Source organism: Amphibalanus amphitrite, unplaced genomic scaffold, assembly GCF_019059575.1.
Source record: "Amphibalanus amphitrite isolate SeventyFive unplaced genomic scaffold, NRLGWU_Aamphi_draft 000568F_arrow, whole genome shotgun sequence".
Taxonomy (NCBI): domain Eukaryota; kingdom Metazoa; phylum Arthropoda; class Thecostraca; order Balanomorpha; family Balanidae; genus Amphibalanus; species Amphibalanus amphitrite.
Genome location: NW_024882062.1, coordinates 13934 through 154096, shown reverse-complemented (window position 1 = coordinate 154096; position 140163 = coordinate 13934). Strand labels below are relative to the sequence as shown.

Below are 140163 nucleotides of genomic sequence, written 5' to 3'. Positions count from 1 at the left end.
ACAGAACGCCTCGGGACTCGGCGCGGGACACCGCCCCGCCCGGCTTCGGCCGGAGCGGCCTCTCTGCTGATCGGATCATCACTGCACCGGACCTCAGCTGGAGTGGACAGCAATCATCAAACACTGTCAAGTGAGTCATCTCATCTGTCCGCCCCATCAAGACTGCCTCCCGTCATGGACAATTCACCTCCCATTTACCCATCGGATGTCTCTGATCTGGATTACAAATGCCACTCCCTGAGGTCTAACTTGAGCCACCATTAGGAGGGTAATGGGTTAACACCGTGCAGGGGAGGGCGGTAGGATGGTCTCGCGCGCTCCATATTGCGTCCCGGCCGGGCAGACCGCGGTACGACCTGTTTGTAAGGGAGGGCAGATGGTCATTACATTCCGCTCCCGACCGAGTAGCGCGGCAGTGGTGCGTCTGTTTGTAAAGACGGGGAGGGGTGTGAATGGGTCCGACTAGTCCGGCATTACCAATGGGGTGGGGAGAGGGTTAGCGCGACAGCCGGGGCGGGTCAGTAATGGTCAGTGTAGGCTAATGGCTCACCATTACATTGGTATTGGGGGAGCGCTATCCGTCGGCCATCGCGCGCGCGGTCTGGCAGCAGTGAGGTGGGGGATTCAATATATGAGGGGAGGGGAATAGGTCAGGTGGTGTCATTTTTGGGGCGCTGGTCACTATTGACGCGTCAAACTACGTCAGATGACGTCATGACGGTTCAATTCGCGATGGTTTGTAATTAAGTTCTCTGCAGTTAGGGCGTTGGGATTAGATTTAAGGCTAAGTTGGCATTGGCGAGCTGACAACCGATCGTGGTACACCGGTTGAAAATGACCAGCATTGTATCGTCCGTTTGTAAATATAGCGTGAAAATTTAACAATCTATCTGGGAAAAAAAAAAGAAGGGAGGGTTACTCCAGATATGTTGCTGATTCGGATTCACAGAGACCGCTAACGTAATTACCATTGAGTCGTCATCGTCGATCACACGGCCTCACGCCGGCCTCACACCACAGGTTCACCGGAGTTAAATGAGACTACGCCACGGCCGTCTGATCATCAATCAACGGAAATGCAATGATCACCCCTCACGACGCGACCATCACAGATACATTTTTTTTTAAGCTAGCAGGTCAGCATAAGTTGTTTCATAATCTAACTAGTTTGAACTCGGTAGGCCAGCGTATCAATCCATTGTCAATCTAGTGTTAATTCCAAGTCTGTCAATCGATTCTCAATTCTTACAAGTGCTATTCGAGATAAATCGACGGTCAGCGTAGGATCGCCACATTCCTGGGACAGATTCACCATTTGGATAAGGTTTGATACGAAGGCGGCCCAAGAAGTCGTGACGTGTTCAGTTACATTCGGATAAGGAGAGTAAACATAAACATCAAACATTATTCTGCTCCTTCGGCAGCTCAGCGCCAGAACAAGAACGCTGGGGGTCTGAATCGCCTTCCGGGTTGTTATTAAATCAGCATTGAGTCGTTTCGTGATTCGCGTTCATATAACCGATACAAATCTGAATCACCTTTTCAATCGTTATAAATTTATCGCTGTTCGTAACCTGTCAATCAATCCCCCTTTCTCTCCTAGCATTATCAGTACCTAACGGATATTGATGCCAGCTCCCCCTTCGAGGTATATCAAAGAATAACGTGGAAATGTTACGGTTGCTAAATTGATGCATCATTTGAGACAATGGATCATAAACATCAAGCGAGTTACCGTTCAATGTGACGTGATTATGTCAAAAATGTCACCCTGCTTGCACACGCCTAGAGTTGGTTACGGAGGGAAGCGAGAAATTACCGCAGCTCATGTCCTTCATGTAGAATAAAGAATTTGTTCTATTCAGGTCAGATTGTCCCCAGGCCACCTTACTGAACGGGATGCAGATCCTAATTAGCTGATGTTGGACCTGTGAGCTTTTCTCTAAACTGAGCGATTGTAGTCCGCGCGAAATGAAAAATGTATGACCTTGACCTTAAACATGACCTTAAACAATTAACAGGTCAATTGACGCACCAACGGTAGCACCACTAGCGCCACCTACAAGATCCATTGCCTTCGGCACAAACTCCGACAGCGCTCAGATGCAGCTGACAGTACTAGCAGTGCCGCCTAGCGTGAAATAGACCAAGCTGGTTCCCTAAACTGCCGCAAGAGGTCCCTCGTGTCGGCACGCAATTGCGTGTGACTGACTGAAATGAGTGGGTGAGTGAGAGGGCGAATGTGAATGATCATAGTGAGAGAGAGAGAGAGAGAGAGAGAGAGAGAGAGTGAGCGAGAGAGAGAGAGAGAGAGAGAGAGAGAGAGAGAGAGAGAGAGAGAGAGAGAGAGAGAGAGAGCGAGAAGGTGAGTGAGCGAGAGAGTGAGTAAGCGAGAAGGTGAGTGAGCGAGAGAGTGAGTAAGCGAGAGAGTGAGTGAGCGAGAGAGAGAGAGAGAGAGAGAGAGAGAGAGAGAGAGAGAGAGAGAGAGAGAGAGAGAGAGAGAGAGAGAGAGAGAGAGAGAGAGAGAGAGAGAGAGAGAGAGAGAGAGAGAGAGAGAGAGAGAGAGAGAGAGAAAGAGGGAGGAGGATGTCGAAGCAAAACGTTTTAATTCAGTCTTTACAAAGATCGACCCCATAAATGAAAGCTTTTGGTACGAATGAGATGCGTGGCACTCTACTGCCACCTAGCCCGTGTAACCTACAACTACATCCACTAGGCGGCGCCAAAAGCGTCGATGAGTCGACGCTCGATGAGTCGATGAGTCGAGAATGGTCGCCGGTCAGGTGTGGAACAAGGTCATATCCCCGCTAAGCTCATAATTACAAGCATTTAAAAATGGTTATCATCTAACTCTCTGCGTTGGCTTAAATTACAGATATCGTATAGATTCGATGAAATATCTTTTGTTTAAAGGACTCAGAGCAATAACAAACCAAAGGTCTGAGTTTCAACTTCGTTTCAACATCTAACATATGAGGGAATCAAACAAGATAGCTTTTGATCACAGGGCACATTCTCAAATGATCTAAATAACATTTAGTGATCATTGCATTGAAATTACACTTAATTTATCGTAAACATCCGAGTAGGGTATGATACTTCATTGCAAATCAGTAGGCAAGGTGTGAATTGCTAATGTAGACCAGAGGAAGCCAAGGGCGTGGGCAGTAGATCTCACATCCAGTCCCGTCGGATTGGAGAGCGCTGGCCCAGCAAGCCCTCAGCTCAGCGGAATCGCGAACAATGCACAAACAGGGACCTGCTGAGAGAAACGAATTATCTGGTAAGACAGCTGGACGAACCCCTCTTTCAACGATTGACCCACGCTGACCTCAGTAGGAAGGCGGACAAATTTGCGGGTGGTCAAAAAAGGGGGAGAAATTGACAGCAGTCACATACGATCAAAATTTTAGTAAATCTTGGTGAACAACTCTACGGTCTAAATCTGGGAGAAACAGGTTACCTTCGTCAGTCGAAACCAAACTCTACATCGCGAGTCAGGTTAACATTAGATTAGCAGACAATTATAGGCTAAAACAGGAATGGGGAAATTAATTGTGTTATGATTGAGCGCGCCTCACTAAAACTTTGACATTGCCACCCCAAGCCTAGGAGAACAGTCATCTCATGTCAAGCGTGGTGTGAAAAGCTACTGACAACTGTACTTATACGAAGTTTTGGAGGGACACACTGAAATTTATGAATTCAGATGATAAATCAGTAACATGCAACAATTCAAGTCATATTATTCCCAGTAACATCCGTTAGTTGATCTCTTTCTATTGACATGATCTATTGAACATGGAATTTCAATGTCAATGACCATTGACCCCTCAGGTCACACTAATCTCATATCTGGCCTTGGATGCTAGCAAAACAGTTTCAGACCAGTGCGGTTTCACTTAAAAGGGATATCCTGGAATTGAAATTTATAAGGCATCATTGAACATGACAAACTTTGTCAGATGGCGGAACAGATACAACGAAGGGCTGTCTATCGGATTGTCCTCTATCCTGGACAGCTACCTTGACTGAGATTATAATAGCAGGTTTGCCAGCAAAAGTACCCACTAGGTAAATAAATCAAATTACCATTAACACTGGAGAAATGGCAATGAGCGTACTATTGATTACACCAGTCTTTGCCGAGCCATCAATTTAGTTTGAAATTAGCACCATTCTCCATTGGACGGTTCCCATTAGCTTGTTAAAGTTACTGCTCTTGCCTTTTTTTAATTTAGTCTGAATGGGTGAATGGGCAGAGTTGAGAAATCAGAGCTCGCACTAAGCATAGCTTGTTGTGCTGAACTCGGCCTGCCAACCGACCGCGCAATTCCAGTTGCATAGCATAAAATTGTCAGAAAGTTTAACCTGTCCTCAAGACTGGAAGTGGACACAGTCCCCGCTTGATTTGATATAACCATTTCTCATTGCTGATGTTCCCACTCGAATAATTGGATATCACATTTGCCAAAATTTGTATACCTTCAACAACATAGCAATCGGTAAACCGAGCTTCCTTAAATTAGAACACCACAAGTCGATTGCCAATTGCAAGTTAATAAATCATCTGGTCGAGTATGTCAATAAAATCTGCATTATAAAATTGACTCTCATAAATCGGTTCAGTAAGATAACAGGAAATCACATGAATTGGATTGTTTTTAAATCGAAATGCAAAATTGAGACTAATCCGGCGCACTACCTTAGAGTTCCCTTGATGCAAATACTTACGACCCCAGAGAAATTTGCGACAGCGTGGCGAGGGACGCCAGTCAACAATCCACATAAAAATATTCATGATCACAAATGATTGGGCACTACCGAGAATTGCTTCATTGAAACCACGGGGAACACTCAAGAGAGTCAAGTTGAAATTCCGACCAAAAGTTGGCGTGTCCAAGGTTAGACGATGAGAAGTCAGGATGCACCAACCGCCGACGACACGAGCTTATGACGTCATTACTGATCAACAAGTGTAAACACAGTCTGTTTCCTGGAATATGACGTCACTGAGTGAATATAGCAAGCTACGGTGGAGACGTTTCGGCTGATAGGCGTAAATATCGTGTAGATGAAAGGAGTAGTAGATGGTCTGAGTATTTGGCGGCGCAGATTTCTCTATCCAATGATTTTTTTTGTGTTCATGTCGCGGGAAACAAATGACTCGTACCGCGCAGCGGTGCGCACATGGACTGAAGGGATTCTACGGATCAGACAGGTAAGGAGATACAGAAGGAGTGACTCTGAAGTGGTCGATAGATTTTGAAACCGGAATTACACAAGGAGGAAAAGATCTAAGGATGGATGCTAGCCGAAGAGGAGGTATGTTGCAATACTTTCATGTGTTTTTGACTCTGCTGATACGTCTAAGTCTTCTAGGATTGGACTGTCTCACGTTACGGAGTAAGTAAGTAAATATGTTAGGCAGATATCAGAACAAAGAACGCCATAAGACGCCCAAGCTGAGAGGTGAGTCAGAGAGACAGGACGAGGGAGCACTCCGCCGAAGGTGAGTGACAAAATACGAAGGTGATAGATTGAGGCGAAGGGGTAATTCCGCCAGGATGAGGTGAGGTAAGTCCACCGTCGGAAAGGATCGCAGCATGTATCACTCATGACGCTAACGCGCTTGAACACACATCTGCAGGACAGAATTCCACGGCGTCGGATAAAATTGCAGGATAGATTCAGTCATGGAGTCTTCGAGTCACACCGGTCAATGATTCAAAGGCGCCACTTGCGGGTGCCATGACTGCATGAGAGTACTGAGTAGGTACCTGTCTTGAGCCCGGTGAGACTGCGGTCGTCGGGGTAGCAGGCTTGTGTCCACCGGTTCGTTAGGTGAAAACGCGTAAGACGGTCTCTCACAGAAGGGCTGCAAGGGTCAGTAACCAACGTCCGGCCGCGGGATTTTAGTAGGGAAACAGAGATGTGCCGTGCGCGGCAGAGGTTGACGGACCAATCATAAGCCACCGAGGAACGCTAATAACTGACGCTACCCGCGTCGATCTTTAGACAAGTAATCGGGGTCAAATGATGTAGGTGTTCGAAGAGAGTGGGCCGGCAGAGATTGATTGAACCAATCACACCCTCGACGAACGCTAATAATGTAATCGCTACCTGCGTTGCACCTTTAGACAAGTAATCAGGGTCAAGTGATGTAGGTGTTCGAGGATATTGGGCCAGGGAGCCCAAGAGGTGCTAGGAAGAGCACACACGATTCCCATGTTGGAATGGGGCGCGATAAGTCGTTGGGAGGTAAGAGTAAGCCTAGATGAAAATTACACTAATCACGGAGTCTATTGAACAAATTGCGTTTATTGTCCCTGATATGTACCGCTGGAGGGAGTTAGAATAATTGCTGGGAGGGACTGAGGGGTCGACGCGGGATCAATTTATTGTAGTGGGATGAGAGAGGTATGACAAAGAGAGTGAGTCTGAGGGAGATTGAGGTATGCGTCATATAGTGTAAGGACCAGCGGGAGATCTAATCTCAGCATTGAGGGCGACATTAAATGGGGATGTACTCGATTATCTTTGGGATGATAGGCATTAGAAAGGGAGAGAATGATGGGTAGCTATCAGGTATCAGATGGTGGCTTCAGGTTATGTCCTCAAGGGAGGTATCAAAATTATATGCTTAGGGGAGACATCCGTGTCCTAAATTCCTTATGAGACAGGTACCATCCTAGGCAGTGAAGACTATATGTTGACAAGCGACAAGCCAGCCTCATTATAAATATTGTTTGTGACGAGCCCCAGGCACAAGGAACGGTGGCGGAAAGGAATCGGTCAGCTTGAAACCAACGGACCGACCGGCAATTGGAAATGGGTGTGTAGTTACGTTTGAACAAGAGAGAAATCAAACGGCAAGAAATCAACTCGTTAATCAACCATTTGAGGATCTACCAGTCGAAAACACTCACCTGAGGTTGTTCCAGAGCACGGCGCAGGTCGGCAACCATCTCGGAAAGAAAAACACCCCCGATGAAAGAAATTTTATTAAACAATATTTTTTTTTGAAAACATACTCCCCACCGCTTCCGGACCCCCAGGGGGCACTCGTCACATTCGTGGCGCCCAACGTGGGGCAATGGCTTTGTTGCATGCAACATGAAATCAGCAGAGTTGCACATACCCGAACCCAAAGAAAAAAATTCAAGTTCGAAGACTGGAGGAGCTATGGAGAGCAAACACGTTGTATCCACTAGCTATGAAGACGGGATATAATCCAGCAGTCCTGAGGAGTTACAGTCCAGAGGAGTTGCAGTCCAGTTGCATGCAACATGCAATCAGCAGAGTTGCGCATACCAGAGCCCAAGAAGAAAATAAGATCGACGACTGGAGGAGCTGCGGAGAAGAGACACGTTGTATCCACTGGCTATGAAACCAGGATGCCATCAACAGCCCAGAGGAGTTGCCGCCCAGTTGCATGCAACATGCAATCAGCAGTTGCACATACCCGAACCCCAAGAAAAAATCAAGACCGAAGACTGAACGAGCAATAAGAAGAAACAGGTTGTACTCACTGACAGGACAGGACATCATCAAACAGTCCGGAGGAGGAAGAGGAGTTGCAGTCCAGTTGCATGCAACATGCAATCAGCAGAGTTGCGCATACCAGAGCCCAAGAAGAAAAATACGATCGACGAACTGGAGGAGCTACGGAGAAGAGACACGTTATATCCACTGGCTATGAAAACAGGATGTCATCAACAGCCCAGAGGAGTTGCAGTTCAGTCGCATGCAACATACAATCAGCCGAGTTGCACATATCCGAGCCCGAGAAAAACAGGATCGAAGACCGGAGGAGCTACGGAGAAGAACCACGTATCAACTGGGGTCATGGCTATGAACACAGGATATAACCCAACAGTACAGAGAAGTTGCAAATCCGGTTGCACACAACATGAAAATCAGCCATGTTGCACATACAGGGACCAAGAAGAAACGAAACCAAACGCTAGAAATCAAGGAGGATACCATGCTACATTCAAGAACACTATTCAAGGAGGTGATAGTCAAGATGTCCGAAAGTACTTCAGCTGTTTCGAGGCGTTGCAAGTTCCGTTGCATGCAACACAATTTAGCAATGTGGCACATACCCGAAGCCAGAAAACAGGACCGAAGACAGAAGAAATTCAAAAATACTTCATAACATCCAAGAAGGTTGAGGTTAAGAGGACACAATTAAATCCGGCTATCACGAAAGGTTGCAGTTCTGTTGCATGCAATCAGTGAAGTTACGCATATCCAAACCCAGAAGAACGAGGTCAAAACTGGAAAATTTAAGGAGGAACATTAACAATTACGGAGTAGTGGTCAAGGAGACAGAAGCAGGTCCAGCTGTTCAGAGGCATCGCAATGCGGTTGCATGCAACACGGAACCAGCAATGTTGCACAAATCCAAATCCAGAAGAACGAGACCGAAGACCGGAGAAGTAAAAAAAAAGAAGTATTGGCATTGTGTCCAAGAAATCTGCGGGCAAGAAAGAAAGACGGATCCAGTCGTACGGTGGCGTTGCAGTTCTATTGCATGCAACAGCAACATGGACTCAGCAATGTTGCACAAAATCCAAATCAAGGAAAGCGAAATCTAAGACGGGTAAAATTAAGAAAAGCATTGACGTTGCGTTCCAGGCATTGATAATCAAGAATGAAGAATCATACCCAGCTGTTCAGATGCGTTTCAGCTATGTTGCACGGAACCTACAATCAACAATGCTACACCTCACTGAGCCAGGAAGGGGAGAAAGAAGACTGAAGAAGATGAAGAACCATCATGACATCTCAAGAAGTTTGCGATCAAAGGGACAAATTTGAACCCAGTTATTCAAAGGGAACTGCAGTCACAAAATGCAACATGCAATCAGCAGAGTCGCACCTATCGAGAAGCCGCCCAGAAAGAAACAAGATCGACGGTAAAGGAGATTAGAGGAGACACTTCACTACGAAGAAACAAAGACAAGATAACATCTAGAGGTTCGAGAGGAGCAGCAATCTGATCACAAGGATCCAACTCGTACATGCGCAAACATATGTTACTGGTTTAGCCCAGATCACAACAAGATCAAGATCAAGGGTGCAGGAAATGCAAGACATTTGACAATGAAGTGAAATGGCAGATGAAGAAGAAACAGTGGCAGCCAGCCACCGGGAAGGGAAGGTCCTGAGCTGCTACACAAGAAGGTTCCCGAATTCGCAGCAACAAGTGGTCGGAAAGATCGTGGCAGTCTTTCCAAACGCGGGAGGAGGAACCTGAGAAGAAGCCTGCGCCGTCGGGACGACTGGAACGCGAAGAGCAAAGCCTGCCTCCAGCGAGCAACGGGAAAATCTGAGGGGGAGATCAAGAGGAGCGGAAGGAAACACACCAGCCATGCTACGCTAATCTTGCGGTTCCAAAATCCACAACAAAAACTGACCTGGCGTTGAGTACGGTGAAAAGGAGAAGCCTACGTGCCAAGAGCAAGTCGATCAGAGCAAAGCCAAGCAATCGGACAGGAATGGCGACGTACCGGACCTCAAGACCGCAGGGGTTCAACAAACACGACAACCAAGCCAGGCGAGAGAGGGACTTACTCTGAATATGTGCTACAATTACCACCGCCCGCGGCACCGAGCTTTCGAATGCCTCCCGAGAGATCAACAGCATCAGGGAAATTGACATCATCGTTCGCATGGGGATCAGCGTGACGAATGGACGCAACTTTCCTTCAACCTCCACAGGAAACAACACCAGGATCTACGGGAATCTCAATCAGAGGTGATTGAAGACAGCCTGAGAAGAAAACAGCTAACCTGGTCACGAAAGCCCACCACCTCGCTACATCATCAGCACGAGACACGGACCGACGTATAAAGTACTCCCGCCGAAAGGAGGTCCAAAGGAAACCGGCACTGATTCTCGCGTTACTCGTCAGACATCATCAACAGCCAGTCTTCCCAAGTCGCGGGCGTGGCTCTTCGGTCCGCCTCAGGTCATATGATAACCGGTCACCAGAGAAACAGCAGTAAAATTCAAGTTAGGAGTACAGAAGAAGACATGACGCCTTCCCATACGCCGAACTTCACCGTGACGCCATCATCGGAGTTAGTTTCGTCCGAAAAAACAGCATCGTCGTCGAGCGGTCAGTAGAAAGCTTTGAATCTCTGTAGCCAACAAAATCATCCTGGAGAACGGAAGGAGGCGACACTCTAAAGGAAAGCGGCGGCCTCTGCCTAACCGGTGTCGGAGAAGGAGGGACCAAGATGGATTGTTCCAGGAGGAAACATCACTCCGAGAAGTGGAGAAGTCGACCAAGCAGTAACGAAGGAATATCCAACCGAGCCTGAAGAGAAAAACCAGCCGATCAGCAACGCCATCAGCATCTGAGTCGAGACAAGCCGTGGAAAAAGTCGCCCACCAGCAGAAGACTCCCCTAAACTACCCACCACCCAAGGAGGAGACGCCGAAGACCAAATATCAAGACCACCAACTGTTACGAAGTCAAGAAGTCGTGGTGTCAGCGAACAAAACACTCAGATGTCTGGCTAAGCGGGAAAAAGGAATAAAGGAAGTATGGATCCGATCCGAAGATTCTGGATACCAAGGCGCTCGGTTTGGATCCGAAGGAAACAGCTGCAAAACACATAAACGAACGAGAGCGCCTTCATGAACCGGAAGACGTGATTGAACCATCGAACATGGTGTTGAGCAGATCTGCAACAAAACAATTCGAAGACCGACTTACCAAGTCGCACAAACACCGAAAGGAATCCTTGGAAACCAGAAGTTCGAAGCATGCGGGGCAGCTGAGTGAGTCGAACTAATGGGAACGCACGGAGCAGCTGGTGAAACAGAAAACAGGCCACCCAGATAACTGCAATACAGAAACAAAGGCATGGTTAGTGGTCACCAAGGAGAGGTACGGAGAGTTGATGTGCTCCATGGAGGACGAACAACAAACCCCTGTAACACCAATCCTGCCCAACAACCATTCCACACCCCATCCTACCCACTCCAAGGGTCATGTCCAACCGCCTTAAACTTTCCCCCCTTCCCCCCTTGGATCCAAGAAGCACCCTTCCCCTTCTCTTTTGTTCCAGGTACCAGGGCAAGCAACGTTACCACTGTGGCGTTGAGGCGTGCAGCTCCAGAGCACCCTCGCGGGTTACCGCCACCGGACTTCACGACAACAGCGCCCAACCATGGCAGAGCCAGATCGATCAGGGCGTTGGCAGAGGCGTTGCTCAAAGACGCCCAATGCCCTGGCGCCAGCAAACCGGACTTCACGACAACAGCGCCCAACCATGGAGGGAACCAGATCGACCAAGGCGTTGGCAGAGGCGCTGCTCTAAAAGCGCCCGATGCCCTGGCGCCAACAAAGCGGACTACACGACTACGACGACCGACCCCGGCCTGGACACTAGCAACCAAGGGGGTCACGCCAGGCGGCGGTCAGGGGGAAGGCCCTAGACCTCTCGTCCAAGTGGCTACCAGGGAGCCACCACGGGCCGTCGTACCAACATGGAGCGACGTATGTACCGATGTGACAATATGCGCGCGGTGTGTCATTAGGTTTGATGTAGGGGTAGATATCTGATGGTGTGTAGTACTTAAAACAGATTTGTTATACTTACTGGTTATTCGGCTTGTCAGGCAACCACCTTACGAATGTTGGGGGAAAACGATTAGGACATGACCTGCTGTCATTAGCTCGGGGGGATGGAATAACGAAAGGGGGAAGTGTCACTAATGGGATGGTTAGGGTGTAAGCTAGGTTAGGGCAAATGGTGGCAAGGGAACTGACCTCGGGGGGATGGCTGCACCACACCTAGCTGTCGGAGGATCGAGGAGACGTTACATATGGATTCCAGAAACAGCACCTCGCATCGCAGGAAGGCAGAGGACGTCAACGTTTTAGCCAAGGCAGACGAAGAAGGCCAGCCGACTACCATGCAGAACAAGCCCACCCTTAATTGTGGGGGCACAATTAAAAGAAGAAGCCTGAAAATGTAACAGCTGGAAGCTGTAACATTTTTTCCGTACATCAAAAAAAGACATCTCTCACACTCTATACGTAAGGACGATCGCACTGTCTGCCGCGGCGCTGAGCCGGCGTGGGGAGGGGGTCGACCAAACGATCCCCGACTCGTCGGCCGGTCACCATTAAGCGAAGATCAAAGGCTCGCCGAAGGGTGGAGTACAAACACACCCATCCGGGCCGGCGCAGTGGCCGCCGACAAACGAAACGCAGCCGGAACCACCTGCTCCCGGTGCTGGACCAGCCTCCCGACGCCTGGCGCCACGCACATCCTGCCGACGCAGCTGACAGGAAGGTGAGAGGATGTCGTTGCGGTCAGCCGTCCGGCACAGGCAGGGACCGACATCCGGCGAAAATCGAGTGTGAAAACGTCATCCGGCAGGAGACAGCTGAGACGGATGAGCCGAGCAAGTGAGGATGACGTCACGTTCCGGCGGAATGGAGGAGGAGGGCGACGGTCTCGACTCCGGATGCGAGACGGGATGTCGCCAATTTTCTGCCCCGGTCAGCGAGGCCCGGCGACGCCCGGAACCTCCGGCCCGGAAATCACAGGAGAACAAAAACTCAATGCAGAAGAAGAAGGGGACGAGACAGACCCGGGACGGATCACCGGAGGTCGACCACCAGAGACAGAACGCCTCGGGACTCGGCGCGGGACACCGCCCCGCCCGGCTTCGGCCGGAGCGGCCTCTCTGCTGATCGGATCATCACTGCACCGGACCTCAGCTGGAGTGGACAGCAATCATCAAACACTGTCAAGTGAGTCATCTCATCTGTCCGCCCCATCAAGACTGCCTCCCGTCATGGACAATTCACCTCCCATTTACCCATCGGATGTCTCTGATCTGGATTACAAATGCCACTCCCTGAGGTCTAACTTGAGCCACCATTAGGAGGGTAATGGGTTAACACCGTGCAGGGGAGGGCGGTAGGATGGTCTCGCGCGCTCCATATTGCGTCCCGGCCGGGCAGACCGCGGTACGACCTGTTTGTAAGGGAGGGCAGATGGTCATTACATTCCGCTCCCGACCGAGTAGCGCGGCAGTGGTGCGTCTGTTTGTAAAGACGGGGAGGGGTGTGAATGGGTCCGACTAGTCCGGCATTACCAATGGGGTGGGGAGAGGGTTAGCGCGACAGCCGGGGCGGGTCAGTAATGGTCAGTGTAGGCTAATGGCTCACCATTACATTGGTATTGGGGGAGCGCTATCCGTCGGCCATCGCGCGCGCGGTCTGGCAGCAGTGAGGTGGGGGATTCAATATATGAGGGGAGGGGAATAGGTCAGGTGGTGTCATTTTTGGGGCGCTGGTCACTATTGACGCGTCAAACTACGTCAGATGACGTCATGACGGTTCAATTCGCGATGGTTTGTAATTAAGTTCTCTGCAGTTAGGGCGTTGGGATTAGATTTAAGGCTAAGTTGGCATTGGCGAGCTGACAACCGATCGTGGTACACCGGTTGAAAATGACCAGCATTGTATCGTCCGTTTGTAAATATAGCGTGAAAATTTAACAATCTATCTGGGAAAAAAAAAAGAAGGGAGGGTTACTCCAGATATGTTGCTGATTCGGATTCACAGAGACCGCTAACGTAATTACCATTGAGTCGTCATCGTCGATCACACGGCCTCACGCCGGCCTCACACCACAGGTTCACCGGAGTTAAATGAGACTACGCCACGGCCGTCTGATCATCAATCAACGGAAATGCAATGATCACCCCTCACGACGCGACCATCACAGATACATTTTTTTTTAAGCTAGCAGGTCAGCATAAGTTGTTTCATAATCTAACTAGTTTGAACTCGGTAGGCCAGCGTATCAATCCATTGTCAATCTAGTGTTAATTCCAAGTCTGTCAATCGATTCTCAATTCTTACAAGTGCTATTCGAGATAAATCGACGGTCAGCGTAGGATCGCCACATTCCTGGGACAGATTCACCATTTGGATAAGGTTTGATACGAAGGCGGCCCAAGAAGTCGTGACGTGTTCAGTTACATTCGGATAAGGAGAGTAAACATAAACATCAAACATTATTCTGCTCCTTCGGCAGCTCAGCGCCAGAACAAGAACGCTGGGGGTCTGAATCGCCTTCCGGGTTGTTATTAAATCAGCATTGAGTCGTTTCGTGATTCGCGTTCATATAACCGATACAAATCTGAATCACCTTTTCAATCGTTATAAATTTATCGCTGTTCGTAACCTGTCAATCAATCCCCCTTTCTCTCCTAGCATTATCAGTACCTAACGGATATTGATGCCAGCTCCCCCTTCGAGGTATATCAAAGAATAACGTGGAAATGTTACGGTTGCTAAATTGATGCATCATTTGAGACAATGGATCATAAACATCAAGCGAGTTACCGTTCAATGTGACGTGATTATGTCAAAAATGTCACCCTGCTTGCACACGCCTAGAGTTGGTTACGGAGGGAAGCGAGAAATTACCGCAGCTCATGTCCTTCATGTAGAATAAAGAATTTGTTCTATTCAGGTCAGATTGTCCCCAGGCCACCTTACTGAACGGGATGCAGATCCTAATTAGCTGATGTTGGACCTGTGAGCTTTTCTCTAAACTGAGCGATTGTAGTCCGCGCGAAATGAAAAATGTATGACCTTGACCTTAAACATGACCTTAAACAATTAACAGGTCAATTGACGCACCAACGGTAGCACCACTAGCGCCACCTACAAGATCCATTGCCTTCGGCACAAACTCCGACAGCGCTCAGATGCAGCTGACAGTACTAGCAGTGCCGCCTAGCGTGAAATAGACCAAGCTGGTTCCCTAAACTGCCGCAAGAGGTCCCTCGTGTCGGCACGCAATTGCGTGTGACTGACTGAAATGAGTGGGTGAGTGAGAGGGCGAATGTGAATGATCATAGTGAGAGAGAGAGAGAGAGAGAGAGAGAGAGAGAGAGAGTGAGCGAGAGAGAGAGAGAGAGAGAGAGAGAGAGAGAGAGAGAGAGAGAGAGAGAGAGAGCGAGAAGGTGAGTGAGCGAGAGAGTGAGTAAGCGAGAAGGTGAGTGAGCGAGAGAGTGAGTAAGCGAGAGAGTGAGTGAGCGAGAGAGAGAGAGAGAGAGAGAGAGAGAGAGAGAGAGAGAGAGAGAGAGAGAGAGAGAGAGAGAGAGAGAGAGAGAGAGAGAGAGAGAGAGAGAGAGAGAGAGAGAGAGAGAGAGAGAGAGAGAGAGAGAGAGAGAGAGAGAAAGAGGGAGGAGGATGTCGAAGCAAAACGTTTTAATTCAGTCTTTACAAAGATCGACCCCATAAATGAAAGCTTTTGGTACGAATGAGATGCGTGGCACTCTACTGCCACCTAGCCCGTGTAACCTACAACTACATCCACTAGGCGGCGCCAAAAGCGTCGATGAGTCGACGCTCGATGAGTCGATGAGTCGAGAATGGTCGCCGGTCAGGTGTGGAACAAGGTCATATCCCCGCTAAGCTCATAATTACAAGCATTTAAAAATGGTTATCATCTAACTCTCTGCGTTGGCTTAAATTACAGATATCGTATAGATTCGATGAAATATCTTTTGTTTAAAGGACTCAGAGCAATAACAAACCAAAGGTCTGAGTTTCAACTTCGTTTCAACATCTAACATATGAGGGAATCAAACAAGATAGCTTTTGATCACAGGGCACATTCTCAAATGATCTAAATAACATTTAGTGATCATTGCATTGAAATTACACTTAATTTATCGTAAACATCCGAGTAGGGTATGATACTTCATTGCAAATCAGTAGGCAAGGTGTGAATTGCTAATGTAGACCAGAGGAAGCCAAGGGCGTGGGCAGTAGATCTCACATCCAGTCCCGTCGGATTGGAGAGCGCTGGCCCAGCAAGCCCTCAGCTCAGCGGAATCGCGAACAATGCACAAACAGGGACCTGCTGAGAGAAACGAATTATCTGGTAAGACAGCTGGACGAACCCCTCTTTCAACGATTGACCCACGCTGACCTCAGTAGGAAGGCGGACAAATTTGCGGGTGGTCAAAAAAGGGGGAGAAATTGACAGCAGTCACATACGATCAAAATTTTAGTAAATCTTGGTGAACAACTCTACGGTCTAAATCTGGGAGAAACAGGTTACCTTCGTCAGTCGAAACCAAACTCTACATCGCGAGTCAGGTTAACATTAGATTAGCAGACAATTATAGGCTAAAACAGGAATGGGGAAATTAATTGTGTTATGATTGAGCGCGCCTCACTAAAACTTTGACATTGCCACCCCAAGCCTAGGAGAACAGTCATCTCATGTCAAGCGTGGTGTGAAAAGCTACTGACAACTGTACTTATACGAAGTTTTGGAGGGACACACTGAAATTTATGAATTCAGATGATAAATCAGTAACATGCAACAATTCAAGTCATATTATTCCCAGTAACATCCGTTAGTTGATCTCTTTCTATTGACATGATCTATTGAACATGGAATTTCAATGTCAATGACCATTGACCCCTCAGGTCACACTAATCTCATATCTGGCCTTGGATGCTAGCAAAACAGTTTCAGACCAGTGCGGTTTCACTTAAAAGGGATATCCTGGAATTGAAATTTATAAGGCATCATTGAACATGACAAACTTTGTCAGATGGCGGAACAGATACAACGAAGGGCTGTCTATCGGATTGTCCTCTATCCTGGACAGCTACCTTGACTGAGATTATAATAGCAGGTTTGCCAGCAAAAGTACCCACTAGGTAAATAAATCAAATTACCATTAACACTGGAGAAATGGCAATGAGCGTACTATTGATTACACCAGTCTTTGCCGAGCCATCAATTTAGTTTGAAATTAGCACCATTCTCCATTGGACGGTTCCCATTAGCTTGTTAAAGTTACTGCTCTTGCCTTTTTTTAATTTAGTCTGAATGGGTGAATGGGCAGAGTTGAGAAATCAGAGCTCGCACTAAGCATAGCTTGTTGTGCTGAACTCGGCCTGCCAACCGACCGCGCAATTCCAGTTGCATAGCATAAAATTGTCAGAAAGTTTAACCTGTCCTCAAGACTGGAAGTGGACACAGTCCCCGCTTGATTTGATATAACCATTTCTCATTGCTGATGTTCCCACTCGAATAATTGGATATCACATTTGCCAAAATTTGTATACCTTCAACAACATAGCAATCGGTAAACCGAGCTTCCTTAAATTAGAACACCACAAGTCGATTGCCAATTGCAAGTTAATAAATCATCTGGTCGAGTATGTCAATAAAATCTGCATTATAAAATTGACTCTCATAAATCGGTTCAGTAAGATAACAGGAAATCACATGAATTGGATTGTTTTTAAATCGAAATGCAAAATTGAGACTAATCCGGCGCACTACCTTAGAGTTCCCTTGATGCAAATACTTACGACCCCAGAGAAATTTGCGACAGCGTGGCGAGGGACGCCAGTCAACAATCCACATAAAAATATTCATGATCACAAATGATTGGGCACTACCGAGAATTGCTTCATTGAAACCACGGGGAACACTCAAGAGAGTCAAGTTGAAATTCCGACCAAAAGTTGGCGTGTCCAAGGTTAGACGATGAGAAGTCAGGATGTACCAACCGCCGACGACACGAGCTTATGACGTCATTACTGATCAACAAGTGTAAACACAGTCTGTTTCCTGGAATATGACGTCACTGAGTGAATATAGCAAGCTACGGTGGAGACGTTTCGGCTGATAGGCGTAAATATCGTGTAGATGAAAGGAGTAGTAGATGGTCTGAGTATTTGGCGGCGCAGATTTCTCTATCCAATGATTTTTTTTGTGTTCATGTCGCGGGAAACAAATGACTCGTACCGCGCAGCGGTGCGCACATGGACTGAAGGGATTCTACGGATCAGACAGGTAAGGAGATACAGAAGGAGTGACTCTGAAGTGGTCGATAGATTTTGAAACCGGAATTACACAAGGAGGAAAAGATCTAAGGATGGATGCTAGCCGAAGAGGAGGTATGTTGCAATACTTTCATGTGTTTTTGACTCTGCTGATACGTCTAAGTCTTCTAGGATTGGACTGTCTCACGTTACGGAGTAAGTAAGTAAATATGTTAGGCAGATATCAGAACAAAGAACGCCATAAGACGCCCAAGCTGAGAGGTGAGTCAGAGAGACAGGACGAGGGAGCACTCCGCCGAAGGTGAGTGACAAAATACGAAGGTGATAGATTGAGGCGAAGGGGTAATTCCGCCAGGATGAGGTGAGGTAAGTCCACCGTCGGAAAGGATCGCAGCATGTATCACTCATGACGCTAACGCGCTTGAACACACATCTGCAGGACAGAATTCCACGGCGTCGGATAAAATTGCAGGATAGATTCAGTCATGGAGTCTTCGAGTCACACCGGTCAATGATTCAAAGGCGCCACTTGCGGGTGCCATGACTGCATGAGAGTACTGAGTAGGTACCTGTCTTGAGCCCGGTGAGACTGCGGTCGTCGGGGTAGCAGGCTTGTGTCCACCGGTTCGTTAGGTGAAAACGCGTAAGACGGTCTCTCACAGAAGGGCTGCAAGGGTCAGTAACCAACGTCCGGCCGCGGGATTTTAGTAGGGAAACAGAGATGTGCCGTGCGCGGCAGAGGTTGACGGACCAATCATAAGCCACCGAGGAACGCTAATAACTGACGCTACCCGCGTCGATCTTTAGACAAGTAATCGGGGTCAAATGATGTAGGTGTTCGAAGAGAGTGGGCCGGCAGAGATTGATTGAACCAATCACACCCTCGACGAACGCTAATAATGTAATCGCTACCGGCGTTGCACCTTTAGACAAGTAATCAGGGTCAAGTGATGTAGGTGTTCGAGGATATTGGGCCAGGGAGCCCAAGAGGTGCTAGGAAGAGCACACACGATTCCCATGTTGGAATGGGGCGCGATAAGTCGTTGGGAGATAAGAGTAAGCCTAGATGAAAATTACACTAATCAAGGAGTCTATTGAACAAATTGCGTTTATTGTCCCTGATATGTACCGCTGGAGGGAGTTAGAATAATTGCTGGGAGGGACTGAGGGGTCGACGCGGGATCAATTTTATTGTAGTGGGATGAGAGAGGTATGACAAAGAGAGTGAGTCTGAGGGAGATTGAGGTATGCGTCATATAGTGTAAGGACCAGCGGGAGATCTAATCTCAGCATTGAGGGCGACATTAAATGGGGATGTACTCGATTATCTTTGGGATGATAGGCATTAGAAAGGGAGAGAATGATGGGTAGCTATCAGGTATCAGATGGTGGCTTCAGGTTATGTCCTCAAGGGAGGTATCAAAATTATATGCTTAGGGGAGACATCCGTGTCCTAAATTCCTTATGAGACAGGTACCATCCTAGGCAGTGAAGACTATATGTTGACAAGCGACAAGCCAGCCTCATTATAAATATTGTTTGTGACGAGCCCCAGGCACAAGGAACGGTGGCGGAAAGGAATCGGTCAGCTTGAAACCAACGGACCGACCGGCAATTGGAAATGGGTGTGTAGTTACGTTTGAACAAGAGAGAAATCAAACGGCAAAAATCAACTCGTTAATCAACCATTTGAGGATCTACCAGTCGAAAACACTCACCTGAGGTTGTTCCAGAGCACGGCGCAGGTCGGCAACCATCTCGGAAAGAAAAACACCCCCGATGAAAGAAATTTTATTAAACAATATTTTTTTTTTGAAAACATACTCCCCACCGCTTCCGGACCCCCAGGGGGCACTCGTCACATTTCAAATGCCAGGCCTTCGGGCACGTCTCCTCGAAGTGCCGGGGAACACAGCGCTGTGGGGTCTGCTCAGCTGAGGGGCATGGCTCTGACGCTTGCCAATCGGACAGTGTCAAATGTGCCAACTGCGGTGGCCAGCACCGGGCATGGCACCGCAAATGCCCTAAGTTTGTGTTCGAGGCTGAGGTGCGCGCATTGATGACGAAGGAGAACGTCTCCTTTCGCGAGGCGCGGGACAGGGTGCGACAGCGCACTCCCGCACCTTCGCTTTCATACCGAGATGTGGCCGCTCGGCCACCCCAACCTGCTGCAAGCCGGGTCGCCCTCGGACCTGGAGTGAGTGGTGCCCTCAGGAAGGCCGGCAATCTTCGCCAGCTTTCTGTAGCAGAGCTGATCCAGCTCCTCTCGGGGCTCATTGAGGATGACACCCCGCCGGCTCCCGCAGCCGATTCTGTGCCAGCAGCGCCTGCTGCTGATGCACGTCGCCGGGCAGAATCTGAGGATGACTGGACCGTTGTTCACCCACGGCGCCGCCCGTCGAGGCGCCAGTCTCCAACAGCCACTGTACCACCATCTCCGGGATCTGACAGGGCGATCAGCCCAGCAGTGCTGGAAACCCTGAAGCGGGGAGAGGAGGAGCGACGGGCGAGGGACGCCAAACGTGCCAGACTGGCCGAGAAGGCCAAGGAGGGGAGGCCGTCCCCAATGGTGAACGCCCCGGCCGGCTCTCCGGCCATGCCCCCTCCCCCGCCTCTCCCGAGGCGGCCCCCTCCGCCGTCCCTTGGGGCGGCATCCGGAACCCTCAGCGTGCCGGATCCTGCACCCAGCCCCCCAGGCTCGGTGCTGGCCGAACGCAGGCGTTCGGCCAAGCGTGGTCCCCCGTCGCCGCCAGAGCAGGGCCCTGGCCGGGTGCGGTTTGGCAACCGAACCGTTTCAGGCCCTGTGGGACCTCGGTCCCAGTCTGCCGACGGCCGACAGAGAACTAGCCACGCGAGGATTCAATACGAATCCTCTGGGGAGGTGATTTTCTAGTCGTCTTTCTACTCAATCTTTTAAACAGTTTTATCGCCTTCTTGGGCTGTTTTACGTCTGGACGGGCTTTTAAAGCGCTTCTGCGCCTCTTTTACTGTCTTCTCCATGCAGAGTTTCTTACAGTGGAACTGTAGAGGACTCCGCAGTAGCCTTGTTGATTTACAGACGGTGATCCGTCGCGACTGTCCTCTCCTGGTCTGTCTACAGGAGACGAAGCTGAAACCAGAGCATCACCTACATTTCAAAGGGTATTCCATTTTCAGGAAGGACCTGGATACCGACTCAGTTGCTCACGGTGGTGTTCTCGTGGCTGTCAGCCATAGAATTTCGACGAGACCAATCCCGGTCAGATCCCCACTTCAAGCGGTCGCTGTTCGGGTGGCTCTCGGTCACCGGGAGCTAACCTGTTGTTCACTGTACTGCCCACCAGGGGAGTCTCTCCCTGTGCAGGATCTTCGTATGTTACTGGCAGAGCTACCTCAGCCAGTTTTGATTCTAGGCGATTTTAACTCTCACCACTCTGCATGGGGATGTCAGACAGTTTGCACCCGTGGTCGACTTTTAGCATCTTTTATTGGCGATGAGGACTTATGCGTCCTTAACTCCGGTGCTCCAACTCATTTTACTCTACCTTCTGGCCAGACATCAGTTCTAGATCTCAGTCTTAGCAGTCCGCAGCTCGCTCCTCTTTTCACGTGGCGCGTTGCTGCGCACCCAATGGGCAGCGACCATTTTCCGATCTGGCTGGACCTCCGGGAGCATGGCTCAGTTGGCTGTCGGCCACCCAGGTGGAACTTAACGAAGGCAGACTGGACCGAATTCGAGGCGAGACTGACAGAGTCATTCTCAGATGTTCCAACATACAGTTTGTCAGTCGATGATTTCACGTCCAAACTCGTCGAGGCTGCCGAAGCCTGCATACCCCGCAGTTCCGGTATGCCCCGACGACCACCAGTTCCGTGGTGGAGTGATGCCTGTTCTGATGCAATTCGTGCCCGAAAGCGTGCCTACCGTGCCTTTCAGCGGAATAGTTCCACGGCCAACATGATAGCTTTTAAGAGAGCCAGAGCGGTTGCCAAGCGCACTATCAAAGAGGCCAAGATCTTATCTTGGAAACGATATGTCAGCACTCTTAATCGTTTTACTCCAATCGGCGAAGTATGGTCGCGCATAAAGCGCATCTCGGGCCGGCACTCCTCTGTACCCTTACCCGTGCTGAAGGTGGATGGAAGGGACATCATGGAGCCAAACGCCGTTGCTTCGGAGATAGGCCGCGCCCTCTATCGGCGGTGTGTTGATGAGTCCCTCGACGAATCCTTTGTCAGGCACCGCTCGTCTTGTGAAGCTTCTGGGGTCAATTTTAGCACCTCCGACGTTTTGAGCTACAACGATACTTTTACAATGGTTGAGCTCAAGTCAGCTATAAGCTGTCTTAAATGTGTCGCAGAAGGCCCGGATTCTGTCCACAATGAGATGCTTCGCCATCTCCCTCCGGTTGCTCTGGATGCTCTCCTTCAGCTGTTCAACCTCCTATGGATGACGGGTGTTTACCCAAACTCCTGGCGGGAGGCAGTTGTCATCCCTGTTCTAAAAGCAGGGAAGAGCGGTTTGGACCCTCTGCACTACCGCCCAATTGCGCTCACATCCGCCGTTGGAAAGCTGTTGGAAAAGCTGGTGAATATCCGACTTACCTGGCATCAGGAGCGGCACGGACTTCTTGCCAATTCTCAGTGTGGTTTTAGAAAGCACCGGAGTACTGTCGACCACGTTCTTACTCTTGACTCAGTTGTCCGCTCGAATTTTAAACAAGGTCGTCAAGTAGGCGCCTTGTTCTTCGACATTGAAGCAGCGTATGATACCACTTGGCGATTCGGTATCCTACAGAAGCTGCATAAGCTAGGCATTCGAGGCACGATGGGTCATTTTCTAAGCAGTTTTCTTGGTGATCGTTTCTTCCGTGTTCGTGTGGGCAACCAGTTATCTGAGCGGTTCGCCCAGATTAATGGAGTCCCACAAGGCGGTGTGCTCAGCGTGACGCTTTTTGGTGTCATGATCAACGACATTGAAAAGGTCCTCTCTCCAGCCATCGGCCGCGCTCTTTACGTCGATGATTTCGCTATTTGGTGCAGTGCGGCGTCGACTCGATCAATGGAGCGACAGCTGCAGATGGCAGTTGCTCGAGTGGAGGCATGGGGCAAGGAGAACGGCTTCCGGTTCTCCTCTGCAAAGACGGTAGGCATGCAGTTTTCCCGTAAGCGTCGCCCCACTGCACCCATGGTGGTGAGGCTCTACCGTGAAGCCATACCAGTGGTTGCGGAGGCCAAGTTCCTTGGCATGACTCTTGACTGCCGACTCACATACCGAAGTCACATAAAGTGTCTCCGTGACAGATGTCTTAAAGCTCTTGACATTCTGAAGTGTGTCGCTCGCATGTCCTACGGCGCTGACCGTAGTACGCTACTCCTTCTTTATCGGTCTCTGGTGCGGTCCCGTCTGGACTATGGATCTTTTATCTATGACAACGCTGCATCCTCATCCAAGCTTATCCTTGACACTGTCCACCACGCAGCGATTTGCATTGCGACTGGTGCTTTCCGAACTACTCCTGTCGTCAGCTTGTTAGCTGAGGCGAACGAGCCCCCTCTGGCCTTACGAAGGCAGATGTTGGGCATGCGATACGCCATCAAACTTCGTCAGTTCCCTTCCCATCCTGCTCACGGACCGGCTTTCTCCAGGTCGCTCTTAGCAGTCTTTGATGGCGACGAGAGGAGCCGCTCTCGAGTTTTCTGCACCCGAACGGCCGATCTCCTCCGAGATTGTGGCCTAAGCACTCGGGACATCATGCGAGTTGTTATCCTGCCTGAACCGCCTTGGAGGTTATCTGTCCCCTCTGTGGACCTAACCCTATCAGGCACACGGAAAGACCAAATTCTGCCTCTGGCCTTCAAGGCGAAGGCATTGGAACATATTGAATCATATTCAGGCCATGCCGTGGCATACACCGATGGGTCCAAGTCGGACCTCGGTGCTGGCTGTGCCTTCGTCTGCGGCGACGCTGTGCGATGTTTTACTTTACCTAAACATGCATCCGTTTTTACCTGCGAATTGGTCGCCGTCCTCAAACTTTTGTGTTTTATCCAGATTCATCCCGCTCGGTCATATCTTGTCCTCTCCGACTCATTGAGCGGACTCCAGTCCTTGACACAATTCTATCCACTTGACCCCCTCGTACAGGAGATTCTTCTCCGTTTGACGGCTCTCGACCGAGAGGGTACCTCAGTGACTTTTTGCTGGATTCCTAGCCATGTTGGTATAGCTGGCAATGAGCGGGCGGACCGTGCTGCGAACCATGCGGCGCGGCAGCCCTGCTCCCGCCGGTTCCCTCTACCGGCCAGGGACTTTTTCCCTGCGGTGAGCTCATTCTTCCGCGGAAAGTGGCAGGAGGATTGGAGCAAATGTCAGACAAACAAGCTGCTACGCATCAAACCGGGTTTGGCAACCTGGTTGTCTGCGTCGCGCAAGTCGCGTCGAGAGGAGGTTATCCTCTGTCGGCTTCGCACAGGGCACACTTTCGGTACCCATGGACACCTTATTGGCGTCGGCCCAAGACCTGTTTGTGCGAGATGTGGCGACAGACTTTCCGTCCGACACGTTTTTCTGGAGTGTCCGAGACTGGAAGCTGAGCGGCTGAAGTTTCTGGGCCTGCGCGGAGCCCAGCTTTCTTTGAGAGCAGTCTTAGGTGACGAGTCCTCTTTGCTAGACTCTTCTCGTCTCTTTTCGTTTATTGCGGCCTCCGGCCTTCAGGTGATTTTTAACGCCCGACACTGAGGAAGTTTAATAAGAAATGGGCGCGATATAGCCTCGCAGCTGGTGCGCCCTGTCACTCCAAATCATCATCATCATCATGACTGAGCTATGCCAAATTAACTCCGACCCCGGAGTCGGTAAGATTTTGGCGACTCCGACTCCGACTCCGGTTAAAACTATCGACTCCGACCGACTCCGACTCCGACTCTGCAGCCCTGGCCGGCTATCCAACGCCGTTTAAATTTTGAAAATCGGCCGGTAACTTTCCGAGATCTTGGGGGCGGGGCGAAACGCCCCCCCCCCACGGGTGGTAGGGTCCGCCGATAGGCCTACGGGGCGCAGGCTAACGCGCGGTCCATCGATATGCCTATCAAATCAATAGCTCGACTTTTTGGAAAACTTATGGTGAAAAATTCACAATTGACATCAATTTGTCAAACTCCCATTTTCGGCCGATCTATGCCGATCTATGACAGCTACGATTTTTTTAATAGACATACGTGGCGATCCGCCACTTATGGCGAGTTGTTCGAGAAAAATGAGGGGGGGGGGGGGTTCGTTCGACCGTCCTTTCAAATGCAAATAATAATTGTTATAAAAAATGGTAACATCGGAAAAATACAATTCATTGTATCTTTCTCAATAAATTATTGTGGATTATTTCGTAATGATAGATGCATTTTAATAAGCAAAATATATTTTTAGTTGATCTGAGGCCAGTTTTACCAACAGCAAAATCGCCGGCTGCCGGAATATGTTGCCCATAGCGGTTACTTTTTCCGATCATTATAATGATATAATATATAATGATATAATATATTATAAATAATTATTTATTATATATTTAGGGGTTATTAGTTGACCTTGAAGAAGACTTCTAAAAAAAATACTGGCAGCCGGCTATTTTTCTGTTGGTAACACTGGCCTCAGCACACTTTCATTCTATTCTATGCCTAAACCTATCACCCTGTTCCAGCTCTTCCCAACCCCTGCTTTCATAGACATGCCACACCGGCCGAGCTACAAGGCTGGCGGCGAGCGCCTCACCCCTCCCTACACGCCAAACAGCGCCGGGCTCTCGTGACCTCTGGCCTCACCGCCCGAGGTCTCGGCCGTTGTCCAAGGACGCCCTGCGCGGCGGGCCGCAGTGATAGCCTCTGCTGAGTCCCGCTTCCATTCACCGTTTACTACGCGCTGGGTTCATTCATGCCTCTGTGTTTCAGCGTCCTACTCGTCGGGTGGCGCCACTGTAGTCATAGGCGACTGCAGGGAAGCCGCGGTCAGAATGCCCCAAACGGGGAATTTTGAGGTTTTCTTTAAATTTCTCCGAAACTATCCGGCATACGGTTAAGCCTTTTTCCGTGATCATGGTAGGGAGCTATACGAATAAATCGGTCACATCTTCAAGCCTACAAAGCTGACGACGAAAAAGCTATAGCCGGAAAGGCAAAACCTACCCTTAAAACCCGCGAGACCTGTACGTGCTTAGGTGCATAGTAAATCAGGGCACAAAGCAATCAGAAAGGCAACACCTGTTGCATAGTAAAAGACCGAGCCATGCTAATTATTTTTGCTTGCACTTTTCCGCTGAAACCGTGACATTTCAGTGTGGGACGCAGTGGTCCAAATTTCGCGAGGGCTACGTCCCAAAGGCAGGGGGCTGCGTCCCAAAATGGGACGCAGTCAGTATGTTAAAATATGCCCTGCAAGATACTAGATTACTAGATACAAGATTACTAATCGCTGCACGTTTTAAACCGATTGTTCAGTCTGTGTAGCTATGACGGGAACTATAACTTTTCCTAAGGTAATGTCACTTGGACGTAACCTGATGACCTAACCTTGAGTGACCTAAGTCTGAAAGTTACGCAGCATGTGTGAAAAAGATGTATGAAAAGGTGTGCCAAAAACGGCGGCGCTACACAGCGCCGTTTTCGAGATATTTACATAAATCCACATAGGGTGTCCAAGCATCCCCACCGCCCGGCGCGGATAATTTTTTGCACGTGCAGAGCGCACCTTTGGGGGCCACCAGGAGATGGATATGCTCAATAACTATGCTGGAATGCATTCTGGGTGGCCTGTGTAAAATTTGGACTTTGAGCTTGCCAGCGCTACCCGCCCTACCCGCATATGTGACACCTGGGCCCAATCTTACCAATGCCGTGAATAGGCAAAATGCCGTGAATGGAGCCCATTCACGGCAACGGCATATTACCAATGCCGTGGATAGCTATTCACGCCATCTCATTCACGGCATGCGGTCGATGTTTATCCACGGCATTTTGGCAGTGCTTTAACATGGGCAGTGGCACAAGCTGCCGCGAAGGCGGCAGAACAAACGCAAATAATCAGCTGTTTGCGCTATCGGTGGCCGTTCCATTCACGCCACCTTTTAGTGCCGTGAATGGCGGGTGTTGTGAAAGGGATAGGTCGCTGGGAGGCTGTTACTATGCAATATTTGACACTATTATTTTTTTTAAAGTAAAGAATTCTTCATATAATGCCCTTGACATCTTAGAGCGACGATTACACGCATAGTTATTATTTCAAAAACATGTATTTTCCAGGGTTAAAATCATACTCAAATCCATAAAAATAAACATGGTTATTCATTATATGGTCTTATTTTTCAAATCCATACGAGATCGTGGAGGCGATTTTAGCATCTGGGCCCAATCATACCAATGCCAAACCTATCTATATATGCTATCAGGGGCGGATCCAGAAAATCTCCAAGGGAGGGGCCATTAGAAACCAGGAGCCCCCCCCCCCATAATCCCACCTGTTGGAGGCCCCATCTTCCCACTTGTTGGCCCCCCCCCCCAAAAAAAAAAACCGCGTCTATTGAGCTTATCTAGCTGTTCAGGCAACATCTCAACATCTGTGCAGGCTTGGAGGCCCTCTGTGCAGGTTAGGAGGCCCTGTAAAAGTGGTCATCTCTGTGAGTATAAGAGACCTCCAAGTTATGAAAAGCTTTACCAATCTTCTAACAAAGAAGTCTTCTCAGCTAGTCTTCTAAGAAATAACTAAGTGGGTAGGTTAAAAAAAAACTCATCGGATTTCGGCCACTTTATTTTCAGGAGGCCCCCTTTTCAGCTTTTTAACTTTTTAACTTTTTATTTTATTTTTGAAAAAAAATCGGCCAAGGGGGGGGGGCCATGGCCCCCATGGCCCCCCCCTTGTATCCGCGCCTGTATGCTATAATATGGGTGTTTCAGTGTTCATCCCGTCGGGACGTCTCACAAACATCCTTCATGATTTCTAAGTAAATATTTAAAACAATCAAATACCGTAAACTTGTCAAACAAGTATCAGCACTCACAATGATATTTTACCACTTTCTGTCTGGCACAGACAGCTACGGAGCATGCTGTCTTCATGCGTCTCAATCTGACTTCTGAACTGAATGCCTTTTTCTTGATATGTTATGGTTTTGAGATGTAGACGGGTTTCTTCAATATTTTGAGTATTTTTTTTTTGTTATCGTGCTCGTAAAAAGCAGCAAATAAGGCTATAGCTTGAGCTGGCCGGGTGCATGTACCCAAAGTTTAAACTTTACGAGCTGCATTTCAATTGCATTATTCCAATGTCTTAGAAACAACAGCGGAGCTATCACTAGGTCGGTACTTCAATAATTTTATCTCAAAATTGTTGCAATATCTTAACAGCAAGTAAATAGAAATGATGAGCAGCGAAACGAAGTTGAAATCTAATCCACTCGATTTTCTCAGCGCGAGAATGTCCTCGCGGAAGTTTACTAGGCCAGTAATCCGCTTTTCAGGAGAATTCTTTAGGCAGGCTTTAGTTTTTCATAGTTTGCCATCACGTTTTCCACAAATAACTTATCCTTCACGCATATGTATGGCTCTAAAACAAATAAACGCCCGACAAAACTTTAAGTAGAGAGCTATACTTGTTCACAAGCAATACGCACAATTTCCGATAGCGAAGGTGGCAAGAATTGACCAATCACGTTGCGTGTTTTCTGCTGGCGCTGAATTGTACCGTGGGCAAAATGACGTGAATAGAAATGCCGTGGCACGGCATTGGTGAGATTGGGTAAATGGAGTGCCGTGGATCAGCCGCCGTGGTAGGCATCCACGGCATCTGCATCCACGGCATTGGTAAGATTGGGCCCAGGAGTGCAACCAAGGCTATATAAACCAGGTAGAACGCTCCCGACGAAAAAGTGGTGACAAGCGATAATTAGTAGCCGCGACCCTCTTTTGTTCAAAACTATATCCGCAAGCAGCATTTACAGGCTAGCGGAAATCGACCAATCGGCGTTCGGCAATACTCAACGCTGATTGGTCCGATGCTCGTGACGAAATTGCGGGGGACTGCAGCTATTCCCCTATGGCGTTTAATAGACTTACGGCTTTTGAAGGGGATTTATACCAGTTTTTGTTGGGTTTGAGGCCATTTTTGAGCTTGGATATTCTTTTTGGGACTTTTGACTGTGTAATAACGACATTTAATCATGACATTTCTATAAACTACCGGTGTCACATCGGCCAAAAAGACCGTAAGTACATGGGATAGACGGACCACTGCTGATGATGGGGCCAGTGCCACACATGCCGGCGTGTGGTCATCGAAGGCCCATGAGGGCTCGACATAAGCCCTTCATGGGTCGGTATAGACCCGGTGGGTCCAGTGCAAGCCTATCAGGGGCCGGTGCTGACCCAACAGGGCCCAGTGGCATATAATGTAAGGCTGTCTAGGGACGTTGAGGGCTCATGGGGGCCATACCTATAGGACCAATAGGGACCACATAAGCCATATCAGGGGCCATTTAGGCCAATAAAGGCACTTCAGGGGACTTGAAAAGGTCATTCAAGAGCTGTGGTGGGCCCATGAGGGGACGGCACTGGTCCAGCAGGTGCAGTCAGGGGATGTTGTACGGGTTTCTCAGTGGCCCATTTGGGCATATCAGTGACCAATTTAGACCCAGCAGGGGGCTTTGTAGACCAACCAGGGGCTGGTGATGGTTCATCAGGGGCCAGCGTTAGTCCATCGGGGCACGGCATATGTCCATCAGAGGTAATTGCGAGCCCACGCTGAACAATGATGGCCCTTCAACGGCCCCTAATGGATCTACATTGACCCATGGGCCATGATGTGTCATGTATGCTCCTATGACAGGCCTACTCAGACCCCTGATGGACGTTCCCGGCCTCTGATGACCCTATACTGAATGCTGATGGGGCTCTAAGAGTCTCCAATAACCCTTCGTCAACCCATTATTACCATACGCTGGCACTAGGGGAGGGGCCCCACATCAGCCGCAGGGCAGTGCAGTCCGTGCCATGACAGCATGTCTTTTCGGCCGATATTCATATTACATCGGTAATATTGATTAAAATCATGATTTTATGGTGCCATTATATAGCATATAGCACCATTTGGTGTTCGTTGGTTGCGGACCCACGGACTGGGCCACTGCCCAGTAAGTGGTTCGTTGTTTGGAATTCTTTCATGTTTGCTTCATATAGTTTGCATGAGACTTACGCCAACCTAATAACAGATATGTGGCCGAAAATATTGTGTTCATTTTTAATTAAATACTGAGTTAGAGTAGGGTAGCCTGGGGCAAGACGCCCCAGATAATTTATTTTGCTACATAAATTTTGTCCCACATCACCTGAAAGGCCAAATTTGTGCTCAATGCGTTCTTTGGACATTTTACTTTAAATTGCACCCCTCAAATTGATTCACTTATGATCGGACTCCAAGCTAGGAAGTGATTTGTGAAGCAACTGCAAATGGGGCATTTTGCCCCAACCCCAGGGCAAAACGCCCCACGGCCTGGGGCAAGTAGCCCCATACCTTAGATTAAAGATTTAACATGGTAGTTGGCTAAATCTTATGTGAGAGGTCCGTTAGACCTCTGGAGGCACGGCACTGAAGTTAGCACATTCCATCCTTTCAGGTGCTCAGCATATGACACTGTTGTATGAGCAGGTTTTTCACCTACCTCATAAGACCAAATAATAAATTATTGCAATGCAAATGTTAACAAAATACTTCCTTTGCCATCCAGTTGCTGAGAAAAATACACATAAAGGCATAGAAACTTACTGTTCGCCAGCTACCGAACATTAGAAAGTGGGTAGCCCCAACAACACAAGAGGTAAAACGCCCCAGGGGCTTTTTGCCCCGCGACCTTCTGGGGCGTTTTACCCCATCACGTAGTTCGGTCAGAGAACAACGCATTGCACTCCAGTAAGACATAATTTAACACGAACCAACCCGGCATGATAAGCGTCAGACAATAGTTGTTCAAAATACATAAAAGTCGTTAACCTAATGTGGACCATAAAAGAACGCCATGATTCATAATCTGACAACAAAACATAAAAATCACTCAAAAAACACATTTTTAGCTATATCTCCCGAAAGAGTCATCACAATTTCTTTCCAGTCTGCTCATATAATGATCATATAGTGCACGTTTTATAGAAGAGATGATGTTTCCCCAGAACCCTGCCAGTTCCGAGAAACATCGGTGAGGCGTTTTACCTCGGCGGGGCGACTTGCCCCGGTCTACCCTACTTCGTTTGTCATGTGACATCCGTGGCGGGTCGAAGACGAGATTTGGCGCTCACTTTCAACCTGGTTGTCTGATCTTGCAAGCCCCTTTTATCGACTATCTTGATCACTGCGCTGCTGTGCAAGGTATTTTCTTTCATGGGCCGGGAGAACAGCATCGCTGGACGACAATTTCGGATTAAATGACTACGTTAATGATGTTCTCTTTTATATCATTTTTGAAGCACGCAAGCAAATCTCATGCTGTTTTGAATTTCAAGAACGTGACGTTTTGAGCTAGACACCTTAGATTATTCGGAACATGTCTCGATCACCCAACAGTACTTCAAAACTGAGGAGTTCGATGCATGAAAACATTCGATAAAATGAATCTGACTTTCTGCCTGCACTGCTATTAGCGTTATGAGCGACGAAACACTTATCTCACCAGAGGATGGACGCGCAACAATGGGTGGAAGCACACCTCGCTGTTGCAAGTGCGTATCTAACCCGTGTAGAACCTGCCGCTGCGTGAAACTGGGAAGACGGTGTGCCACCTGTCGATTCGGAGACAACTGTCCGAATTCAGTACCAAAGCTCACACAATTATGCGACATTGCTACAGAAATCGCTACTTTGAAGCAAAACAGTCGGGTTCTACCGCACATCCCAAAAGGAGCGCGTATCGCGGTAGCAGACGAGCTTGCTCACCTTATCAACGACGCTGTCGAACAGGGCACTGAGGAAGCGTGGCGCAGGCTCACGTGCTTTGGATACTCTACGCTCAGTATCAACAGAGAAGCGCGAACAGCAGAAAAGACCTCTTTGGCCACACAAGTGCGCCTAAACCTATCACAGAACAGTGACACCAACAAGGTCCGTCCTTCCAAACCATCCAAACGCTCACATGCACATCGCCCGGTGGGCGAGATGACAGCGATGTCACGACGCGTGGCCTCGAAACTGACGGACGGCGATACCCGGGGAGCGCTACGAGCTCTGACCTCAGATGACTCCTTCGCATCTCCAACAGAAGAAGTCATCAAAAGGATGCAAGAAAAGCACCCAGAACCGCCCACTGACCTGCGAAACGTTCCGCTACCTGACGACATCCACGTGCCGTTAGTGGCTTCCGAGGCCGACGTTTTGAAGGCGATCAACTCCTTTCCGCCGAGCTCCAGTGCAGGTTTGGATGGGATTCGCCCCGCCCACCTGCGCTCCCTCCTCACTAAACACACCGCCGAGGCTGGAGCTCGCCTACTCACAGCTCTGACAGCGCTCACGAACTTGGCGCTCAGCGGCCGTCTTCCGGAATGCGCAACACCAGCTTTCTTTGGCGCGTCGCTGATTGCTCTTCGAAAGAAGGACGGCGGCCTGCGTCCCATCGCTGTCGGCAGTGTGTATCGCCGAATCGCAGGCAAGGTCGCCGCCACGGCCGTCTCGGCGGCCATCGGAGCTCAGCTGCGACCAGTACAGCTTGGTGTGGCCACGAGGAACGGCTGCGAGGCGGCAGTACACGCCACCAGAGCATACATCGACGAATGCGAAGCGTCCGAAAACAGCAGAGTTATCGTGAAGCTGGACATCTCCAATGCCTTCAACACCGTGCGCAGAGATGCGATGCTGGAAGCTGTGAAAAGTCGTGCGCCAGAGATATACCCGTTTGTATGGCAGGGCTACAACAACGCCGCGCCACTTTTCATCGGCGACAGTAAAATCCTTTCTCAGACAGGAGTCCAGCAAGGCGATCCGTTGAGCTCCCTGCTGTTCTCTCTGACAGTGGATTCTGCCACCAGGGCTCCAGACACAGAAATAAACACCTGGTACCTGGATGATGGAACGCTGGCTGGCCCACCATCTGACGTCATCTCCAGTATCAAACAAGTGAAGGCAGAAATGAGCGAAGTGGGGCTCGCCATAAACGCAGGCAAGTGTGAAGTCACCTTCCTGGGAGGCTTCACCGACGATACCAAGCTCAGCGCCCTGCACATGCTGCAAAGTGTTCTTCCCGACATCCGGGAAGTCCCCGTGGATGAGTTAGAGCTGCTTGGTGCGCCTGTACATGACGCTCAAACAAGACGTGCGCTTCTACAAGGCCAGCTCCTGGTAGAGAAGCTTATCAAGCGCCTTCAGGCTCTGGACGAGGCACATCAGGCGTTCTTCCTACTGAAGAACTACGTGTCCCTTCCTCGCCTGTTGTACCTTCTTCGAAGCTCTCCAGCCTACCGCCACCCCGCCCTGCTCAACAGGATTGACGAAGCAGTTCGCCGTGGCATGGAAGTGATCACAAACGTCCAACTGCGTGACATTTCATGGCGACAAGCGACATTGCCAATCAGCCTCGGTGGGCTAGGCGTAAGGAGAGTAACAGACGTTGCCCTTCCTGCTCACCTCGCATCTCAAGTAGCATCCGCTGACACGATCGCATCCATTAACGGCTCCGCCGCTAATCGCGTCAGTGAGCTAACGAGGTGCTTGATCTCAGAGTGGGAGCGTCGCACAGGCTTGCCTCCACCGGAAGCGCACAGGCGGCGCTACCAAAGAGAATGGGATCGAGCTGAGACAGCAAGAATCAGTGAACGGCTGCTGGAAGACAGCAAAACCGATGTTGACCGAGCCCGACTCCGAGCTGCCGCACAACCACACTCTGGTGCCTGGCTGAACGCCTTCCCAGCCGCCAGCGTGGGCACGCTGCTCGACCCTGACACCCTGCGGACGGCCGTCGCCCTGCGGGTGGGAGCAGATATATGTGCTCCTCACCGCTGCCGCTGTGGAGCCGACATTGACGAGCGAGGCCTGCACTGCCTGTGCTGCCAGATGAGTGCTGGCCGGTTCCCACGCCATGCGGAACTCAACAGCGTCATCAAGCGTGGACTATCAACCGCTGGAATGACGTCTGTTCTCGAGCCGGCCGGCTTAGACCGCGGAGACGGACGTCGCCCTGACGGCATGACGACCTTCCCCTATGCAGAAGGGAAGTGCCTCGTCTGGGACGCTACCTGCGTCGACACGTTCAGCGCTTCGTCAGTCAAGGCATCCGCGGCCCGTGCGAGCTCAGCTGCAACCGTCGCCGAGAGGCGTAAGCGCCATCGCTATGCCGACATAAGTCGACGCTATCTGTTCCGCCCTGTCGCCGTAGAGACATCCGGAGCGCTCGGCCCGGACAGTTACTCCTTCTTGAAGGAGCTCGGCCGCCGTATTGTGAAGACCACAGGAGACCGACGGGACTTTGAACGCCTCATGCAGCGCGTGTCTGTGGCGGTGGTGCGCGGCAACGCCACAGCCGTTCGACTTGCGAGCGTCAATGTAAGGCCGAGTCACAGAGCCAACATTGAGCCAAAATCACTTCCATGGCCACCCACAAACTCAACTGGCACCGAAGCAAAGCTCCCACCGGAGCTACCAACCACCACGTCTCCTACGACCAGACCAGCAGAACAGGAGATACTGGATCCATTGAACATGGGACTTCCCAACAATGGTATAAGCATGTGCCAGCACGTGGGCAAGAGCGTCAGTCTGGCTGACATTAAGCGGCAGCTGAAGTCGAACCGGCGGATCGGCGCCTGCGACAAGAAGGTGCCGACCCCGTGCACGGCACCCGCGGATGGGGAGGAGCGGTCGGTGCCGTCGGGCGCGCAGCTGCCGCACGGCGTCTGGCTGTGCATGCAGTGCGGCCACCAGGGTTGCGCGAGGCACGCCACGCAGCACTTTAACACGCCGCGCTCCGACTCGCACACGCTGGCCGTCAATGCCGCCGCCGACTGGGGCGTCTGGTGTTTCACATGTAACGAGAAAGTGTCACTGAAGAGTAATAAGAAACTTCACGAAGCTGTGCAGTTTGTCAAGAAAAAGCAGGGAACTCTACGTCCCGGGGCCACGCCATCCAAGGAGGACACTCCGCCTCCCAAGTCTTCCAAGGGCGCCTCCGCTAAGGAGAAACAGGCTCAAGCGGACTGTGATAACGAGTCACTTCCGAAGGTCAAGGGTCTGATCAACCTGGGCAACTCGTGTTACCTGAACTCGGTGCTGCAGTGTCTGAGCCAATGCCACTACCTGACGCACTACCTAGACATCAGCAGCCGCCCAGGACGAAAGGTCACAGTCAGCGCTGACGGCGAGACCATGGAGCTGGTGCTGCCGGAGGGCGGGCCCATCACCGCCTCGCTGTGCGACTTTCTCAAGAAGATGCACATCACGGGCACCGGCTCCACCGTCTCCCCCAGTCATCTGCTCAGAAAGATCGCCCTGAAGGTGCCCCAGTTTGTGGGCTGCGACCAGCAGGACGCACACGAGCTGCTGCGAGCGCTCATGGAGCAGGCGCGGCTTGAGGATCTCCGGCGGCACCAGAAGCAGATCCTGCTCGGTCTGGGGCTGCCGGCCAAGGCCGACCCCAAGGAAGTACCCGACGACATGAAGGCGCGTGCCAAGGCGCTGGGCCACCAGGTATCGCATACGACCATCGACTCCATCTTCAGCGGCCAGCTGGTCAGCCTGGTGGTGTGTCAGGCCTGCATGGCCTGCACACACCGCATGGAGCCCTTCCTCGACCTCTCGCTGCCCGCCGCCGAAGATATCATCTTCAGCCTGCTGTCGGAGCTCGACCCGCCGCCGGCCTCGGTCAGTGGGGATTCGACGGAAGACGAGCTAAACGAACCGCCGGCCTCAGTCAGTCCGGACCCGCCGGCTGACGAGCCGCCCGCCTCGGTCAGCCCCGACCCGCCGGCTGACGAGCCGCCTGCCTCGGTCAGCCCCGACCCGCCGGCCGACCTGGCCGCGGAGGAGCTCTCGGAGCGGCTCAGCGCGCTGATTGTGGACAGCGCCGGCGCCGCGGCCGCTGCGGACTCGTGTGGGGACGAGCCGGGCCCGCTGACGGTGAACGGCCGGCCGTCGTCACCGGTGGAGGCGGACGCGGCGCCGGCCGGGCTGGTGCCACTGGTCGGGGAGAGTGCTGACAAAGCCCCGAACGGTGCGCCGGAGACGGCGGGAGCGGACCAGGTGGGGGAGAAGCAGAGCTCTGTACCGGCGGAGAACTGCGGAGAGGCTGTGGAGGCGCATGAGAACAGTCTGGGCGCTCCGAACGGTCACTGCGGAAGGGCAGCCGAGGAGGCCCCGCGGGAGGGCCAGTCGCCGTCACCCGGTGAGGTGCCGGGCGGTGTGCCGACGGAGGCAGTGGCGAACGGCCAGAGCTCAACGACAGGGGTGGCGGACGGCGGCGAACTCCAGTCTGCGCCGAACGGCGGGACCTGCGCGCCAACCGAGTCTGCCCCGGCCGAAGGGACGGGGACCCCCTCACCGGCGGCTGATCCCTCGGACGGCCCGCCGCCGCCGCTGAGCCGCTGTGAGTGGCTCAGTCGAGCGCTGACCACCCTGGCGCCGCGCTACCAGGCGGCCGCTGGCGAGTGCAGCCTGCTCACCTGCCTTAACCAGTACACGGCGCCCGAGCTGCTCATCGGCAACAACAAGCTCGGTTGCGACAACTGCACCGAGCTGCGCAACAAACGGCTCACGGCGGCTGAAAAAGCAGCTGAGAAGAAACTCGGCACAGTATACAGCAACGCCAGCAAGCAGCTGCTCATCTACAGTCCGCCGCCGGTGCTGACCATCCACCTGAAGCGGTTCGAGGTGTGCAGCTTCAGCCTGCGGAAGGTGAACCGGCACGTGCAGTTCGGCGAGCGGCTCGATCTGGCCCCCTTCTGTTCCTCCATCAGCCAGGACCTGCCTCAGATGCGGGCCGGCCAGCGGCGGGTGCTCTACTCGCTGTTTGGTGTCGTTGAGCACAGCGGTCGACTGACCAGCGGCCACTACACAGCCTACGTGCGCGTGCGCCGCCGTCACGACCAGCTCACCGTCAACCCTGCGCGACTCACCACACTCGTCACCGACGCGTTCGCCGTGGCGTGTGAGCGGGCGAGGCAGCGCGCCGAGCAGACCCGACCGGAGACCACGGACGGACCGTCCCCGGTCAGGCCCGCAGAGGAGGGCCGGGAAGACGGGGAGGGCGAGGACCCCGCCGCCGCGCCACAGGAGTCACAGACGGATCAAAAACAGCCCGCCCCGGAGCCCGAGACGGAGCCGGAGCCGCAGCCGGAGGCCGGGCGGTGGTTTTACGTGAGTGACACGCACGTCACAGAGGTGACTCTGGACAAGGTGCTCAAGGCGCAAGCTTACATGCTGTTCTATGAGCGAATTGTGTAAGCGACTGCGGTAGCTTGGGATGGTGCTCTGTGCACGGGGCTGTGACGGCGCGCGAATCGTGTCCCTCAGTCTGACCGAGGTGTGATTTCGGAAAGGTCGTTTTTGAATTTGCTTTAATGTGTGTTCATATTATATAGCTGACAGTCATAAGAAATATATTTCAACTCGAAAACAGCTCGAAATAGCATATCATTTTAAAGAAACGAAACCCCTCCGAAATCCAAAAGCCTATTCGGGTCCATAGAGAAAAACTGTGGTCCCCCACAATTTCGTCACGAGCGTCGGACCAATCAGCGTCGAGTACTGCTGAGCGCTGATTGGTGAATTTTCCGCTAGCGTGTAAGTACCGCTCGCGGAACAAGAGTTCGTCGACAATCCTCCACAAACGTCTGTCACCATTTTTCGTAATGCTAAACAGCCGGAGCGTACCCCCCTGAGTGCAACATCAAAAGGTTTGCACGTGCACAGCACGTGCACCGTGTACCCCAGCACGCTTATTTGTACAGCACCTTAAAGCGCGTGTCCAGTAGTGTCAGTGTGCCAAATTTGGTGTGCCTAGGTCAAGGTTTTCCGGAATCGGAGGATGCCTCCTCAAAACATGTTTTTCGCCACTAGCGCGTGCATTCCGCACCCCCTGATGCCGAGCATACCATATGTTAGTGGTCGAACACTGGGACATGTGACCTGTGAGTTTAGCACCTGTGCCGCCCTTCGTTTGATTTGAGGCGTCGCTTAAAGGTTTTTGCCCTTTGTAAGTTTATTGGCACGTGGCACGCGCCATGTGACACCGGGTGACATGTGACATCCATCATCACCTGCCTCAAGGAATTACCCGTCGAACGGTACCACCAGCATCTCGATCCGATCATGCGTTTGGACGCAATTCTAATTGTATTGGCTCGATGACCTTCCAGAGCACGGTTTTTTGGCAACGTAAAATGGCGCCTCGTCGGCTTCACCTGAATGGAGGTGGTTGCGGGTCCAGTTTATTTATACGTCCGTGGGGCTGGTTCAGCCGAACTTTTTTTCAGCGACCCACCAATGGGAATTTCCGGATGCAAAAGCATGCTATCGCATGCTTTTGATCCTCCAATTCTGGATTAACCGGCGAGGCGCGTGGCGTATATGAGTGAGCGATTGTAAGTGTGATGTGTATAATGTGCGTGAGAGAAAGGATCCGAGAGATTAATACTTTGTCCCGCAAGACCAAAATACAGTGTAATGGGAATGTGAGTCAAATCTTTGAATTGGGTGAAGGCAGATGCCGGGCTGATACACGGTGAACGTGAACGAACAATCGATACGGGCCGCTTAGTTTAATGCACCCGGGTGGCAGGCGGGCATTGTAGAGTAACTTTGTGTAACGTAATTTCTGTACATGGGGGGAACCAATAAAAGGTTGCCGGTTCCGATGCGTGAAACCCCTTCACCCGGAGCCGGAGCCGAAGCCGTGAACAATATAAACCGGAGCCAGAGCCGGAGCGGGAGCTGTCAAAAACAGGGGCGCGGGAACTACTTTCAGACTGGGGGGGGGGGGGGGGCACACCATGATAGAGATCAACCTAGGGTACCCCCAAATTTAGTTTTCTCGCCGGTTTTGCTCCTTTTTGAAGAGAAAACAATTATTTATTGACCTAGTTCGGTTTGTCAAACCGAACTGCCTTGAACTTGCAGTTCCAGGTGCAGTAAAACATGCTGTATTCAAAATATGAAAATGGCCTTGTTATGCAAATGCAGAAGCAACGTGCACCAATCCCGTCTTCTTTTTTCGGCCACCCGTATTTAATATGCCTACCTACTGAGCATTGGAACCGGAGCCGCCGGAGCCGGACCATTTAACCCGCGCCCCACTGGGGGGGGGGCTATTTATAGCCCCCCCTCCCGTTTTTCCGCAATAACTTCCAAACCACTTGACGGATCGACGCCAAACTTTCAGTACCTTTGGCTGCATCAATTTGACACCTTGTGTCAAAATCTGAACTTCGTAGCTACCATAGGTCGGCCGGAAATGACGTCAGAATGACGTCATGTTCGTCCGAATTCGACGCAAAACATTGAACCACGGCAATCGCTCCCAAGAGCTCAGTTTTTAAGCTAGATCCAATTTCTTTGCATGAAAGGACTCAGAATTGACCGCGCTATCAAACTGGTATCTCGGATTTTCAAAGTTTTGAAAATTTTGAAAATTTTGTATAATAATATTCAAAATTTATATTTTTATATTTTTTCAAAAAGTTTTTGACTTTTCGAAAAAACCGGAATATATGTGACAGAACGCATGATTATGACTAACTCTAGCAAGTTTTAGCTAAATATCTTCAAAAATGGCCAAGTTATACGCATTATTGCAAAAAATTCACAATTATTAATTTTTCAAATCAATTTTTCAGTACGTATTTGACATCGTACACCAATATAAATGGCACCATCGTGTTCTTGAGCTCAAACTGCATCCAATAGACACCTTTTTTGTTGAAAAATTTAAACTTCAAAATTTGACCTTTTTGACCTGAAAGTGACCTGACCTAAGCTAACTTCGACTCAAAATGACCTCAAATGACACAGACGACATCGAATTCGAAATCTATGGCCTAAATGGACCATAAAACATGTGTCACGTGACCGACGCATGATATAATATTTCCGTGACCTTTGATGACCTGACCCTGACCTGAAAATCAAAGTACAAGTTTGGTACCCTCAAGGTATCTAGAGCATCTGTTCACGAGTGTGGAAACCAAAAATGAGCATGATCTGACTTGTAAGACGGCGGCCAGAGCCCAAAATGTGAACAAGCCAAAATGCTAATAATTTTTACTTTGACCTGACCTGTGACGTCATCAGTGACCTCGAGGTCAATGAAATTAGGTTTCGCTCGACAGTTTTTCCGGGGCTATCAGACGCCGTTTGAATTTTGACGATCAGCCCAGTAGTTTCGGAGTTAGGAGGGGGGGGGCTATGAATAGCCCCCCCCCCCCAGTAGGGCGTGTTATACACAGACCCCAGTGGGGCGCGGGTTAACTCGGAGCCGGAGCCGGAGCCGCCATGGCATTTCACCCGGAGCCGGAGCCGGAGTCGGAGCCGTCTGAAATTTCCACCGCTCCGCATCCCTGGTTAGTGGTTAACCCTATTAGTGGCAGGGGGGGGGGTTGTTTTTATCCACCCCTCAGGGTTTTCGGGAATATCTCCGAAACCGCTGAAGCTACGATGCTGAAATTTTCTGACTTTTCCTAAAACTAAATTGGGCACATTCCCTGAAAATTTCAAGTTCATACCTTTACCAGGGGCGGCTCCAGAGCACTGGGAATTGGGGGGTCCTATTCGTGAAGCGAGTCATTTGGGGCGAAGATCACGATGCTGATGTATTATAACTGTATACACCAGTTTTACGAACATTGAATGAAAGGTATCATGTGATAACATATACAAAGTTATTGTGCATCCTCTTTTGACACGTTTTTGCTATAATAGGCGGATCCAGGCGTCCAAAAGGGGGGTTATGTTTTACCTCCCAACATAGGTGCCCTGACACCGCCTATGCATGACCAATACAATTGTAGTCGTTTTCTCATAAGAAAATTGTAACATAACAAGACCATTGCCACCCTTTTTAGAAACAGTACCAACAAAAACCTTATTTACTATACTTTTTGTGTACCCCCAATCTCAATTATCTGTATCCGCCTATGATTTTTGAAAATGCATATTTTTAGGATCCATGTGAATTCCTGGTTCATTCTCCATCGATCGGCAAAAGTTGCGCTAGGATTGGTTCAGAAACCTGGCCGTGATAAACAGTCTAAAATGTATCTGCAATTTGCCCGTTTTTACCCCCCTCTACCCCCCCCCTATTGACATTTTTTAATTTTTATTTTTAGGAAATGTAGATCACGTTGAGTGAAATCGAATGCCGTTTGAATTTTGAAAATCGGCCCGTTAGATCTCGAGATATCAAGGGGGGGGGGTCGTAAACAGCCCCCCCCTGCCACTAATAGGGGTAGCCAGGAGCCTGCCACTAATAGGGTTAAAGGGACCCTTCCACCTTCAAAAAAGTTAATGAATATGCATGAAAGTGATGTCGCTCGTTCAGAAAGAGCAAAAACGAGAATATACCAAATTTCTCCGAAAAATATTCACCGGTTTTCAAGATATTAGACTTTTACTTTTGTTTACTTTTAGGGATCTCCGCTGTTCCTGCGACTTCATTTTGGAAGTGCGGCGTTTGCGGCAGATGTTGCGCGCAAATAGCATATATCCACCACTGCTTCACAAAGATATTAGTATAAAGTTTTAAAATCGTTGGATCACCGCTGACGTCACAAATTCTAAGGGGGCATCTCAATGCATTAGCCCCTTAGAATCCGAAAACTGCAAGTTTGAAATTCCATATCTCCGAATTAAAGCATTTTTCGATGCTGTGAGTGCCCAAACCGGTATTGGCAGGCCATGGCCACCAATTTGGCTATCTCAACTCAAAACTAATGTTAAGGTGGGATGGTCACTTTAAACTCGCGCCGTGCTGGGGGAAGGGCGTTTTAAACACACATTCGCCACCTGGCATCCCAAGGAATGCTATTCAGAAGTAATACAATCATTGAAACGTTTATTTTGTTCATGACGTGGACAATGATGAATGCATAAATTACACACAAACATCAAATAAATACAATAAATGAATCACTACTATTGTACTCCATGGGTGACCTTAGTTGTAGGCGGGCTGGTAGGCGGGCTTGCCGTAGGCAGGCTCGACGTAGGCGGTGTCCACCTCGGGGGTCGGGTACTCGGTGGGCACCGGGGTGGGCAGGATGTCGCTGGACGGCTGGTAGCCGTTGTCGTCGGCGACAAATGTCACCTTGACGGGGTTTCCGTATCCGTCGGTGTAGCTCCAGGAGCCCTCCTGGCGGTAACTGCCCTCGGGCTGTCCGTAGGCGTTCTTGCCGTAGCCGGGCAGAGGCACGCCGTTCTCAGACCTGTACGGTAGAGAAAAACCTTAGTACTGCATGGCTAACTGGGTGACTTGGGTTATGGAAACATTTATACCACGCCAGAGCAACGTGGCCGCCAATTTGTACCTAAATGTAAGCATATCCAGTACCTACTGACCTGTAGATGCCGTTCTCGGTGCTGAAGTGGAAGTTGTAGGTGCCATCTCCGGGGTGGACGCTCTCCTCCTCGAGGATGGCGATGGGCTTGTAGCTGCCGTGAGCCGGGGCCGGGTAGGCGGGCCGGGGGCCGTAGGCCGGGGTCGGGTACGCCGGCCGGTCGGCGGCGGCCACCAGCGCCAGAGCGGCAATGATGAACTGAAGGAAAATCATTCCATTGAATAGTGAATATGACGTTTCGTAATTTGTAGCTGAAGCGTACCAGCAATTAGGTACAGTCGTGTACAGGTTGATGGTCCGCCACTCTTTATCCACCGGGTTCCTATGGCTCAGCATTGACAGCAGCCGCCTGGTACCGGTAGGCTGTGCCGCATGACCCGAGAGTGAAGCGGCACAGCCTACCCACACTGTATGACACCGGCTCGGGTCGCCTGGTAGAGCGATTTGACCGGACGCTGCGTTACACCGGCTGGGGGGATGGGGGGGGGGGGTAAGGGTCAGGCCTGTCTATTTGGCTCGGCTCGGTGGATGAGGCGGGCTGGAGTGTGGTGTGGGGCGGGGGTGATGTGGGGAGGGAGTGAGCGGACCTGGGGCTGGGTGTGTGTGGTCACTTGCCGCATAGAACCGATCGTAATCCACCCTCCAAAAATTCGCTTTATAGATATCACAAAACCCAGGGGGGTTTAAACACCCATCTCCCAAGTGGGGTGCGAAAGGACAGGTAAGGGTCCATACGGTCTCCTCATGAATTGCAGCAAAGAAAGAAAACAGACCTGTCACCAAATAATCTTTCTGAAAAGTGGACTAATCGCATAGCCTCGGACACAGAAATAAACATCCAGCACGCGAAGCGTCTCGAACCGGGCCTCTCACTGCCGGTCAGTTTGACAGTCCAGCACTCCTACGCTGAGCTACACCGGATGGTGACCACGGCCGGGGCAAAGTCTGGCCGGGCGGGCGGCGGGGCCGGGAGGTCGGGAGCAAAGTCAATGAATGTTTTTGTGGTTTCGGGTGCCGGTCGCTCTAGCTTGGTGGAATGATGATGGATCATTTGCAAAACTTTCAACGTGGAGTCCCGGTTCGAGCCTCATCGGGGCTCCGGCTACTTTTCCGAGTTAGGATCTGGTTTGATTTTAGTGGTTGCGAGCCATTTATACGGTTTTATACCCACATGTCGATTGTCGATTGATTGATTGATTCATTCATTCGTTCATTTAATACATGTCGACATTTAGCATACGAATTGACATCCAGGATCAATCCGATCAATCTACCATTTTCATAAGCGTATTGCCTAAATATCATGCATATATGTGGCACAAGACCTATGATTGCCTCGATACCGTGCCAAATCACGTTTTGCACAATGCACAAGTAAATTATATTCGCTGGGTCTTCCGTGCATTGTGCTTAGCAAAAACAGGAATGCAATTGTTAAGCGACGCAAAATGTGCAATGCAGCAAGTGACCACACACACCCGCCCAGCCCCCATGGTCCACCAACACGCCCCACACCACTCGCCAGCCCACGCCAACCACCGAGACGAGCCCGCTCCCCCCGCGCTGGTCTGACGCGACAGCTGGTCTACAAAGCGCTCCACCCGGCGACCCGAGCAGATGTCAAACGGCGTGGGTAGACTGTGCCGCTGCACTCTCGGGTCATGCGGCACAGCCTACCGGTACCAGGCGGCTGCTGCCAATGCTGAGCCATAGGAACCCGGTGGATAAAGAGTAGGGGACCATCAACCTGTACACGACTGTACATATGAGTGTTTTATGTATAGCTACAACTTAAGAATGGTAATAAAACTGATTTAAAGGGACAGTACCATCGAAAAAAATCAATGTATGGAGCTGATTTTTTTTACTAGCATTTCTCATTTTTCTGAATCAGAAAAAACATAGTTTGAGGACCGAACTCGGTGAAAAATATTTTTTCATGAGCGAGTCATTTTCATGAGCGAACCACCACTACAAGCATGGCCGCCACTTTGGAAGCCTGCGAAATTACTACAGAACTGGCGCAGATAATACATTATTGACGCTACGCTTACGCGGCAGCTCTTCTGATTGAGTTGTCGTTAGGGAAAGGCAGTATTAGGTATTGCCCAGAAGATATCACGTGACAAGCTGAAGGAATTCCTTCAAGCTGAAGGAATTCCTTTGTTGAGCCGCTAGAATCCGAAGGAAACAGCGGAAATTGCCTACGACTATTTAATGAATTTAACGGTGATGAATAAGTGCGAAAACGTTTTGGCTTTATAAAATTTGATGAAATGACCAGGGTAAAAGTTTTATTACTGGCGGTCAATTCAAAACGGCGCAAACATTTAAACAGTGAAGATAGTGAAGCACGATTCAAAGTGTAGTACACCTTTCTTACTTTGAGCGGCGATAGCGGGATAACGGTGTGGAGCTTCGAGGATCGGTCTTCAGTTCCCGGACCAGAAAGGTGGGGCCTATGCAATGTCAAATTTCATCAAAATGGTGATACTGTCCCTTTAAGCACAACCTGATGCTAAACACGCTGCAAATAGTTTCATACTAAATCAAGGTTCTCAAGAAGCCCTACTCTGCAAAAAGGGCGCATACTTACGGCCTTCATGTTGCTGCGAACTGGTTGTGTGTTGAACTGGTGCCGCTAGCGGTGGTGGCCGCCGTTATATAGGAGTGCCTGCCCGCTGACCGACTGACCACACCCTCATGGTCAGCTCCGGTCCGCGACATTGTGCCAGCCCTACCGGAGGACGCGGATGACCGCAACACCGCGCGGTCAGACAGGCGTTGGCGGGTGCTCGTTTCAGGAGCGGCGTCTTGATCTATGGGCTCTTAATGAATTGGGCATTTGAGTAGCTTGTAGCTTTTTCAAATCGCTAGGTATATGTATTAACACGCGCACCGACGGGGGGGCGGATATCCGCCCCCCTGAGGTTTTTCGCGGATAGCGGAAAAAACGCGGCGCGTAGCGCCGCGAAATTTGGTACGACTATTTTCTCATCAATTTTACACATGGTGTGCAATTTTGAACCCCCTAACTTTTAAGGTTAGGTCACCAGGTCACTTTGAATGACCCAACCTCAAGCCACTTTTTTGCAACTTTGTCACCGTGCCAGAGCTACAGTAGATGTCGGAGGCCTTTGAAAGTCGCAGGATGTGATTAGGTCATTAGTAGCTGCAATTTGTATATCTCGGAATTTTGGTGTCGGTGACCTAAGGTCAGGTCAATTTCGCGACCTCCCCATTATAAGTCAATGGGGGAAAAATCAACTCCCTGTTTTTACCACTAAAACGGGTCGGAATGGCCCCATATACCATACATGACTTCATATACGATCAACCTTCACTACCTTGAGGTCTGTTTTGCTGTTGGGCAGCTGTAAGGTCATGTGACGTCATCAAAGGTCACCAAAGGTTTTTTGCCAATAACTCCGTACAGGAACAAAATACAGCCGCGCGGACGGTCTCATTGTGTTCAGCTCGTCAAGACGCATCGAATGATATACATGATGACCTCGAGGTCACGTGACCTGAGGTCAACCTTTGACCTTGACCTTTCGAGGTCAACATATATATCATTCGATGCGGATTGACGAGAGGATCACGATGATGCCCTTAGTTTGCTCCTATCTTGGCTAATTCGAAAGTTATTCGAGAAAAACTCTCTCCATATCTAGCGCCGCCATTTTGACTTTTTCGACCCCTGTGACGTCATCTTTGACCTGACCTGAAAATGACCTTTGTAAAAATTGTAGACCTTGTCCGTGCGTATCCGATGCCGTTTACCGCTTGTCGCTATCTTGCTTCGTTCTCGAGATCTCAGGAGGGGGGGGGGCGGTCATCCGCCCCCCCGTCGGTGCGAAGTTGGCGCAGACCCCGTCGGTGCGCGGGTTAACTTATTAACCTAACTTACTCATTTATATGCCACGCACTTTTTGCCTATATCTTTCACCTACGCAAAATATAGGTACCTAAGCATAAATGTGAATAACTAAATTCAGTTAGGTTTAGGTATGGGCGCAAAATGACCTTGCAGTCGGCGCGCCCTTTACCCCCAACAAACAAACAACAATCTCAGTTAGGGTCTAAATTCTAAAACTTATTGAAAAAGAAAAATCGACTAGCTGACATTTTTCACATCGACTGTTATCTTCTCGGGTGGCTGGTGAAGCTCATGGACAACGTTTAGCCTAGAAAATCACCACTGCCGTGTTTTTTTTCTCTTGCTGAAACGAGCTTGGGTTTAAATTCATGGTATTTACATAAAAAGTTGGTATACATGTATGTTTCATTGTTTATAGAGCTTATGACGGATCATGTCTTTCCGTTTTGATCATTCGTAATTGTAGGGAGATACTTAAAGATCCTACATAGACGTGCAGATTATGTTTTTGAAGAAGACGAAAAGATCCTCATATCTGAGAGGAGATCCACGACCACCAAATTTGCATGGTAGCTTGTTGCCCACTCATAATGGAGCTAGAGCACTAAAACTGGCACCAAACGACTCGCGAGGACTGGAACCTACTTTCTTACTATCGTTTAAACTACTAAAGGTTAGGCGATGACCTTAGGTCGTTTACGAGTCAGGTCCAAAAACCACTTGCACTGCAGCTCTGGAATATGCGAACGGGAATAATTGCGATAAAAAAGCAGCATCATTCGGTAGTTCAAAGAGAAAGACCATTGTAGCTTTCACCGCAAACCACCAGTAGATATGTGACCTCGTGTGACCTGGGCAGCGTTGGTAACGCTCAGGAATTCAGCGCGCTAAAGGCCTCCGCCCGGATCCAGCCCGGGTTCGGGACGCCTCGGATCCACTTGGTTTGACCTGGACAGCGAGAAACGTTCACAATTTGATGTTCTGCCCAGGTCAGACGAGGTCACATTTGTATTTAGCAGCGGCTCGCGGCGAAAGTTACTACATAGTCTATATTGGCTACCGAATGATATGCTTTTGATCGCAGTTGCTCTTACATATTCATGTGTTCAACAACTGCTGTGCAAGTGTGTGTTTGTTTACCTAATCCTTAACTACGCCCTTTTGGGCTACATCACCTAAGGCCAGATAGTGGGAAAGTAGGTCCATTCCCAGCAGGTCGTTTGGTACCATTTTCGGAACTCTAGCTCCATTGGATGGGCCACAATCTGCTGTGCAAATTTATGGTCGTGATCTTTGTTGACCTCTGTAGCCCAAACGGCTGGGAGTGACAGCGATTGATATAGGTCACATCCTATATTCTTTCCTATATCCTAATCACAAACCTGTATTCTTTAAATCCACAGAGTTGACTTCCCGAGCTGGCTCTCATCGTTTTCACTCAGTTTTTTAAGCGAACAACTGAGCCTAAAGCACGTGCTCTCTGCTCGGCGCCGGCCTCGGCCAGCCTGGGGCAGAGATTCACGCGCTGACGCCGCACCCCTGGTCCGATTGCGCCCATCTTTTGATACGATGGTCCGCCCCACCCAAAGTTTGTGGTCAACAAATTTCACGTCGATACGCGGCGCCGTTCCGGCGCATTAACCCTCGCCCGTAAACGGCGATCTGCCACCTTCGCCCATGCAGGGGGGGGGGGGGGTTGGTGCGACCCCCCCCTTGGCGTTTGAAAACGGAGCGTCGTAGAGCTTAGCGGAAAAAAACCAACGGATTGCTCTCGCCGAGATCTCGCGATTGGTGGTATATTTTTTGGTCCTAGGTCAACATTTGACCTACTTTTGACCGGTCAAAGGTCAAATTTTCGGAAAAATATACTTTTTCAAATTTTCCGCGGCGATTGCGGCAAAACGGTGGGAGATATCGACTTGAAACCTTCACTATCGTGTTCCTTGATCAATTCTCTATCGTTTGGTATGTATTTCGTTTCCCTAGCTCTAAAAATGGCGCGTTGGGAGCGCCGGAAGTCGGCAAGGTCACAGTCGGCGGCAGAAATTCGAAAAATCAAAATTTAAATTTTTGAAATCTGATTGTATTTTTGGATTTGGGATGTCCATTTGCTCCCTATAGAAGCTAATATTGCTGCATATTCCCATTGAGGTGACAAGAATTAGCAAAATAGTGGTTCGGGCGCTTTTCAAAAATAGTACCGGACGCTGTTCCTCTTGTGACGTCATAGCTCCGTGACCTGACCTGACCCGGTCAAGTTTCTTATACCATATGATAGCCAATACTTGCCCCAACATGCATGGGAAGTTTCATCACGATCCATCAACCGATGTCCGTACCACCGGCAGGAAACCGCGGGCGTTGGCACTCAGTTTGTGAAAATCCGGCCGGAGGCTGTTCCCTTTGTGACGTCATAACTCCGTGACCTGACATGACCCGGTCAAATTTTTTTTTTATCAAAAGATGCGCAAGGCTTGCCCCATAAGGTACCCAAAATTTGGCGGCGCTGCGCGCCGCCGTTTTTGCACTATATCCGAAAAACCTCAGGGGGGGGGGGGTTGCACCAACCCCCCCCCTACATGAGCGAGGGTTAAGACACATAAGGCTGACGGACGCAGACACGACTTATAATTTATTGGTCAGTATTGATGGTCAGCTGATAGTTCAGCTGACGGGTACAACTTCAGAAGCTCCGTCTTTATTGATCGGTTACTTAGTGTTTTTGAAGTGATGAAGGATGAAGACAAGTAATTTGTGATTCGCTATCATCATTGTGTCATAGGCCACAATTGCAAGCTTGACAATTTTGGTGGTGACGACAAAAAGTGATATTCCGTTATCCACGCCTTGTGAATGGTTGAGAGGCCTCTACTTCTCTACGTTTCTTTTCTTGCTCAGGAGTAATTGCTATCTTTGGCATACCTTGTTCGCACAAGAAAGGTTCGAGGAACGCAAGGCCGGGAAAGAGAATGTGACTTTAAATGGAAAATGAGGAAAAAAGGGACTCAAAATAAGGTAATTTAAACGATTTTCATAAGTTTTATGGTTTGTTCACTACTACAAACTCACTTGGCCAACTCCTACCAACAAAACGTGACGTCTTTAGTGGAGAACTTTCATTGTGCAATATGCAATAAGACAACGGACGTTATCCATACAGCATCATGTTCGGTCCGGTTTGGAGAACATTTGTTTTGATACTGATTACCCTGAGATGTTTCATTGTTAGCACCGAACATCCAGAGTACAGTCCCCTCAAAGCAAGACTGGTACAAAATGTCGGAATGTTACCCATGCCTCCACGGATGCGATCGTCCCATGCCCACAGAAGATTTAGAAGTTCAAAACTGTACCTGACCGTGCTTCTACTGATACTTTCTGGAGACATTGAGATAAATCCAGGACCGATACAAGTCATGGGCTCCAGGGATGATCAAAATATGAGGAATGATCAAAATGATGTTACTGAAAACTTTCTTCTAAATCGGACCAAGGCACTTCAAAAGAAATTTGATAGTTTAGATCGACCCGACTATTCGATCACGAGTCGCGATGGCATGCAGGTTACCATCAAGCTCAATGCTGCTCTCTTTGAAGTATTTAAGAACGAGTTTGGGAAGCTCATTGAACACAAAGGAATCAGAGTAACTGATCAAAAAAGATCGCATGACCGTACTCGGCTGATAACCAAGTTCTTTGCCAAAATTGAGTTCGAAACTTTGAAAGTGGCCATGACAAGCTATTTTACTACTTCAACTGTTCTCATTCAATCTAACCAAACAGGGCCTGATGGATTGGGAGCAGCCATGATTTTTACGACGTCACACTTAGTCCCCTTCCTAGATCAGCTGACTTCAAGGTTCCAGATGCCTATTATCCGCTCGGATTTGAAGCAAAAACTTCAGAGGTTGATTAAAGATGAGTCAAAATTGTGCAATGTATGTGAAATGCCGCTAACATTCAAGACGCTTAGAGGAAACAAAACAGCCGGAGTACTGCTTTGCGCAGCCAGTATGTGCCAGAATATGTCGCACGTAACTTGCACCCAAGATAGGCGGAGTGATAACTGGCTGTGTTCAAGCCATCACGCACAACCTAAAATGCTCTCTTCGAAGATACTGGAGTCGATCCCCGTTGCAGCTCAAAGTGCTGGCGGACCTTATAAAGGGCCGCCTGCACCGCCTCTGCCTGTGGCACCGGAGCCGACACTTGCTCAGCGAGAGAGGTCACCTGCTCCCCTGGCAGTGGTATCGGAGCCGACATCGCCTCTGTCTATGGCATCGGAGCCGTCCTCTGGCCGGCTAGAGGAGTCAACTGCACCGCCGCTGCCTGTGGCACTGGAGCCGACCCCAGGCCAGCCAGAAAGTTCACCTGCACCCCTGGCAGTGGTATCGGAGCCGACAACGTCCCTTCCAGTGGCACCAGAGCAGCGAGAGAGGTCGCCAGTTCCGTCCCTGCCCGTGGCAAATGTACCGGCACCGCCCCTACTAGTGGCACCGGAGCTGACCATTGGCGAGCCAAAGGGGGAGCTGCCGAGATCTGGTTCAGGGGACAGGGAGCAAGTAGAACGGGTAGAGGGTTATAGTGGTGGTTGGGTAGGTGATGTGTTTGACCGCGTTGCCTCTGATACTGCAACGGATTTTACAGGGCACACTGTCCATAATGCTCACTCCGATTCGTTACCTGGCCCATCGTTCTTAGGCGTCACACTAATGGACGTTATGGAGGCCATTAGGCTCATGCAATTCAGTATAGACCAACTTAGAAATGAAATACGGGATATTAGGATGAGACAAGAGGGTATTCGTAGAGAAATTGCTCATAAGAACATGTCGACGGTAACAGAATGCGCAAATGGGAACGATGAGTCACCAGGTGAATCGTTGCCTGCTGACAACCAAGTAGATCGTGAAGCATGGGTAGGGTCTGAAGGTGCTACCACTGATAAATGTTTGAGACCAGGCCGGGAATGCACCGGAAAGGATCTGAATATCTCCAATGTTAGGTCCAAAGGAGAAGGTAGAAGTGAAACGGAGGAACCAGAGGTTATGGTTTATGGAGACTCCAGGGTTAAATTCATGGACAGAGCCTTTTGTGAACGTAGCCGAGACAAACGCATGAGGGTGTGCCTGCCGGGCGCGAAGCTTAAAGACTTATCGGACAGGCTCCCTGAAGTAATGCGGGGTAGTGGACCAAACTGTGTCGTTATTTTGCACGGTGGAGTTAACGACGTCGGTAGCACCCTTTCGGAGGAACTTATTGATACCTATAGGATGGTGATTACGGAAATGGTTAAGTCAGGCAGAAAAGGCATAATAACTAGCATTCTCCCCAAACTTGGTGCTGGAAAAGAGTGGTCATCTAGAGCCATTGGGATTAATACAAGGGTTAAAAAATTGTGCAAGGAGAACAACATAGGGTTTATCGACTGTTGGGATGATTTCTGGGACAAACAAGAACTGTATTCGATAGATGGCTATCACTTAAATAGAAAGGGCGTGCTCCTTTTGAGCGAACTCTACGAAAAGAGGGTACAACAGGGAAACTAAAGAGGTCTAAAGGTGAGGAAGACAAAAAAGCAAAGGTCATTGACACGTCTCTAAAATGTTTGTACACAAACGCTAGGAGTATAAGAAATAAATTTGGAGAGCTGCAACTTTACATGAATTCTGAAGAGCCTGACTTAGTGATTTTGACAGAATCGTGGGTTAGTGAAGGGTTGTTGGGGGATCGCATCAAAGATTATGAGGCAGACAATTATACTCTGTTCTCCTACCAAAGAACAGCGAAGGTAGGAGGCGGAATTCTTATATATGTGAAGAGGAATCTTAAGGCTATTGAAATAGACCGTTTTGTTAAAAATACTAATATTGAGGCACTCTGGATAGACATTTCCGTGGATGATGCTTCAACAAATAAAATCAGATTAGGTGCATTCTACAGACCCCCTAATCAATCGAAGGATACAGATTTAGCTATGATAAAGGAGATAGAGAGCGGAATAAGTCAAAGGACAATCATTATAGGAGATTTTAATTTGCCAAAACTTATGAGTACAAATGCAAACTGGGAATCGAGGCTTTTCAGGGAAAACTTTGAAGAGCTTTTTTTGACACAGCATGTTGTCCAGCCAACTAGAAATAATGAAATACTTGACCTAATTTTGACTAACGGCGAAAACCTTATCAGAGACGTGAATTCAGGCGAAAGTATTGGAAATAGTGATCATGTGCTTATCAGATTCAGCATACAGGGTCAAGTACAGAAAAGAAAGGTTACATTACCGATCATGCCCAATTTTGCCAGAGGAGATTATGATGGAATCAGGGCATTCTTTCAAACCATTAAATGGAGAACTATGTTAGAAGGCAGAAATGTTCACGGGATGTGGGAGTTTTTCAAGAAAACACTCACTGAGGCTCAAAATCAGTTTATTCCTATGAAAAAGCAGCGTGGAGGGAAGTCCGCAACACCTATTTGGTTTAATAGCCTGGTACGACGACATTTCAGTGAAAAGAAGGGTGCGTTTCGCAAAATGAAAACCAACCCAACACAAGAAAATAAGGCTAATTATATTTCAGCCAGAAGGAGACTTAAAAGGAGTATAAGAAAAGCAAAAAGAGCATCAGAGATAAATCTAGCCAATGAGTGTGGAGGTGATTTGAAAAAGTTCTTCGGTTTTTATAAATTTAATAAACATGATTCAAGGATTGGACCAATAGAAAGTCAGCATCAGGTTTACCATGACGATGCCGACAAGGTTAAAATATTCAATGACCAGTTTTCGAGCGTTTTTACTGATGAGTGCCTCAGGCAGTTTCCTATAAATGTACCTGAATCGACAACACACCCTAAACTTACAACTATTTACCTGTCTGAGGATGACATAACTAAAGCTTTGTGTAATCTTAAAGCAAATAAGACAAGTGGTCCAGATAATATTAGCACTAGGGTCTTAAAAGAAGGAGCAAGAGAATTATCTGTTCCACTTTACATTATCTTTAAAGAGTCATTAGAATCAGGTGAAATTCCTGATGATTGGAAGTGTGCGAATGTCATTCCAATCTTCAAAGGTGGAAACAAAACTGTAGTGAGCAATTATAGACCAGTAAGTTTAAGTTCGGTCGTGTGTAAAGTGCTAGAAAGAATCATAAAACGTCAAATAGTTGCTCATTTTGAGGAACACGAGATTTTACTTCCATCTCAACATGGTTTTTGTAGTGGACGCTCCTGTTTGACAAACTTATTAGATTTCCTTGAATATTCGACAGACCTTTTGGACAGGAGTAACAGTGTATCAGTAGTTTATTTAGACTTCAGCAAGGCATTCGATAAAGTTCCACACAAAAGACTCTTGATCACATTAGAGCGTCATGGTTTAGACGGTCCTCTTCTCAAATGGATAGGGGCCTGGCTAATAGGTCGCAGGCAGCGAGTCATTCTAAATGGCCATCAAGCTGACTGGAAAGCTGTCAAGAGTGGTGTGCCTCAGGGAACTGTTTTAGCACCATTGCTTTTCATTATTTTTGTAGATCTTATAGACTCTGACTTAACAAGTAACATATGGAAATTCGCGGATGATATCAAGATAGCTAAAAATATTACTTCAGATGACGATAGAAGAGCACTACAGGCAGACTTAGATGCTCTTTTAAAATGGAGCAAGGAATGGCAGATGGAATTTAATGCTGATAAATGCAAAGTTCTTCATCTGGGAGTAAAAAGTAACGATACATATTATTTGAATGGAACTAAGTTGGCAACTGTGAGGGAAGAAAAGGACCTGGGTGTTTTGGTGACAAATGATCTGAAGTTCAGTGGCCATTATGTGCAAGCTCGAAAAAAGGCTTTAAAAATGTTGGGGGTTATAAATAAAAATGCATCATATAAAAGTAAAGAAGTAATGAAAAGACTCTATTGTTCATTAGTTCGGCCTCATCTTGAATACTGTGCACAAGCATGCCACTCGTCTCTAAAAAAGGATATAAAACTTTTGGAGCGTGTGCAGAGGAGGGCAACAAAGATGGTTCGTGGGCTGGGTGAAATGAGCTACAGAGAACGCCTGGCTTCCTTAAATATGTTTTCACTTCATTACCGCAGGATAAGAGGGGATTTGATTGAACTTTTTAAAATATACAAAGGGATTGATAAGTTAGATTTTGGGAAGATGTTTACACTCAATACAAATTCCACGAGAGGAAATGGGTGCAAACTAGTAAAGAAATTTTCCAGAACCAAGTTAAGACAGTCTTTTTTTACCAGTAGGGTCATAGAAGCTTGGAACGGTTTACCTCCTAGAGTTATCAATAGTTCCTCCTTAAGTAATTTTAAAAATGAGTTAGACTTGTATCATAAACAGCGTGGGCTAGTGTTCGATGAAATGGTGTAATTGTACCGTGTTTTACATACAGTGTTTGTTCATCTACCTGTAACCTCGTTGGGCCCAAGTGGCCTGCTGTTACATGGAATACATGTTATGTTATGTTATGTTAGGTCACGTGTCCGACACCCAAGGGATGCATCGAGTCCAAGTTTCAAATGGATCTGGGGCGTCCCAACTGAGTGCGAGCTAAATCCGGGCTGAATATGGGCTGCCTTGGCGGACAGGGTCAGCGGCAAGTCGTTCAGACTCCACTCGCCCTCTGTCGTCTTCTGTCGGTGTCGGCATGCCTCCCGACGAGCTCACGAGCTCTTTGGTACGGAATACGGAGCGTAATCACCCAACAGGTGAGGCTATGGTACCTCTCCCCTCCCTCTCTTTACTCGACTCCTTCTTCTTTCTCTCTCCCTCTCTCTCTTTACTCAACTCTCTCTCTCTCTCTCTCTCTCTCTCTCTCTCTCTCTCTCTCTCTCTCTCTCTCTCTCTCTCTCTCTCTCTCTCTCTCTCTCTCTCTCTCTCTCTCTCTCTCTCTCTGCACCTCTTCTACAGACGTCCTTGCTCTGTCTGTTCCTCTGACGGAGGACTAGCCGGCCCGCTCCGGCCCTCGCCGCTCTGTATCCAGACCAGGGCGTTGCCGTGTCTGTGATGAACGCCCCACCGCCGGCCGGCCGGCCTTGCCCCAGGCTCGGCCCGGCTCGCTGCCGGGTACGTCGGCCGTCGCCCCGAGCACACAGTCGGCACGTCTCGGCCGCACTGGAGCACTGGTGCGCAGACCGAGACACGCGGCACGCGCGTGAACGGCGGGCCGTGAGCCCGCCGCCGCCGGCAGTGGCGCTGCTGAGTGGCCCTGCAGATAACCGTCAGATGGCGGACGGGACGGGTCAGAGGGACCGCTGCAAATGAAAGACGGGAGAGGCGCTGCGGATAGGGGACGTGGGGAAAGGGGTCCCCTCATGCAGATAGTGAATAGGATTAGTGGCCACTTGAAACTTGCAAAACGTCCCCCAAGTAAGCCCCACGCCCTGCCACTGACCGCTGACCACTGACCGCTGACCACTGACCGAAACCTCGCCGCCACGTCCCACGGTCAGGCTAGTATCTACCGCAAACGCCGTCACAGCAACCGGCTTGGGAAAGTTTATTTACACCAAGGAACAAAGTGGACTAGATATTTGTATAAGCAACAATGATATAATAACTGCATAATTCGTACACATGGTCATCAAAGGCTAGGACGAACCACAAGACACACGCACGCACAGTGGACTGGACTGGACCTGGCGCACCGGCTGCGGGCCGGAGTCCGAGGTGGGGCCGGGGCGGGGGCGCGGACGCATTCCGCCGCCGCCGGCCGACCCACTCGCACCAACCATGTGAAAAATACCGGAACACACGCGCGCCTGTGTTTAACACATACAAATGCTTTTCTGTTTTACCCAGAAATCATGAACAGCTACGGACAGCTACGAACGAATGGAATTCGCTAGCCCGACCGCCGGTCCAGACGGGCCAACGGTGACGTCATATGCAGTGTCGGGTCGTGACGTCACCGTCGTCCGTCGGTTGGCCGGGACGGCGCCAGTCAGCCAGCCGAGATGGCGCTATGTACAGGGGCGTAGCTGATAGAAAACCGACTTCCAACGAATCGCCGACAACAGACGACATGGACAATAAGTCAAAACACGTCGAAACGCTGATGTCGCCGCACACCTAGCTTGGTCTGAGACGCCGCCACGCCGGGGAAGGAGCGCCGGTGGAACTGGAGGAGAACCAAACGGCGGACGATGGGCGCCCGTAGGGGAAAGGACATGAGCCCTGTGTCCTTTCTCCTAGTTGGTGCGCCATCGTCCAAGATCATTCACCTTTGTACTCTGCACTAGAGATTCTCGTCAACTGAACAACTCAGCGAGCCTGCCCGAGCCGGGGTGGGCGCGGCGGCCGGCGGCCGGCGGAGCGGGTTCGCCGGCCGGCGCGCCGCCGCTGTGCGCACCGCGTGTGCGTGGATGGAGGGGCAGGTGAGGTCGGCACCGTCACCGCAGTGAAGGTGCAGAGCGGCAGCGAAAAGTGAGGTAAGTTGCACGGGTGAAAATGGCCGCAGCGAGGCGTGAAAATGGCGCTAAGCTCACGAAGAACACCGCCAGGCTGCTTGTGCGCTAAATAAAACACAAAAGGAAAGTAGTTTGGTCCTGCAGGTATCTAAAGGGTGACCTAGCAAAAATGAGTAATGGTTTATAAAATGGTAACGTAGATAGGATAACACGAATAAAAAGTACCTGTTAAAAAGGTAGTAAAAAGTAGACTACAGTTATGAACATAGACAGCGTTTTGACTGATTTTATCATTTGACTATTTTTGCGCAAAACGCACAACTTTAAAAGCCCTGATAGTTTGGCACAAGCATTTCACATCGCTGACCGCCACACCAGCGCGCGGCACAGATGTGTGCCTGTGCCTCTCTCTCTCTCTCTCTCTCTCTCTCTCTCTCTCTCTCTCTCTCTCTCTCTCTCTCTTTCTCTCTCTCATTCACACACTCGCGGCCCAATCACGCCCGTTCTGCAGCCCACGGCGAGGCGCGGTCCGCTCAGAAGAGACGTTGGTTACCCGGCGTCTTGGCACAACACCAACAATAATGGACTACAAGCTCCCACAGATAATGATTAAAGATGGACTCTGGATAGAAACCCTAGGTCAGCTCGCGCACATTGGGCGCCCTACGGCGCTGCGACTCTGCGACAGTACAAAACCCGGCTGACGATAAACCAGTGCTGGCCCACTAGACGCGCACGCAGGCGGGGCGCGCGGCCGACCGGCCGGCCGGCCCTGCCGGGGTGTCTGTCAACGGGCGCTCGCGAGCTGGTCCCACTCTGAGGTAATCTTTCAGCGCAAAGTGCATTCACTCTAGATGTCTAAACTCCCTGGTCTCGCGCGCGCGAGGACCCCCTCTAGGTCGGTGGTAGCTGAAGATAAGCGTAGTCTTGGCTGTTGGTCGACAGGTGCGCGCCCGGCGGGCCCAACGCGGCTCACTTGCTGCGGATGAAGCGGAGCAGGCCGCTGGCGCGCGATGTGGAGGGAGGTGCCATCAGCATGGGCACCTGGTTCTTGTGGGTGATCTGGATCTGTCGGAGGAACGGAGGAGGACGCCTGTCAGACGGGGAAGTCTTCGGTCACGGCTCCGTCAGAGGCGGGCGGTAAACGGGTCGCGGTGACGGCCGGAGGCCTGTCCTTCCTACTCCGTGATCATTCCTCCCTTAGAATAGGCATGATGCTTGCAGTCGAAACGCAACGTGTATATTCCAAAAGGAAAATCTTAGACCGCTGTCTAATTTTAGGCATAACTATATCAAGGACGACCTTGTTGAGCATCACTTCTGACGAGCAATCAGTATTCGGTCTAGCACACTAATGCACTTGATATGGTCAGTGTGACGTCACCGACTAGCCTACATATGGTCAATGTGACGTCATCGCGTAGCCTACATATTGTGTCAGTGACGTATCTTTCTACTACAGACTTCACCTCTTTGAAGGATTACAAAACAATGCCTAGCAATTACAGGAAGATGACCTGGCTGCCGCACTTTTCCACCGGCTCAATGAATGTAAAAGTTGGCAAGGCCGGCGCTGTCGAGCGTGTCAAAACCGGTCGGCCGTGCAGAAGCCACTTGAGACCAGAGTGGCTAGTTTTTGCACTCGTGTAAAACAGTGGCTGGCGGTGGAGCGTACTATACAAGGCACGCCGATAGGATTGTGCAGATTGCACGAACTAAACGGGCGGCATAGTATGCAGTTTGTACGTAAAAATAGGACGAATGATGGACAAAAACGCCGAGAGGTTCTATGGCGAAGGCTCGCTAATTGGCGTTTGATGCTCCAGTACATTTCACAAGTTGAACATCATTGAAATTCAGTACGTTTTAAATTGCCCTAAAAAGCAATAACTCAAGAAAGAGTTACTGTGCTGGAACTGTGCAAGAAATTAAACAGAGGCATCTCACGAGTCGATCCAAACCCACATAATTTGCTATCTGCCTCTGTCAATCCCATTCACTTTATGCCATGGGCATTACCGGTGACCTGTTGGAGTCAGTAGGTACGCTCGCAGCGCCGGGTACCAGGGCGTCGGGCTGGCTCACCGTGCACGGCGGCTGCATCCACGGCTCGCCGTCGATCTGCATCGGGAAGCGTTTGCGCGTGCGTACCACCACCGACGAGCACTGGGCCAGCCGGCGGCCGGAGGCACGCAGACCCGTCTTCACCTGACCCATGTGCAGGCAGTTCTCCAGACCAATCACCTCGATCATTTTGTCGCCGATGTCTGCGCACAGGCGAACGCAAATTCGGGTTCAGAGAACATCGTCAGCCTGCTCGTTACTACGAGCAAGTGATATTCATTCTTGGAGTTGAAGATATATCATATACCATAAAAGTATATCATATATGAAGATATCATATATTTAACAATATCGGATCTTATCGTGATAATAACAATCAAATGCAAAGTAAACCTATTTTCGCTTTCGCAAGAGAACACCTCCGACTAACCGCACCTTGTATGGCAGAGTTGAGATCGAGCGAGTTGAACGAGTTGCTGCTGAGTTCGCGGTCACGGTCTTGCTTTTTCCGCTTCTTGGACTTCTTTTTGCCCTGGTCACCCCAGAGGTTGGAGCCGCCGTGAGTGTATGGAATGTTGAGCAGGAGGATGCCCTGCAGCGACGGTCCGTTCGCCAGGTCCAGCGACACGCCGTCACACTGTCGGCGACAGAAGGGAACGAGAGTAACACACTGTCGGCGACAGTAGGGAACGAGAGTAACACACTGTCGGCGACAGAAGGGAGTGTGAGAAACACACTGTCGGCGACAGAAGGGAGTGTGAGGAAACGCTGCAGTGTCGGCGACAGGGTTGCAAGGTATCAATTAACACCTAGGTGTCGCGATAGGACGGGGATGAAAATCCATACACTAGAGAGAAGTCTTACTACGAGGAAACTCAGAGAAAGGGACGGTCGTAAGACTTTGAATGGTAGTGTGAAAATAAAAGCGACATAGACTGGTACTTGTCGATTAAGTGTGAGAGTGTAATGATGTCATATGAAGGGAACTGGCGTCTTGTCTGGAAAGTGGGTCAGATAATTGACAACTGACGTAATTTCTAATTTTCCTATCGAGTCAGATTATTAGACAGAGCACAATAGCCAAAAGTTTGTTCTTACCATGATATCGATTTCTTCATGAAGGTTCTTGCACGACGCCGTGAACGTTTCTGATGTGGCGAACTCGAAGTACCAGAGCTTGTTTTTTACCCGTGAATTGAACTTTTCTGGATTCTTTTCTCGTTCTAGATGAAATTTGACGCATATTGCTGCATCCTGAAACCAAGGTGGAACATTTCCTAACGGCACTTTGGAGGTACGACCCGGGCTCGCAGCCTGCCGAACCAAGCGAAGTTAGTTACGTTATCGCCTCGGATGGCCCGGCCAATCAGAGACCAACGCAATTCGTCTAGCACGGGCAAACACTGAGAATCAAGGCCAGATCGATAAGACACCAGTAAACTGTCCAAATTTGAGGCTTGATTGTTTTAAACACCGGAAGGTCACGCCCAGGTCTGGCTGGTCTGGCATCATTGTAGAAATGAATGGAGATGGCGTAACACACGTCACGAACTTAACTACCCAGACAAGGCCACCGGCAGTGTCACCGGTAATGACTACATGCGGGGTCTCTCTCTCTCTCTCTCTCTCTCTCTCTCTCTCTCTCTCTCTCTCTCTCTCTCTCTCTCTCTCTCTCTCTCTCTCTCTCTCTCTCTCTCTCTCTCTCTCTTCAGTCGTGAATCGATTAGATGACCCCGTGAGCATCGCGCGATCCCTCCTGACATGGCCCGCCCACCCTTTTAGCCCCGCAGTGGCCGTTACCTTGACGCTATGAGATGCGTCATTTTCGGTAACGAATCGAGAGCGTCGGTAATCACGTATGCCAGGCGGGGAGGCAGCGCAGCCTTGACCGCTAGCCGGTAGCAGTAGGGCTATACACTACCGCGATTACATCTCAATGGGAGGTCGGCGGCTGGCGAAATCCCGGCTCTAATTGCCCTGACGGGGGCGGAGGAGCGCGTCCGGCGGGGCGGCGCCGCGCGGCGCGCCCGGTCGCTCACCACGCCTATGGAGAAGTAGTTGTTGATGATGTTGTAGGGAATGGGCTCGCCCGGCGGGTCGTCCTCCTGCATGCGGCTGTCGGACACCTCGATCCTCCAGCGGTCCATCATCACCGTGGAGGCCAGCTCGATTTTCTGCCGTCACACCGTCACATATCGTTACATACCGTCACATACCATCACATACCGTCACAGCGTCACAACGTGACATACCACAACGACACAACGACACATGCAGCGACACATACCGTCACAGTGTCACATACCACGCCATAGGCATCGCCACTGCATCGTCTCGGTAAGCAGATATCGTGCTGACAGCGTTGAATTCAATGTCCCATCGCCACGACCGGAGAATGCAGCGGGGAGTAGAAACGTAACACCATGAACCTGAACGGTAACTGCACTGACTCACAGCAGAGTAACCAGAACTCTTCACCCGAGAAATGAACGCCGAATAACTCAGCGGTCAAAACTTGCTTGGAATGAAATTTTAGCGCAATTTAGCGCAATATTTGCAGATTGCATTAAGTTATATATAAATGTGTTTTATAATTGTATGATATCGGACACTGGTAAATGGCACTTACCATGTAAATAGGATTCACTAAATGCAAATTTTAGTTTAATAACGGACACTCAATTTCCCACTCCAAGCTTAATGTAAATGTATGATACGTAACATATCACTGGGAGTTCTTACTATAAAAAGCACTTGTCTCGCTTATAAAGTAACCGAAAGTTTGGGATCAATAGTTAAAACACTATTCTTTAGAATTGTGTTTTTCTATTGAAAAACAAATCTGAGTTCCCTGACAATTTGGCAAAAGCTTATTCAGAAACACGCCGACCGTACAAAGGATTATACCACAGCGAACCAAGCCCACCCGCGTCCCAGACCTCCGAGAACAAAACCAGCACGCGTCTGGCCTTCTGCTACACTCGAATACGACGTGTGGCATTATGTCACATTCGCTCACCTAGCACGCGTCACGACCAGTAAGCGATAGCATCTAGTGCCCGTCGCTCATGCATGAATGAGACAGCGCTGCTGAGGCCTCGCAACACATCCGTCCGCGGTAGCTTTTATGACGGCCATCTAGTGAGAGTATCGGCACGGAGTTGGGCCTGGAAAGGTCGACGAGGACATGCTTCCCCGTCGCCGTATTGTTAGATTTCAATTACCGACTCGATTGTGTCCATTAGACGTCCTGCCATTGTGACGATTCGTCCTTGTTTTAATTGTGAACGCAGTTCGGCAATGACAATATTGGCTACATGTGTCCTCTGTACACAAGACAACATCTGGAACAAATGGTCTACAGAGAGTGTTGTGAAACAAAAGCATACACAACTATACAAAAGCACAAATGGAATGTACGAGTAGATCGAATGTCCTCGCATTGTTGGTCATGAAAAATGAATATGATTTCCTCTGCGTGAAATAGGCAATCCTGGAAAATATTAGTACCTTACGTGTATTGCTAAGCTTGGAACACGTCGTACGCCTCTTTCGTCTTTCTCTCTCCTTTTCTCGCCTTCTCTTTCTCTCCCTCTCTCTCTCTTTCTTTCTCTGTCTCGCTGTCCCTCTCTCTCTCTCTCTCTCTCTCTCTCTCTCTCTCTCTCTCTCTCTCTCTCTCTCTCCAAAATGACATATCATCCGTTCCTCCCCTCTATCACACTTTTTTCTCTCTCTTTTTCACTTATCTCGTGTCTATCCTCCCCATCTCCAGGGGCGGATCCAAGGGGGGGGTCACATGGGTCATGGCCCCCCCCTTGAGGCCCGGGGGCCCAAAGACCTTCCAGGGGCACCACCGGCCTATCAGGGGTATCACAGTCCTGACAGGGGCACCACAGGACCGCCAGGGGCACCGTACAGGCCTAGCAGGGACACCAAGGGCCTGGTGCCCCTGGGTCCTGACAGGACTGTAACGCCCCTGACAAGCCTGAAGTGTCCCCGGCAGGCACGTGGTGCCCCTGACAGGCCTGAGGCGCCCCTGCAAGGCCGGTGGTGCCCCTGGCAGGCCTGTGGTGTCCATGGCAGGCCTGTGGTGCCCTTGCTAGGCCTCTGGTGCCCCTGACAGGCTTGTAATGCCCCTGGAAGGACTGTGGTGCCCCTGGGCCCTGACAAGCCTGAGGTGCCCCTGACAGGCCAGAGGTGCCCTTGCTAGGCCTGTGGTGCCCCTGGCAGGCCTCTGGTGCCCCTGACAGGCTTGCGGTGCCCTTGGAAGGACTGTGGTGTCCCTGGGCCCTGACAAGCCTGAGGTGCCCCTGACAGGCCCGTGGTGCCCTTGTTAGGCCTGTGGTGCCCCTGGCAGGCCTCTGGTGCCCCTGCGCCCGGAGAGGACTGGTGCCCCTGAAAAGTCTGAAGTGGCCCTCGGCAGGCCCGTCGTGCCCCTGACAGGCCCAAGGTGCCCCTGCGAGGCCGGTGGTGCCCCTGGCAGGCCTCTGGTGCCCCTGGCAGGTCTGTGGTGCCCCTGGCAGGTCTGTGGCGCCCCTGGCAGACCTGTGTTGACTGGTGCCCCTGCTAGGTCGCTGGTGCCCCTCACAGACCTGTGGTGCTCCTGGGCCTTGACAAGCCTGAGATGCCTGGCTATGACAGGCTCGTGGTGCCCCTGATAGACCAGTGGTGCCCTTGCTAGGCCTGTAGTGCCCCTGGCAGGCCTCTGGTGCCCCTGCTACCCCTGCGCCCTGAGAGGACTATGGTGCCCCTGAAAAGCCTGAAGTGCCTCTCGACAGGCCCGTGGTGCCCCTGGGCCCTGACAGGCCCAAGTTACCCCTGCGAGGTCGGTGGTGCTCCTGGCAGGCCTCTGGTGCCCCTGGCAGGTCTGTGGTGCCCCTGGCAGGCCTGTGTTGACTGGTGCCCCTGCTAGGCCGCTGGTGCCCCTCACAGGCCTGCGGTGCCCCTGGAAGGACTGTGGTGCCCCTGCCCCTAGGGGTGCTCATGGGCCCAACAGGCCCGTTGTGCCCCTGACAGGCCTGTCGTGTATACTTGCTAGACCTGTGGTGCCCCTGCTTCCTGGCAGGCCTGTGGTGCCCCTGGCGGGCCTGTGGCGCCCCTACAAGGCCATAGGTGCCCCTGACAGGTTTGTGGTGTCCCTGGAAGGACTTTGGTGCCCCTGACAAGCCTGAAGTGTCAAGGACAGACCCTTTAGACGCCAGGGTCAAGTTCGTCGGACTGACAACGATTTGCTTACCTGATAACGTTCCTGGTAAGTACTCATTACTCAGCGTCCACAACATATATACATATAGCACATTCATATATACTTGCTTACAATTGGTAAATGTGGTTGTGACTAAGAGGTAAGATACTGACTAAAAATAAAAAATAAAAATAAAAAACTGAAAATGGGGGCACCACCAAAATGAAGTGGACGAAATCCGTTGAGTTTTTAATTTTGGGTATAGGTAGGGGCACCACTTCGATTCATGACCCTCCCCTTGGAGTTTTCCTGGATCCGCCCCTGCCCATCTCTGCCATCTTCAGACGGCCCTCCTGACGGCGTTTCACGGGATGGCCGAGGCGGGAAGGGAGGGGCGGGGCGGGAGGGGAGGGGAGATGGCACGCAGGGGCGTCTCCCCAACTGACATCAGATCAGCATCGGACCTCGCCAGTAGCGGTGCGGCGTCCAGCCTTGACCCAGATGGCTGCCTCCTCCGGCGGCGGCGGGACGCCAATGGACGGTCCGGCGCCGCCCGCCACTCCGGAACAGACGCGCCGGGATCGCTTTATGGGCCCAGCGACAGCGGCGCGGCGGCCTCGGTGCTATCGGGACATCGGCTGCTCACGGGACCCGGCCAGGTGCCAGCCGGTGGACAGGAAATTCGGCGGATGGGCGGGGACGGGGGCGGGGCCGGCGCTCCGGAGCCGACCGGAAGTCATGAGACGTTAACTCTCCCCAGAGACTTCCAGGAGGATGGACAAGGCCGGGCGGTGAGCGGCTCCGTGTCGCTGGGTCAGCTGTCGATCTGATTACTGCCGGAGAGTGGCGGGTGATACTATCAGAACCAGTCGACCAGTTATATGGCATTGGTTTCGCCGCCTAGAATATCGAAGCCGTCAAATGAACAAAGGGGTTACTCCAGAAAGTTGAATTCAGAAGAGCAAGCGAGCCGCAATTCCAATCTGATAACCAAAGGTTGGCAAATGGCGTCTTCAACATTTCTCAACCTCTTACCTGGATATGCCAAAATCATTTGGCTATAACTAAGAATAAAATAGCGAATGGTTAGGGATGCAATACAGATTAGTCTAGCATGAGCATTGTGGTTATAAGAATGCGAGGCCGAGTTCCATTAAATTTCATATCGGGAATCATGTGTATGTTATGTATGTAATGGGTCATGTTTTTGAATGCATATACATGTTTATATGTTTATGTTTATGTACATATGTTCCGCTTTCCGTGAATTAGTGGGTCAAATTTCCGCGGCTACTGTTCTGCCAGACAACATCCAGTGCGAGGACGTGTCCGATGTAAGTACTAAGGTGAACATAGGAGCACGAGCGGGCTCCCGCCCGGACTGTTGGTGCTGCACCTGAGCTCAGATCGCCCCGGCCCCGGTTCGTGAGTCAATCCGCTGCATCCGCCGCCCCTGTCCCGACCTCCCGCTGTCCGCACCCTCCGCTCGTGCTGTCCACCGCGCCGTCCTATTCCCCGGCATCACCCGTCCACCCAGTTCGCCCCCAGGGCCATCACGAGTGTGCCCATTCGTGCGACGTCCGTGTCCCCTCGCTACCGTTAGCGGGCTCACCACCAGCTGACCACCGGCCGCTGCCGCCACCGGGGAGCCCTCCGACCCAGCCACACAGCGACCTCCACGGCACCTGCCAAGGCCTCCTCTGGTGGCCGACTAACGCTACGGGCACCACTCACAACCGGTGCGGCTTATTGGAACCAGATCGGTGCGGTCAACATGCCGTGTGCAATTGCATGCAACAGGACCATATCAGGAATCAACTCTATAAAAATAAGCCTCATCTAGGTTAGGCCACTCAGTGACGTATAACGAAAGCACGTGGCACGCCGACGTTCAGCATTAAGTGTTATTTGAATGATATCAGTGACCCAAATTCAGCGCCATTGTTTCGTGACACCCACACACCAGACTGCGACATATCAATTTGTGATTTCCTTCAGTCTGCTAAGAATTGGCTCTTCCCGCTTTGTACCGTAGTATGTGGTAAGTTCTTACCAGCTACACGATTCCGCGTGTTAGCCATCTAATCGGCGATCACCGTCATCACGCAGCGCCTCGCAGTGCGGCCGGGCCGGTCGACTGACCTTGAGTATTTTGTAGATGGACTCGCCCTCGTAGCCGCCGCCCCAGCGCAGACAGCGCGCCAGGTCGTTGCCCGTGCCCAGCGGAATGATGCCCACGCACGGCGGGTGCGCCAGCTGCACCTTGTCTGTCGGAGACACAGCACAACTGTGACAGACAGATGCACAACTGTGACAGACACAGCACAACTGTGACAGACAGATGCACAACTGTGACAGACAGATACACAACTGTGACATACAGATACACAACTGTGACAGACAGATGCACAAACTGTGACAGACACAGCACAACTGTGACAGACAGATGCACAACTGTGACAGACGGATGCACAACTGTGACAGACAGATGCACAACTGTGACAGACACAGCACAACTGTGACAGACAGATGCACAACTGTGACAGACACATCACAACTGTGACAGACAGATGCACAACTGTGACAGGCAGATGCACAACTGTGACAGACAGATGCACAACTGTGACAGACAGATGCACAACTGTGACATACAGATGCACAACTGTGGCAGACGGATGCACAACTGTGACAGACAGATGCACAACTGTGACAGACAGATGCACAACTGTGACAGACAGATGCACAACTGTGACAGACAGATGCAGGACAACAAGGTGGGTCAGCCGAAAGATGCGGGCAGACGCTCGGGTTGTTATGATAGAAGAAGATAGAGCTGCACAGACGTAAACAGGGAATTAGCAGCACAGACCAGAAAGGGTCCCAGAGTTTCACAGACACATACGAGTCGAGCTACACTGAGAGGCTGCAGCTCAGAATCGGCGACCATCAGGCTCCTCTGTAACATCGTGACATTAGTATCTCCGAATAATAATGCAAAGCGAAAAGAAAATCGGTTAAAATTATGGTGGAATGTGAACTTGTTCAGATTAGAAACGGGCCAATTGATCCCCTCTGCTGATTTGTAGCGCGTTTAAAGAGTAGCACGGTAGAAAAAAGACCCCAAAACGGGGCGGAGTGCCCCGGCCAGCCGGCCGTTTCATCAGCCAAAACTGATGGGATTGCTCCACTGGCAGGACGGTCAGGCAGAGAACAGTTATCAGGGGACGACAAACGACAGGGGCAGCCACACAAAACGGCCGCTTTTCGTCACCACGACTTAGCGATGACCCAATGGCGTAACACGGGACTGAAGTCAGTCGAAACAAAGGAGCTCCACGATGGAGCGTAATCTCAGCATGGCAAAAATCAGCGAAAAAAAAGACGGACGCGCGGACGGCTGCGGACGAATGCGGGGCCGCTCCAGAAACCATCGCTCCATTCCTGATCGGCGCGACCAGCGCGGCGAGTTGCGTCACAGTCGCTGTCTGAAAACGTACCCGTCTGAGTGATGGGGCGACTGCCGGAGCGATCTGGCCCTAAACGATCACCGCGGGAGACGAACGGGGACGACCCGCGACGTCTCCGGGCGGGGCGGGGCACGGAGCGGCCACGGGGCGGGGTGGGGTGCGCCCGGGCGCGCTGGGTTATCTGGGGTGCGCTGGGTGATTTGGGGTGGCTGGGGTGCTCTGGGATCCGCGGGGGTGCGCCGAAGTGCTCTGGGGTGCGCTTGGGTGCTCTGTGATTCTCAAGTGGGTGTGCTATTCGGCTCTAGAGCAGAACCGACCCAGTTACAGTGGCGAGCCGAAGAGGGGAGGGGAGCCAAGCTGAATAGCCTCCAGTCTGGGTGCCGGGGAGGGAGGGAGAAGGGGCGAGTAATGGGTGACAGGCTGCAGCGTGTCGCCAGTGGAGCAGCTGCGGGGGCGGAACGGGCGCCCATTTGAACTGAGGGGCGCGGTCAGATGCGATATTGGACCGGTGTGCCAGCTGAGGTCACCCCAAGAGAGGGGCTGACAGAGACAGGGACGTACCCATCGAGTCCAAGATCCAGCCGATGGTGCCGTCGCCGCCGCAGCAGATGACTCGCAGGTCAGGCACGTCCTTGAAGAGCTGCAGGCCCTGCATCGGTCCGCCCTTGGTCAGGTTGTACACCTGGCGCGGGTTCAGCAGGTACTGCAACAGACGGTCAGAGAGGGGCGGTTAGCGGTGCGGTAGGTGCAATCACCTGAGGGAATGGACGTGGAGAATGATAACGTAGGAGAAGGGCAGAAGGCGATACGCTACTGCCAAGCAGGTAAGCAAGGTGATATCCTGGTGGACGTAAATATGGAAAGACCAGATGATCTTATCACACAACGCTAGGAACTGGTTGTAACATGCTGTAACCTAATGGCCAACAAAATATCAACTTAGACACCTACTGTTAATCTATTAGCATTAATTTATTCCCCAAGTCCCAAACAACAGATATGCCACCAAAACGTTGAACACAGAGCACTGGCATGAACACACTGGTTCTGAAATGCGCTCATGACTTGCGTAACATTTCCATGGACGGATGAACTGGCGACACTTCAATGATAAAAGAGCGGTCCGAATATCTTATTCACCATCCACTGCATCCATAAAAGTCAAAAAACGATGAGCTCATGTCAGAGTAGACTCAAAACTTCCATAGTCATTTGTTAGCATACGCTGCGCAAGAAAATCAACCTACGCTAACCATTTTGTTAACAATAGATTTTATTAAACCCGCGCCCTGCTGGGGGTCCTGGATTTCCACGCCCTGCTGGGGGGGGGGGGGTGTTTGAACACCCCCCCTTCTAACTCGGCTCCTGGGCCACGTAGCGATACGCGGAAGGCGGCGTTCGAAAGAGCGTAAAAAATAATGAGGAAATCACTTCGGTCAATTTTTTGGTCAGGTCAAAGGTCAGGTCACCAGAGGTCATTGAAGGCAAAATTTCGCCGATTTCCAGGTCGAATGTCGACAATTTCCAAGAAGCCAACGCATAACTCGGGAACCAATAGAGCTACAGCGCCGCGGAAAAGCGCATTCGATAGCCCTATTAACGCCCTTTCTGAGTAATTTTCTCAGATTTGACCTAACGTCAACGGTTTTGCCTGCAGGGGGCAAAAACTGCATAAATAGCCGATTTTTTCGGCAACAGTTTTTCTGCAATAACTTTTGATTCAAGCCTTGTACGAGCTTACTTTTACCGGCATCGTGTTCCTCTCGTCAAGACGCATCGAATGAACTATAACTTGACCTTGAAAGGTCAACTTGAAAATTTGACCTCAGGTCAAGGTCATGACCTGACCGGAAAGGGTCATGTTGCATATCAGTCGATCCGTATCGTCGAGCTGAACACATCTAAGGCGTTTTCATCGCTCTAGCATGCCTCTATCAAAAGTTATTTGCGAAAAACTGTTAGATACCATTCGTGACCTAAGATGACTGTAGCCGCCACGGCCTCAGCCGTGGGCCAAACCGAGCGCCCTCGTAGTCAAAAACGCTGTGCCGTCAACTGGACCTCTATTCGTCTGCAGCTCTCGAGGCAGTCCGAAACTGTCCGTTACTGCCCGGACACAAACACACAGACAATGCACCGGTCAGTACACAATCACGTCCACAATCGACATGTCCGAACAAAACGACATATTGTGAGCCGTGCATTGAACATAACATGAAATAAATATTGCTGCAATTCTAGAACCAAAGTTACTATTAGCGCTATCATTTACTCGATTAATTAACACTTAACAATTCGGGCAATTTCGTACAGTAAATCAGACGCAACGTTAAACATACCGGCTGTTCACGTCTCCGGCGCTCAACAAGTCGATCTCATCACGAAGATCGCTCCGTCCACACGGTCCGTCACGGGGGAACCCACAGCCACAGCTCGGCCGCCAAACATCCCCGGACTCACGAGCAGCCCGACTCCGCGGTGCTCACTCTGCCTAGCGAAAGTAAACACGTACATAAATCAAACTCGAACAAACAACTATATTACGTTAATGAATCGATCAGCATGTTTATAGCAATATCAAGAAAGAACAAAGTATAATTCAAATACAGAATCCACTTACATTTCGCGCAGCTCCAGCTCACACGTCCGCCCCTCAGCACACCGGGCACAAAACAACGCCCTCTACTCGGCCCGCACAAGGGTCACGCTCGGTCACGTGACCGCGGCCAGCTGCCACATCGGCACTCGCCCGACTCAGCTAGAGGTGCAAGTCCGACTCAGCTAGAGCTGCTGACGTGTGGCATCAAAGGAAGGGTGAGGGATTCAATGCGGACCGCGGGCGCCATTAACACTCCCCCCTTCGGACGACCGGAGCAAGGGCGGCCGAACTAACAGAACACGGCGCCCGATCAAAGTCAAATCACCATCAGTGGTTTACGGACTTAACGAGCTAACAGCTGCATCAGTTCAAAACAACATCCTGACGGCCTTACTTATCTAACAACTAGCAAACAATTAACAATTATCCCGTTGGGACACTGCACTTACCCACTAAAACTTAACTACACGAATTCTACATAAGTCACTCACCTGATGTTTGCCTACATATCGTACACTACAGCTGCAGGTCCGTTCAAACCAATACCCACAATGGGACGCGGACACTGCACGTCTACCGCAGATCAGACTCCGTGCTGATCAGGACCATCTTATGGATTGGCCTCAGGTATTCCGACGTAGACGTTTTGACCAGAGCCTTTCGAACCAGCCCGTCCCGGCTGGGAAAAACTTTAACTATCTTTCCCATCCTCCACTTACCTCTAGGTACATCTTGATCTACTAACAAAACAATATCACCCGGTCCCAGGTTCGTGGCAGTACGCGTCCACTTCTGTCGCGTCTGCAGTGATAACAAATACTCCCGCTTCCAGCGGTGCCAGAACTCCTGAGCCAAATACTGTACATGACGCCATCGGCGGCGCGGCAGTGAGTCGGCCTCAGAAAACTCACCAGGAATGGGTCCGACGCAACCCCTCAGGAATAACAGGTGACCCGGCGTCAGGGGTTCCACCTGACCCGAGGCCGTCGACACGTATGTCAACGGGCGACTGTTCATGATCGACTCGATTTCACAGAACAAGGTACTGAGCGTTTCGTCATCCACGCGCTGAGTAGGCATAGATCGCCAGATTTTACGAAACGTCCGGATCTGTCTTTCGACACCACCAGCGTAGTGAGAAGCAGTGGGAGGGTTGAAACTCCAATCGATACCCTGCTTCAGCGCTGCGCGCTGCAGATCACTCTGGCGAACCTCTCTCAGCGCCTCACGGAGTTCGCGATCGGCGCCAGTCAAGTTCGTTCCCATATCACTTCGGATTTGGGTGATCTGGCCTCTTCGAGCACTGATGCGTCGAATGGCATTGATAAGTGAATCAGAACTCAATGAACTCAGAATTTCCACATGAACAGCTCGTGTCATCGTACAGACACACATAAGTCCATACCGTTTTCGCTCAATCCGTCCAGTCTTGACCAACACTGGTCCGAAGACATCCAGCATCACCGACGAGAACGCCGGCGCGTCTGCCGAGACGCGCTCCCGAGGCAGCTCAGCCATCAGTTGATGCTGGGGACGGGCATTTACCCGTCTACACACCACACAAGATCGGATCAACCTCCGGACCTCTGTTCCCGCTCCAATGACCCAAAACTTACGTCTCAGGTCCCAAAAAGTGTGGTCTCTCCCCCCGTGACCAACTCTCTGGTGAGCCTCTCTGATCACCAATCGTGTCACGTGACTATCCCGGGGGAGAATCACCGGGTGTTTCTCACTCTCAGAGACACAATCAGATCGAGACAGCCTACCACCAACCACCAGCAGACCACTCTGCATGGTCGGCCGTAACTTTCTCAGAGGACTACTCGAACTCACTTCAGTTGGACCATCGTCACAGTCTCTACCAGGAAATTCGGGGAGTTCCCGCTGGACGTGCCGCAAGATCGCACGCTCTGCCTCATGCAGGTCGGACACAACCAGAGAGGCCTCACCAACGTGGTCACGCCGCCGAAGCCCCCTTCGGCGGGTCATGCACCACCTGCGAAATGAACCATTCCGGATGACACAGAAGAACCTCCGATACCATGCCACCGCCCGTTTGAGTCTGTCAAAGGACGAAAAATGACTGATTAGAGCGTCCGTTGGACCCTTCTGTCCGGTGCCGGCAGACACCAGAGCCACTGTCACTGGAGCGGACTTCACCTCAATCGGAGGGATCTCAGCGTGAACAGCTGGGTCTGAGGGCCAGCCACCAGCCTCACCATCCAAAAACTCAGGTCCCCTCAGCCACGGTCCCAGACCTGAAGGATAACAGCCACGAGAACCTACATCGGCAGGGTTCAACTTGGATGGCACGTGCGCCCACTCGGCCACCTCTGAACCATCATGTATGTAGGCGAGCCGGTTCGCCACATACGTCTTGAACCGTGTGGTTCGGTTCCGGATGAAGCTCAGGACCACCGTGCTGTCGGTCCACATGTGAAATGAATCAAATGTGGCATCCAACTCTCTCACCAGCAGTCTCCTCACCTTAACTGCCAGCACCGCTGCAGCCAGCTCTAGTCGTGGCACCGACACAAAACGAACGGGATTTACTAGTGCCTTTCCCATCAAAAAAGTCACAAAACGTTCGACCTGTCCCTCAGGGGTAAGAATCTCTCTTCTCAGGTAACCCACGGCGGAGTATGCCGTCTCACTCGCATCAGCAAACACATGCAGCTGACTGTTCAACACCTTCCCGGGAGGGCCGACGGTGCACCTCCTCAGCTGAACATTGTCAAGCTCGCTGGCTCGGTCCAGCCATTCTTGCCAGTCCTCCGCCAGCGGACTAGGGAGCGGATCATCCCAGCCACAGGAGAGCAGGCACAGTTTCTGTAGCAGCACTCGGCCCAACAGAGTCACCGGAGAGACAATTCCCAGCGGGTCAAACACCGAGCTGACTGTCGACAGCAGACCGCGCCTTGTCGCAGGTTTCTGCTTGTTGCAGAATTGGAAGCAGAACGAGTCGTCTACGATAGACCACTTCAGGCCTAACGCACGCTCGGTACCCAGAGTGTCCCTGTCCAGGTCTAAAGTCTTCACATTTTTTGCCCTGTCACCGACAGGGATCTCCTTAAGAAACTCAGAACTGTTGCTTGAGAACTTTGTCAAGTTGAACGCTCCGTTTTTGCACAAGTCTTTCAGGTCACGCGCTAGCTGAACTGCGCTTTCGACAGAATTTGTGGAACAAAGGGTATCATCGACATATGTTTTCCGAAGCAGAGCGTCGGCGGCCTCAGGATGCCGCAGCCGACCCTCCTCAGCGCAGCAGGTCAGTGCCAGGCTGGCCACACTGCTGCTGGACAGGGCTCCGAAAACATGAGACCTCATTTTCCACACGACTACCTCACCGTCAGGATTGTCGTCTTTAAACCACAGAAACCTCAGTAGGTCAGAGTCACAGATGGGCACATGGACTCTATGGAACATTGACTGGATGTCGCATGTGAATGCGACCGTTCCTTCACGGAAACGACAAAGTACTCCCAAGAGGGAGTTTGACAGCACCGGTCCCTTCTTCAACAGGTCATTCAAGCAGACCCCACGACTCTTGGCCGCGCAGTCAAACACCACACGCAGTTTACCTTTTTCCGGTTCAAAGACGCCGTGATGAGGGAGATACCAGATCGGATGACCCCCATTATCTCCCTCTGGCACCAGAACTGCGTATCCATCCTCCGCCAGTGAGGAAATGACACGTCTGTACGCGTCAAAGTACTCTGGGTCTGCATTGAAACGCTTCCTCAGTGAGTCCAAACGCTTTGACGCCACCGGCATGCTGTCAGGCAGCGCACCGAAATCCCTCTTAGGGAGAGGAACCTCAAAAAATCCATCATCATCTCTCCTCACTCGGGGCAGAACATCAGCGAGCCACTCGTGATCTTCCACAGAGAAGCACTCACGATCGTCAGACAAATCCTTGAAGTCATTATCATACATCTTCCTGTACAAACTATCCTCAGCGTCATGGTCAGAAACAGACATCTCCTGCACCCTCAGAAAGTTCACCGTGAACCTCTCTCCCGAACCGGTGGCTTCCCGGACCGGTCCCATCACATACCAGCCCAGTACAGTTCGCACAGCACACAGACCAGTCTCGCCCTGGGGAGGAGAACGAACCTCTCTCGCCACAATCAGTTCGGCACAGTTAGAACCGATCAGAACTTCCACCGGTACATCCAGCTCGTGAAGCTCTACACCGTCCAGGTGGGACGCAGCCTTTAGCTCACTTCCCTGACATCGGTCGGCCTGGGTGACCGGAAGCGCTTCAATAGTCAATAGTGGCGGTAGAGGGTGAAACTCACCGCCGTTTAGAGCGCTTACTTCTAACCCTGGAGCTATCGAAGTGGACATGCTCCTCCTATCGTTACCCACGGTCTCGATAGAGATGGTCGTGCGCTCAGTTTGCACTCCCAAACGCTCTGCGAGTCGCTCAGTCAGGAAGCTTCCCGACGACCCTTGATCAAAAAAACCATTCGTCACGATCACTTTGCCTGTTGGAGCACGAAGCCGCACCGCAACTACAGGGAGGGCCGTGCGACCTACACCCTGCAGTCCAAGGCTTGCACTTACAACAGCGCCTGCGGATCCACCGCGCGATGCAGACCCCGCCGCCGCGGCGGACTGCGCCATCGCCGTACCAACAGGTGTCGCCACCGCCGCACCAGCAGGCGGCGCCACCGGCGCACTCATGGGCGGACCCGCGCCGCCGCGGTGCGGAACCACCGCTGTCCCGACTCCGCCGGGCGGAATCATGTCACCTGGCTGCATCCTCTGAGACGTACTACCGCGAGGACTCGGCCGCTGATGCCACTGATCCGGCCGAGAGCCTGAAACCCAAGGTGGTGCCGGTCCCCCGCCCGGTTCGCCATGCATGACAGAGGGATGGAGCCCGCCACAGACGCCGCAGACCAGCGGCCGCCGGCAGGACCGAACCTGGTGCCCCACCTTTAGGCACCCAAAACATAACTTATGCTGCATAAAGACCTTTCGCCGCTCGACCCACGGCCTCATCCTCAGCACCTCACAGTCCGCCACACTGTGGGGACCGCCACAGTAGACGCAGCGCTGATCCCCCGGCGCTGTCACGTGCGCCACATTGACCGTGTGCCTCCGAGGTCCACCAGGAGCCTCCGGCCGGCGGTCAGCATTGGCAGAACGAAGGCCAAAAAGCGGATTCTTCTTGACCCGAACCTCAGCGGCCAAAAACTTAACTAAATCGGAAAACCTGACAGCGCGCCCCTCCTGGCATAGGCGGTCTACTTCTCTAAGCCACCGATCCTGCAGGTGAGGAGGAACTTTAGAAACTATCAGGCGGAGAGTTGATGGATGTTCGAATTCACTCAAAGCTACGCCAGATACGGCGTTCTTTACCTCCGTCAGAAACAGAACAAACTTGTCCAGTGATTCTACATCTCCGGGTAGGATCCGAGACCACCCCTTTACCTTCTCAACGTATGAGTCAACTAAACATATTGTGTTACCGTACCGCGTCTCGAGTAACTGCTTGGCCTCAACGAATCCAGCAGCACCCAGATGAAGACAGCTCCTCACCAGCTGGTTCGGTTTCCCGCTAGTGAACTGTTCCAAATAAAATAAAAGTTCCTCCTGATCATCAGTCTTACTGGCAACACGAGCCTCGAAGGCGCTCATAAATAAACGAAAATCTTCCACGTTACCTGTGAATGGACGTAGCTCCGTGGGAGGGAGCAGAGCACGCCTCACCTGCGAGGACAGTGCACTCGCGGACTCTGACTGCGGAGCCTGACTAGCTGTAGAAACCCTCAGGGGCTCAAGGGCAGCTTCGTCATAGTGACCCACTTCAGCAAGTTGCAACTCTATCTGCAACTGCTCCGATCGAGCCTGAAGTCTCGAATCATCCTGCTCTGCCTTTGCCCTAACTGAAATCCTCTCCTGCTCAACCAGCTGTCTCTCCTGGATAATTCTTAAACGAGCTAAGAGTAGGGAAGCATCAGGAACCGCAGATCCCGACTCGGGTGCCACAAGGGGCATTTGAGGACTTTCCTTCTGCGCTGGAGGGGGCGTCTCTGATTCTATCAGTGCCTCAAACAGCCTATCCACTAACTCGTTCTTCTTACCTGTGATATCAAGTCCCCTAGACTCTAGCTCTCTCTGTAACTCGGTCAGTTTTAGCCTGTTCAAATCTTCCCTGGTAGGTGCCATTGTGAAAGCAGAGGACAAAAAGATGAGGAGAATTACGAACAAGGATCCAGGATTAAGCCACATCAGCTATTCTAAACACCTACTCCGCATAACACAACCTGTGCAATCACAAATAAATAAACACACACCTTAAACACTAATACTACTACTTAAACACTAACGATATTACTAGCGTAGTGCACACACAATACACACCACCCCAGACCCGGCGTCCATCGCTTATCAACAGCCCAACTGCTCACGGCGGAGCTGACCGACCCCTACTCCCTGGCGCCCCAAACACAGTGAAGCACAATCACCTGTAGCCCCGGGCACGAGCCACTGTAGCCTCGGGCTAGTGCTCGCAGCCACCGCGCACAGTCACCAGAGGCGACAGGCCACCCGGCTTCTATCGTCCTTCCGACCTGGCACGTTGCCAGAATCACTCACCCACGATCGGAGACAGTCTCACTCGGCCGCGGGCTGGTGTCCTCAACCGCAGCGCAGCAGAGAAGCCGACGGACGCAGACGGGCGTGGCTGATGAAGACTCAGCCGTAACTGTAGCCGCCACGGCCTCAGCCGTGGGCCAAACCGAGCGCCCTCGTAGTCAAAAACGCTGTGCCGTCAACTGGACCTCTATTCGTCTGCAGCTCTCGAGGCAGTCCGAAACTGTCCGTTACTGCCCGGACACAAACACACAGACAATGCACCGGTCAGTACACAATCACGTCCACAATCGACATGTCCGAACAAAACGACATATTGTGAGCCGTGCATTGAACATAACATGAAATAAATATTGCTGCAATTCTAGAACCAAAGTTACTATTAGCGCTATCATTTACTCGATTAATTAACACTTAACAATTCGGGCAATTTCGTACAGTAAATCAGACGCAACGTTAAACATACCGGCTGTTCACGTCTCCGGCGCTCAACAAGTCGATCTCATCACGAAGATCGCTCCGTCCACACGGTCCGTCACGGGGGAACCCACAGCCACAGCTCGGCCGCCAAACATCCCCGGACTCACGAGCAGCCCGACTCCGCGGTGCTCACTCTGCCTAGCGAAAGTAAACACGTACATAAATCAAACTCGAACAAACAACTATATTACGTTAATGAATCGATCAGCATGTTTATAGCAATATCAAGAAAGAACAAAGTATAATTCAAATACAGAATCCACTTACATTTCGCGCAGCTCCAGCTCACACGTCCGCCCCTCAGCACACCGGGCACAAAACAACGCCCTCTACTCGGCCCGCACAAGGGTCACGCTCGGTCACGTGACCGCGGCCAGCTGCCACATCGGCACTCGCCCGACTCAGCTAGAGGTGCAAGTCCGACTCAGCTAGAGCTGCTGACGTGTGGCATCAAAGGAAGGGTGAGGGATTCAATGCGGACCGCGGGCGCCATTAACAATGACCTCAGGGCATAAACAGGGGTCACGGACACCATTTTCATGTTCAGTGTGTCTAACCCACTTGTAATTCAGTGTTTGGGAGTGTTTATAATGTCTTACGTCCAAAAGAGGCGCATTTCAATTTTCTCCCATTGACTTATAATGGGGAGGTCGCAAAATTGACCTGACCTTAGGTCATCGGTATCAAAATTCTGAGATATACATTTTGTACATGCTATTGCTCTTAGCAATCGCTGAAAGTTTCAAAGCGATCGGTCACTCGGTGTAGCTATGACAGACATTGAAACTTTTTATGAGGTGAGGTCACTTCAAGTGACCTGGTGACCTGACCTTGAATGACCTTGGTCTGAAATTTTCACAACATGTGTAGAATTGATGTATGATAAGGTGTACCAAAAACGGCGGCGCTCCGCGCCGCCGTTTTTGAGATATTCGCGAAAAACCACAAGGGGGGGTGTTCAAACACCCCCCCCCCCAGCAGGGCGCGGGTTAATTTGATGACTTTAGTTATCAACACCACAATGATGATATGAAATAGGTATGAAGCATCCATCATATCAGATACTTTCAGTTTCGTCCAGAAAATATGTTCCGACCTATTAGAGCTATTGGACGCCAGACACAGAAACCAAAGGAGCTGTAAGTACGGCTCTTGCGAGGGTTTTGCACTTATACATTTCCGGTTATATCTCAGAAACTAATCGATCTACGATGAAGCCATTTTACACGATCATGGCCGGCTTGTGAGCCAACAAGTCAATCGCAGTCAACACTTAAAAGCTTAAGACGACGAAGATATAGCCTGAAGTACATTAAATTTTCTAGGTGCAAAACCTACCGCTAAAACCCGCGAGACCTGTGCCAGGCGGCAGGCTAGGGCTAAAGGACACAAGTCCCTTCAACATTTCTACTCGTACATACGTGCTTAGCAAATCAAACATCTACGAACATCTGAAACATGTTGTAGATTCTCTTTTTGAATATCTAAGTCACCATGTATGATATGATTATATGGTGTTGGTTGGGCGGGCCGGTTTTTGCGCAGCAGCCTGCGCAGTGCCGCGGGGGCTGTCTGTCTGTCTGCGGTGAGCAGTGTTGTAACTGGCGATAGCCGAGCCACGGCGCGGCGGCATCCCTGACCCAAAGGCCGACCCGACCGCCAAGGTCGTCCTGCTACAACAATACGGTCACGTCTGGCCGCCTGTCGCCGCCGATATGTCCGCTGGAGGGTCGCGGTCGGCGTCTGACACCGGGCCGACACGGGAGAGGCCAGCGGTCAGCAGCCAGCGGTCAGCGGTCAGCGGTCAGCGGTCAGCGGTCAGCGGTCAGCTGCGGGCCGCCACGAGCTCCCACAGCTGAGCAGGGTTGTATACCAATCAAGTCGATTGAATTGATTGATTTGTTTCAACGCGTATTTTGAGTTGATTGGATTGAGTCGATTGACTTTTCGAGATGACTGGTTGACTGACTCGTTTTACTTCAGCGACTGGTTGACTGATTTGATTCCCGAAAATTAGAGTGACTTGTATGATTGAGTCGATTGAATGGAAGGTTCAAATAAGTTTTAGTTAACGAAAAATAATGACACCAATTGATGACATCAAAGATCACAAAACTACACTGAAAACTGCTTGTCATCACAACTGCAATATGGGGTAGAGGGCCAAATAAAGAACAGGGCCTAAACATGAACAGCCAACTTTGACTTTCAACTGCAATAACTGCTCCAATCCTGGTGATAGAACCTGGCGATGCACCTACCTACCTTTCTGCACTCAGCAGGAAACTTTTTTTTTTTTAAATCCAGATGATAAAGTGCAAGGCCCTATATACTAATAAAGTGTGATTAATTAATAATTCACGTCTCCACATCTCCTCAGAAACAACCCACTGAACTCATAAATATCTGAAACCCCTACAAAAATAACTGAAACAAAAGCGCCGTTTTCGTCTCGCTAATTACATTTGCGTACCTAATTAATAGCTAATTTGCTGCATTGTTTAATATGCAGTAGAACGTTTGTTGATCCTTTTCTCCTGAGAGCCTATGCATAGCATATTCAATATATTTCATTTTCCTTAAAATATTTTACCGAATATTATTAAGTGGTTTTAAATGAAATACCTAATAATTAAAACGAAATTGGTGTTGTACAGCCGATTTATTTTATGATGATCTACCATACTACATGATAATCAATGACGTCATCTTACCAAAAAATCAAAAGACGTAGAATAAGGATTTATAAAAGCTTAGCATACTTATTGGCAAAACGTTTTCTTTGATTCGCAGTCGCACTGTCAGCCGTTTTCGCGTTTTAATTTTCCTTGTTCCTACTTCCTTTGTCCTTAACTTATCCTGTGGTTCCAGAGTCCCTGTCCTCTCCGTTTCCTTTTAAATATATTTTTAATCCTCATCCCTATCCCCCAGTCCTAACAGTTTCAAATTGTATTGCAATAAAATGTTTTGAATTCTTCACATAGGTACCTAACATTGACATGCCACGTCCAGAGTCGTGGACCGCTAAATACTTCAAATCTCTTCCTTCCCAAACAACATCCCACGTCTCAAATGCACATTGTGTGGAAAGATTTTTCAGGCTGCCCGTCAGTCTCTGTCTAACCGAAACCGTCACATGCAGGTAAGATATTTATTTCTATTTCCCTATGGTTAATATGTTATTGATGCATATTATTATTATCCATTAAAATAGACATGGTGTAGGGTTAATGGCCAAATCACGAACACTGCCAAAATCCGAGCAGCCAACTTTCAACTGCAATATCTGATATTTAGTGTAAATTGAGTTGGAATATGGCCAAAATTAAATTGACAACTTTTAGGTGAAAGTTGGTGATTTGGGTTAAGGGGCGAGTCAATTACTGGGTTATTTTGCACCCATTAAATGAATCTTCTGCTACAATTCTACCCATTGAACCTCAATATCATGATCCACCTGTCCATCACTAGGTATCCTTCCTTATTACATAGAAACTTTGAATGGCATGGCAATTTATAATTTTAAATGACAATATTTTTATGTTTCTTCTGTAGGTAGGTAGGTGGGTAGGTAGGTACACCAGACTGCTATGGACACTTTTCCAAGTTGGTGGGGCAAAAAACCTAATGTTTATCTTGGTTTGAGTCGTTTGATTGAGTTGATTGATTCCTTTCATTGTCGCGTTTGAGTCGATTGAATCAATTCCCGAAAACTGCTCTGACTTGATTGATTTGATTGGTTTCCCAAATCTGTCGTGATTGAATTGATTGCTATTGATTGAGTCGTATACAACCCTGCAGCTGAGCCAAGCGGCCCGCAGCCCGCGACTCGAGCTCCCACAGCCGAGCCAGGCGGCCGGCACGTGGGAAGGACCGCCGGCGGCCGGGGCGGCGGCGGCAGACACCGGCCCGGCCTTGCCGCCATTGACGCGCTGCAGCCTGCAGGCACTGCGGCCGGCCGGCCACGCCAGGGCATGGCCCGCACCCCGCCGGGCGCGCCGCGACCGCGCTCCGTCAGCCAAGGTCGGGTCGGGGGGCCCCGCTGACCCGCGGCCAGCTCAGCTCGGCGCTGATGTAACATCTCGCGGGTCGCCGCCAGCCACCAGCCGCCGTTCATCGGTCTCGCCGCCGCGGCCCACTGTCACGCCCATCTCGGCCACTTATCTGGGCTATTAGTGGGTGAGAAACGCTCATCGGCGGAGGGGCGGCTCCGGAGGGCCCGTCCAGCGCGCGACCACCCGTGAGTCACCGTCCCGTGAAACAGCGCCAGCGGCGCGTGCAGACGGCGCGGGATCACGACATGTTACGGCATCGCCGCTCGGCTGACTGCAGTACGTGGGATAATCCAAAATAGCATGGAGAGAAGGCATACACTCCCGGGAGCGAAAGTTCAATGAAACCCACAGAGTCAATCAGAACGAGGTTCACCCGAAATTGAATCGGTACTTTATTGTAAGGCGATCGATTCTTCCGTAGACCGTTATTGGAGCTATATGATCTAAGCATAAACTCATCAAAGAATGAAAAACTGATGACAAGTTGCACCGACGCCTCATATGTCCTCATCTAGTTACACCGTCACCACAAATGAAATTTCAGCACGAATAAAAAATGTGTGTGCAATCGCTTGGCATGTAGCCAGTAGCCACGACTAATGATTCTCAGAGCGCAGGGAAATCTTCACATCGGTTGACAGCGCCATTCCGATGAAGGGCTATCGGAGCCATTCGCCGCGCGCCCATTGTCTGGCGGCCGTCTGACGGGCTGACGAGTTGAGTCATCGTTCCGTCACTGGCCGGGCGGTGGGCGGGCCGGGCGCGGCCGGCCGGCACCGCTGCGCGCCGGCACGAGCCGGCCGTTTCCTTGCCGACAGCGAGTCCTTGTCCATCGCTCGGAACCGGACGGTCGGACGCCGCCCGGCGCGCCACTCAGTCAAGGCTGCCGGCCGCGCAGCAGCAGCAGCCCCACCCGTCCTTCCGGCCCGCTCGACCTTCCGTCCAGAGTCTGGAGAGCAGCGGCGACCCCTGCCTCTCCGTTCAGAGCGCGGGCCGATCGCCCCACCCCGTCAGCAGCCGGTGACCCAGCCGGCGGGCAGGGGCGGACCACGGCCCAGCTGCAGCCGAGGATGACCCGTCGGACCCCTCCCTGACCTGGCGAAACTGGACCAGCCCTGCTGGCTGCTGCCCTGGCCGTCCGTCGTGTCAGTGAGGCAACTGGGTGGGGGTGTCTGCTGCGTCACAGGTGGCCCGCCGGCACTGAGATTAGTCGCGCTGATAGTCGATCGTTCGGTCACTCAAAGGATTAGCCAGCAACCGACGATTAGGCAAGACGCTCTGCATATCATCATAAGTGCCCACTGAATACTCGCTCTAATTAGGACAACCAGATGAGCGGAGTCGTAGTGGGAGACATGGTTTTAGCCTAACGGTTTTAGATCGACAGTGCTTATTCTTGACCACTCAATCAGTCACTTTGAAATGTAAGCCAATGGGTTTAAAAGATTGCGTTTAAGATGTGACAGCAACGCCCTCCCCTCTGCGAGCTGCCTCTGGACGCCACGGTCCTTATTCATAACAAATAACTGTGTGAGCTGAGGAGGTGTCGTTTACTGAAAATCGAGTCCAACCTATGTGGCCCGTGGTTCACCACACCCGCATAGTACACAAAACAAGTGTGATCATTCTTATGAGGCACCTAACACAGCGCTGAAGGAAATGTGGACGGTCAGCTTGTTTGTATCTTTTAGCACTTTGTTTTTCTGTACTTGAAGAGCCAATTGCCAAAGGCATGGTCGAAAGACGTTGAATGAAAGGATTGCAAATTAGCAATGCAAAGTCAATAGCCATCAAGTACGAAACGCATCACCAACCATATCAATTTTGTTCAACTTTCCTTATACCTAAATGTCACAATGTAGAACAATTGAGAATCAACGATTATTGTTTTGAACATGCTTATTGCTTACATGATTGTACAAGCTTACATGTGGTGTCTCACGCCTAATATTTCAGAGCTTCCTTCATATCCAATTCTGAGGTTGCCTAAGGACATGCAACGGGAGATTCGAAAACAGATCAGGTTTGAAAGAGCGGTCAATGCAGTGATGAGCCTCAGGCTCGTCGTGGATTGGGTGATTAGTAGGTACAGCACATGATCAGATCAGTAGCGGTCCTGTTACTGCTGGTGTGAGTCGGCAGTATCGGTCAGGGCCGCGGTGCAGCACTGGGTGTGGCCGGAGCACCGGACCGCACCCGACTATATAACGTCAGCAGCCACCTCTCATGGCACCAGTTCTCCCAGCAACTGTCGCACTCACAACATGAAGGCCGTGAGTTACCCAGACTGTGTGAAACCGATCTAACGTTATCCTATTGTTAATTCTTCTTTGTAAGGATCTAAGATCTTGTAAGGAACTTGCTGGTATGTAGGATTCACTTGACACTACGCTTTGTGCCGTTCATAGGGTGAGTGCAGCGAAGCATTCAGAAACATAAACGTTTTCTTTCAGTTCATCATTGCCGCTCTGGCGCTGGTGGCCGCCGCCGACCGGCCGGCGTACCCGACCCCGGCCTACGGCCCCCGGCCCGCCTACCCGGCCCCGGCTCACGGCAGCTACAAGCCCATCGCCATCCTCGAGGAGGAGAGCGTCCACCCCGGAGATGGCACCTACAACTTCCACTTCAGCACCGAGAACGGCATCTACAGGTCAGTAGGTACTGGATATGCTTACATTTAGGTACAAATTGGCGGCCACGTTGCTCTGGCGTGGTATAAATGTTTCCATAACCCAAGTCACCCAGTTAGCCATGCAGTACTAAGGTTTTTCTCTACCGTACAGGTCTGAGAACGGCGTGCCTCTGCCCGGCTACGGCAAGAACGCCTACGGACAGCCCGAGGGCAGCTACCGCCAGGAGGGCTCCTGGAGCTACACCGACGGATACGGCAACCCCGTCAAGGTGACATTTGTCGCCGACGAGAACGGCTACCAGCCGTCCAGCGACATCCTACCGACGCCGGTGCCCACCCAGTACCCGACCCCCGAGGTGGACCCCTCCTACATCGAGCCTGCCTACGGCAGGCCCGCCTACCAGCCTGCCTACAACTAAGTCATCCACACCTCAATCGAGATGTGTCTCGTGTGTGCAGTGTGGCCCCAGCCGATCGACAGCCGCCCACCTCAGTTTCGGTGAAACGGTTAGAGATCGTCTCGCTGTGCGAGCAACACCTCAGCCATAACTGGTGACAACTGAGCGTGAGTGGTGATCTTTGTATTTATTTGTGAGTGTTGTGTGTCCGAGTCAGTGAATACATGTGTACCTTATTCTTAGTGTACTGTATTATGTATACATCATATTTAGGTATTTTAATGATCCTTGAAACGATGAAATAATGAATGATGGAAGGGACAGAGTTAAAACCTCCATTTCGCTACAAATAGCATCGGCGTTTCCCGGGGCTCATCGCTGCGCCCTTAATATACTCCATTTTTTCTTTTAACAATTTAGGCTAATGAAAATTCGGAGGACACACAAATTATTGTTAGCAGCAACAAATACAAAATATATGGGCGTCTCCGCACGGAAAATGCCCTTTCACCTACAACCCGACCATGAATGAGATGCATGGATCATATTTCGTGTTATCTATGGCAAGTAATATCACTTCGCATGAGATGAGTAAGTAGCGTGTCAGTATCGGACAGCGGTCAGTAACAAACAGTAACAAACTAACAGTAGCCATAAGCTGCCAATAAACAACTGCTCGCATTGTATCTCGACATCAACAAGGTATCATGTTACTCATCTCGAAATGGTATCATAGCAAGCAAAAACCGGAATCATTTAACTAAAAAAGCAATTATGTTCTCGTCGAGCGGGCTATTCAATAAAAAAGCTCTAATCTTTGAATGGACGGATTGACAGAGTCGGATCCACGTTAACCAGAGCTTCTAGCGCAGGTGCCAACCCCTATCCTTCCAATCGTGCGCAATGCCGAATAACGGGAGAATCCGGATGCCAAAGTTTAGCGTGCTCGTCAAGGCCGGACACGATCCGTTCCACTCAACTGACTTCAACTGGTTGCGGCTGCTCCCACCAACTGCAGACCATCCACGTCAGAATTTTCACAATCTAGCGCCGGAGCGTCTCGAACCCGGGCTCTCGCTACCGGAAGTCCAACGCCCTATCGACTGAGTCACGGGACATACACATTACAATCACAGTTGAGAGATGCAAAACCAACTGTGAGATTATTCAAGCTGCAATTACTGTTTGCTTCATACACCTTTTTGTCTTGATATGTTTTAATAATTCCAAAATTCGGAACAATATTCACTAAGACGGTTAACCAGTGAGAGAGCGAACAAAATCGTCATTTCTATCAATTGCGCTAAACCTGTTTTGCAGTAACCAGATTGAAGACAATGGGACGTTAAAGATGGGCGATGTTCAGCGAGGACAGGGACGACTATATAATCACCACACTCGCCGGTCTACAGCATCAGTCGTGACACACATCAATCCGATCAACATGAATATCGTGAGTAGTAACTAACATACTGAGACGCATCTGGCCAGTGCGCCACCGATAGTTCAGCTGTGTAGTGGACATGTGGGACTCTAAGAACATTAACTTTCAAGCATGTAGGCTATTTGCTCTAAAAATACAACCTATTGCGCACGAAAAATCAGGGGTATCGCTGTTATTTATTCTTCTTCTTAATGAAACTCTGTTTTTCAGTTCATCGTCGCTGCTCTGGCCCTGGTGGCTGCTGCCGACCGGCCCCAGTCTTCCTACAGGCCCCGACCTGCCTACTCTGCCCCGACCTACTCTGCCCCGACCTACGCTGCCCCGACATACTCTGCCCCGACATACTCTGCCCCCACCTACTCTGCCCCGACATACACCGCCCAGCCCAGCTACAAGCCCATCGCTATCCTTGAGGAGAAGAGCGTCCACCCCGGAGATGGATCCTACAACTTCCACTTCAGCACCGAGAACGGCATCTACAGGTGAGAAATGATAGATCTCGAAATTTGGGTCAGAATAAATTCGAAAATATGCTCTTATCAATTAATGAACTGAATAAATTGTCAGCCACTTAAATAAAAAAGCAATGTAATTGACACAATGAAACCATTGCCAGGTCTGAGAGCGGCGTGCCTCTGCCCGGCTACGGCAAGAACGCCTACGGACAGCCGGAGGGCAGCTACCGCCAGGAGGGCTCCTGGAGCTACTCCGACGGATACGGCAATCCCATCAAGGTGACATTTGTCGCCGACAAGAACGGCTACCAGCCGTCCAGTGACATCCTGCCGACGCCGGTGCCCACCCAGTACCCGACCCCTGCTGTTGACCCCGCCTACGTCGAGCCCCAGCCCGCGTACCAGCCCGCCTACGTTGAGCCCCAGTCCGCATATCAGCCCGCCTACCAGCCCGCCTACAACTAAGCAACACGGCGATGTCATGGCGAGTGCTTCGCATCGAACAAAGCCATGTAAAGTTGACTACAGTCAGTGTCGGAACGGCACGGTCGTGACTTTGCGTGGAAGTCAGCTACAAATGGCCGCAGTGATGCTCATTGTATTTATATGGGTGCTGTTTGAATAATAAAATATTCCGTCTCTTATATATGTATAATGAACGTGGCGGAGGCATCTCAGAGCATACAAAACATCACAGATATATTTGAATCTTTCCGCATGTTCATGTACAGGTGGGAACTGTGTACATTAAGAACACAGGCATGAAGGATCCGCACATCTGTATGCCTCTGTCATTCCTGCTTTCTGCAGGGAACGTTTCCCCTTCAGCTGATACATGGGGTCATCAAGGAATGAGTTTTTTTACAACTGCCGCTTTTATGAAGGCTATTGAAAACCTTAACCCACGCCATGGCTGGAGGCGTAAAAACATTTCCTAAGGCTTTTGGCAACCACCTAGAAACAACTCGGTGTGATCGGACCACCACTCCGCCAAGGGAGCTGTGGAAGTGAGCTTTAACTACATCAAAAAAAAAAAAAAAACTTAGAATAAACCATTTGTGCATGGCACAAACTTTATATACAAGCCCACGTTCCCGTTGCTCACTATTTAGTGTCGGTTTGAAATTTGAACAATTTTTCCAGTCCCGATTTCCTGAGAATGGCAATGTTTTCGAGAATGGCAAAAGTAACTGGTGAAAAGACAAACAAACATGGGTAGGTATAGTTGAAACACAACCGACACACACAGCATACTTCACTGTACAAGAACTGGTACATTCTGGCCTTAGCGCTCACTCCCGTGCTTACCTCCCAGCGATGCATGTCATCCATTTGGCCATTGGAGGCCTGCACAAGAAGGCGAAGTTCACATTTATAAAATATGTTTTCAGCTGAATACTCGACGCAGCGCTTTTCGAGGAGCGCTGTTGCCCGAAAATTTGGACTTTGAATTGTGAAAAACGCCAGCCCGCCGCAAAACGCAAACACCGCAAAACGCGCAAAACGCACGCCCGAAACGCCAACGCAAATGTCGCAAAAAATAAACAATCGCCCGCCCGACGCAAACCGCAAAAAGAAACATAAAACCGCCGCAAAAATAAAACCGCCCGCATCGCGCGCCCGCTAACCGCCAACCGAAAACGCCAACCGAAAACTCCCGCCCGCCGCCAAATGCAAACACCGCAAAAGAATAAACGAAAAAGCGGTCGCCAACCGCAAACAAATTTAACACCGCAAACGACGTAAAAAGAAAACCGCCCGCATCGCCGCCCACCCGCCGCCAAAGACAAACACCGCAAAAAAAAACACAAAACGCCCGCCCGCCGCAAAACGTAAACACCGCAAAACGTGCAAAGCGCTCGCCCGAAACGCCAACGCAAACGTGGAAAAAATCGCCCGACCGCCGCAAACCACAAAAAACGCAGAAACGCCGAAAAAATAAAACCGCCCGCATCGCACGGTCGCTAACTGCCAACCGAAAACGCCTAAAAGTCGCCTGCCAGCCGTCAAACGCAAACACCGCAAAAAAAAACAAAAAAAAAGCGCCCGGCCGCCGCCAGATAATAATTTATCAACGACTGGCATACCGCTAGCCGCTAGGATTCCAGAGATTCAGCTTTTCGGTCATTTTCACAAATCAAAAAGATATCTCAAAAATTATCCTAGATGAAAACGCATGGGTAGTGCACCGAATGGTGGTTGATCCGCATGAAAGAAAATGGGGGGGGGGGGTTGTTTGGATCGTTTTCGAGCAATTTGCCGTGGAACGTCTTTTTTATTTTCCCCATTGGCTTGACCCGCGCCCCGCTGGGCTATTCAGCCATACGCGCCCTGCTGGGGGGGGGGGCAGATTCTGCCCCCCCATCTAACTTCCGAACCGATGGTCGAAGAAAGACGAGGAAAACGGCAATCGAAAGCTCTCAACATGGCAGATCTTAAAAGCCCAATTTTTTTTTGCTTAAGTAGGTCAGAGGTCAGGTCAAAGTCAGGTCAAGGGTACAGCAGATGTGGTCTACTATAGGACCAGGCGGGCTCCGCCGGCCTGTGGCGAAAACCTGAGTTGCCAAGCATTGGGCCAGAATCTGCGGGCGGCGGGAGGCGCTCCGCCCGCCCCTATGACCCATCCGGGCCAACCTGAGTACCGCTCCCACTTGAAAGGGACCGGTCGGCCGGCCTGGCGGGCGGAGCGCCGGCCTGTCGGGTCGGGTCGGCGCTCCCCTCGCCCGGACTGTGGTTAGGGGGCACCCCCGGAAAGATGATTTTCCGGGGGTGCGGGCGGGGGCTCGCGGCCCGTCTGGAGCGCCGGGGAGGCATCCACTAGATCTCTCAGGCCCGGGGAGATATCCCACAGCTCTCCCCGGGGCCGGGACGGCATACTCGTATGCCATGGAACGGCACCGGCCACCGTACAAAGTTAGGGAGGAGGCCGCAGGCTGGCGGAGCGCGTGTGGTCCAGCTGTAGTGGTCGGAAGGTCTGTCGGGGCGGTGGGGTTGCGCGTGGGATCTGGTGTGTGCGTGTGTTTATTTCGGTGAAGCTCTGTTTCGTTTTGTTTTGTTGAAGAGGTGCCTCGTAATAAGTTAACCCGCGCCCCGCTGGGGGGGGGGGGCAGAATCTGCCCCCCCTCCCGTTTTTCGCCAATAACTTCTAAACGCGTTACGCCAGCGACGTCAAACTTTCAGTACCTTATCATACAACAATTTGACACGTTCCCTGAAAATTTGAGCGAAATCCGTCGGATAATTTTTGAGAAATTGACGTTTTAGTGACGTCATGTTCGCCATTTTCGCCTAAAAAACGGCAAAATTTCAAACGCCGCTAACTTCTTCATTTTTAAAGGAATCAAGACGTAACAAAAAAGGTTATACGTGATTCTACTTTGTCTATCAAATGGCTATCTCGGTTTTTTGAAAATTTTGGATTTTGGCCAAAAGTTTTCCAAAAAACTGACTTTTTTGGGAAAATACTTATAAAATTCAAAATTTTGAGTTTGTCGAAAAAACCGGAATATATGTCAAAGAAGTGGTCTATGTGCACCTACATACCAATTTTTAGAAGAATCGGTTCAAAAATGTGGGAGTTATTCAAAATTTTATGACGTCACGACACACAAAAATTTTGAAAAATGATTTTTTTGGAAGTTCTAGACCTCGCACGGACATAAAAATAGCACCATTCGATTCGCCGTGAAAAACTGCATCGGATAGACACCTTTTTAGGCCTTAACAACCAACTTCAAAATTTGACCTCACTTGACCTGACCTTGACCTGACCTCGACCTGAAATTCATCCAGAGGTGGTGAAAATCACTTATTGAGTGTGCCTATTGAATTCCATGAGTAAAATGACCCATAAAACATGTGTCGCACATGCCCTTTTCTATATTTTGTTTTTGGTGACCTGACCTGACCTGACCTGACCTTGACCTTGACCTTTGAATGACATTGTGTGCAACGAATATTGTCTTGGTAGTCTAAGAACACGTTTTGGGCAATCAGTCTCAGTCCATTCTTCGGCAACTACGGTGCAACGATAGGCGTTATCACAAGTGTATTCGCGGTCATTGGGGCGACGTAAGAAAAGAAGAAAACAACTGGCCCCAATAACTTTAAATTATCAGTTAGCATGCATCTTTTCCTTGATCTGTAGATAATTTACCATTAATTGCTAGAGAAAATTGCATTTAAAATCTTCCATCTATGTTTTTTTTTCATCGTTTGCACAATATGTTCTTTTTTAAAATAGAAACACTAATTAGAAATAGTTCCCGCATCATCAAGAACAATAGGGAAGGCTTGAAGTGAATACAATAATCTTAACGGTGTTGTAATCTATGTGAAGACACTTCTAAAATTGCCTGTAAAAATATTGAAGGCAAAAGTTCAACTTTTTCACAAGACGGATGTCTATAAACCTATTCAACGTGTGACAACTCAGCCGGTATTTTGTCGCCTACAGCCCAGCTTTCCCTAGTGACCGATATAGGCGCTGCTATCGATGTCCGCCCGTGCCGCCTAACGAAGGCCGATACTGTAGAAACTTGCATTTTGTACCCTTTGACCTGACCTTGACCTGACCTCTGACCTACTTAAGCAAAAAAATTTGGGCTCTTAAGATCCGCCTTGTTGAGAGCTTTCGATTGCCGTTTTCCCCGTCTTTCTACGACCATCGGTTCGGAAGTTAGACAGGGGGGGCAGAATCTGCCCCCCCCCCCCAGCAGGGCGCGTATGGCTGAATAGCCCAGCGGGGCGCGGGTTAATGCTTTTGCACCAATTCAACTTTATTTATGTCCATTGTCCATGCCCATAATCATGAATAAACGACAAACAAACAAACAAACGCAATGCAAGTTTCTACAGTATCGGCCTTGCACCGTAGTTGCCGAGGAATGGACTGAAACTGATTGCCCACAACGTGTTCTTAGGCTACCAAGACAATATTCGTTGCATACAATATCATTCAAAGGTCAAGGTCAAGGTCAGGTCAGGTCAGGTCAGGTCACCAAAAACAAAATATAGAAAAGGGTATGTGCGACACATGTTTTATGGGCCATTTTATCCATAGAATTCGATAGGCACACTCAATAAGTGATATGGACCACCTCTGGATGAATTTCAGGTCGAGATCAGGTCAAGGTCAGGTCAAGTGAGGTCAAATTTTGAAGTTGGTTGTTAAGGCCTAAAAAGGTGTCTATCTGATGCAGTTTTTCACGGCGAATCGAATGGTGCTATTTTGCTTCCGCAAGAGGTCTAGAAAATCCAAAAAAATCATTTTTCAAAATTTTTGTGTGTCGTGACGTCATAAAATTTTGAAAAAATCCCACATTTTTGAACCGATTCTTCTAAAAATTGGTATGTAGGTGCACATAGACCACTTTTCTGACATATATTCCGATTTGTTTTTTCTCGATACACTCAAAATTATGGATTTTATAATTATTTCCCCAAAAAAGTCAGTTTTTGGAGGTAAAAAATTGGGCCAAATCCAGAATTTTCAAAAACCGAGAGAGCCATTTAATAGACAAGGTAGAATCACGTATAAACTTTTTTCTTATGTCTTGATTCTTTAAAAATGAAGATGTTAGCGGCGTTTTCCGATGGATTTTGCTCAAATTTTCAGGAAACGTCTTGAATTGATGTATGATAAGGTACTGAACGTTTGACGTCTCTGGCGTAACGCGTTTAGAAGTAATTGGCGACAAACGGAAGGGGGGGGGGCAGATTCTGCCCCCCAGCGCCCAGCGGGGCGCCTAGGTTAACCCGCGCCAGGCCGGTGCTCCGAGATTCCGCGCCGGGCCGGGGGGGGGGTGTCTGAACATCCCCCCTTCTAACTCGGCTCCTGGGCCACGTAGCGACACGCGATAAGCGGCAATCGAAAGAACGTCCAAAATAAGGACGAAAACACTGCAGTCATTTTTGGGGTCAGGTCAAAGGTCAGGTCACCAGAGGTCACCAAAGGTAAAATGTTGACTATTTCAACATTTTGGAAACTGCCGACGGCTATCTCGAGAACCGATAGAGATACAGCGCCGCGGAAAAGCGCATTCGATAGCCCTTTTACAGACCTTTCTGAATATTGCTCTCATATTTGACCTCAGGCCAACGATTTAGCCTCCAGAGGGCAAAAACTCCAAAAATAGCCGTTTTTAAGCAAAGCGTTTTTTTCGGCAATAACAAAAGAGCCATGACATTACTTTTGCCAGCATCGTGTTCCTCTTGTCGAGACGCGTCGAATGAACAATAATTTGACCTTGAAATGTCAGCTTGAAAATTTGACCTCAGGTCAAAATGACCTGACCGGAAAAGGTCATGTTGCATATCAGTCGATCCGCAACGTCGAGCCGAGCACATCTAGGCGTTTTCCGCGCTCTGACACGCCTCTATCATCAGAAGTTATTAGCGAAAAACTGTTAGATTCTGTTCGTGACCTGAGATGACCTCGGGGACATAACGAGAGGTCACAATTGCCATTTTCCGGTTCAGTGTGCCAATTCTACCTACATCTCGATGTTTGAGAGTGTCTAGAATAGCGTTCGTACAAAACAGACGCTTTTCAATTTTCTTCCATTGAATTTTTTAAACATTTATTTCGTTCATATACGCACATATGATGTATAGGTATACGTACATCGTGAATCACATGTCACTCATGCATATGGATGCACATTGCAAATGCACATATTGGGCATGTAACAATGCGAGCGCACCAAACGTTCACAAACCTCGCCCCGCCCCGCATCGCCCCGCGAATCCCACATGTACAGCCCTCAGCAGACTGCGTAGTAGGTATTCTTTTTTCGACAAAACCGGTAATAGCTCAAAGATTATGTTATCAGTCGGTCGGAACTCACTGCAAGTATGGCGCCTCGTCATGCTCCACTCCTTCGATTGGGTCTATCACTAAACAAAGTAGATGCCTTGTGTGGCAACAAAATGCATAAGTTTGTTTTTGGGGCAAATATAAACTTTTGGGTTTTGTTGCCAAACTGGATGGAAAATGAGGACGATGGTAATGCCAATCCAAAGTGCGAAGTCTCCCGCGTCTTGCTGTTACGATTTCCAAGTGACCGATAGCATAGTATCCGCGTTATTCTCGGTTTTGGCGAAAAAAGAATACCTACCACGCAGTTTGCAGAGGGCTGTACATACTCGTTCTCGCTGGGGCGATGCCCCTGGCCGCCGGCCGGGCCCGCGACCCGTCACCCTGCTAGGGTGGCGAGCCGCGCGCCCGGCCGGCCGGTTTAGTGGAAAACAGGAGGTTGATTTTTCCCCATTGACTTATCATGGGGAGGTCAAGAAATTGACCTGACCTTAGATCATCGATATCAAAATTCAGAGATTTGCACATTGTAGCTATCAATGACCTCATTACATCCTACGACTTTCAAAGGCCTCCGTCATCTACTGTAGCTCTGACACGGTGACAAAGTTGCAAAAAAGTGATTTGAGGTTGGGTCATTCGAAGTGACTTGGTGGCCTGACCCTAAAAGGAAGGGGGTTCAAACTTGTACATACACAATGTTTAAAATTGATAAAAGAAAAGGCATGACAAATTTCGCGAAGCTATGCGCCTCCCCTATTACATATAGGGGGTCTCCCCTATTCACATACGTGTATTCTGTATTCATGCCTTCAAATCGGTAAATCAGTTAATGTAGCATGGTTGAAGCAGATGCACCCAAAGGAAGCCGAATGCCTCTAGTGATTTATAAAAACAACAAAAAGCTCTTATACGTTCGATGATAAAAATGGGGTCTATTTATAAACATGTTTCTATTGACTAATTTTTAGAAATCTCCTGTCATTGTAGCGGTAGTTTCGAACTCGAGCTAATGAAAAAAACAACATATTTAATCACTTGTTTCAAAAACGCCCAGCATTAGTGAATGCGGAGAACGCTACCTAGTACTAACTACAAGTCACAAAAGCCTTTACTAGTCCTATCGCGAAAATAAATCTGTTTTCCTCGATTATTCATCATCAAAACCTTGTAGTATTAGATCAGTTATATATTATTGATTCTCCTCGCAGTCAAAAACAATGTTGACGTCACATTGACGGTACTTATGCAGAATCCTGGTAATGGAGACCTATACGAGTATGTAAAGCAGTATGGCTGAACGCCCTCTTTGTGAAATGGGACATGCCAAGGTTGTTAAAAATGTCACTTTATTGAAACATTAAGTAACAGACCGGCGCGAGCTCGGTCAATCGTCAGAACAGGTTTTGCAGTGTGGTAGAATGCGAACAATGGATGGGTCGCGGGGCGCGGTTCGTCTATGTACCGCGTAACTATTTAAAGACACCACAGACGAAATCAGGGTATCATTTGGCTCACAGACCAAGTCTCTTCAACATGAAAATCGTGAGTAACTAGTAAATGAAACGTATTCGGTAGTGCAACTCATTCTATCGATCACCGAGTGAACGAGAATTGAATGCAGCTTAGCATTTACAATAGTTAATTCTAGAAATACATTCTTGCAGAATACAATATAGAAGTAGCATACTCCATGGCACTTGGCAGGATATATTTCTAAGAACATGTGAATTCAAAACATGCTCACAGCATTACCAAAGGGAGAAATGTTTTGCCAGTCAGCTCCATAGGCTGTCAGGAAAAAAAACCTAAAACAAATGTTTATCATTTTCAGTTCATCGTCGCTGCTCTGGCCCTGGTGGCTGCTGCCGACCGGCCCCAGTCTTCCTACAGGCCCCGACCTGCCTATTCTGCCCCGACCTACTCTGCCCCGAACTACGCTGCCCCCACATATGCCGCTCCCAGCTACCAGGTCCAGTCTACCTACAAGCCGATCGCTATCCTTGAGCAGGAGGACGTCCACCCCGGAGACGGCACCTACAACTCCAAGTTCTCCACCGAGAACGGCATCTATAGGTGAGAAATGATAAATCTCGAGATTTCGGCTAAGAATACTAAAACTTAACCTACTTGAAATTGAGTTGAGATGCAAGCAGTCTGGTTAGCGCTAAATCCGTGAAAATAAAGGCCGTGATATTCATTTCGCTCTCATTACCATGGCTTCACAGAACAAAGTTTCCTTCTATTGCCATGCGGGCCTTAATAAGGTCCCACCTCTACAACACGGTCGCTCCATTTTGAAGAAGGTCACCAAATAAAAGGCGCTTTTTAAATAAATATACTTGCTTACAAAGTCACAAAGTCAAACTTACAAAGTCAATATGTATGTTTGTGGTGAAAAAATGCGCATTTAATAATATAATAAGGAATGATTATGACATCCAGTGTAAAAAAGACAAAAAGATACGTTATTGACACAATAAAAACCATTCTCAGGTCTGAGAGCGGTGTTCCTCTGCCCGGCTACGGCAAGAACGCCTACGGACAGCCGGAGGGCAGCTACCGCCAGGAGGGCTCCTGGAGCTACTCCGACGGATACGGCAACCCCGTCAAGGTGACCTTTGTCGCCGACAAGAACGGCTACCAGCCGTCCAGCGACATCCTACCGACGCCGGTGCCCACCCAGTACCCGACCCCTGCTGTTGACTCCGCCTACGTCGAGCCCCAGTCGGCCTACGTCGAGCCCCAGCCGGCCTACGTCGAGCCCCAGCCCACCTACGGCAAGCCCCAACCCGCCTACCAGCCCGCCTATCAGCCGGCCTACCAGCCTTCCTACAATTAAGTAAATGCAATATTTGATGCTGAAAACGCGAGGTGAAATCACACAGTATATGACTGAAGTGATTTTGAAACCGATCGTTGTCATCATCTGAAATGTTGGAAGCATAATCTGTATTTATGTGTATCTGTTGTGTAAGCATTTGCAAAATATACCTTAAATAAATCACTTTCCGCACGTTTGCCATTCATCTCCCTGCAATGCATGCTTTCTATCGGATAGGTATCGATTGCCGGAGCGACTTGAACCCGGGAATCCAACGCTCTACCGAGATACGGAACGGACGCCGAGGCGAGGGTCCCTCCCACTGTCAAAAAACTTAAGGGGTGTCCGTGGTTCAGAAGGAGGAAACATGAATGTGCACCAAATCCCAACGAAAACAATTAACCATTCATCTTTTTTTTAGGAACTAGACTTTTATTCCTTTTAATTTTCATTTTGGGCCTCCGTTGTTCCTGTGACGTTATTTGGAACAAAAGTTTTGTATCTTTAAAGTGTGACATATGTTACGCGCAAGTTAGTACATATGTATATACCACCAAAGCAACAATGGTCTTTTACAAAGGCTTTAGTATAAGATTTGAAAATTGTTAGAGATCTGCGCTGACGTCACAAAGTATAAGGGGACATTCAAAGGCATTAGCCCCTGAGGTGCCCTAACCGGTAATTGCAGGCCAGGGACCCCAATTTGGCTATCTCAACTCAAAACTAATGTTAAGGAGGGATGGTCACTTTACGTTGCACTACGCATCTGGGTCTCGTTCAAAAGATACGGTAAAAAGGCCGATGAAAGGTCAGCTTTGCGAACTCGCTTGAAAAAAAAATGAAACGTCAAACACGCCCGCTAGGTAAGTACAGGGGTTCTTCATTTCCTCAGTTGTCATCGCTGGTGAAGCGTCTAGGATTTGGTCAAGCTTTTGGTCAAATAGTAGCAATTTGTGAATACCTTTAAGAGCTGCCACTCTGTCTTTCCTTACAGACCAGGGCCCCTGCAGGGTCGCGCCTGCTTCCACTGTAGTGCTTCTGTCGCGTACTCAGCGCCGCGTGTTGACCTCCGTCAGGGTCGGAAGGGGGGGGGGGCGTGACCGGCCGCCGGGCCCGTCCCGCCCCACACCGCCACCTACTTAAGGCCGCACCGACTGTGGGAGAGCATCAGTTTCACACCGATCCCACCACACACAACATGAAGCTGGTGAGTAGCACTCGGATGAAATGGAGAGCATTGACATAGTTTTACTTTTTAAGAGTCAAACTGTGATCAGAACTTTGGATGAGGATGTGCAAAACATTTTCAGTGAACGTTTCCAGGATATGACATCAATATTTACTAGTCACCGTAGAAAGTTAAAAAGGCATTCGTAAACACAAAAGTAGAACAAAGTGATTTGAAAAGGCATTAACTCGTGTTCAGGCTTTAGGTGACATCTAGCTTGCAATCCAAATAATTTTAAGATAAGACACGCGTCAATTCTCAATTTCATCCAACAGAAATTCAGCATCGTTGTCAGCACCGGTCTGCAGGTCAAAATATAGTTGTTAATTTCGATCAGGAGTAGCAAGACAGAAGTAGGATAGCAAGTACTTGTAATAGGTAAAGAAGTAACAAATCATATTTTCATTGCAGTTCATCATCGCTGCTCTGGCCCTGGTGGCCGTCGCCGACCGGCCCCAGCCTTCCTACAGGCCCCGTCCCACCTACGCTGCCCCGACCTACGCCCCGGCCCCGACCTACAAGCCCCAGCCCAAGTACGCTCCTGCCCCGTCCTACGGCCACTCGAGCTACAAGCCGATCGCTATCCTGGAGCAGGAGGACGTCCACCCCGGAGATGGCACCTACAGCTCCAAGTTCTCCACCGAGAACGGCATCTACAGGTCAGTTAACCTTCCACTTTGCAGTAACATCAGCCATACTGACCCCCTTTGCATGTTATTTCATAAATCTTTCGTTTGAAAGAGAACTGTACGACTACACGGATAGTCAATAGTCCATACTGGTTGTATCTGTAGCTACGATTTCCCTTACTGATTGACAAGATTATAAGCGTATCCATCATTTGCACATGAGTCAACGTTGCTTTATAGAATTATCAAAAGCATAACACTGACCGCGAGAAGTACAAAGTCTACAATATGAAATCAAACAAACTGTTTGAGCATGGACGGGCATTGAATGTTAAATATAATACAATAATGCACAATTATTTATGTTGCAGATCCGAGACTGGCGTGCCGGTGCCCGGCTATGGCAAGAACGCCTACGGCGAGTCGGAGGACCTCTACCGCCAGGAGGGCTCCTGGAGCTACACCAACGGCTACGGCGAGGAGGTCAAGGTCGCCTTTGTCGCAGACGAGAACGGCTACCAGCCGTCCAGCGACATCCTGCCCACCCCGGTGCCCACCGAGTACCCGACCCCCGAGGTGGACCCCACCTACGTCGAGCCCCAGCCCAGCTACGGCAAGCCCGCCTACCAGCCGGCTTACAAGCCCGCCTACAACTAAGTGATCTATGCTGAATGGTGTTCGCTGACCTTTGTCTTATTTATTATGTCGATGTTTGCTATTTATGAATCATACAACACATCATCGTGTTTTGTTTCCCATGCAAAATACATTGTTTCATAATGATACAAACATTTTGTATTCATCTGGGTGTTTATATAATAGGAAGTTTTTGAAAAATAGACAATGGACATAGGAAACGGGTCATACGGGTGAATAATTCAGACAACATTCCATATGAATAATTACTGAGTCACTTTCAACTTGGTCCCGTCTTTGGGCTGTGAGCGCCCATCGGGAAACATGTTTCCGTGTGCGACAGTTGAGGTGCTACTATCTAAACGTACAGTCTGTCTTAAAAGTACCGCGCAAAGTGACGCCGGATCCATCGAGCCTGACTGAGGAAGGGCCTGCTAAATTTGGGTCACCGAAGCAATTGACATCCTCGTCCATTCCCTAGGTCAAATGGTCGGTGACTTTCAAATTAAAGCAGACCCTTTCTCCGTCAGGCTTGATGGATCCACCGCCACTTTGCGCGGTACTTTTAAGACAGACTGTACACAGCGCAGAAACCGCTTCTGCATCAGAGCGAAGGACCGTTCACAGCTCGAAGCCGACGACCACTGTCAGGGACCAGCTACATGGAACCAGCTCCTCAAACCAGGCACTGTCACGGACCAGCTCAATGAAAACTTAGCTGGGGTGACACTGACCGCATGTGCACGAGCATTCGCCACTTCTCGTGGACCCAAGAACGGATGGGATGATTGTGTTTAAGTTGGTAAGCTGTTAGAAACCGGTTAGATCGGTGGCTCCCACATTTCGCACGGTCTCAACTATCACGTGCACAATTACACTGAGGAAGACTTGCTTACGTTCCTTACAGGTCTAATGTTTCAGGTCCACTTATGAGGAGGAGTTCAACAAATTGCTGTGACCCCAGGCTACAGGCATAAAATTGAGATATGGGTATATATTTCACATACTAACACTAGAATGATGCACAAACGGTCAAGTTTTATAATGGCCTCGTATGACTTTGGATGAACTTGACAAAAGGCAGGTCATTTATAGTGTCTTAACCCTCGCTCGCACATGGGGTGGGGCGGGGGGTGGTTGCCATCCCCCCAGGTAGTTTTTCTGCTATGCACTCAATATTTTTAAAGCTAGAAGCCTGATGGTTCGTATAGCTGCTCTGCTATCCTTTCTTGATGTCCACTGAAAATTTCAAGTTGCTGTGGTGTTTGGTTTTGGAGATATGACCTTGGTTTTTAAGGTCATGTCAAGACCCAAATGACCAATTCTCAACATCTTGCGTTGGCTATGGGCCTTGTGAGCTTTTGACACCTCGATTTCGGCCTTTTTTGCCAGTCTAACCTCCCACCTATCATGGAACATGTTGTTCGACGATGTACAGATGTCAAGGTCAGGGTCAAGGTCAACCTAGGTCATCTAAAATAATTGCGTTTTGGGCAAGTTGAATTGACTTTTCGTGAAGTTTTTTGGCTTCATTTTTGGTACAAGCTTCTCAGCTCATGATTTCATGTAATATGGACACATAAACAGCCGGTGCACACATGAGTATACACACAGACACACACAAACATACAAACACATATCATTGACCTTGACCTAACTTGACCTGAGATGACCTCAGCAGCAAAAACCTGGTCGGGTAGTGTGACAAAGAGGTTCTAGCTGGCTTGGCACCAGAAAACGGCATCGTCATCGGTATATGCTAAGCAGCGCACTTGATATCCAACGGTGACCCAAAACAGCAACATTTTTTAGTTTGACCTGACCTGGAAGGTCAATGACTGCCCTGAGAAGGTAAAACTGGGTATTATTGGATTCGTCTCTTCCCAAAGAATCATTTTGGTCTTTACCGCGAAGCTCTATCTCCAACAGGAACGAAATGGTGCGGGGGGGGGGGTGGCACCCCCATGTGCGTTCTAGGATGGGAAAATGGCATGTGCGGGCGAGGGTTAACCCTTAACGGACTTAACCCTTAACCCTCACGGACCCGGGGGGAGGGCGTTTTTCGCCCCCCACTGGCGAATATTTGCGATAGCTCCCGAACGCTTAAGGATGGAAAGCCTTTTTTCCCATCACTTTGACATCTTCTTAAGTAAAAAATTGAACCTAGCCCCCTTGATGACGTCACAGGGTCAATTTTTCTAGACCCCTGCACGGCAAACTTCGGCGTCACAGACGCGAACTTCAAATAGCTGCGAAAAATACAGTTTGGAGATAAGGACAACTTACGAGCACGGTTGTGTAGCGTTTGACCTAGAAAAAAAATAGACACAAAAATATTTTTGGTGACCTGAGGTCAGAGGTCAGGTCAACGACCCCCGAAATGTGGTTTTAGTTTTTCGCAAATAACTTCGATAAAAAAGGCCCTAGAGCTACGGCAGTGGTAGGTACCATCGCATTCGCCTTGTCGAGACGCGTCGAATGATAAATATTTTGTTTGGAAAAGGTCAAGTTTTATGTTGACCTCATGTGACCTCGAATGACCTTTGGTTGACCGTGATATTTGAAAGGTCGTTTCTGATGGATTCGTACCCGCTGATCTCGAATATGGCATCTATTTTCCTCAAATCCTTCATTTAGAGCCTCCGGATGACAAAATTGTCTTATTTATTATTACTAACTTGAACCAGTGAAATAGCCTCTAGCATGAGAAGCAAGGATACTCTTCTGTGACCTTGACATTTGAGCAGCCTTGTATCGTAAGAGTAACCACAAATAGGGACCTGATAAGCCTCAAAACATTTCAAAACATCTTAAAAGCTAGCACGCAAGATGTGCGAAAAAGTGCAAAGCTTGAGGACAGTGAGGTCAATTTTGAGCATGACCTTGACCTTGACCATTGATTTTGAACACATTTTTGGAATCTTTAGATACTCTTCTTTCGTTTGACACCCAATTTTGCCGGTTTTATGCATCCTGCCGTCCCCTAAAACGCTTACTTTGAGATCACTACACATGTGCTGGTTTTTGCCTCTGGCCTTGACCTCTGACTTTGAAAATTGATCTGAGGTCAAAATTTTAGGTGCTTTAGAATCGTCTCGTAAAGACCTATCATTTGGTATCGCTTTCTTTTCCGCAGCTACCTTATTTACGGAGTTAGACGGGGGGGGGGGGGCGAAAAAAAACACCCCCGGGCTGCGGTGGCCGGGATTACCCCCCGGGCCCGGCCGGGTTAAAACTGGCTCAAAAAGTATCTGACCTCATGTTGTTGTTTGTTTCTAGAAGACCATCAGACACAGGAGTGTGGTACATGGCGTGGAACTGCAATGTCAGCGACCAGCTCCACTCAGTCACCGTTCAACCCTGCATTATTGTAGGTACCTGCACACTGCTCGTTCGTCGCTTTTCTTTTGGCCACTACCAAGGACGGAAAGATTGAGCAAAGGTGTTGCATCAAATTTCTTCAGGAACTTGTGGACACTCAGTCAGGCACCAAAAGCGATAATTAGCAAGTCTTCAGTGATGAAACAGGCGGTTCACGAGTGAACTTCCAACTTTCCGACAAAGTCGACAACACGCCACTCCTTCACGCATAAGGAACCGTTCCTCGGGCGTAGCCTCAGCCGAAGATCAAGGCCAGATCAATTGTGATCCACCGCTGTGCAGTGACCGGCCGGACCGGTCAGCAGTGGCCGTAGGAAGGGGAGGGGCCGGGAGGGCGGGGCGGCTCGGTAGGTATTGCGGCAGACGTCTGGGCGGTCCTAGCGGCCGGGGAGCTCCCTGGTGACGGGTGTGGTCAGCAGAGCACTGACCAGCCCGGGGGCGCCATTGTCAAAGACCCGACTATTTAATGGACGAGCAAACCGACCCAGGTATCAGTTCGACACTGCACCCAGTCACAACAACATGAAGGCTGTGAGTAGCTCTGGCGGATCGCCCCGGATGAAGCTGCCTTGGAAACATACCATATGTCAAACGTGGACTTCAGCAAAATAACTTTATAAACTGTCGTTGGATTAACGGACCGTTTTCTGTGTTTCAGTTTGTGATTGCCGCCCTGGCCCTGGTGGCTGCCGCCGACCAGCCCCAGACTCGCTATGCGCCGGCACCTGCCTACAGGCCCCGGCCGACCTACGACCAGGCCCCCACTTACAGGCCTGAGCCTACGTACGCCCCTCCTGTCCCGACCTACGCTGCCCCTGCCCCGACGTACGCTGCCCCTACCTATGCCCCTTCTGCCCCGACTTACGCTGCTCCTACCTACGTTGCCCCGACCTACTCTGCCCCCGCCTACGCTCCGGCCTCCTCTTACAAGGCCCAGCCGAGCTACAAGCCGATTGCTATCCTTGAGGAGGAGAACGTCCACCCTGGAGATGGCTCCTACAACTTCCACTTCAGCACCGAGAACGGCATCTACAGGTAATACATGTTACATTTGGCAAATTTAGGGTAGCAAAGTACTGCAATTGCATGCATATAGTTTAGGTAGCTTTGCGATCTTGCATTTTTTATATTAAAAACTTAAAGTATCGTGCAAAGTCTCGATTTATTTATCTAATCATCTAACCTTCAAAAACTTTGCATGACATTTGCGATCAAGGTGACGAACAGATCTTGCTATGCCAACTTTCTGCCAGAAAAATTAGCTATCAACGCTTTAAACTCATTCTCAGGTCTGAGAGCGGTGTTCCCCTGCCCGGCTACGGCAAGAACGCCTACGGCCAGCCGGAGGGCAGCTACCGCCAGGAGGGCTCCTGGAGCTACACCGACGGATACGGCAACCCCGTCAAGGTGACCTTTGTCGCCGACGACAACGGCTACCAGCCGTCTAGCGACATCCTGCCGACGCCGGTGCCCACCCAGTATCCGACCCCTGCTGTTGACTCCGCCTACGTCGAGCCCCAGTCGGCCTACGTCGAGTCCCAGCCTGCCTACGTCGAGGCCCAGCCCGCCTACGTCGAGCCCCAGCCCGCCTACGTCGAGCCCCAGCCCACTTACGGCAAGCCCCAGCCCGCCTACCAGCCGGCCTACGTCGAGGCCCAGCCTGCCTACAACTAAGCGTCATCGAAAAATCACGGCAGGATTGGGCGACCGGGACTTGGAGCCAGAGCGAGATGACTATTAAAGACAGGCTCACCGAGATGTCCACTTACCGGCAACTAAGTCAACTTGTGTTCACTCTTGTAAGGAATTGCTGATTTGTCGTATTGTCACAAACGTCGTTGTTAATGTATTTATGTTTATCGTGATTGGCTTTTATTGGTGTCTTGCCAATATGTCAGTCATTGTTTATTGTGTAAGTGTGCCCATAAATATACAATCACCAGTAGCATTTCTCAAAAAGTTTAATAATTCAGAGGGCAGTTTTACGAACAGAAAAATCGCCGGCTGCCCGAATATGTTACCTTAAGTCGTCCCCGAAATTCGCCATCCAGGCGAAAAAATACACCGAGGTGAATAGTAATATTAGCCACCCCAACCTATATGTTTTCCCTAAGCATATATGTTTTCATATCGACGGTAATTTTTTCGAGTTAACCCGCGCCCCACTGGGGTCTGTGTATAACACGCCCTACTTGGGAAGGGGGGGGGGCTATTCATAGCCCCCCTTCTAACTCCGAAACTACTCGACCAATCGTCAAAATTCAAACAGCATCTGATAGCCCCGGAAAAACACTGTCGAGCGAAACCTAATTTCATTGACCTCGAGGTCACCGATGACGTCACAGGTCAGGTCAAAGTAAAAATTATCGATATTTGGCTTGTTCACATTTTGGGCTCTGGCTGCCGTCTTACAAGTCAGATCAGGCTGATGTTTTGTTTACACACTCGTGACCAGATGCCTTAGATACCCTGAGTGTACCAAACTTGTACTTTGATTTTCAGGTCAGGGTCAAATCTTATGTCATAAGTCGGTCACGTGACACATGTTTTATGGTCCATTTGGACCATAGACATCGAATTCGGTGTGGCCTGCGTCGTTTGAGGCCATTTTCATCTGAATATAGCTGAAGTCAGGTCACTTTCAGGTCAAAAAAGGTCAAGTTTCAAAGTTGAAAATTTTCAACAATTAGCATGCCTATATCGGATGCCGTTGGAGCTAAAGGAACACGATGGTGCTATTTATATTGGTGTACGATGTCAAATTCGTACATACAAACTGATGAAAAATTTAAAATTGTGGAATTTTTGGTATAATGCGTATAACATGACCATTTTTAAAGATATATGGCTAAAACTTGCTAGATTTAGTCATAAGCATGTGTTCTATCATATATGTTCCGATTTTTACGAAAAGTCAAAAAGTGTTGGAAAAAAGATAAAATACAAATTTTGAATTTTAATTTATAATTTTCGAAATTTTCAAAATTTTGCAAATTCGAGATAGCAGTTTGATAGCGCAGTATATTCTGAGTCCTTTCATGCAAAGAAATTGGATCTAGCTCAAAAACTGAGCTCTTGGGAGCAATTCCCGTGGTTCAATGTTTTGCGTCGAAATCGGCCGAACATGACGTCACTCTGACGTCATTTCCGGCCGACCTATGATAGATACGAAGTTAAGGTTTTGACACAAGGTGTCAAATTGATGCAGCCGAAGGTACTGAAAGTTTGGCGGCGATACGTCAAGCGGTTTAAAAGTTATTGCAGAAAAACGGGAGGGGGCCTATGAATACCCCCCCCCCCCAAGTGGGGCGCGGGTTAAAACCCACGAGCCGCCGGGGGCATAAAGTTGCCCCCTTTACGTTTTGTAAAATATCTCCGAAACCTGATGAGCTACGAATGTGAAACTTAGCATAGCTTCAAATGAATACCTCGGCAATGTTTGAGGGAAGTTTGGTGGTTGTAGCACCTAAGATGGCGTCACAGTGACGTCATAAAGTTTTGTCGTTTTCCGATATGGACCGTTTCTGATGACGCTGAGCATGAAACTCAACTGTAAATGAACTAGACAGCACCTGGTGTCATCCTAAAACATCTAACTACACTTCCATCTAGTTTTTGATCAATAATCGGCCCTTTATATTCGGTCCCATATATCTGATGTATCGTGAGGAATATGAGAGTCGCAAATCTATAATTTCACTTATGACGTCACTGTGACGTCATTTCATACGGGATCAACACCAAATTTGGACACAACCTCGGCTAGGTATTCAGGAAGATGTGTGCAAAGTTTCGCTTCTCTATCTCTTCGCGTTGCGACGATATCGTAGCAGAAGTAAAGGGGGGGGCAACTATATGCCCCCCAGCGGCCGGCGGGTGGCGCGGAGGCCCAGCGGCCGCCGGGTTAATTACCTCAGGAACACGCTCACCTGCAATGGGTGACCCTTATATACCGGGACCGAATGGCCCATCCGTCCAAAAACTGCTGTAGCTCTCCAGCAAGAACCATGCAGACAACCCGGATACGAATTTCAAAACTGCACTCGATTTACCATGATTGTCTGTGGGCGACTTGGGCCCAAACGCAACGGAAAGATCTCCGCTGACCTTGAGGGATAGGTAATAGACTCGCGCGTGTCATACGTTTTTCGTCAATAACTCCCGATCAAATTGAGCTAGCGAGTCGGGAAAGCCACCAATGGACTCGAGAAGACCTGCCGGATCGAATGATATGCGAAATAACCTCATTCGACCAGCTTCGTGACGGGGGGACCGGGGGGACCCAAAATGCTGACCTGACCTTGACCCGAGGTCAACACCTCAAGTTGACCTCAACCGAAAAAAAATCATTCGACGCGCCTGAGCGAGGTGAGCATGATGATACTAAAATCGCGGCTCTGCAACCGTTTTTGCGAAGTTATTTAGGAAAAGATGAACCCGTGCCTTGGGTCACTTGACCTGACCTTAAAGTCACCGATTGACCTGAAACCCTAAGTTCGAGTACCAGTCGTTGTGTCTCGTGTAAAGGCGCACACGCTTGTTTTTGTCCGCGACGATCTAGCTCCATCAGGGGCGAAACAGCGAGGGCGGGGGTCGTAACTCGTACCCCCCCCCCCTCCTCCTCAGCCAGCGCGTATGTAGAAAACCAATACCAGGCGAACTTTGTTGAAGATAAATATAACATGATTTACTTTAGCAAACTAATGAGGGCTTCGCATCGTGTTCGACATTTAAATAATGCACGCTTAACTGAGTTGTGCATAACAAATAAACAAAATGTTTTTTTTTATATCACCATCTTTTTACAACTACACTTTCTAACTTTTATCTTAATTCAACGATATGATACAAATGTCACAAGAACAGGCAAACAAAATTATATATTAATTGTAGATTGACATAACATTCATTTGCATAATTTCCACGGCTTAACCCTATTAGTGGCAGGGGGGGTGTGTGTTTTTATCCACCCCTCAGTTTTTTCGGGAATATCTCCGAAACCGCTGAAGCTACGATGCTGAAATTTTCTGACTTTTCCTAAAACTAAATTGGGCACATTCCCTGAAAATTTCAAGTTCATAACTTTACCAGGGGCGGCTCCAGAGCACTGGGAATTGGGGGTCCTATTCGTGAAGCGAGTCATTTGGGCGAAGTCTCGAAGATCACGATGCTGCACCAGTTTTACGAACAGTGAATGAAAGGTATCATGTGATAACATATACAAAGTTATTGTGCATCCTCTTTTGACACGTTTTTGCTATAATAGGCGGATCCAGGCGTCCAAAAAGGGGGGTTATTTTTTACCTCCCAACATAGGTGCCCTGACACCGCCTATGCATGACCAATACAATTTTAGTCGTTCTCTCATAAGAAAATTGTAACATAACAAGACCATTGCCACCCTTTTTAGAAACAGTACCAACAAAAACCTTACTTACTATGCTTTTTGTGTACCCCCAATCTCAATGATCTGTATCCGCCTATGATTTTTGAAAATGCATATTTTTAGGATCCATGTGAATTCCTGGTTCATTCTCTATCGATCGGCAAAAGTTGCGTTAAGAATTAAGATTGGTTCAGAAACCTAGCCGTGATAAACAGTCTAAAATGTATCTGCAATTTGCCCGTTTTTACCCCCCTCTACCCCCCTATTGACATTTCTTAATTTTTTTTTAGAAATGTAGATCTCGTTGAGCCAAATCGAATGCCGTTTGAATTTTGAAAATCGGCCGGTTAGATCTCGAGATATCAAGGGGGGTCGTAAACAGCCCCCCTGCCACTAATATGGGGTAGCCAGGAGCCTGCCACTAATAGGGTTAACCCGCGACCGCCTGGGGGGGAGGTCGGATCCGACCCCCTCCGTTTTTCTTGAACAACTCATGAATCGCTTACGCTATCAACTTGAAACTTGGCATACCTTCACCCCCGTCAATTTGACGTCCCCTGTGTAATTGTTAAGAAAATTATTCCATTTTTTTTTTTAGATATATCGATTTTAGTGATGTAACTACATGGCGTTTTTCAGTCAAAAAGTGGTAAATGTTAAAAAAATCGCCAAAAATCAGGGTTTAAAGCAAATTGCAAATTAAGGACACAAATAGGACATGAATGAATAGGACATGAATAGCAACTCAACGAGTTGTTTAAAATGGCTATCTCGGATTTTCAATAAAATGCGTTTTTAACCCCTAAAATTCAAAGAACTATATTTTTTGGGAAAACAGCTAATAAAATCCAAAATTTTGAGAATTTCAAAAAATGGAATATATGTTATAGAGCTCTATTAGAACATTAGATGTCCCAAATTTCAACTTTCTATCTTGATTTGTGACCCTAAAATTGTAAAAACAGCTCCAACAAGCATAGGGCATGGTGACGTCATAGGCATTTTCGTGAATTAGAGGCACTTCTGAACATTGCATGTGAAAACAAATGGCACCACTAGATTTCTGGGACAAAGCTCGTCTAGAAAAGTGCATTTTTATGTCAAAAATAAAAAGTTGAAAATTGACTTTTTTTCTTAGCCCTCGTTTAATGTATGGTATAAACGATTTTTTGTATGCTTTCAATGCACACTTATCACCAGCACAGTGACTTGGGGTCACATAACCATTACCATCGGATTCGGGGTGAAAAATAAGCCATAAAACATGTGTCGCACGCCCATGTAGCGGAAACTGAAAACCGTGACCTTTCGTGACCTGACCTGACCTTGACCCGTACTTAGTATAACCCCTATACGTACATGGTACCTTCACTAGGTCTTTGAGGTTATTTTTGGTGAGTTTCGAGCAGCAGAATCGATTCCGCTGTCCGTAAGCCTAATCATGCAAAACCCCAGAATTTGACCTTTGACCTGACCTTGACCTGAAAGTTGACATCAATCTTAAGATCTTAAGAGTGCTTTGGGAAGGTCTAGTAGAGTCCTTTCGAACGCCGCCTCGCGGGGCTCGATGCGACCATTGGTTCTCGAGATAACAGGGGGGGGGGGGGGGTCGGATCAGATCCCCCCAGGCTGTCGTGGGTACGGAAATAGCCCAGGCGGTGCCGGGTTGAAACAATGGCAAATGTCTCCGATCCTCCATATTATAGCCGCATACAGACGGACACCGTTCGTCTTCAAAGCGTCAGGGTCACAGGGGAAGGGGGGCGTGGCCGGCCGCGGGCCCGTCCCGTCCCACACCGCCACCTACTTAAGGCCGCACCGACTGTGGGAGAGCATCAGTTCCACACCGATCCCACTTCAGACAACATGAAGCTGGTGAGTAGCACTACTTACGAGCAATGTGGAGCCAAACACACACTATGTTCTTGCACTGGTAAAAATATAAAATGTGTTGTATTTTCAAAGATAATTGAGGCGCTATAATTCTTTCCACAGTTCATCATCGCTGCTCTGGCCCTGGTGGCCGTCGCCGACCGGCCCCAGCCTTCCTACAGGCCCCGTCCCACCTACGCTGCCCCGACCTACGCCCCGGCCCCGACCTACAAGCCCCAGCCCAAGTACGCTCCTGCCCCGTCCTACGGCCACTCGAGCTACAAGCCGATCGCTATCCTGGAGCAGGAGAACGTCCACCCCGGAGATGGCACCTACAGCTCCAGGTTCTCCACCGAGAACGGCATCTACAGGTCAGTGAGAATAATAAAACAAAATTAAAGGAAAATAACTAACACAACAAAATACTGGAAAACCAAACCATCTTTTGTTATCAATAAATAAATACCCACTTTGCTTAGTAATTTGCGGATGCGAGATAGGCTGAGCGACAAATAATTGTATAGTTTAAACTGATCGTTTTTCTTCTTTCAGGTCTGAGACTGGCGTGCCGGTGCCCGGCTACGGCAAGAACGCCTACGGCGAGGCGGAGGACCTCTACCGCCAGGAGGGCTCCTGGAGCTACACCAACGGCTACGGCGAGGAGGTCAAGGTCGCCTTTGTCGCCGACGAGAACGGCTACCAGCCGTCCAGCGACATCCTGCCCACCCCGGTGCCCACCGAGTACCCGACCCCCGAGGTGGACCCCGCCTACGTCGAGCCCCAGCCCAGCTACGGCAAGCCCGCCTACCAGCCGGCTTACAAGCCCGCCTACAACTAAGTGATCTATGCTGAATGGTGTTCGCTGACCTTAATCTTATTTAATATGTCGATGTTGGCTATTTATGAATCATATAACTCATCATCGTGTTTTATTTCTCATGCAAAATACATTGTTTCATAATGATGCAAACATTTTGTATTCATCTGGGTGTTTATTCTAATAGGGACCTTTTGAAAAATAGACAATGGACATAGGAAACAGGTCATACGGGTGAATAAATCAGACAACATTCCATATGAACAATTACTGAGTCACTTTCAACTTGGTCCCGTCTTTGGGCTGTGAGCGCCCACCGGGAAACATGTTTCCGTGTGCGAGAGTTGAGGTGCTACTATCTACACGTACACAGCGCAGAAACCGCTTTTGCATCAGAGCGAAGGACCGTTTACAGCTAAAAAGCCGACGACCACTATCACGGACCAGCTACATGGAACCAGCTCTTCAAACCAGGCACTGTCGCGGACCAGCTCAATGAAAACTTAGCTGGGGTGACACTGACCGCATGTGCACGAGCATTCGCCACTTCTCGTGGACCCAAGAACGGATGGGATGATTGTGTTTAAGTTGGTAAGCTGTTAGAAACCGGTTAGATCGGTGGCTCCCACATTTCGCACGGTCTCAACTATCACGTGCGCAATTACACTGAGGAAGACTTGCTTACGTTCCTTACAGGTCTAATGTTTCAGGTCCACTTATGAGGAGGAGTTCAACAAATTGCTGTGACCCCAGGCTACAGGCATAAAATTGAGATATGGGTATATATTTCACATACTAACACTAGAATGATGCACAAACGGTCAAGTTTTGTAATGGCCTCGTATGACTTTGGATGAACTTGACAAAAGGCAGGTCATTTATAGTGTCTTAACCCTCGCTCGCACATGGGGGGGGGGGGGGGGTGGTTGCCATCCCCCCCAGGTAGTTTTTCTGCTATGCACTCAATATTTTTAAAGCTAGAAGCCTGATGTTTCGTATAGCTGCTCTTCTATCCTTTCTTGATGTCCACTGAAAATTTCAAGTTGCTGTGGTGTTTGGTTTTGGAGATATGACCTTGGTTTTTAAGGTCATGTCAAGACCCAAATGACCAATTCTCAACATCTTGCGTTGGCTATGGGCCTTGTGAGCTTTTGACACCTCGATTTCGGCCTTTTTTGCCAGTCTAACCTCCCACCTATCATGGAACATGTTGTTCGACGATGTACAGATGTCAAGGTCAGGGTCAAGGTCAGCCTAGGTCATCTAAAATAATTGCGTTTTAGGCAAGTTGAATTGACTTTTCGTGAAGTTTTTTGGCTTCATTTTTGGTACAAGCTTCTCAGCTCATGATTTCATGTAATATGGACACATAAACAGCCGGTGCACACATGAGTATACACACAGACACACACAAACATACAAACACATATCATTGACCTTGACCTAACTTGACCTGAGATGACCTCAGCAGCAAAAACCTGGTCGGGTAGTGTGACAAAGAGGTTCTAGCTGGCTTGGCACCAGAAAACGGCATCGTCATCGGTATATGCTAAGCAGCGCACTTGATATCCAACGGTGACCCAAAACAGCAACATTTTTTAGTTTGACCTGACCTGGAAGGTCAATGACTGCCCTGAGAAGGTAAAACTGGGTATTATTGGATTCGTCTCTTCCCAAAGAATCATTTTGGTCTTACCGCGAAGCTCTATCTCCAACAGGAACGAAATGGCGCGGGGGGGGGTCGCACCCCCATGTGCGTTCTAGGATGGGAAAATGGCATGTGCGGGCGAGGGTTAACCCTTAACGGACTTAACCCTTAACCCTCAAGGACCCGGGGGAGGTCGTTTTTCGCCCCCCACTGGCGAATATTTGCGATAGCTCCCGAACGCTTAAGGATGGAAAGCCTTTTTTCCCATCACTTTGACATCTTCTGAAGTAAAAAAATTGAACCTAGCCCCCTTGATGACGTCACAGGGTCAATTTTTCTAGACCCCTGCACGGCAAACTTCGGCGTCACAGACGCGAACTTCAAATAGCTGCGAAAAATACAGTTTGGAGATAAGGACAACTTACGAGCACGGTTGTGTAGCGTTTCACCTAGAAAAAAAATAGATACAAAAATATTTTTGGTGACCTGAGGTCAGAGGTCAGGTCAACGACCCCCGAAATGTGGTTTTAGTTTTTCGCAAATAACTTCGATAAAAAAGGCCCTAGAGCTACGGCAGTGGTAGGTACATACCATCGCATTCGCCTTGTCGAGACGCGTCGAATGATAAATATTTTGTTTGGAAAAGGTCAAGTTTTATGTTGACCTCATGTGACCTCGAATGACCTTTGGTTGACCGTGATATATGAAAGGTCGTTTCTGATGGATTCGTACCCGCTGATCTCGAATCTGGCATCTATTTTCCTCAAATCCTTCATTTAGAGCCTCCGAATGACAAAATTGTCTTATTTATTATTACTAACTTGAACCAGTGAAATAGCCTCTAGCATGAGAAGCAAGGATACTCTTTGTGACCTTGACATTTGAGCAGCCTTGTATCGTAAGAGTAACCACAAATAGGGACCTGATAAGCCTCAAAACATTTCAAAACATCTTAAAAGCCAGCACGCAAGATGTGCGAAAAAGTGCAAAGCTTGAGGACAGTGAGGTCAATTTTGAGCATGACCTTGACCTTGACCATTGATTTTGAACACATTTTTGGAATCTTTAGATACTCTTCTTTCGTTTGACACCCAATTTTGCCGGTTTTATGCATCCTGCCGTCCCCTAAAACGCTTACTTTGAGATCACTACACATGTGCTGGTTTTTGCCTCTGGCCTTGACCTCTGACTTTGAAAATTGATCTGAGGTCAAAATTTTAGGTGCTTTAGAATCGTCTCGTAAAGACCTATCGTTTAGTATCGCTTTCTTTTCCGCAGCTACCTTATTTACGGAGTTAGACGGGGGGGGGGGGGCGAAAAAAACCACCCCCGGGCTGCGGTGGCCGGGATTACCCCCCGGGCCCGGCCGGGTTAAAACTGGCTCAAAAAGTATCTGACCTCATGTTGTTGTTTGTTTCTAGAAGACCATCAGTCACAGGAGTGTGGTACATGGCGTGGAACTGCAATGTCAGCGACCAGCTCCACTCAGTCACCGTTCAACCCTGCATTATTGTAGGTACCTGCGCACTGCTCGTTCGTCGCTTTTCTTTTGGCCACTACGAAGGACGGAAAGATTGAGCAAAGGTGTTGCATCAAATTTCTTTAGGAACTTGTGGACACTCAGTCAGGCACCAAAAGCGATAATTAGCAAGTCTTCAGTGATGAAACAGGCGGTTCACGAGTGGACTTCCAACTTTCCGACAAAGTCGACAACACGCCACTCCTTCACGCATAAGGAACCGTTCCTCGGGCGTAGCCTCAGCCGAAGATCAAGGCCAGATCAATTGTGATCCACCGTTGTGCAGTGACCGGCTGGACCGGTCAGCAGTGGCCGTAGGACGGGGAGGGGCCGGGAGGACGGGGAGTGGCCGGGAGGGCGGGGCGGGTCGGTATTGCGGCAGACGTCTGGGCGGTCCTACCGGCCGGGGAGCTCCCTGGTGACGGGTGTGGTCAGCAGAGGACTGACCAGCCCGGGGGCGCCATTGTCAAAGACCCGACTATATAATGGACGAGCAAACCGACCCAGGTATCAGTTCGACACTGCACCCAGTCACATCAACATGAAGGCCGTAAGTAGTGCTGGCAGATCGCCCCGGATGAAGCTACTGTGGAAACATATTATACCTATGTCAAACGTGGACTTCAGCAAAATAGCTTTATAAACTGTCGTTGGATTAACGGACCGTTTCCTGTGTTTCAGTTTGTGATTGCCGCCCTGGCCCTGGTGGCTGCCGCCGACCAGCCCCAGACTCGCTACGCGCCGGCACCTGCCTACAGGCCCCGGCCGACCTACGCCCAGGCCCCCACTTACAGGTCTGGGCCTACGTACGCCCCTCCTGCCCCGACCTACGCTGCTCCCACCTATACCCCTCCTGCTCCGACGTACGCCGCTCCTACCTATGCCCCTCCTGCCCCGACGTACGCCGCTCCTGCCCCGACGTACGCTGCCCCTACCTACGTTGCCCCGACCTACTCTGCCCCCGCCTACGCTCCGGCCTCCTCTTACAAAGCCCAGCCGAGCTACAAGCCGATCGCTATCCTTGAGGAGGAGAACGTCCACCCCGGAGATGGCTCCTACAACTTCCACTTCAGCACCGAGAACGGCATCTACAGGTAATACATGTTACATTTGGCAAATTTAGGGTAGCAAAGTACTGCAATTGCATGCATATAGTTTAGGTAGCTTTGCGATCTTGCCTTTTTGATATTAAAAACTTAAAGTATCGTGCAAAGTCTGGATTTATTTATCTAATCATTTAACCTTCAAAAACTTTGCATGACATTTGCGATCAAGGTGACGAACAGATCTTGCTATGCCAACTTTCTGCCAGAAAAATTAGCTATTAACGCTTTAAACTCATTCTCAGGTCTGAGAGTGGTGTTCCCCTGCCCGGCTACGGCAAGAACGCCTACGGCCAGCCGGAGGGCAGCTACCGCCAGGAGGGCTCCTGGAGCTACACCGACGGATACGGCAACCCCGTCAAGGTGACCTTTGTCGCCGACGACAACGGCTACCAGCCGTCTAGCGACATCCTGCCGACGCCGGTGCCCACCCAGTATCCGACCCCTGCTGTTGACTCCGCCTACGTCGAGCCCCAGTCGGCCTACGTCGAGTCCCAGCCCGCCTACGTCGAGCCCCAGCCCGCCTACGTCGAGCCCCAGCCCACCTACGGCAAGCCCCAGCCCGCCTACCAGCCGGCCTACGTCGAGCCCCAGCCTGCCTACAACTAAGCGTCATCGAAAAATCACGGCAGGATTGGGCGACCGGGACTTGGAGCCAGAGCGAGATGACTATTAAAGACAGGCTCACCGAGATATCCACTTGCCGGCAACTAAGTCAACTTGTGTCCACTCTTGTAAGGAATTGCTGATTTGTCGTATCATTGTCACAAACGTCGTTGTTAATGTATTTATGTTTATCGTGATTGGCTTTTATTGGTGTCTTGCCAATATGTCAGTCATTGTTTATTGTGTAAGTGTGCCCATAAATATACAATCACCAGTAGCATTTCTAAAGAAGTTTAACAATTCAGAGGCGGCAGTTTTACGAACAGAAAAATCGCCGGCTGCCCGAATATGTTACCTTAAGTCGTCCCCGAAATTCGCCATCCAGGCGAAAAAATACACCGAGGTGAATAGTAATATTAGCCAGCCCAACCTATATGTTTTCCCTAAGCATATATGTTTTCATATCGGCGGTAATTTTTTCGAGTTAACCCGCGCCCCACTGGGGTCTGTGTATAACACGCCCTACTTGGGGGGGGGGGGGCTATTCATAGCCCCCCTACTAACTCCGAAACTACTGGACCAATCGTCAAAATTCAAACGGCATCTGATAGCCCCGGAAAAACACTGTCGAGCGAAACCTAATTTCATTGACCTCGAGGTCACCGATGACGTCACAGGTCAGGTCAAAGTAAAAATTATCGATATTTGGCTTGTTCACATTTTGGGCTCTGGCTGCCGTCTTACAAGTCAGATCAGGCTGATGTTTTGTTTACACACTCGTGACCAGATGCCTTAGATACCCTGAGGGTACCAAACTTGTACTTTGATTTTCAGGTCAGGGTCAGGTCATCATAGTTCACGGATATCTTATGTCATAAGTCGGTCACGTGACACATGTTTTATGGTCCATTTGGGCCATAGACATCGAATTCGGTGTGGCCTGCGTCGTTTGAGGCCATTTTCATCTGAATATAGCTGAAGTCAGGTCACTTTCAGGTCAAAAAAGGTCAAATTTCAAAGTTGAAATTTTTCAACAGTTAGCATGCCTATATCGGATGCCGTTGGAGCTAAAGGAACACGATGGTGCTTTTCATATTGGTGTACGATGTCAAACTCGTACATACAAACTGATATGAAAAATTTAAAATTGTGAAATTTTTGGTATAATGCGTATAACATGGCCATTTTTTAAGATATCTGGCTAAAACTTGCTAGATTAAGTCATAAGCATGTGTTCTATCATAGGTATATGTTCCGGTTTTTACGAAAAGTCAAAAAGTGTTGGAAAAAAGATAAAATACAAATTTTGAATTTCAATATATAATTTTCGAAATTTTCAAAATTTTGAAAATTCGAGATAGCAGTTTGATAGCGCAGTCTATTCTGAGTCCTTTCATGCAAAGAAATTGGATCTAGCTAAAAAACTGAGCTCTTGGGAGCGATTCCCGTGGTTCAATGTTTTGCGTCGAAATCGGCCGAACATGACGTCACTCTGACGTCATTTCCGGCCGACCTATGATAGATACGAAGTTAAGGTTTTGACACAAGGTGTCAAATTGATGCAGCCGAAGGTACTGAAAGTTTGGCGGCGATACGTCAAGCGGTTTAAAAGTTATTGCAGAAAAACGGGAGGGGGGCCTATGAATACCCCCCCCCCCAGTGGGGCGCGGGTTAAAAACCCACGAGCCGCCGGGGGGCATAAAGTTGCCCCCTTTACGTTTTGTGAAATATCTCCGAAACCTGATGAGCTACGAATGTGAAACTTAGCATAGCTTCAAATGAATACCTAGGCAATGTTTGAGGGAAGTTTGGTGATTGTAGCACCTAAGATGACGTCACAGTGACGTCATAAAGTTTTGTCGTTTTCCGATATGGACCGTTTCTGATGACGCTGAGCATAAAACTCAACTGTAAATGAACTAGACAGCACCTGGTGTCATCCTAAAACATCTAACTACACTTCCATCTAGTCTTTGACCAATAATCGGCCCTTTATATTCGGTCCCATATATCTGATGTATCGTGAGGAATATGAGAGTCACAAATCTATAATTTCACTTATGACGTCACTGTGACGTCATTTCATACGGGATCAACACCAAATTTGGATACAACCTCGGCTAGGTATTCAGGAAGATGTGTGCAAAGTTTCGCTTCTCTATCTCTTCGCGTTGCGACGATATCGTAGCAGAAGTAAAGGGGGCAACTATATGCCCCCCAGCGGCCGGCGGGTGGCGCGGAGGCCCAGCGGCCGCCGGGTTAATTACCTCAGGAACACGCTCACCTGCAATGGGTGACCCTTATATACCAGGACCGAATGGCCCATCCGTCCAAAAACTGCTGTAGCTCTCCAGCAAGAACCATGCAGACAACCCGGATACGAATTTCAAAACTGCACTCGATTTACCATGATTGTCTGTGGGCGACTTGGGCCCAAACGCAACGGAAAGATCTCCGCTGACCTTGAGGGATAGGAAATAGACTCGCGCGTGTCATACGTTTTTCGTCAATAACTCCCGATCAAATTGAGCTAGCGAGTCGGGAAAGCCACCAATGGACTCGAGAAGACCTGCCGGATCGAATGATATGCGAAATAACCTCATTCGACCAGCTTCGTGACGGGGGGACCGGGGGGACCCAAAATGCTGACCTGACCTTGACCCGAGGTCAACACCTCAAGTTGACCTCAACCGAAAAAAATCATTCGACGCGCCTGAGCGAGGTGAGCATGATGATGCTAAAATCGCGGCTCTGCAACCGTTTTTGCGAAGTTATTTAGGAAAAGATGAACCCGTGCCTTGGGTCACTTGACCTGACCTTAAAAGTCACCGATTGACCTGAAACCCTAAGTTCGAGTACCAGTCGTTGTGTCTCGTGTAAAGGCGCACACGCTTGTTTTTGTCCACGACGATCTAGCTCCATCAGGGGCGAAACAGCGAGGGCGGGGGTCGTAACTCGTACCCCCCCCCCCCCCCCTCCTCGGCCAGCGCATATAAAGAAAACCAATACCAGGCGAACTTTGTTGAAGATAAATATAACATGATTTACTTTAGCAAACTAATGAGGGCTTCGCATCGTGTTCGACATTTAAATAATGCACGCTTAACTGAGTTTTGCATAACAAATAAACAAAATGTTTTTTTTTTATACCACCATCTTTTTACAACTACACTTTCTAACTTTTATCTTAATTCAACGATATGATAGGGGAGAGTGGGGAAAGATGCCCAGGGTTTTACTTTGACATATATTATTCGAAAATGACGATCGGAAAGCAAAAACTTGGAGTTTCAACGGAGGTCGACATCATTTTTCTCCACAAATATCACGATTTCGTGCCTGAAATATGATAACTTTTTTTGCTATTAAGCATTTCCCTGAAGAAGTGAAAGGGGGCATCTTACCCCACAGGGTGGGAAAGACGCCCCCTTACGTTGGGAAAGATGCCCCCTGCACTATAAGTGACATAAATGGGCACGTGAATCGCCTGAACGAATCAGTAGTCCCTTCGAGCCTGCAGGAGACACCAAACGTCATCATAAGGGCCCTCAAAAGTAGTCGTAAGGGGCTTCAGAGGCCATCGTTAGGGCCATCATAGTCTAGCGCGGCCAAACAAGCCTCTGTGGTGGCGTTCGGAGACCACTGTGGGGCTCTTATAGGTCTTCATGATGCTTGAGAGCCCTCCAGCCCATCGTGGGGACCTCCGATGCCAGCGCGGCCCGTGGGACCAACGTGGGAGCCCTCAAAGGATGTCGTGAGTGGCCATGGAGCCAATAATGGGGCCCACAGAGGCCGTCGTGAGGGCTCTCAGAGTCAGATGCCGCCCAAAAAGTCGCTATGTGGGCCGAGAGACCGGCATGGGGAGCACCCGACCGTACTGGACTCTCAATAGTCCCAGATCAGCTTTTGACTCTCATCCCAAGTATGTAATAAATGATTTGACGGGCTGCTTGAAGGACAGCCTACGGATTTAGGGGGGCGTCTTTCCCCATCAGGACAGGGGGCATCTTACCCCAAGGTACCGAAGTAACATTAAATCAGTACAATTTGTTAGCCATAAAACTACACCCTGAAACAAACTGTTTGGAACACAGTACACGCATGTTAATGTATCACGACTATAGCAAGGGACGCAAAAATTATCTACCTTCTTTGATATTTACAATGTTTTGACACCAAAATATTTTTTGAAAGCAGCAAATAAAAAACATGCAATCAGCAGCCAGCCGTTGCCCAACTGAGCTTGGCAAATTTTTGTGCAGTTAACAAGGCAAGCTTCTGCTTTACGCTAAGAACATTAATTTCCAGGTTCGATTCTTTGTTTCGCCGCTAGAGGGGGTGGGGCGTCTTTCCCACCCTGGGCATCTTACCCCACTCTCCCCTACAAATGTCACAAGAACAGGCAAACAAAATTATGTATTAATTATAGATTGACATAACATTCATTTGCACCACGGCTTAACCCGCGACCGCCTGGGGGGGTCGGATCCGACCCCCCTCCGTTTTTCTTGAATAACTCATGAATCGCTTACGCTATCAACTTGAAACTTGGCATATCTTCACCCCCATCAATTTGACGTCCCCTGTGTAATTGTAAAGAAAATTATTCCAATTTTTTTTTTAGATATATCGATTTTAGTGATGTAACTACATGGCGTTTTCAGTCAAAAAGTGGTAAATGTTTAAAAAATCGCCAAAAATCAGGGTTTAAAGCAAATTGCAAATTAAACACATGAATAGACGCAACTCAACGAGTTGTTTAAAATGGCTATCTCGGATTTTCAATAAAATGCGTTTTTAACCCCTAAAATTCAAAGAATTATATTTTTTTGGAAAACAGCTAATAAAATACAAAATTTTGAGAATTTCAAAAAAACGGAATTATGTTATAGAGCTCTATTAGAACATTAGATGTCCCAAATTTCAACTTTCTATCTTGATTTATGACCCCAAAATTGTAAAAAATAGCTCCAACAAGCATAGGGCATGGTGACGTCATAAGCATTTTCGTGAATTAGAGGCACTTCTGAACATTGTATGTGAAAACAAATGGCACCACTAGATTCCTGGGACAAAGCTCGTCTAGAAAAGTGCATTTTTATGTCAAAAATAAAAAGTTGAAAAATTGACTTTTTTCTTAGCCCTCGTTTAATGTATGGTTAAACGATTTTTTGTATGCTTTCAATGCACACTTATCACCAGCACAGTGACTTAGGGTCACATATAAGTTATAGCCATTACCATCGGATTCGGCGTGAAAAATAAGCCATAAAACATGTGTCGCACGCCCATGTAGCGGAAAGTGAAAACCGTGACCTTTCGTGACCTGACCTGACCTTGACCCGTACTTAGTATAACCCCTATACGTACATAGTACCTTCACTAGGTCTTTGAGGTCATTTTTGGTGAGTTTCGAGCAGCAGAATCGATTCCGCTGTCCGTAAGCCTAATCATGCAAAACCCCAGAATTTGACCTTTGACCTGACCTTGACCCGAAAGTTGACATCAATCTTAAAATCTTAAGAGTGCTTTGGGAAGGTCTAGTAGAGACCTTTCGAACGCCGCCTCGCGGGGCTCGATGCGACCATTGGTTCTCGAGATAACAGGGGGGTCGGATCAGATCCCCCCCAGGCTGTCGTGGGTACGGAAATAGCCCAGGCGGTGCCGGGTTGAAACAATGGCAAATGTCTCCGATCCTCCATATTATAGCCGCATACAGACGGACGCCGTTCGTCTTCAAAGCGTCAGGGTCACAGGGGAAGGGGGGCGTGGCCGGCCGCGGGCCCGTCCCGCCTCACACCGCCACCTACTTAAGGCCGCACCGACTGTGGGAGAGCATCAGTTCCACACCGATCCCACTACAGTCAACATGAAGCTGGTGAGTAGCACTACTTACGAGAAATGTGGAGCCAAACACACACTATATTCATGCAATGCTAAGAATATAATATGTGTTGTATTTTCAAAGATAATTGACGCTATCATTCTTTCCACAGTTCATCATCGCTGCTCTGGCCCTGGTGGCCGTCGCCGATCGGCCCCAGCCTTCCTACAGGCCCCGTCCTACCTACGCTGCCCCGACCTACGCCCCGGCCCCGACCTACGCCCCGGTCCCGACCTACAAGCCCCAGCCCAAGTACGCTCCTGCCCCGTCATACGGCCACTCGAGCTACAAGCCGATCGCTATCCTGGAGCAGGAGGATGTCCACCCCGGAGATGGCACCTACAGCTCCAAGTTCTCCACCGAGAACGGCATCTACAGGTCAGTGAGAATAATAAAACAAAATTAAAGGAAAATAACTAACACAACAAAATACTGGAAAACCAAACCATCTTTTGTTAAAAATAAATAAATACCCACTTTGCTTAGTAATTTGCGGATGCGAGATAGGCTGAGCGACAAATTATTATATAGTTTAGACTGATCGTTTTTCTTCTTTCAGGTCTGAGACTGGCGTGCCGGTGCCCGGCTACGGCAAGAACGCCTACGGCGAGGCGGAGGACCTCTACCGTCAGGAGGGCTCCTGGAGCTACACCAACGGCTACGGCGAGGAGGTCAAGGTCGCCTTTGTCGCCGACGAGAACGGCTACCAGCCGTCCAGCGACATCCTGCCCACCCCGGTGCCCACCGAGTACCCGACCCCCGAGGTGGACCCTGCCTACGTCGAGCCCCAGCCCAGCTACGGCAAGCCCGCCTACCAGCCGGCTTACAAGCCCGCCTACAACTAAGTGATCCACACGACCCTGCGTTTCCGTTCATTCGTCTTATTTATTGTGTTTTTATATTTATGAACAATGTGATTCGTCAGAGTGCTTTGTTTCCTGTGCAAAATACATACATGTATTGATATCATATGGAACATATTTCTTTCATTGTGGGTTAAAACTACGAGTCGGAAAATCGATGGACCGATGCTATACACAATAATGGGACAAATGCAGAGGCTTGTTTGACAGGTGCTTGGTTAGCGGCTGCTCGATAGCATGCATCCTAATCCACGATCCAGAGCCGTACATGCTAATTTTATTGGTCACCTATTTACGGAAAGCCAAGTTTTTCTTTCAATAAGCATACCTTTTAATTTAGGTCCAAATATTTAGTTATCTAATAAATTTGGTGAGTGGTTTTGTGGCGGACAAGGCAGGCAGAATGTTACGCTACGCCACGGACCCACCTGATCCAACGACCTTACGCCTGGATCCGGTGGATCGATAAGATTTAGAGCCCAGGTTCAGCGTACCGCGATGACCCAGGAAGACAGTGGCTAGACCCTCCTGGATGTATGCAGGTTGTATAGGGCGCCTTGTCATAGCCACTCGCTGGTTTCCAAGGCACTTGGCCAAAAGGTAGCGGGGCTGGGCCAGCTCGACGTTCATGGGAGGATCTGGCTTACTCACCATCTCGCCAGAACGGCCTCACATTCCACTACCTAGACGACCCGTTTGTCTGTGACAATTACCGAGGGAGCCACCTGCACTGAAACGGTCACCTACCTGGAAACCAGAAAGGAAAACAAATGAGTACACATAAATGGGTTATGAAGCGACAATTAATATACGTTGCAATAGCGGCAATGGCAAGAAGCTCAAGTGGGTTACATATTCACAACCAACATGACTTTCTTCCTAAATACACAACTCAACGTCTACTCGCCAATAGCATTCCAGTTCAATGACCTTCATGAAAATCTAGCTGAAGTAGTGATGAACTTATGGTAATTTTTGGAGGGTTATACACGTATAACAGTTTTCGGGAGAGAGCAAAAAGCCCTAATCTCAATTCGCGCCCAAGTCAGCATTACTGGTAACATCAGGCCCATGTCACTCCACTTTTGATGACATCATAAGGGGGCCTCAGGACAACAATGGCGCGGTGCGCCACAATCGCTTCAAAACTGCTTGCCAACAGTTGCCATTTTTGAAAATATCATTTTGAAATAAAGTTACAAGTAATAAAAATATTGTAATAAAGTTGTTGATTAAATCGATACCATATCTAAAACCTTACTGAAAAATGATTTATTCATAGTAAAAATATAAGCTCCATGCGTTTTTACGTTGCTTTCCTGCAAATGCAGATGATTTTTAAATCATCTATATCTTCAAAATCGGCCATTTCTTAGCATATTGCTGCTCTTTTTTATCGCTAGAAAATTAGTTGGACTTTCCAATGACATCAACGGTTGAGCGATATGCGTAGAGTGTCACCAACAATCTTCAAATGAAGTTGGTCATTTTTACGTTGTAAAGGAATGGAGCACCCCTTGCGAGCATCAAGGGTGACGTCACTCAGGATCTGCCTCTGATTGGTCGGCGGGAGAGTGACTGTACCTTCTATAGATGGCCTTGGGTAACATGCGAATAGTTTCCGGACATACCCTCAGACCGATTCTTTTTTTTTACTTTTTTATTGACATATTCTTGCATACAATATGAGCAGACCGAACCCTGCTTGTACGCATCTTCCGGTCCCCTAGTGCGCGTTATCTGCAGTAACGTCGTGCTGTAGATAGTGCCAAGGGATAAAACTCAAATAACGAATATAAATGTTATCCATTTATAGTTTTACGCTATTGAAAAGTTGAATAACTACTTTAACCCGCGACCGCCTGGGGGGTCGGATCCGACCCCCCTCCATTTTTCTTAAATAACTCATGAACCGCTTACGCTATCAACTTGAAACTTGGCATACCTTCTCCCTCATCAATTTGACGTCTCCTGTGTAATTTTTAAGAAAAAAAATCATTTTTTTAGATATATCGATTTTAGTGATGTAACTACATGGCGTTTTCAGTCAAAAAGTGGTAAATGTTTGAAAAATCGCCAAAAATCGAGGTTTGAAGCATATTGCAAATTATCCCGCGCCCTGGTGGGGTCTGTTTATAACGCGACCTGGTGGGGGGGGGGGGCTATTTTTTGCCCCCCTCGTATCTCCGAAACTACTGACTTTTTTTCTTAGTCCTCGTTTAGTTATGTATGGTATAAACGATTTTTGATGCTTTCAATGCACACTTATCACCAGCACAGTGACTTAGGGTCACATATAAGTTATAGCCATTACCATCGGATTCAGCGTGAAAAATAAGCCATAAAACATGTGTCGCACGCCCATGTAGCAGAAAGTGAAAACCGTGACCTTGCGTGACCTGACCTGACCTTGACCCGTACTTAGTATGACCTCTATACGCACATGGTACCTTCATTAGGTCTTTGAGGTCATTTTTGGTGAGTTTCGAGCAGCAGCTATCGATTCCGCTGTCCGTAAGCCTAATCACACAAAACCCCAGAATTTGACCTTTGACCTGACCTTGACCCGAAAGTTGACCTCAATCTTAAAATCTTAAGAGTGCTTTGGGAAGTTCTCGTAGAGACCTTTCGAACGTCGCCTCGCGGGGCTCGATACGACCATTGGTTCTCGAGATAACAGGGGGGTCGGATCCGACCCCCCCCCCTCCCCCCAGACTGTCGTGGGTACGGAAATAGCCCAGGCGGTGCCGGGTTAAGTTCTTATTTCTTAAAATGCGAAAAGCGTGAAAAGTAAAGCATCTCATTGAATCATGTCACCGAACTTCACCCTATTAGCTCCGTGCAGTTGGAAACTGCTCCCAGCCCACTGCTCACCGTCTAAGTTGACAGCATACCGGAATCCGATTCGAGCCACTCCGCCACTAGGAACATGTATCTGGCTCCCGATCTCGACGGAGATGGACTTGGGCCAGTGGCACCGATCACGCTTCAAACCTTGATGATGAGCATGATACGCTGACCGGTGAAATTGCAGATGAAGTGGGTAAGCGTGGCGCGCTAAGTCCAAGTGGGAGCACAGGAAACGTTACACGCGAGACTAAACTGAGCCGCAAGGCCCTTACTTGGAATTTCCTGACCAGGTAGTGGTGGTTAAGAAACAACGCAACAAGCGTTGCTTAGCGTGACTTCTGGACTCTGAAATACCCCATCGCACATTATTCTCAGGATCATGTTTCTAAAATCGAAGCAATGAAGCTCTGCTAACACAATCATTGATTCTCAGCTGCTTGTAATATGTGTAAAACATGTCAGCCAGCACAGACTGATGCCCTGGCTAATGTCCACGTTCCGTTACCCTGGTCCGTCATGGTCAGGGTCAGGGGGCGTGACCAGCCGGGGGCCCGTCCCGCCTCACACCGCCACCTACTTAAGGCCGCACCGACTGTGGGAGAGCATCAGTTCCACACCGATCCCACTACAGTCAACATGAAGCTGGTGAGTAGCAGATAGGTGCATTAGTCACCTTTGCTTTTGGAGTATGGACCGTGATAATATATCGAATCAGCCCCCTGAACCACCGCCTTTGCCGTCAAATCTCTGAAATCGATTTTTGTCGCTGATTAGATGAATGATCATTTGAATCAAAAGCAGACCAATACAAATAAAAAAGATCGATCAAAAAGTAGCCCTGGCGGCTTAAAAAAATGACTTTTTCTTAAAGGAACCCTCCCACCTTCAAAAAAGTTAATGAATTGGCATGAAAGTGATGTCGGTCGATTCAGAAAGAGTAAAAACGAATATTTACCAAATTTCACCGAAAAATATTCACCGGTTTTCAAGACATTAAACTTTTACTTTTGTTTACTTTTTGGGATCTCCGCTGTACCTAGCGACTTCATTTTGGAAGTGCGGCGTTTGCTGATGTTGATGTTGCGCGCAAATAGCATATATCCACCACTGCTTCACAAAGATGTTAGTATAAGGTTTTAAAATCGCTAGATCACTGCTGACGTCACAAATTCTAAGGGGGCATCCCAATGCATTAGCCCCTTAAAATCCGAAAACTGCAAGTTTGCAATTCCATATCTCCGAATTAAAGCATTTTTCGATATTGTAAGTGCCCAAACCGGTATTTGCAGGTCATGGCCACCAATTTGGCTATCTCAACTCAAAACTAATGTTAAGGTGGGATGGTAACTTTAACGGTAATTAGGTACGATGCTGAGGAGTTCTTCATTACCAAAGAAGCATAACGATTTCATTCTATTTTCAGTTCATCGTCGCTGCTCTGGCCCTGGTGGCCGTCGCCGACCGGCCCCAGCCTTCCTACAGGCCCCGTCCCACCTACGCTGCCCCGACCTACGCTGCCCCGACCTACGCCCCGGCCCCGACCTACAAGCCCCAGCCCAAGTACGCTCCTGCCCCATCCTACGGCCACTCGAGCTACAAGCCGATCGCTATCCTGGAGCAGGAGGACGTCCACCCCGGAGATGGCACCTACAGCTCCAGGTTCTCCACCGAGAACGGCATCTACAGGTCAGTATCAATAATAAAGCAAAATCAAAGGAATAGGAACGAACACGAAATGATATACTGGAAAACAAAGCCGTCTTTCATAAAAAAGAATATCAACTTTGAATCATAAATTGTGAACGTAGATTAGCTGAGCGACAAATTATCATAGTACAATCTTGACTAAATATTTCTCCTTCTTTTAGGTCTGAGACTGGCGTGCCCGTCGCCGGCTACGGCAAGAACGCCTACGGCGAGTCGGAGGACCTCTACCGCCAGGAGGGCTCCTGGAGCTACACCAACGGCTACGGCGAGGAGGTCAAGGTCGCCTTTGTCGCCGACGAGAACGGCTACCAGCCGTCCAGCGACATCCTGCCCACCCCGGTGCCCACCGAGTACCCGACCCCCGAGGTGGACCCCGCCTACGTCGAGCCCCAGCCCAGCTACGGCAAGCCCGCCTACCAGCCGACTTACAAGCCCGCATACAACTAAGTGATCCACACGGCCCTGCGTTACCCTACATTCGTCTTATTTATTGTGTTTTTATATTTATGAACAATGTGATCCGTCAGAGTGCTTTGTTTCCTGTGCAAAATACATACATGCGTTGATATCATTAATCATATGGAACATGCTTCTTTCATTGTGGGTTAAAACAACGAGTCGGAAAATCGATGGACAGATGCTACACTATAATGGGACTAATGCAGAAGCTTGTTTGAAAGGTGTTTGGTTAGCGGCTGCTCGATAGCACGAATCCTAATCCACGATCACGAGCCGTACATGTTAATTTTTCCAAGGATAGGATGTTGGTATAGAGTAAAGACAAGGCAAGCTACTGTCTGAGCCCACTCCCTTTGTTCTGATCATTTACACTTCTTAAGGACAAAGATTCATATACTTTTGGCTGCAAAATGAAAGAGAAGTGTGATTTTTGCTCTCGAATATGTGGATGGACGTGATTATTGGTCACCTATTTACAGAAAGCCAAGTTTTTCTTTCAATAAGCATGCCTTTTAATCAGGGTTACTTTTACAGGAAAAGTTGAGAGGGGGAATAAAGTTCGGGGCAAAGGCGGATCCAGGGGCATCTGAAAGGGGGGTGGGCGGCAATACCATTAGGTTTTTCGTTAGGATGGAGCCCGCAGAACCTTACCTACCCCCAAATCCTATTCTTTCCTCGGGTTTCAGCCACTTTTTTTTGGAAGGTTGCCAAAAAATAATTTTGCTAAAAAAATATACGCACCTACCTTGGCTGTAAGGGGCGGGGAGGTCCCAACTTGACTGCGCCCTTGCAAATGCCAATCAGTAGTATCAACCTATCAGTGGTATCAATAACTAGTAGGTATACCCCGGCCAAACATTAAGTAACTTGGCCCCCATGTGGGTTTTCTTGAAAAGCGAAAAACGGCGGCGCGCAGCGCCGCCAAATTTTTAGTACCTTACCGGGCATCAATTTGAAACCTTCGCACAAAATTTCAAGTCTTAGGTCACCTTAGGTCAGGAGTAATTGATGTCAAACTGTTCGAGCAAAAATGAGCAAAAAACATGAAATTCTTAAACGCTCACAAAAGCTACAGTTAACGAGCAATTCCAAAGTTCTTTGTGTGGTCGTGTATGTAGAGAAACGACGGCGCTACAAAACTGCAACCTCTACAACTACAAGGTGGGCAGTGATATCCGAACAAAAACTAATGAAGCACAAAACTTGAATTATTACTATTAGTATTAGTGAGCAGTGAAAGTTCCATTGGGAAAGCCGGCCGTGATGAGGTACTTTTTTTGCGCCCTGCTCTGCATGCAAAGCAGATGAACGTGAATGCTGCATAAAGAGAAAAGTCATTTATTACTCAAAGCTTTGATGCCTATGGGACAAAAATAACGTTGTTTTTCCTTCAATGATTCCGGTTTGGAGGATGGTTAAACACGGCCATTGTCATATTGGGACAAAAATTTTAGATGTCTGGCCTTGGCGTCGATGAAAAAGTGAAAATAATCGTGAATAAATGGGTCGTTTCTGAGAAAGAACACAGAATATAAAAGGGGGTCCAAAAAGGGGTCACCTTCTTTTTGCGTCAAAGGAGGGGCCATGGCCCATTGCCCCCCTCCCCCTGTATCCACCCTTGGTTCGGAGAGGTACCTAATCCCGTCCCCCGCCGGTTTCTACGCCGACGCCTGTACCGATATGTCAGTGATTGCGAAAAGACGGAAGAGACAAGACAAGAGACGGTCCCACCGACTATCCGATCGGTATCGGGTCAAATCTGGAGTTCCTGCTGCACTGAACGTAAAATGGTTGGATGGAACCGAAAATTGAAAATTAATAATTATCTTAACGCCAGCAACGTTGATTGATGACGAGAATCTGATTAACGATGACTATAGAATCTGAATAGCGAATTGATTGAAAATGGGCTCCAAAATAAATTTGAAGGGAAATTCCCCCTTCCCTCCCTAGCCGTTCAGACACGATTTGAAAGGGGGAGCGGAATTTTCGAAGGGGGGAAATTCCCCTCTTCCCCCCTTTAAAAGTAACCCTGCTTTTAATTTAGGTCCAAATACTTAGGCATCTAATAAATTTGGTGAGTGGTTTTGTGGCGGACAAGGCAGGCAGAATCAGGGGGATGTCGTCCCGGTTCTCCCCATGTATTATTCGCCAATCAGCTTAACACTACCAGTGACGTCACTGGTGGATCACCAATCGGGGCCGTCCGGCCGGCCGGGCCCGTAGGAGGCCAAACGCAGACGTTTTCAGAAAAGCGTAAGCCGTATATGTAGATACAGTCGTGGATGTAGTTTTGCTGTGATTCGGCTCTCCAAGAGTGCGTCAGCGGACCAGGACCAGGATAAAGGTCATAGTGAACCGGCATCTGATAAAATCCGCTCACGGCTTAGCAGCCGACTTCGACTCCCTTCGCCCTCGTAAAATGCAAAAGCTTGCCGGTTATCAATCCACCTGCTTACTGCCTATATCGACCAGTGCAGCCGTTTTGGAGCGGCTCACGGCTGATAACACGCCGGGCGTGCGCTAGCCAGGGGCGGATCCAGAAAATCTCCAAGGGAGGGGCCATTAGAAACCAGGAGGCCCCCCCATAATCCCACCTGTTGGAGGCCCCATCTTCCCACTTGTTGGGCCCCCCCAAAAAAAACTGCGTCTTTTGAGCTTATCTAGCTGTTCAGGCAACATCTCAACATCTGTGCAGGCTTGGAGGCCCTCTGTGCAGGTTAGGAGGCCCTGTAAAAGTGGTCATCTCTGTGAGTATAAGAGACCTCCAAGTTATGAAAAGCTTTACCAATCTTCTAACAAAGAAGTCTTCTCAGCTAGTCTTCTAAGAAATAACTAAGTGGGTAGGTTAAAAAAAAACTCATCGGATTTCGGCCACTTTATTTTCAGGAGGCCCCCTTTTCAGCTTTTTAACTTTTTAACTTTTTATTTTATTTTTGAAAAAAATCGGCCAAGGGGGGGCCATGGCCCCCATGGCCCCCCCCTTGTATCCGCGCCTGGCGCTAGCCGCCGGTGCTAAGCGCTAACCATTGAGTGCGCGTGGCCGACTGCCTCCCCGATGGCGCTGGCCCCCAGCATGGCACCGACACCGGCGCGGCGTCGCTGACCCATGGGGGGGGGGGGGATTGCTAGAGCCGGAATTGGGATAGAAGCCGGTATGGGATTGGGATGGAAACTCAGCGAGACTAAGGGATTGTGTTGTGCCTTCGGTAGGCCCCCAAAAATCACCGGTGTAGTGCCCTCAGGGCCGCCGGTTATGAAGCCTTTGGAGGCACTGGTGTGGGCCCTCAGAGGCATTGGTGCGGGGCCCCGGAGGTGCCGCTGTGGGCCCTCTGAGGTGCTAGTGTGTGGCCCTCAGAGGCGCCGGTGAGGGTCCTCACAGTTGCCATTGTGGGCTCTCTGAGACACTGCAGTGTGGGGTCGTCGCAGTCGGATGTGGGACCCTTAGAGCTGCTGGCTCGAACCCTTTATAAGCCGACAGGGGCTCTCAGAGACCGACAAAGGGCCCTAAGAGGTCTGCGGTGTATTCAGGAGCCCTGTGGAGTCCTCAGAGACTAGCAAGGTACTCTCAGACGCCGGTGGGGGCCCTCAGAGTCGTCGGTGCGGGGCCCTCAAAAGTCACCGGTGAGTGGCCGTCCGATGCGAAGGTCCCGTCTTAGGCCGTCAGAGGCTCCGGCGTTGAGCCCTCAGAGCCGCCGATATATGGCCTTAAGTGTTATGTTCGTGATTCACGGTTCGAGTGAGAGAGAGCTTAAGAGAAACGCGATTTATTTACTGCCGGTGCGAATGGGCCGAGAGAGTCCTCCAAAACTAAACAAGTATGGCCAGCGCCACGCCTAGTCGCCCGCGCCAGTCATGCCGCTTGGCGCGCACGATCAGCTGAGCGTCGGCAGGGGCGCTCCCAGGCACACAGAGGTGGGGCCGCAGAGGCGGTCCAAGTACACACCCCCTATACCCGAACACAACATCCCCCCTCGAGACAACAGTCGTCAAAAACACACAAAAACACAACAATGCACGACGTTGTCTCACAGTCACTCCGCATACGAGGTCGCACCCCATTGAACTCGGAGCCGACCAGGAGCGCGGCGCTGCCGTCGAGAACGACGCGGGAGAGCGGCGGCGGCCGTCTCCACCTGGGGTGACCGCACCGGCGACGAGCGGCACACGGCCGGCGCACTAGCGGCGGGTCGGACCGCCCTCTCGGCGGCGACCGCGGTGCGCGCTGGCGGCGGCGGCGGCGGCGGCGGCTGAGGCGCACCCGCAGCGGGCGGGCGCGGGGCGGACGGAGCCACAGGCGGGGTGGGTTCCGTCAGAAGCGGCCGGTATGGGCGCAGGTAGCGGCGGTTACGCCACAGGACCTTGCCACTGGCCGTCTTGACGAGGTACGTGCGCCGCTGACCGACGCCCACGATCACTCCGATCCGGTTCCATCGGCCGGTGGCGGGGTCTTGAAGGTCGACCCGACTGCCGATCTTGAGCGGTGACAGCCGGCGCGTGCTCTTGTTGTAGCACCTGACGGCCTGCTCCTGGAGCTCGGCAGCCTTTTCCTCGCAGACATCGGCCGCCCGCTGCCACTCAGGAGCGAAGGCGCGGTGGTGCGTGGGAACACCAGAGCGAAGCGGGTGACCAAACAGCACCTGTGCCGGCGACCGCCCGTCTGCTCGGGGCGTGTTACGGAGTTCGAGCAGACTTCGGTCCAGTTGGTCCTGGTCGAGCCGGCCCGATGAGGACGCAGCCAGCACCAGCTTCTTCGCTGTCTTCACGCAGGCCTCCGCGTGCCCGTTAGCGCGCGGGTAGTGCGGTGACGACATCTCATGTCGTACGTCCCAGCGCTGGAGGAACCGGCGGAGCGTGCCTGATGCAAACTGGGGTCCGCCGTCTGACCGGAACACGGTCGGGACGCCCGTCTGCGAGAACATCAGTCGGAGCTGCCGCGTCAGATGGTCTGCCGAGGCCGTGCGGGGACACACTGTGACATACGGCCACCCGGACAGCCGGTCCACGTACACCAGGTACGTGTGTCCTCCAGCGGAGAAGTAGTCGGCCGAGACCGACTCGAAGACGCGTGTCGGTGCGCCGTCCTCCTGCCACATCGGCTCCCGGGCGTGGCTGGGCAGGCGCTGACGGCACTGAGCGCAGGCGGCGACAGTGTCAGCAATCTGCTTGTCGATGCCCGGCCAGTACACACTGAGCCGAGCACGGCGCTTGGTCCTATCAACGCCCTGGTGTGACTCGTGGAGTTTCTCCAGCACACCGCGTCGGAGGGCGGACGGGATGACCAGTCGAGCGCCGTAGACCACCAGTCCGTCGTCGATGGCCAGCTGATGGCGCACGCCCCAGTACGCTCGTACTGCAGGGGGCGTCTCGTGCCGGTTCTCTGGGAATCCGGCCAGGATCAGCTCGCTGAGAGTCTGGTACTCGGTGTCGCGCTCCGCGGCGGCGCGGACTCTCTCCAGTGTGGAGTCGACCAGCGGAGCCAGCTGGGCGCCCTCCTCCGATCGAGCGGAGGCCTGCAGCGCGGCAATGACGCTGGCGTGCAGCGGGTCGTCCTCGGTGTCCACCGCTCCGTCGTCATCAGCGGCGGGGTCGCTGGTGGGCGCTCGCGAGAGCGCGTCTGGGATCACGTGACTCGATCCCTTCTGCCAGCTGGTGGTGAAGCTGTAGGCCAACAACTTCTCTCTCATCCGCTGCAGACGCGGGTTGTCGATCGAGTTGAGCTGCTTGTAGTTTAGGATGGTCACCAGCGGTCGGTGGTCGACCACCAGGTCGAAGTGGGGCATGCCAGCCAGGTAGACATGGCACTTCTTGCAGGCCCAGAGTACAGCAGCCAGCTCCAGCTCGATTACAGCATATCGGCTCTCGGTATCGGTCAGGAACCGTGAACCATACTGGACCACACGCCAGTCCTCGCCGTGCCTCTGGAGCAGTGCAAAACCCAGTCCTCGGGTTTTAGCAGCGTCCGTCTGTAGCACGGTCGGCAGCTGGGGGTCGAAGAATGCCATCACCGGCGGTGACGACAGCACAATCTTGGTGTGCAGAAACGCTGCCTCGTGCTGCTCAGTCCAGCGCCAGACCCGGCGCGACTTGAGGAGGTCTCTGAAGGCCTGAGTCGAGTCAGCCAGCTCCGGTGTGAGGCCGCTCAGCTGATTTACCAGACCCATGAAGGACCGCAGGTCGGTGACGTTCTCCGGTCTCGGGAAATCAGCGATGGCGCGCGCCTTTTCATTGTCGGTGGTGTAGCCGGCCGGGGTGATCTTGTAGCCGCAGAATTTGACCTCATTCTGGGCGAACTTGAACTTCAGCGGGTTCAGCGTGATTCCTCGGTCGTCACAGCGCCGGAGGATGTCGATCACCTGCTGCAGGTGCTGCCGGTACGTCTGTGCCACGGCCAGGATGTCGTCGACAATCTTGACACAGTTTGGGATGTCGCCGAGCGCGGCATCGCCGCGCCGGTTGTACTCGTCTCCAGACGCACTGCATCCCATCGGACAGCGGACGAACTTGAACCTGCCCCACGGCGTGATGAAGCAGGTGAGGTCCTGACTTGACTCAGCGAGCGGCACCTGGAAGTAGCCCATCTTGGCGTCCAGAGTCGACATCCACCGGTGCCCGGCGGGCAGACTCGTCACGGCATCGTGAGGAGACCGGCAGGGGTACGTGGGTCGATTCACGTACCGGTTGAGTCCCGTCAGGTCCACGCAGAGTCGAAACCCGGACGGGTTCTTCGGCACGCACGAAATGGGATGGCACCATTCCGTCGGGTAGTCCACAGGGACGATGACGCCGCGGTCCAGCAGGTCGTCCAGCTGCGCCTTTACCTCGGCACGCCAGGCGAAGGGGATCGGTCTCGCAGCGGTGACCGACGTCGGACACGCGTCGGGCCGGAGTTCGATCGTCATCAGACCGCCGTCCATGACTCGAAGAGTCGAATCTTGCCCGAACACACGCGGGAAACACTCCACCAGAGCGGCTGCATGAGCTGCACGGACCGCCTCCGGTGGGTCTGAGTCGCTGTCCCAGGCCGGCAGCGGACCGCTGAGGCCGGCGGCCGGCCCGGGTCCATCGGCCGGCGGCGCCGGCGCGCCCGTCTCGGTCCCGGTGGCCGGACAGGGCCTGTCACGCGGCTCCTCATACGGGGCCGAGCGGCCGCTGGCGCTACGAGCGGAGCCGGCAGCGGCCGGCGGTGCAGACGGTGTGACGTCATTAGAGGGTGTGACGTCACCAGCGGATGTGACGTCAACAGAGGCCGTGACGTCATCAGCAGGGCGCGGTGCGTCCTCGACGGACCGGATCTGTGCCGGAAAATCCCTCGGCAGAATCCCCAGCGCCACACAGTCGAACCAGCTGAGTAGCAGGCCAGTCAGCTCCCTGATGACGAACACGGCAGCGGTGGTCGATCGGTCGCCCAGCTCCAGAGTAGCCCGGAACGACCCGACACAGGTGAGCGGCTGTTTCCCTACTGCTGAAAATGGTTGGCCGATGCAGGGCTCCAACTGCGCTGGTTCCACGCAGATGGAAGACAGGCTGTCTTCGCCGATGACTGTCGCCTCGGCGCCGGAGTCGGCCCGGGCCGGCACGGTGAACACACCAGCCGGCGTAGACAGTCGGACAGTCACAGTGGGAGTCGGCCGCGTCGAGATGCCGTTCACGTAGACGTCTCTGATGACACGGCAGATGCGCGGCTCTGACGGCTGCCCCACCGCGGGCCGCGCGCGCTCCGGTGCTGCGCGCTCGGCGGGGGCAGCGGCGCTCTCGCGCGCCACCTGGGCGCACACCACTGCAAAGTGGCCGCGCTGGCCACACGAGTTGCAGATGGCGCTAGTAGCGCGGCACGCCGCCGGGTCTGCGTGGGCGGCCCGCCCGCAGCGGCAGCAGCGCGCGCCGGCCGCGCCCGCGGAGCGCCCGCCAGGTTGGGCCGCGGGGTGCGCCTGGGGGCGGCGCACGCCGGCCGTACCCGCGGAACGCCCGCCGGGTTGGGCCGCGGGGCGCGCATCGCGCGACCTTGAACGGCGGTATGCCGACAGACGGCTCACTGACGCCGTCGGTGAGCGGAGGTCGGAGCAGGTAGCCCGGGCGTTCTCTGACGCACGGCAGATGTCCACCGTCTTCTTGAGGTCCAGCCCCGGATCCTCCAACAGACGCTTCACCGTCTCCTCGTCCCGCAGGCCACACACAATCTTGTCACGCAGGCGTGAGTCGTAACAGTGTGTGCAAAAGTCGCAAAATGCCGCGAGCTCCTTCACTTCGCACAGAAACTCCTCAAAATTCTCGCCCTGCTCCTGGACACGGGCGTAGAACGCACGGCGGTCGACCAGGACACTGCGCTGCTTACGGAGATGACTCTCCATTGCGTCTACCACCGCGGAGAGGGGAGAGTCGTCCGCTATCGTCAGTCCATAGCGCAGCACCCGGTGCCAATCTTCGTCGAGAAGACTGAGAAGGGCAGCTCTCTGGGCAGTGACGGGCAGCGCGGACGCGCCGGTCAGAAGCATGTACCCGTCCAGCTTCTCCCTCCATACAGCGAAGTCGCGCAGGGATGTGGAGGACGACAGCTGAGGCGCCGGCGTTGCAGCAGCAGGCAGGCGCACGGGCGGGGCGGCAGCCAACGTCCGGGCGGCTGTCGCCGCCGAGGCATCGTCGGCAGCGACGGTAGCGGGTGGCTGTCGGTCGGCGACCAGTCGCTCCACCATCTGAGTGAGCCGCTCCTCGCGCTGCGCTGAGTCTCGCTCCCGCTGCGCCGACAGCTCCGCCTGCTGCAGGAGCAGCTGCGTCAGTTTCTCAATGTCACTCATCGTCACAGATCACGGCGCGCTATACACTAATCACTGATACACTGATACACCGATCACTGCGCGCACGCACGGAACCATCTACTGACCGCGCCATGTTATGTTCGTGATTCACGGTTCGAGTGAGAGAGAGCTTAAGAGAAACGCGATTTATTTACTGCCGGTGCGAATGGGCCGAGAGAGTCCTCCAAAACTAAACAAGTATGGCCAGCGCCACGCCTAGTCGCCCGCGCCAGTCATGCCGCTTGGCGCGCACGATCAGCTGAGCGTCGGCAGGGGCGCTCCCAGGCACACAGAGGTGGGGCCGCAGAGGCGGTCCAAGTACACACCCCCTATACCCGAACACAACATTAAGAAGCACTGGTTTGGGCCTTTGGAACTTCATTCAGGGGTGTCGGTTGAACTCAGAGGTGGCAGGGTGGGGCCCTCAGCTGGGCACCGCTTTGGGGCTTTCACAGCCGCCGGTGAGGGCCAGCTCGCAGGCGCCGTTGTGGGGGCCTTCAACCATTGGTTTAGGGGGTCATTACAGGCGTGTGTGGAACCCTTAGAGCTGCTGGTCCCTGATAGGCCGGTAAGGGCCCTCAGAGGCCGGCAAGTAGCCCTCAGAGGCCGCCAATGGGCCCTGGGAGGCCGGCAAGGGGCCCTCAAATGCCGACAAGGAACAATAAAAAGCCGGTGTGTGGCTCTTATGGAGAGAAGTGTGGCTATTGTGTGGCTATTCGGAGCACATAAGGTGTCCTTTCGAGCCCTGTGGGGCCCTTCTGAGTCGAAAATGCCAGCGTGGACCCTCAGCCCCTCGGGCCCGAGAGGCCCCCTGATCCGATGGGGGCACGTGCCCCTGCCCCTCCCCCTCCGGGTGCAGATAGAGAATGCAATCGGCGGTGCGGAACACAACAATTGCAATCGTTCCTTCTCCCGTCGCGAGGTCGCCCATCCGACCCATATATCCCAAGATTGTCAACCCTGGGGCTCGGGCCTCGGGTCGGCAATGTATCGGCAAGGAAATCAGCTTTAGGTCGGTAAAAAAGTTATTAAGAGTCATAAGTTGTCGTTACGTTCAGTAATAGCAACGATAAAGTGCCAAATGTACCCGACGTACGCCTTGGAGCCGGGCGCCGCGCGGTATCCACCAGTGACGTCACGCTAATGCTTAGCGACCGGTCCATTGGAAATTGCGGGATGATTCTACCTCTCTTATACGGCCTTGGGCAGAATGTTACGTTACGACACGGACCCACCTGATCCAACGACCTTAAGCCTGGATCCGGTGGATCAATAAGATTTAGAGCCCAAGTTCAGCGTACCGCGATGACCCGCAGGAAGACAGTGACTAGATCCTCCTGGATGTATGCATGTTGTACAGGGCGCCCTGTCATAGCCACTCGCTGGTTTCCAAGGCGCTTGGCAAACGGTAGCGGGGCCAGCGACGTTCATGGGAGGATCTGGCTTACTCACCATCTCGCCAGAACGGCCTCACATTCCACTACCTAGACGACCCGTTTGTCTGTGACAGTTACCGAGGGAGCCACCTGCACTGAAACGGTCACCTACCTGGAAACCAGAAAGGAAAACAAATGAGTACACATAAATGGGTTATGAAGCGACGATTAATATACGTTGCAATAGCGGCAATGGCAAGAAGCTCAAGTGGGTTACATATTCACAACCTTTCTTCCTAAATACACAACTCAACGTCTACTCGCCAATAGCATTCCAGTTCAATGACCTTCATGAAAATCTAGCTGAAGTAATGATGAACTTATGGTAATTTTTGGAGGGTTATACACGTATAACAGTTTTCGGGAGAGGGCAAAAAGCCCTAATCTCAATTCGCGCCCAAGTCAGCATTACTGGTAACATCAGGCCCATGTCACTCCACTTTTGATGACATCATAAGGGGGCCTCCGGACAACAATGGCGCGGTGCGCCACAATCGCTTCAAAGCTGCTTGCCAACAGTTGCCATTTTTGAAAATATCATTTTGAAATAAAGTTACAAGTAATAAAATTTTGTAATAAAGTTGTTGATTAAATCGATACCATATCTACAAACTTACTGAAAAATGATTTATTCATAGTAAAAATATAAGCTCCATGCGTTTTTACGTTGCTTTCCTGCAACTGCAGAGGATTTTTAAATCATCTATATCTTCAAAATCGGCCATTTCTTAGCATATTGCTGCTCTTTTTTATCGCTAGAAAATTAGTTGGACTTTCCAATGACATCAACGGTTGAGCGATATGCGTAGAGTGTCACCAACAATCTTCAAATGAAGTTGGTCATTTTTACGTTGTAAAGGAATGGAGCACCCCTTGCGAGCATCAAGGGTGACGTCACTCAGGATCTGTCTCTGATTGGTCGGCGGGAGAGTGACTGTACCTTCTATAGATGGCCTTGGGTAACATGCGAATAGTTTCCGGACATACCCTCAGACCGATTCTTTTTTTTTACTTTTTTATTGACATATTCTTGCATACAATATGAGCAGACCGAACCCTGCTTGTACGCATCTTCCGGTCCCCTAGTGCGCGTTATCTGCAGTAACGTCGTGCTGTAGATAGTGCCAAGGGATAAAACTCAAATAACGAATATAAATGTTATCCATTTATAGTTTTACGCTATTGAAAAGTTGAATAACTACTTTAACCCGCCACCGCCTGGGGGGTCGGATCCGACCCCCCTCCATTTTTCTTAAATAACTCATGAACCGCTTACGCTATCAACTTGAAACTTGGCATACCTTCTCCCTCATCAATTTGACGTCTCCTGTGTAATTTTTTTTAAGAAAAAAATTCATTTTTTAGATATATCGATTTTAGTGATGTAACTACATGGCATTTTCAGTCAAAAAGTGGTAAATGTTTGAAAAATCGCCAAAAATCGAGGTTTGAAGCATATTGCAAATTATCCCGCGCCCTGGTGGGGTCTGTTTATAACGCGACCTGGTGGGGGGCTATTTTTTGCCCCCCTCGTATCTCCGAAACTACTGACTTTTTTTCTTAGCCCTCGTTTAGTTATGTATGGTATAAACGATTTTTTATGTTTCAATGCACACTTATCACCAGCACAGTGACTTAGGGTCACATATAAGTTATAGCCATTACCATCGGATTCGGCGTGAACAATAAGCCATAAAACATGTGTCGCACGCCCATGTAGCAGAAAGTGAAAACCGTGACCTTGCGTGACCTGACCTGACCTTGACCCGTACTTAGTATGACCTCTATACGCACATGGTACCTTCATTAGGTCTTTGAGGTCATTTTTGGTGAGTTTCGAGCAGCAGCTATCGATTCCGCTGTCCGTAAGCCTAATCATGCAAAACCCCAGAATTTGACCTTTGACCTGACCTTGACCAGAAAGTTGACCTCAATCTTAAAATCTTAAGAGTGCTTTGGGAAGTTCTCGTAGAGACCTTTCGAACGTCGCCTCGCGGGGCTCGATACGACCATTGGTTCTCGAGATAACAGGGGGGTCGGATCCGACCCCCCCCCCTCCCCCAGGCTGTCGTGGGTACGGAAATAGCCCAGGCGGTGCCGGGTTAAGTTCTTATTTCTTAAAATGCGAAAAGCGTGAAAAGTAAAGCATCTCATTGAATCATGTCACCGAACTTCACCCTATTAGCTCCGTGCAGTTGGAAACTGCTCCCAGCCCACTGCTCAGTGCTCACCGTCTAAGTTGACAGCATACCGGAATCCGATTCGAGCCACTTCGCCACTAGGAACATGTATCTGGCTCCCGATCTCGACGGAGATGGACTTCGGCCAGTGGCACCGATCACGCTTCAAACCTCGATGATGAGCTTGATACGCTGACCGGTGAAATTGCAGATGAAGTGGGTGAGCGTGGCGCGCCAAGTCCAAGTGGGGGCACAGGAAACGTTACACGCGAGACTAAACTGAGCCGCAACCCCTTACTGGGAATTTCCTGACCAGGTAGTGGTGGTGAAGAAACAACGCAACAATCGTTGCTTAGCGTGACTTCTGGACTCTGAAATATCCCATCGCACATTATTCTCAGGATCATGATTCTAAAATCAAAGCAATGAAGCTCTGCTAACACAATCATTGATTCTCAGCTGCTTGCAAGATGTGTAAAACATGTCAGCCAGCACAGACCGATGCCCCATGGCTAGTGTCCACGTTCCGTTACCCTGGTTCGTCATGGTCAGGGTCAGGGGGGCGTGACCAGCCGCGGGCCCGTCCCGCCTCACACCGCCACCTACTTAAGGCCGCAGCGACTGTGGGAGAGCATCAGTTTCACAACGATCCCACTACAGTCAACATGAAGCTGGTGAGTAGCAGATAGGTGCATCAGTCACCTTTGCTTTTGGAGTATGGACCGTGATAACATATCGAATCAGCCCCCTGAACCACCCCACTTGCCGTCAAATCTCTTAAATCGATTTTTGTCGCTGATTAGATGAATTATCATTAGAATCAAAAGCAGACCAATACAAATAAAAAAATCGATCAAAAAGTAGCCCTGGCGGCTTAAAAAATGACTTATTCTTAACGGTACTTTCGATGCTGAGGAGTTCTTCATGACCAAAGAAGCATAACGATTTCATTCTATTTTCAGTTCATCATCGCTGCTCTGGCCCTGGTGGCCGTCGCCGACCGGCCCCAGCCTTCCTACAGGCCCCGTCCCACCTACGCTGCCCCGACCTACGCTGCCCCGACCTACGCCCCGGCCCCGACCTACAAGCCCCAGCCCAAGTACGCTCCTGCCCCGTCCTACGGCCACTCGAGCTACAAGCCGATCGCTATCCTGGAGCAGGAGGACGTCCACCCCGGGGATGGCACCTACAGCTCCAAGTTCTCCACCGAGAACGGCATCTACAGGTCAGTATCAATAATAATACAAAACCAAAAGAACAGGAACGAGCACGAAATGATACTGGAAAACAAAGCCGTCTTTCGCTAAATAGAATATCAAGTGTGCCTAATAAATTGTGAACGTAGATTAGCTAAGCGACAAATTATCATACAATCTTGACTGAATGTTTGTTCTTCTTTTAGGTCTGAGACTGGCGTGCCCGT

At 50.0% G+C, this 140163-nt stretch overlaps 14 protein-coding genes across 15 annotated transcripts in view; 10 read left to right on the top strand and 4 right to left on the bottom strand.

The window, feature by feature from the left end:
* The first annotated feature begins 34593 nt into the window (after window positions 1–34593).
* On the top strand, window positions 34594–37302 carry LOC122394009 (ubiquitin carboxyl-terminal hydrolase 16-like). The gene is made up of 2 exons (XM_043390532.1): window positions 34594–36249; window positions 36493–37302. Exons 1-2 carry the CDS (start codon window positions 34594–34596, stop codon window positions 37300–37302), a joined length of 2466 nt encoding a protein of 821 aa, XP_043246467.1.
* Window positions 37303–41885: 4583 nt separating this feature from the next.
* Window positions 41886–45144, bottom strand: LOC122394023 (cuticle protein AM1274-like). 2 transcript variants are annotated; one of them, XM_043390561.1, is made up of 3 exons: window positions 45004–45144; window positions 42409–42605; window positions 41886–42275 (listed from the first exon to the last, which is right to left on the bottom strand). In XM_043390561.1, the coding sequence occupies exons 1-3, from the start codon at window positions 45010–45012 to the stop codon at window positions 42008–42010; spliced, it is 474 nt and encodes a 157-aa protein (XP_043246496.1). In that variant the 5' UTR covers window positions 45013–45144; the 3' UTR covers window positions 41886–42007. The 2 variants fall into 2 exon arrangements, with proteins under 2 accessions (XP_043246496.1, XP_043246495.1); XM_043390560.1 differs by lacking the exon at window positions 45004–45144 and having other exon boundaries at window positions 42409–42691.
* Window positions 45145–55783: 10639 nt separating this feature from the next.
* Window positions 55784–69945, bottom strand: LOC122394008 (diacylglycerol kinase 1-like). Its single transcript, XM_043390531.1, has 9 exons — window positions 69918–69945; window positions 69771–69805; window positions 67993–68134; window positions 66107–66231; window positions 60819–60953; window positions 59878–60033; window positions 59215–59416; window positions 58801–58982; window positions 55784–57783 (listed from the first exon to the last, which is right to left on the bottom strand). Exons 1-9 carry the CDS (start codon window positions 69943–69945, stop codon window positions 57688–57690), a joined length of 1101 nt encoding a protein of 366 aa, XP_043246466.1. The 3' UTR covers window positions 55784–57687.
* LOC122393996 lies at window positions 69429–73698 on the bottom strand. Its single transcript, XM_043390518.1, has 2 exons — window positions 70052–73698; window positions 69429–69922 (listed from the first exon to the last, which is right to left on the bottom strand). The coding sequence occupies exon 1, from the start codon at window positions 73454–73456 to the stop codon at window positions 70604–70606; it is 2853 nt and encodes a 950-aa protein (XP_043246453.1). The 5' UTR covers window positions 73457–73698; the 3' UTR covers window positions 69429–69922; window positions 70052–70603.
* A 9554-nt stretch (window positions 73699–83252) lies between these two features.
* On the top strand, window positions 83253–84444 carry LOC122394005 (cuticle protein AM1274-like). Its single transcript, XM_043390526.1, has 3 exons — window positions 83253–83444; window positions 83625–83821; window positions 83955–84444. Exons 1-3 carry the CDS (start codon window positions 83436–83438, stop codon window positions 84220–84222), a joined length of 474 nt encoding a protein of 157 aa, XP_043246461.1. The 5' UTR covers window positions 83253–83435; the 3' UTR covers window positions 84223–84444.
* A 1201-nt stretch (window positions 84445–85645) lies between these two features.
* LOC122394007 (adhesive plaque matrix protein-like) lies at window positions 85646–86735 on the top strand. The gene is made up of 3 exons (XM_043390530.1): window positions 85646–85654; window positions 85856–86127; window positions 86262–86735. The coding sequence occupies exons 1-3, from the start codon at window positions 85646–85648 to the stop codon at window positions 86563–86565; spliced, it is 585 nt and encodes a 194-aa protein (XP_043246465.1). The 3' UTR covers window positions 86566–86735.
* Window positions 86736–94394: 7659 nt separating this feature from the next.
* Window positions 94395–95924, top strand: LOC122393997 (extensin-like). Its single transcript, XM_043390519.1, has 3 exons — window positions 94395–94462; window positions 94752–94993; window positions 95414–95924. Exons 1-3 carry the CDS (start codon window positions 94454–94456, stop codon window positions 95757–95759), a joined length of 597 nt encoding a protein of 198 aa, XP_043246454.1. The 5' UTR covers window positions 94395–94453; the 3' UTR covers window positions 95760–95924.
* Window positions 95925–96911: 987 nt separating this feature from the next.
* LOC122394002 (adhesive plaque matrix protein-like) lies at window positions 96912–98387 on the top strand. The gene is made up of 3 exons (XM_043390524.1): window positions 96912–96948; window positions 97381–97628; window positions 97970–98387. Exons 1-3 carry the CDS (start codon window positions 96940–96942, stop codon window positions 98253–98255), a joined length of 543 nt encoding a protein of 180 aa, XP_043246459.1. The 5' UTR covers window positions 96912–96939; the 3' UTR covers window positions 98256–98387.
* Window positions 98388–102022: 3635 nt separating this feature from the next.
* LOC122394006 (adhesive plaque matrix protein-like) lies at window positions 102023–114848 on the top strand. Its single transcript, XM_043390527.1, has 8 exons — window positions 102023–102146; window positions 102274–102650; window positions 102905–103286; window positions 108997–109244; window positions 109426–109695; window positions 113269–113407; window positions 113539–113951; window positions 114206–114848. Exons 1-8 carry the CDS (start codon window positions 102138–102140, stop codon window positions 114567–114569), a joined length of 2202 nt encoding a protein of 733 aa, XP_043246462.1. The 5' UTR covers window positions 102023–102137; the 3' UTR covers window positions 114570–114848.
* LOC122394004 (adhesive plaque matrix protein-like) lies at window positions 108842–109942 on the top strand. The gene is made up of 3 exons (XM_043390525.1): window positions 108842–108876; window positions 108997–109244; window positions 109426–109942. The coding sequence occupies exons 1-3, from the start codon at window positions 108868–108870 to the stop codon at window positions 109709–109711; spliced, it is 543 nt and encodes a 180-aa protein (XP_043246460.1). The 5' UTR covers window positions 108842–108867; the 3' UTR covers window positions 109712–109942.
* Window positions 114849–120361: 5513 nt separating the features above from the next.
* On the top strand, window positions 120362–121420 carry LOC122393999 (adhesive plaque matrix protein-like). Its single transcript, XM_043390521.1, has 3 exons — window positions 120362–120444; window positions 120563–120828; window positions 121010–121420. Exons 1-3 carry the CDS (start codon window positions 120436–120438, stop codon window positions 121293–121295), a joined length of 561 nt encoding a protein of 186 aa, XP_043246456.1. The 5' UTR covers window positions 120362–120435; the 3' UTR covers window positions 121296–121420.
* Window positions 121421–124766: 3346 nt separating this feature from the next.
* LOC122394000 (adhesive plaque matrix protein-like) lies at window positions 124767–126450 on the top strand. The gene is made up of 3 exons (XM_043390522.1): window positions 124767–124808; window positions 125587–125849; window positions 126032–126450. Exons 1-3 carry the CDS (start codon window positions 124800–124802, stop codon window positions 126315–126317), a joined length of 558 nt encoding a protein of 185 aa, XP_043246457.1. The 5' UTR covers window positions 124767–124799; the 3' UTR covers window positions 126318–126450.
* A 3732-nt stretch (window positions 126451–130182) lies between these two features.
* On the bottom strand, window positions 130183–135124 carry LOC122393994 (uncharacterized protein K02A2.6-like). Its single transcript, XM_043390517.1, has 4 exons — window positions 134370–135124; window positions 133555–134150; window positions 130591–133263; window positions 130183–130208 (listed from the first exon to the last, which is right to left on the bottom strand). Exons 1-4 carry the CDS (start codon window positions 135122–135124, stop codon window positions 130183–130185), a joined length of 4050 nt encoding a protein of 1349 aa, XP_043246452.1.
* Window positions 135125–139328: 4204 nt separating this feature from the next.
* The window catches only part of LOC122394001 (adhesive plaque matrix protein-like), a 1229-nt gene continuing 394 nt past the window's right edge, over window positions 139329–140163 (top strand). The window contains exons 1-3 of the mRNA XM_043390523.1: window positions 139329–139414; window positions 139703–139965; window positions 140143–140163. The exon at window positions 140143–140163 is cut by the window's right edge and continues 394 nt beyond it. Of these exons, the coding sequence (XP_043246458.1) occupies window positions 139406–139414; window positions 139703–139965; window positions 140143–140163 (293 nt within the window). The 5' untranslated portion in view covers window positions 139329–139405. The remainder of the gene's footprint in view (window positions 139415–139702; window positions 139966–140142) is intronic.

Excerpts from the sequence above, each read along its gene's own strand:
- LOC122394007 (XM_043390530.1), top strand. Across the intron at positions 86,128-86,261 it reads ACCGAGAACGGCATCTACAG|GTCTGAGAGCGGCGTGCCTC; the intron begins GTGAGAAATGAT and ends AACCATTGCCAG.
- LOC122393999 (XM_043390521.1), top strand. Across the intron at positions 120,829-121,009 it reads ACCGAGAACGGCATCTACAG|GTCTGAGACTGGCGTGCCGG; the intron begins GTCAGTGAGAAT and ends TTCTTCTTTCAG.
- LOC122394005 (XM_043390526.1), top strand. Across the intron at positions 83,822-83,954 it reads ACCGAGAACGGCATCTACAG|GTCTGAGAACGGCGTGCCTC; the intron begins GTCAGTAGGTAC and ends TCTACCGTACAG.
- LOC122393996 (XM_043390518.1), bottom strand. The coding sequence starts at position 73,456 with ATGTTCCATAGAGTCCATGTGCCCATCTGTGACTCTGACCTACTGAGG.
- LOC122394000 (XM_043390522.1), top strand. Across the intron at positions 125,850-126,031 it reads ACCGAGAACGGCATCTACAG|GTCTGAGACTGGCGTGCCCG; the intron begins GTCAGTATCAAT and ends TCCTTCTTTTAG.
- LOC122393994 (XM_043390517.1), bottom strand. The coding sequence starts at position 135,124 with ATGAGTGACATTGAGAAACTGACGCAGCTGCTCCTGCAGCAGGCGGAG. Across the intron at positions 133,264-133,554 it reads TGTTGACGTCACATCCGCTG|ATTCGACTCTTCGAGTCATG; the intron begins GTGACGTCACAC and ends TGTTCGGGCAAG. Across the intron at positions 130,209-130,590 it reads CCCGCGCCCGCCCGCTGCGG|CTGATCGTGCGCGCCAAGCG; the intron begins GTGCGCCTCAGC and ends GCCGACGCTCAG.
- LOC122394006 (XM_043390527.1), top strand. Across the intron at positions 103,287-108,996 it reads AGGCCCAGCCTGCCTACAAC|TTCATCATCGCTGCTCTGGC; the intron begins TAAGCGTCATCG and ends TTCTTTCCACAG. Across the intron at positions 113,952-114,205 it reads ACCGAGAACGGCATCTACAG|GTCTGAGAGTGGTGTTCCCC; the intron begins GTAATACATGTT and ends ACTCATTCTCAG.
- LOC122394008 (XM_043390531.1), bottom strand. The coding sequence starts at position 69,945 with ATGTACGTGTTTACTTTCGCTAGGCAGA. Across the intron at positions 69,806-69,917 it reads GTTTACTTTCGCTAGGCAGA|ATCGACTTGTTGAGCGCCGG; the intron begins GTGAGCACCGCG and ends CTTCGTGATGAG. Across the intron at positions 59,417-59,877 it reads ATGAAGAAATCGATATCATG|TGTGACGGCGTGTCGCTGGA; the intron begins GTAAGAACAAAC and ends TGTCGCCGACAG.
- LOC122394009 (XM_043390532.1), top strand. The coding sequence starts at position 34,594 with ATGTGCCAGCACGTGGGCAAGAGCGTCAGTCTGGCTGACATTAAGCGG. Across the intron at positions 36,250-36,492 it reads AGTCGCCGTCACCCGGTGAG|GCGGCCGCTGGCGAGTGCAG; the intron begins GTGCCGGGCGGT and ends CCGCGCTACCAG.
- LOC122394002 (XM_043390524.1), top strand. Across the intron at positions 97,629-97,969 it reads ACCGAGAACGGCATCTACAG|ATCCGAGACTGGCGTGCCGG; the intron begins GTCAGTTAACCT and ends TTTATGTTGCAG.
- LOC122393997 (XM_043390519.1), top strand. Across the intron at positions 94,994-95,413 it reads ACCGAGAACGGCATCTATAG|GTCTGAGAGCGGTGTTCCTC; the intron begins GTGAGAAATGAT and ends AACCATTCTCAG.
- LOC122394023 (XM_043390560.1), bottom strand. The coding sequence starts at position 42,620 with ATGATTTTCCTTCAGTTCATCATTGCCGCTCTGGCGCTGGTGGCCGCC. Across the intron at positions 42,276-42,408 it reads ACCGAGAACGGCATCTACAG|GTCTGAGAACGGCGTGCCTC; the intron begins GTCAGTAGGTAC and ends TCTACCGTACAG.
- LOC122394004 (XM_043390525.1), top strand. Across the intron at positions 109,245-109,425 it reads ACCGAGAACGGCATCTACAG|GTCTGAGACTGGCGTGCCGG; the intron begins GTCAGTGAGAAT and ends TTCTTCTTTCAG.